Source organism: Saccopteryx leptura, chromosome 1, assembly GCF_036850995.1.
Source record: "Saccopteryx leptura isolate mSacLep1 chromosome 1, mSacLep1_pri_phased_curated, whole genome shotgun sequence".
Taxonomy (NCBI): domain Eukaryota; kingdom Metazoa; phylum Chordata; class Mammalia; order Chiroptera; family Emballonuridae; genus Saccopteryx; species Saccopteryx leptura.
Window position 1 is genome coordinate 307,580,463 of NC_089503.1, and position 144,179 is coordinate 307,724,641.

The 144,179-nt window shown below is 48.8% G+C and overlaps 1 protein-coding gene and 1 pseudogene across 2 annotated transcripts; one reads left to right on the forward strand and one right to left on the reverse strand.

Annotated features, from left to right (window-relative positions):
- The first annotated feature begins 76,301 nt into the window (after nt 1-76,301).
- ISX (intestine specific homeobox) lies at nt 76,302-117,283 on the forward strand. 2 transcript variants are annotated; one of them, XM_066358251.1, is made up of 6 exons: nt 76,302-77,524; nt 87,766-87,917; nt 89,330-89,446; nt 114,796-114,887; nt 115,397-115,461; nt 116,948-117,283. In XM_066358251.1, exons 1-6 carry the CDS (start codon nt 77,332-77,334, stop codon nt 117,007-117,009), a joined length of 681 nt encoding a protein of 226 aa, XP_066214348.1. In that variant the 5' UTR covers nt 76,302-77,331; the 3' UTR covers nt 117,010-117,283. The 2 variants fall into 2 exon arrangements, with proteins under 2 accessions (XP_066214348.1, XP_066214346.1); XM_066358249.1 differs by lacking the exons at nt 114,796-114,887; nt 115,397-115,461; nt 116,948-117,283 and adding an exon at nt 90,305-91,668.
- Nucleotides 77,833-85,984, reverse strand: LOC136383476 (large ribosomal subunit protein uL14-like; annotated as a pseudogene).
- Nucleotides 117,284-144,179: the final 26,896 nt, after the last annotated feature.

Below are 144,179 nucleotides of genomic sequence, written 5' to 3' on the forward strand. Positions count from 1 at the left end.
TAAAACTACTTTCCCTGAAGCTGTGTCATGTTCTGTTGGAAAAGACAACCCCCCTTCAAAAGCTGTGCTGATCACCAGCCACCTCAGTCAGCCGTCGGGGAGCGGGGTCTTCAGGAAGGTGTTCAGCCGCTTCTCTCCGTGGGGCAAGATGTTCTCCATGCATGCCTAGCGTTCGCTGCGCATCTGGCACACGACATACAGAGTCCTGGGGACACCACATACATCACCTCATTTGGTTTAATTAAGCCTGTGGAGTAGGAAGGAATATGACTCCATTTTACTGACAAGGAAAACTGAGACATGGAGAGACTCCATGACCTGCTCACAGTCACAGAGCTGGGGCGCAAACTCAGGCCTCCCCAGCCCCAGTTTCACATTCTCTCCCAAGAAGAAGTCTTTCTGGTCTGTAGATGGTAGCCTGATGTTCTGGTAAAGGCTCAGGGTATAGAGGTGGAAAGTCTGGGTCGGAGTCCCTCCTCTGCCTCTATGACAGGTGCTCAGGGATGGCTTCATCTTGCTAAGCTTCCTTTTCCATTATTCGGAAGGGCAGCTTATGACGCTCACACAGCCACCATCTGCACCGCTCCAGAGGGGATCCCGCACAGAGCAGGCACGGACAGCTCCCCTGAAGATGAGCCTTGGGCGGAGTGCATCCCTCACCAATTTGTAGGAAGATTTTGATTTAATAGCTGCAGAGCACAGAACAAAATGTCAGTCACGTAATCAATAATCACAAATATTATTATCTATGTGTTACGGTGCCTCTGTGGGTCCTTACTGATCTTCATGAGCTAAACTTGAGAAGACATGAAAACAGCATTGACTGCACTGCCTCCTACTCGCCTGGGTGAATAATTGTAAATGATGGTCAATAGAGTAGAAAGGTCTTGAGACAGCGGGAACGCAAAGGCACACCATGCAGCCTGAAGGCCTCGCTTAGAAAACGAAGAGGATAAAGTCAAAGAGGCTGTAAATGCATTGGTGGTCACGTGACCACCGTGTAGCCGAATCAGGGTGAGAAGTCAGGTCTTTTGACACCCAGGATGGGCTTGTCCCTCAGCACCTCCCTTCCGCAACTCCTTCCCAGCAGGACCACGGCGCCGGCCTGTGTGCCCCACTCTACACTTGAAATGGTGCTCTTCTAGTAGTTTCTGCTCTTTGCTCCCTGGCTCAGGTTAGTTGGTGCCCCATCCCTCTCTATATATTCTCTTTCTCCTCTTCCATCACTTCCATGGGCACCTGGAATAATTTTGCTTATTGCTTGTTCATGTGCATAGTGTCTCTTTCCTGCCAGAAACTGCTCCTTCTTGAGGAGCCAGAACTCCATCGGCCATATTGCTTGCTGTCCTTCTCAGACGTGGGCACATCATCAATGCTCAGTAAATACCTATCATTAGGTTGGGAAGAGCAGAAGCTTTGAGACCAAACCTGCATTCACAATTTGGCTTTGTCTTTGTCAGTTTGATGACTTTATTCGTGTTATTAAACTTCCCTAGTGCTCAGTTGCCCCATCTGTCAAATGGGGACAATAAGAGCCAATGTGAACTGAGCTATTCCTTGTGCCAAATGCTGTCTCAGCACTGTAAAGTCACTAACTCATTGAAAACTTGCAAAGACCCTGTGCAAGAGGAGGGTTATTATGCCCATTTCATACCAGAGGAAATGAACAGAGGTGACTTGCTGACATTCACACGGTTACCTGGGATTTCACTTGTTTGTGAATGACCAGGATGCCTGCGCTTTAAGCACTGTGCTCTGCTCTTGTAATGAGGCTCCCAAAGATCTTCATCTTATTAGGTGGTGCTGAGAACCGGAAGCCACACGTGTCCAGCACTCTGAGTGGCCTCTAGCATACAAATACTGCTCAGGGAGAGAGGCTGTGTTGGTTTTGCTGTAACCCTCCTTATAACACCTTATTTTTATATATATATTCTGGTTTGCTACCTCTTTACTCAATGATCCACTCTTTGTTATATTCTAATCTCTAGCCACAGAAGTCAGCAGGTGACTTCTCAGCTCCGTAATTTGGCCCCAGGGGCGGGCTGCCTGGTAGGGCTTACCCTATGCTGAGCCAAACAGAGCTCAGTTCCCTTCAACAAACTCCCGAGCACCCAGCCATGCTCAAGGCACCATGGCTACCGGGACACAGGGAACAGGGATTCAACCCCCATCCCACCCAGGCAAGCACGGGAAGAGGGAGAAGCCCAATCATAAAAGCACTGGCCTAGGACACACGCAACAACAACAACAGCAACAGCAACACCCCTGGGGATAACTCACTTCGTGGTAAAAGGAACAGGCTCTGGTCTGGGAGCCAGAGACTTGAACTCCAGCCCCCCAGGAGAAACTGAGATCATAAAAAACCAAGGACTGTAGAGTCAGACAGATATAGTTTAAAATCTAAGGCTTCTTACTGGCCAATGACTTTGTAAGTTCCTTGTCCTCTCTGCATCTGTTTCCTGACTGTAGATATTTTTTTTTACTTATTTATTTTTAGAGAGAAGAGAGAGAGAAAGAGAGAGAGAGAAAGGGAAGAGAAGGAAGCATCAACTCCCATATGTGCCTTGACCAGGCAAGACCAGGGTTTCAAACCAGCAACCTCAGCATTCCAGGTCGACGCCTTATCTACTGTGCCACCACAGGTCAGTCTGTTTTCTGATTGTAAAACCAGAGCCATAATAACACCTGTTCTGTGAGGCTTTCTAAAGGGTTGCATGTAACATACATGCAATAAGCACTCAATAAATGGTGGCTAGTATTAGTACTCTAATAGATAGTGATGAAATCTTGAGTAAGCCACTTAATCTCCTTGAGCTCTGGTCTCTCATCTATAAAACAAAGATAATTCATAATTTTTAAAGAAAGATTGGGAGAATGTACTGAAACACACATGATTTAAAGCCACATGTACCATAGAGGTGGTGGTTGCATAATATTGTGAATGTACTCACTGCTAATGACTTACAGACTAAAAAATGATTAAAATGGTGACTTTTAACTTATGTCTATTTGACCACAACTTTTAATTTTTTTATTTTGAAATTAAATTTAATAGATGACATTGATCAACAAGAGTATATAGGATTTTGGTGAACATCTCTATAGCCTTTAAGTAGCTAACCACGCTCCACCACCCAAAGTCAAATCATTTTCCATCACCATATATTTGTCTCTCTTTTCTTCCCTCCCTCCACCTTCTCCCCCAGGTAACCACTTAACTTTTATCCATGTCCATGAGTCTGTTTTACATCCCACCTATTTGTGAAATCATGTAGTTCTTAGCTTTTTCTGATTTACTTATTTTACTTAGTATAATGCTCTCAAGGTTCATCCATGTTGTCGTAAATGGCACTATGTCATCATTTCTTGTGGCTGAGTAGTATTCCATTGTAGATATGTACCACATCTTCTTTATCCAATCCTCTATCAAGAGATACTTTGGTTGTTTCCATGTCTTGGCCACTGGATAATGCTGTGACGAACATGGGGCTGCTTGCGTCTTTGTGTACCAAAGTTTTCAAGCTTTTGAGTAGATACCCAGTAGAGGGATTGCTGGGTCATATGGTAGTTCTATTCTTAATTTTTTGAGGAACCACCATACTTTCTACCATAATGGCTGTACCAGATTACATTCCCACCAGCACTGAATGAGAGTTCCTTTTTCTCCAAGGCCTCTCCAACACTTGTTATTGTCTTGTTGAAAATAGCTGGTCTAACAGGTGTGAGGTGGTATCTCATTGTAGTTTTGATTTGCATTTCTCTAATAGCTAGTGAAGATGAGCATCTCTTCATGTATCTGTTGGCCATTTGTATGTCTTCTTGGGAGAAGTATCTGTTCAGGTCCTCTCCCCATTTTTAATTGAATTGTTTGCAGAGGTAGATTAAGGTCAGTTGAGGCCCCTGGCACAGAAGAAAATATTGGGCCCCTTTAAAAAAAAAGGGAGAGACAGGGAAAATTAAAATACGTTAATTAATACATTAACTATATTTTTAAATAAATAAAAAAGATTATGTACTATTAATGTTAAAATTGCACATATAAAACCAAACTTGGTGTCATTTAAAAAGTGTAAAGTTGGGGTTTTGCGGGGCCCTTCAGAAGTCGGGGCCCAGGGCGCATACCCAGTGTGCCCGCCATTAAATCCGCCTCTGACTGTTTGCTTGTTTGTTGTTAAGCATTGTGAGTTCTTTATATATTTTAGCTATTAACCCCTTATCAGTTGGCTGTCTGTTTTGTTGGCAGTTTCTTTTGCTGTGCAGAAGGTTTTTAGTTTGATATAATCCCATTCATTTATTGTTGCCTTTACTTCCCTTGCCTTTGGGGTCAAATTGATAAAAGGATCTCTAAGGGGAAGATACATTTGTTTAGTACCTCTGTTTTCTTCTATGTGATTTATTGTTTCAGATATTATATTTAGGACTAATCTACTTTGAATTTGTAATTTTTTAATTAAAAAAAAACTTCATACCAGTTGAGATCCCTGGTTATAAACAATAGAGCCCACTTTTGCTAGTATAGCAGAAAAGGCATTGATTAAAGAAGATCAGGATAGCCACCTTTAGGTGGGCCAGAGAATCACGCTCAGGGGTTGTGTGGCCAGGGACAGCACCCACATCACGGGGCAGACCTGTCCCAGCAAAGACCCCACAATGTCACTTGGGCGCAACCTGCAGAACTCAGGTCTGCGAGAGCCTCAGCCAGGCTGGACACGTTTGCCATCACCAGCACCTGAGGGGTTCTCTGGGCCTCTGATCTTTCACTTTACTCCCTTGAAAATCCAGGTTCTGCACAAACACTTCTGACTGAGAGCATCTAGGTCACCAACAGCGCCATGGCTGCCAGGAAGGCTGGGGTGGCGTGTCCCCAGGTCTGACCGTAGGAAGGCATGCACCTCCATGACAGGAGGTTCCCCAGGTGTGGGGAAAGCATGCAAAGGCCCTGGCCACCAGAAATGCCCTAAAAAAGTCCGCTTCAGGTGTTTTGAACCCCAAGCACACCTAAGTTTTAACACCAGCCCATTTGTCTTCATCCCTCCTGCTTGCCATTTCCCATTATTGCAAAAACACATCAGAGAGGAGGAATGGCTCGTTTCTGCAAGTCTCCAAAGTGCCAGCTTGGCAGTCGGTATGGTGGTTCTGTGGCCAAGGTGGATCCTGGGATCACTGGCTTTTATGGGGTACGTGCTGCAGGATGCCTTTCGGGCAGAGAAGCAGCCTGGGACCCACTGCAGGAAACAGCTCCGTCCTCACAAACTTCAGGGGCAGGAGTCAAGGAGATTTTACAGGATTGGCTAGTGGCAGGGTGGGGGTTTCAGTCAAGGTCCCAGCCTTGGAAACTGCACCCTCCTTCCTCCATAACCTACCAAGCTGATGCCTGAAATTCTGCTATTCTTTCCCTTCATTCTGTGTGATAGAAAATGCTCTGATATCAACATGTATACAGCTGTACAGCAAAGCCAGAGTAAGCAAGGCTGAAAGGTGGTTTACTGGGGGGTGTTTGCAAAGCACATGATGGACAAAAGATGAGTGTCTGGAATATGTAAAGAATCTCTGGCCTGACCAGGTGGTGGCACAGTGGATAGAGTATCAGCCTGGGATGCTGAGGACCCAGGTTCAAAACCCTGAGGTCACCGGCTTGAGCACCTTAAGCACAGATTCATCCAGCTTGAGCATGGGATCATAGATATGACCCCATGGTCACTAGCTTGAAGCCCAAGGTCACTGGCTTGAGTAAGGGGTCACTGACTCATTTGGAGTCTAGTCAAGACACGTATGAGGAAGCAATCAATAAACAACTAAGGCACCACAACAAAGATGCTTCTGATCTCTCTCCCTTCCTGCCTGTCCCTCTCTGTCCCTGTCTGTCTCTCTCTCTCACTAAAAAAAAATAAAATAAAATAAACTTATAAAAAAATATTTCTGCAAGCCAACAACAAAAAGACAGACAGCTCAGAACAACGACAGATAAAGGCCATCAAAAGACAATTCATGGATAAGCCCACATGACTGGCCAATAAGTGTATGACAGCCTCACTCAGAGCCAGGGAGAGGTCAACAAGAAGCAATTTTAAGATATCAACTCACTCCCCTACTGCGTTGGCAAAAATCATTACAAGGGGAGCATGAACTGGTACAGCCGCTTTGGTGAGAAACTTGAAGATGCTCATACCAAAGACCCAGTCACTCCACATCCCAGATGATCTAAACAAAAACTTTCTCACACACGCATACAGGTGGCATGCCCAGGGGGGTTCACCGTGGCATTGTTAGTAAGAGCAAAAAATCGGAAACAACCTACATATCCATTTAGAAGGGAATAATAAATAAATCATGGCATATTTATACCATGGAATTCTATACCAGTCTTAAAATGAGTGAATTAAATTTGCATGTATTGTCATGAATAAAATATGTTGTTATAAAAAGCAAATTGTAGAAGGTTTAGCAAAGCATTCAGTTTACGTAAAAGTTTTAAACTCCGGAACAACTCCGGATGTGTAAAGTCACAGACTACCCACCAACATTAAAATAGGGTCACCTCTAGAGAGGTAGGAAGGGGACAGGAAGTGGAGAGGTCAACAAGGGGGCTTCCAACAGTATCTAAAGCATTTAATGTATTTAGGAAAAATAAGAACCAAGTTAAATAAGGCAAAATGCCAACATGTTAAACTGGGTGATGGATACACAGTTGTTTATAATTTTATTCTCAATACTTTTCATTTATTCATTTATTCATTCATCCCACAATTATTTATCAAGCATCTGCTGCATACCAGGGACTGCTCTAAGTGCTGAGGACGTGACTGTGAATAAGAGAAGCCCTGATCTGGAGCCGACATGAATGGAGACAGGAAGACAACAGATAAATGAGGAAAATAGATTAACCTGTGAGATGATGAGGTTATAGAAAAAATAAAGCAAGAGTAGAGGTATCATAAAAGGGGGCAGAGGGTTTAAATTGGGAAGCCAGGAAAGGCTTGTATGAAAAGGAAACATACGCATTAAACCTGTTAGAAGAGGTTGAGCCAGGGGGTGACCCAGAGCACCTTCCAGGCAGAGGAGCAGCAGGTGTGAGACTGCAGGTGGACCAGGGCCTGGTGGGTGGAGCGGGAGGCAGCAGGTGAGAACGAAAAGGCAGTGGAGTCATGGGGGCATCTTTTAACTATTTCAGTGATTTTAACAGAGAAAGGAGGAAAGAGATGGAGAGAGAGAGAAGTTTCCAGATTTTGCCTGGTTAAGTTCAAACAAAACAAAACTGTTTAAAAGTTGATGAACTCTTCCAACGCTTTGAATGTGCCACTGAGCAGAGTGACATTTTAAGAGGGCAACAGAGCCACAGTTTCCACTTGGCTGCACACTTGAATTGCCTGGGGCACTTAAAACACCTGCGGGGTTAGGGATGCTTGGACCACTGCAATCAGAGTAACTGGGTTTGGAGACAAGCGAGGGTACATACTAAAGATCCCTGGAGGCCCGGGGCAGGACCACGAGCTGGCTTATGCAGGGTGTCCCTGACCTAGCTGACTATGGAGACTTCTTGTTTTCATTTTATTTTTTACAGATCAAATCACAAGACTAGGTTGCCCCACAGAACACCAGTTTGTAAAATGGAACTCTGTTGTTTTGTTTCTGTTTATTTTTAAAAACCTTGCTTTAAAAATAAAAACGTAGCATATTATAAGAGCTCATAAATAAGTATGACTATTATTGTTATTTTTACCCTAAGACTATACTTTCAGGGATCACTTCTATAGTTTGTTATTTTTACCCTAGAATAAATTTTATCAGCTCTGTTCCTGAGCATAGGTCTTGATTGGGACATGTAAATGTTTATTAAGAACATTTAGTGCAGTCTTAGAATCTGCCAGGAATTTATGTTGGCAGTTCAAAATGCTTGCTTTTGAAGATGGAGAAACACAGGCTCAGAAAGGTGAAGCAACCAGCCCAAAGTCACACAGCCAAGTAGTGGCAGAACCATGGCTACATAGGTGGCTCTCACCTGCCACTGAAGACCCTCCTGACTTTGTAAGATCTTTGTTCTTCCCTGATTTGTAAAGGCCATTTGGAATTTTATTCTTGTGTAAAGGAACACAGAAATGGGAGGGCCAGGTGCTTTTCTGGGCTCCCTCAGCAGAACTAATCTCTCCCTCTGGGCTTTCATGAGCCTCTGTCCATTTCTCCACTGGAGCTCGTAGCACATGCTTCACAGCTAGAGTCTGAATTCAGGTTAAAGACAGAGAATGAGGTAGCCTGCCCCGTATACCTCCAAAGGCTCCGGCATGCAGCTATGCTGTGGGTGTTCTGGGAATACTACACACCCTCGGGAAAGGAACAAGAATGCAAAGAGGAGGAGTCTGAAGGCAAACTGCCAGGGTTCCAATCCAGGACCTGGCTCTTGGTTGCTGTGTGTCTTGGCACAACTTTCTGGACCTCTCTGTGCCTCCATTTCCTTATCTGTAAATCAGGAAATAACAGTGCCTTTTACACATGGTAGAAAGGATGAAATAAACTAACGTGCAATGTCCCTAGAATGGTGCCCAGCATACAGTAAGCACTAAATAAATCTTAGCTATTAGTGTCATATTATGGTTAAACACTGACCAGCCAGAATCCCCAGACACAGAACATAGACTCTTGGTTGCCCGGGGCTGGTCGGAGGGAGAAGAATGAGGAGTAACTGCTTAACGGGTACCAGGCTTCCTTTTGAGATGATAAAATGTTTTGGAACTAAATAGAGATAATAGTTTTACAACATTGTGAATGCCTTAAGTGTCACTGAAATGTTCTCAATAAAACGGCTAATTTTATGTTATGTGAATTTCACCTCAATTAAAAAATAAGAATACCTGGCTAACCTACATTCCCATCCCAATTCACCATGTCTTAGCCAAATTTCTATTTCCTCATCAAAAGTGATGATAACACCTTGCCCATAGGTCACATGTGAGAGCTAACTTGGGTAATTATGTAAATTAGACCATGCACATAACGCAGTTGGCACATAGTAAATGCTGAAGAAATGGCACCGATTATTCTTGGAGTTGAAGGGCTGATGTGAGCACGTTGGAAGTGACCACTTTCACAGAATAGATGGAGGCATGCCACCCCATAGGGCCAGACTGTCGAGCACTGGCAGGTCCTGTAAAAAATCAAGTGTGGAGCATTCCTTCTCCAAGGTCAGCCTGCTGAGACCCATCTGGGAAATCCCTTCTCTGCAAGTCAAAAATTCTTACCCTTTGCCCTTTTAGAACAAGCATTAAGTTACTCAGCAAATGTCTGACATGCACCTGTCTATTACAATCAAGCACATTTCTAAATAAAGGGATTTGCGTCCAGTTTCATTTGGATGCCAGGAAACTGCTCCTACTCCATCCAACATTAAAATTCCTGCTCCCACAACACCCCTGATAGAAGCCACCAGCAGAAAGGAATTTCTCAAGCACTGTCTGTGTGCCATGCCCAGTTTTGTTTGAAAAGGAGTAACCAGGAATTATATACTATAACACCTGTTCTGGCCTGGGGGAGGGTTAGCGGCTTTAATTAAAGGGACAAATATCTACACTGCCCTTCTATCATCTGGTCAAACTGCAACAGAAGGAATGGAAGAAAAAACACACACACACACACACACAGGGATTTGTGAAGTATAAATCATAAAGCCAACCAAAAGAGACAGATATGTTATAAATGGCAGACCAGGCGCACTCTTTCCAAATGATGCTGAGTTGAGCCCAAATCCCTAATGGTCCATTTTGGGCCGGCTATCCAAACAGACTCCTTATCCTTCAGGAAAGTGCTGAAAATGGAAATGCAAATCCTCCTTGGCCTACTGCTGTGCCCATACCTCCTGCCACTGCATTGACACTGGTGGCATTAAAACCAGCAACGATGGGAGAAGCAAGGTGCATGGGACACCAGAATGTGTCTTGAAACTTTTCTTGTTCACCTACTATGGTATCAGGAGATGTGCTAGAAAAATTAACATGTATTAGTTCACTTAATCCTTATACAACTCGGGGAGGTAAAACTTATGAGCCAGTGTTTTGGGGGTTTTTTAACATAGAGGAGTGAACAATAAGTAGGTTTCCAGTTGTGAGCACACAAAACACAGAATTTATTCTTTTATTATAATTTATTCATAATTGTATTATTCATTATTAACCTACTTTTGCCCGCTCCTGTTCAAGAAAACAAGCTCAAAGTCAAGGCCATGTGGACATGTGATCTGTGTAGTCATGCAGGGCCTGGGCTAGGTTTTTGAGTTAATGTCGCTGGTTTGAAATTCTCAACTTTTGAAAAAGAACCCTGCATTTTTCATCTACACTGGATCTTGCAAACTATGTATTGGGGACCTGCCAATAGCCATGGTGACATTCCCACAGGTCCTCTCTCTCCTCGTGCCTCTCAAGAGACAATAGAAGGATCCCCACGGTCGTTACTGTGCTCTCGTACCAGACACAGGCTCACCGTGAGGATGAGGGAGATGGCATCTCGACATCAGCTGTCTGAGAGTCTACAGTGTGGCAGGCACTCAGAAGGGACCCCAGAGCGAAGTTATGACTCTCAGGCCAAATTGGGCTCACTGTAAGGTCTACAACCCTCAAGGTAAGAATGGTTTTGGCCACTTTAAATAACTGAAGAAAAAAACATTAATAATATTTCATGTCACAGGAATATACAATTCGAATCTCACTGTTCATAAAGAAACTTTTACTGGAACATTGCCAGGCCCAATCATTTACATTTCATCTGTGGCTGCCTCTGCTACAATGGCAGGGTCAGTAGTTGCAACAGAGACCAAATGGCCCAAAAGCCTGAAATAGTGACTATCTCACCCTTTGTGGAAGAAGTTTGTCAACCTGTGTTCCAGATGCTTGGTGACCGAATGGATGTATGAATGAATGAATGAACAAATGATTTTAGAATATCGTTGTTAGTATTATATTTATACAGTGTCAACACTACTTAAAAAATCCAAAATTCAGTAATAGTACCCAACCCCTCAGAATTACCCGAACGTTGTAGAAAGCATAACACATAAATTCCAGATCTCTTTAGTTTCCCATCTATAGTTGATGGTTGCAAATATTGCCCAGATGCGTCCCTCCATCTCTGCGCCCCTTTAATGTGGCTTTGCAGCTCCTCTCACTAAGTGGTGGGGGTCTACTCCCCTACCCGCTGAATCTGGGCTGGACTTGTGTCTTCCTTCAGCCGATGCAACCGGCAGAAGTGATGGGGTCCCAGTCTAACCTGAGCTTCAGGAAGCCTCATGGACTTCCACTTGCTCTCGCGGAACCCTGTTCCGAAAGGGCTCCTGAAGGCAAGGCTGGGTACCTGCTGTAGAAGGAGAGGCCACATGGTGCAGAGACGAGGCAGCTCAGTTTTCCCTGTTGAGGTCCTACACGGTAAGAGAGCCCAGCAGCATCAGCAAAGCCACCTCTCTGGCCTGCAGTTGATCACAAACATGGAAGTGACCCCACCACGCCCAGCCCAGATCTGCAAAACCTTCAGGTAAAACCAGGGACTTGTGAGCAAAAATGAGTGTAGAATGATTGTAGAATGCCACTGTGGTTTTGGGATTGGGTGTTATGCAGCATTGTTGCGGCACTAAGTAACTGACATACCATTCCTTTTCTGTCTACTATCTGCATTTCCTGTCCCCATTATCACCTACAGAAGAGCGGTAATAATGGACATGTATCAAATCATAATAACGGCAGTAAGAACCAACTGCCTCGGACATTTACTGTGCACCAGGCAGTGTGCTACAACTTTTTTCTGAACCTTCTCACTTAATCCTCACCAAAGCCTTGGCAGTTTATGTATGGTAGGCAGCTCCTAAAATGACTGCCAATGGTGTCTGCTTCCCAGTGTTCATGCCCTCGTGTAAACCCTCCCCTGGAGGGTGGGCCAGGCTTAATGACTCATCTCTAATGAATAGAATTCTGCAAAGATGGGGATGGCCCTTGTGAGATTAGGTTACAGGAAGAGGAAGACTTCCATCTTACTTGCCCTTGCTTGCTCTCACTGGCTCACTCTGGCAGAAGCCGCTGCCATGTTGGGAGATGCCCTCTGGAGAGGCCCACGTGGGAAGGAGCTGAGGGAGTTCTCCAACCAACAGCCAGTGAGAAACAGGCTTTCAGTCCAACAACCCATGAGAAACTGAATCCTGCCAACAATCACTTGAGTGAGCCAGTAGTGAATCTGCCCCCAGTCATCCTGAGATGGCTGCAACCTCTGCTCACACCATGAGAAATTCCGAGGCAGAGGACCCCTCGAGGCTGGGCCCAGATCCCTGGCCCATACAAACTGTAAAATAGTAAATATTTGTTGTTTTAAGCTGCTAAATTTAGAGATAATTTGTTATGCAGCCATAGATAACTAATACATTATAAGATGCCATTGTTACAGATGAGGAAGCTAAGGAAACACACCCGGATGACACAGCTGCCTCCGAAGGTCACGGTCATGCCCACTGCTGGCCAGCGCTGTTGACAAGAACATGACTTTGACCCCCCTGCCCCTCACCAGCCCCAACACCACTCACCCTCACTCCCTGTTCTGCAGGCTCTTGGCCTTGCTGCTCCTCCTGGTCTCATTTCTTCTCTGCCCTTTGTTTTGTTTGTTTGCTTGCTTTTTGTCATCAATGGGGTCCTTGCCTCAACCTTTTTTCTTCTCTCATCTTTTTCTTTTGATTTATTGATTTTAGAGAAAGAGAAAGGAAGGGAGAAAGAGTAAGAGAGAGAGAGAAATGCTGACTTTTGTTCCACTTATTTCTGCCGTCCTTGGTTGATCCTTGTGTGTACCCTGCCTGGGGACGGAACACGCCACAACCTTGGCGTATTGGGATGACACTCTAACCAACTGGGATGACACTCTAACCAACTATCTGGCCAGGGCCTCTCAACCTTTCTTCCCCTTCCTTTTTCCAGAGCCCTGTAACCTGAAGGCAGTGTTTACAGGTAAGACGACCTCCACTAATGCTTTTTCATTTGCTGATGTTTAAACACCTCAAGCTAGAATGATAATTAAGTGGCAGCTTAGAAATAGCTTGATATATCACCCCATCTCTGCAGGGCAGATGAGGGGAAAATTCTCACTACCTGGTGTTATATTACATAACAGTCTATCTTTATTTATTAACTTTTGTCCCCAATATCTGTAAATCCCAAGAAGGCAAAGACTTGGAGTTATTCAGCACTTCTTTCTCCAGGCTAAAATAGGTCTCACTCCATAGTAGTCAGGGGATATATTATTTTATGAATGAATGAATGAATGAATGAATATTACATGAGCAAGAGCAGGAGAGAGAAAGTGGGAGAACAGTTGCAATTTAATGAGTTGCATTTATGTACCAGGTGTTCTACCAGTATAATCTTATATATTAACCATAAATACTTTGAATTTTCTCACTCTGTAGGTGGGAAAAACTGAGGCTCAGAAAAGTAAATTACTCCCTCAAAGTAACACAGCTAGTAAGAGAACAAGGATTTGAATCCAGGTCCCCCAGTGCTTAGAGTCTGTTTACTTTGCCCCATGTCCCCCTGCTCTTGCCCATGGTCTAGAATGGCACCTCACACCCTCAGACTAGAACCTATATCTCCTATGACCCGGCTGCTCAGTGAGTAGCCAGAAACTGCACCTTGCATGACCCCTTTAGAGACACAGGTCAGAAATCTGTAACCCTCAGCAGCACCCCTTGCCGGTAACAAGTGGACGAATCCTACGGCGATATGGGAGAGGGGTTAAGGAGATGTAGGAGGTGGGCTGGAACCCAGCTCTCCCAGTTACTAACTACATGACCTTGAGCAGCTTACCTAACATTTCTGGACCTCAGTGTCCTCCTGTGGATAATGGGAGCGATGCACATACTTAAACTCATAGGGTTGCTGTGAGAATTAAAAGAGTTGATACCTGTGAAATGCCCCAAAGGCTGACACATAGTAAGTGCTTGATAAAATGAAGCCCCAAGAATTATTCTAGTTTATCTTCGAACACCAGCCTCAAGTCTGTCCCCTTTTTAAGGATCAACAAACTGCCTCAGAAAATGTACGCGGATTGCCCAAATTATACCACAAAGCCAGGAAAGATGACACCCCCCCACCCCATGCTGTCCTCCTCTCCCCAGACCCGCATGCCTCCTCCAGCAGCTCTTATTCACCCCTTCCTGCACTCACTCCCCCATTCTTGACCTAATAATTTAGCCTCACATCCCCAAGCTATGCTGAGTCATCCTCGAGGTCACAGCCAAGAGTTTTGCTGGGTTGTTCAGTCTTCACTTCCGAAGGGGAGCCTTCCTCTAAGAGAAGAGAGTGGAAGCCAGAAGGCGAAGCCCTGGGAGAAGGGGAGACGGGGCAGGAGACAAAAGCGAAGCAGTGAGAGGGTTTCCAGCAGGACCCAGTCCATCTCCACAGCGCTCAGCACACCCATTTCCCCAGCAAAAGACTTATTATGGCAGAACGGAATGGGGAGCCCACAGTAACGAGTCCTTAATTACAAAACTCCTTTACCTTATTGCTTTTGTGTGGCCCCGATGAAAATGAGAAGTGGCAGTTTCTATTAGAAATGTTAATTACTTTCCCGGGTAATTAGACTCACTGGGTACCGTGAGCACCTGACCTCACTTCATAACAGCAGAGATGGGAGGAAGGAGGGAAATTGGTTGAGGGGGGAGGGGGGCTGGAGGGGAGAGGAGAAAAGTCGTGTTTATAAATGCTGAGAAAAGCAAAATCATCCAAATGTGCTGAATGGGAAATGTGGCTACAGAGGCCCCAGAGGAAGACTGGAAACACAGGAGAGCTCCCTGGGAGGGGGCTTCTGAACACCAGGGACCTGTCACAATGCTGATGCAAACAGCGACAAAGTCCTCTGGAAATGATGGGTCCCTGGAGAGCATCCTACTGGACCCCCTCTAACAAATGAAGCTTCTGAGGCCCCACGCTGCTCAGAGACTTCCTGAGGTTAGACAGCAGGCGGAGGCAGGGCGGACCGGGACCTGGTGAGCATTTGCCCCTTGTTCTTTTGGGAGGCATTCATTGCCCAAGGCTACTTTGGCACCTGAAGGACAGAATTGGCCCAGTTCCAGTTCTCAAAGAGGTTAGGGTCTGGGGTACAGACAGATAATGGAGGTAGTACAGGAAAGGAAGCATGTAGGAAGCTTTATAAAGAATAATTGAACAAGAGGCCCTCAGTGTGGATGGAATAGTCAGGGAAGGTTTCTCTGGGGAGGTTAGAAAGAGTTCTGCTATTTGGAGAGTTGGGGTGAAAGAGCATATTACCTGGTGTTGTGGGTTGACTGGTGTGCCACCAAAATGCATGTCCACGTAGAACCTCAGAATGTGACCTTTTTGAAAAATAAAAATCTTTGCAGATGTCATTATTTAAGATGAGGTCATACTGGAACAGGCTGAGTCCTAAATCCAATATGACTAGTATCCTTGTAAAGAGAGAAGAGACACAGAGATTGCAGACACACGAGGAAGAAGGACATGTGACCACAGAGGCAGAGATTGGAAGGATGCTGCCGCAAGCCAAGTGTTGCCGGAGCCACCAGAAGCTGGAAGAGGCAGGAATGATTCTCCCCAGAGGCCACAGAGGAAGCGTGGCCTTGCGGACACCTTGATTTTGAACTTTCAGCCTGCAGAAGTGAGACGATCAACTTCTGCTCCGTAAGCCACCCAGTTTGTGAAGCTTTGTCACAGCAGTGGCAGGAAACTAATACACCTGCCTGGCTACTACAATCCCTTACCTCTGGCCCTGGAGACTAAATTCCCAAAATAAAGTTGGATGACGTCATGGGGAGAGCAAGGAACAAGCTTGCTCAGAAGTCGAGCTTTTCTGAGAGACTGTGTTGTGAATGTGGGCAAGTTGCTCCCCACTCTGGCCTTATCTCCATCAGGAAGAACTTGGGGTCCCCAAGCACATGGTCGGGGATGAGCTAAATCAGAACCACCTTGGGGAAGCCTGTAGGATGCATATTCCTGGGCACCTGCCCTCAGGCTTACAGAACCAGCCTCTCTGGGCAGAGCTCCCCGGGACAGGGATGCTGACATGCCACACAGTTTTTAGAATCTGGTTTTAAACATACACCCTAAGGGCCCTTCCAGAGACACATGTATTCCTCTAAGGACTGTCCATTCTGGCCTTGGCCATGAGCCACGCCCATCCGGCCACAGTGACTTCACACACTGCAGGTCTTTTAGAAAACCCAGGGAGCTGGGAGATGCTCACGCAAGTGGGGAAGGAATGGGCTGTGTCCTCAGAGTCATAAAAGAAGCTGTTTACAGAGCCCAGCTCTTCTTTTAATTTGTTTGTCTTTTCGATTATGTAATTGAATCCCAGCCGCAGGGCTCAGAGGAGCCTTGCCAGGGAAGACAGGAAGCCATCAATACCCAGGAGTGACTGACAGGTAACAGGCTATGTGGGAGGCAGAAAGGCTAAAATCTTCCCATGCTTTGAGGCCAGGCAGTGCGGGGCAGGGGAGGGCGCCTGGACTTTGCCAATCAGGAGAACAAAGGATCAGATCCTAGATCCATCCTGAGCCAGCTGTGTGACCTATGACCTTCTAAACTTCTCTGTTCCTCACATTCTTTGTGAACCCAAGCGTAGCACACCCACCTGGCAGGGCTGCTGGGAGAACTACAAGAGTAATGTCAATGGAGGGCCCAGCTCATCATGGTGCCTAGTAAACTATAAATATTACTATTGACAGTAGAAGGCTTGCCCTGGAGAATGTTGGTTCAACTGTAAGGGTGGAAGAGGCTAGGGAAGGGCTGCCTAATGGAATCAGCATTTCTAATTGAGAATCCCAGTTCAGCCTGACCTGTGGTGGTGCAGTGGACAAAGCATTGACCAGGAACACTGAGGTCGCCGGTTCGAAACCCCAGGCTTGCCCAGTGAAGGCACATGTGGAAGTTGCTGCTTCCTGCTCCTCCCCTCTTCTCTCTCTCTCTCTCTCTCTCTCTCTCCTCTTTCTAAAATGAATAAATAAAATCATATACACACACACACACACACACACACATATATATGATGGAGAGAATCCCAGTTCACTGTTGCCCCTCCATGTGGCCCAATGTCCTCTCCTCCCAAGTGGAGTCCAGAATCCCTATCCCACTCACCTCTCCTTGTGACAGTCAAGTAGGATGGCATATGTTAAAGTGAGTAAACTCCCAAACACTTTACAATCCCCCCTCCAAGAGAATCACTATTGCCTAGCCCATTGGTTCATAACCCTAGCTGCATGTTGGAACCCTTCAGGGAGCTTCTAAAAACCACCGGTGCCCACATTTCAGACCAGGCCGAATGTATGTCTTCTCTGGGGCTGGGGGCTCAGCATGGCCAGCAGCCACTAGAGAGCCGCTGAGCTGCCTAAGGCTCCCATTCTGCAGGAGAGGAAGGCCGGGCCCTGGGAGGAGAGGGGCCTTGCCTAAGTTCATGCAGTAAGTATTTCCCCTCTGAGTGTCTTTGACCCCATGTCACACTGATAATAAGGTATCAGTGGAATTCCTGTATTCAGGAGACACATAGACTGAATGAACTCCATGGGCCCCTCCCATGCCCAGATTCTATGTTTCAGTGACCCTGAAGTCCCAGTGATTAGGTTTATAAGAAAAGAGTCAGGCCGACTTTCAAGTTCTAACTGCATCACTTCGTAGTCACGTGACTTTGAGCAAGTTTTTGAATCTCTGAAGTCATTCCTCATCTGCAATACAAGAATCATCGTATCCATATCAAATAACCTGGTGAGACTTAAACAATGTCCCAGACACAGAAAACGTGAGCAGGCCTTGTACGCAGTCGAGTCTGAAACAGCAAAGCGCCCCCGCCGCCCTCCTAATCTCCATCTGTAGCCTCCCAGTGGTCCCCAGGTTTTCCAGGAGACGCGCTCATTAAGCAGATTAGTGCACAAAACCCACCGTCACTGCCATCCTTGGGTGCCCAGGATTAAGCTCTGGTCGCAGCATCTCTTCCCATTAAGCTCATGCCTCATAGAGCCCAGACTATTTCACACGGAGAGGTCTTAATAGCCGTGCCTAAAGGGAAGCTGCTATTGAGCGGAGGGGAAAAAACTAGGTCTAAAGGACCGTGAAGAATGCAGGCATGGTGCTCAAGCCGAAAATCCACTTCACTGAGTGCTGGTCTGCCATGCTAAGGAAGAAGGCGGTTCCTTCCCAGGTACAGGACAGAAGGCCAAGCACCCTCATGCCCAGGCACCAACGGGCCTCCTCGCTGCCACCCAGGACCCTTTCTAAAGATGGGAGGTGAGCATTCGTCTGCTAGGCAAAGGCCAGTGGAGCCGAGTGACACCACACTCACCTTCCTTCCTGGTGGGATCCGAGGGGCCCAGAGCATAACCCAACCCTGCTTCCAAGAGCATCTCCCTTATTAATTCATCAGCCATGCTTAGAACTTAGGAATTTTCCATTTTTAAAATGCCTTTACTTGTTTCCTAAAACTATGCATCCCCCAGCCCTCAGGAAATCAAAGCCAAAATGGTCAACACCATTTCCGCAACTGTAATTCCTAGTCGGCTGGAAATCACCTCTGGGTTAATGCAGCTATCCCGGGGAGCTGGGAAGGGGATAAACTTCCTCCCCAAAAATTGAGAATAAAATCCATATAGTGTCCAGAAGCCCTTTCCTCCACCCCTCCCCCACACACATGCACATGCACCCACATGCATGAGCACATGCACACACGCACGTATGGCATCAAGATCCATTTGGGAGCTTTATGCCCAGTCAGTCCATTCATTCGAGAAGATGGCAGCCAACATTCTCGTTTCACACGTCAGGGAGAGTCACTGGCCAAATGGCCAGGTCCTCTACTGCATAACAGCCAAACGCTCTAAATGTGCTTTAAACTTTAAGGAAGTTTGTGACAAGCCTTCCAGCGAACACCCAAGCACAAGTGGTTCCTTGGATGGGTGGAATAAGGGAGGGTGAAGGTGAGGATTCACTGGGTATCACCACACCCATTTTACAGATGAGGAGGTTGAGGGGTATAAAATGGCCTCTTTGTTACACAGCCAACAGGTGGCAGAGCTAGCTTCAAATTCAAGTCAGCCAAGCACTGACACATGTGTGATTTTTGTTATGTCGCATGCGTCCTTACCCGAGAGCCTGTTTTTGCTCACTCCAGTGTTGAGAGCATTGGCCTGGGCCCTTTGTAGGCAAGGCTGCTGCTCCCTGAGGCCTGTGGCTGTCAAAATTTAACAAGTGGAAGTATCACCTGGGAGCTCACTAAGAGTGCCAAACGCAGACTCCAGTGTGGTCCAGATCAGTTCTCTTCCAGCTTGCATGCGCACGCACTTCTTCTGGGAATCCTGTTAGAATTCAGATTCCGACGCAGCGGCTCTGGGGTGGGGGTGAGAGTCTGCATTTGTGACAAGCTCCCAGGTGACATCAATGCTGCTGGCTCTTGCAACCGCACTTCTGAGTTGTAAAGGCCTAGAATGAAGCAGCCAGTGCTTGGGTCCCAGCATCACCATCTACCAGCTATATAATACCCAGCAAGTCACTGAACCTTCCTGTGCCTCAGTTTCTCTCTGTGTAAACAGTGAGTATCAGTACAGTGCTATCTCATGGAGCTGTTTTTTTTTAGAATTAATGGAAATGATCCACCTACATCACTTAGCACAATGCCTGGTGCATTAAAAACATCTCAATAAATTATTATTATTGGAGCTATTATTATTATTATTACTATTACTATTATTATTATTATTATTATTAGTGAGTTCTGTGGTACATTATCAGTTTTCAAAAATACATGAACATTGTTAGTTAAATTTTCCCCCTAGCTTTCAGGTATTCAGCTTTCTCAAGCCCTGAAGCTTCTCCTAGAAATGAATTTGAGGGCCAGCAATAGCACAGCAGCTTACATTTGTAGAGTGCATTGTCCTGTTTCGGTTATCCATGTTAACTCGGCGACTGAAACAACCATGATTTATGACTTCTCCAGTGCTGTGGCAGACAGCGTCTGACTGGGCAGTCCTTCTGCTCTGCTCGGTAGAGCTGAGGTCTTTCTGCATTCACTCAGGAGCTTGGCTGGGAGCCATGCCGAGGCTGGAACACCCAGGGCTTTGTCCCCCTGGCCCCATGTCCTCCAACAGTCTAACTGGAGCTCCTGCTACAGCACCATGGCTGTCTTCCCAGAGGGAGGGTCCCAAGAGAAGCCCCAACGTGGAAGAATGTATCAATCCTTGACTTGAGTTACGATGGTTAATGTCCCCTGTCCCATGGGATTAGACTGCCTAGGATATGAACACCAGCAGTGTGGTCATGGAAAGCCACCAGCGTGAAGTCATCACAGTTGAACACAGCTCACCTGGAGCCTGCTTTGTTGCATCCCCAGCCCTAGGAGGCTGTCGATGACGTCTGATCATGTAGCCAGACTGGGATGCAGCTAAAGCAAAAAGATTATATTTGCTTGCGGACAGCATTGGGAGCTTGATGTCACACAGCTGATTAGGGTCTAGTGCCCGGGACATCAGGCTCTGGGTTTGTCACTCTCCCCTCTATTGTCCTGCTAACCTCATAGCACAAAGTGTTTCTGCCAGCCCCTCCTTACCCTGTTTGTCTCCTTCCTCCAAGCTTCCAGGTGAATGGTTATTTATAAATGAACATTTAAATGCATCAGAATGAGTGCTATATAAAGGAACCCTGTGGTGACTCACCGAGTAATTAAAATAATCATTTATTCCATGAGCATTTATCAGCTTTGCAGTTTGTACCAGGCACTGCGGGGTGAAGGTGGGGTACAGGGAGGGGTGTGCAGAGTTAGGAGATGTGGCTCTTGCCCTCAGGGAGCTAAATCACTTATTCTTTTTTTAGTGTATGTGCTGCTAAAGCGAGAACAACTTATCCTTTCAAACAGATATTTGTCAGGTACCGACTATGTGTCCAAGTAAGTGCCAGGCATCAGGTGAAAACAATCCCAACCATGTGGTCCTTATGTGATGCTGTGTGTGGGAAGGATCCTGTGCAGGCACAGAGGACCTGAACCCTGCCTGGTGTGGAGACGGGGTCAAAGGAAGCTCTCGAGGTACAGTGACCCACAAACTGTCTCTGGGCACAGAAGATAAGACCCTGTGAGGGCCTTGCAGGCCATGACAAGAAGGCACAAGAGACAGTATGAGTCACTGGATGGAGGACAGAGGGTCCCCTACCTTCTGTGTGTGGAGCTGATTTTCTAACACATACAGCCCAAGGCTGCTCCAGCCAAAGGTACCAGCAGCCTCTCTCTCTCGGCCAGTACGTGCTTTCCCTCCCCACCCTTCAAGACTCTGGTCAGGTCATGTGCTTGTTCAGTCCTTCTCTGATGGCCAGAGTGGGTCCCTCTTCTGCCGTCATGGACATGTCCATTCCTAACATGGTGCCTTTTACTATCTTGACCTACTTGCTTATGATCTGTCAACTCCATTCGAAATAAACTTGAGGGGCTAGCAACTCCCCCACAACTTCTTTCAGCCACCCAGAAAAGCCACCAGGGGGAAAAATGCAAATTTTCTAAAAACAAAAAATAATCATGCTTTTTGTACAAACACGTTTTAAAACTATTTGCCTAGCTACCCTATATAACTGTGCTGCGTCCCTAACCCTTCCTGGGCAGGTGGCTCATTACCTCCACAACCTCTCACACGGGCCCCACACTTCTTAAAGGATTCAGTCCTTTTTTAAAAAAATTTAATATAAAGTTTATTTTCATATGAAATTCTGAAGGCTTGGTGTAGTATGGGCTTTTAGGATTGTACTTTAGACCTGAAAGTGTTAAAAGAATCCTACTCATCTTCTTCCGCCCACCCACAACATTAATGCACGTCTTATCAGCATTCAAAGCTTGTTCATTTCCTTTTGTTACATTCCTTGGGAGGTGTAAGTGTCACCAATGACAACTGTTGACCCATTACAGTATTCAGTCATAACAAAGCCATTATCTCTTCCATTCTTACTTCAGCTCTCTGAAGGAAGTGTCATTCTGCCCATTTCACAGGCCAAAAAAACTGAAGCTCAGAAAACTTAAATGACTTCTTCTGCAGCAAAGAAAGATTCTGCGTCATACAAGCAGACTCAGAGTTCATTGCCCCCCACACACACTTGTAACCTCTCTGAACCTTCGTGAAGTCGGCAGCAAATAGGGGACCCTGCTGCCCCCCTCACAGGTTGTGGTAAGGACAGCACGGGACAATGCACATCAAGCTGTGCCCGTCCGTGACACGTGCGCTGTGAGTGCCACTCCCTCCCCCCTTCATTTTCTCAGTCAGCTGCGAGAGGAGAGCTGCTGTCAGCCAAGCAGCTCCCACCGCTGGCCTGGATTCACTGCAGTGCCCTCCCACCCCTAACCTGTGCTCCCAATCCCTGCTAGGTGCCCAAAATGTCCCCAACTGACCCGGTGAGGCAGGAGACAGAGACAAGAAGAGAAACACAGGTAGGTCACAACCATGGGGAGCCAAAGCTCCCTCCCCAGGTCAGGATCCTTGGCCAAATCCCCCCCCCCCCCCCCGCCGCTTTGGCCCAGATGGGCTGCTCTCTCTCCTGAAGGTTCTACCCAAGGATCCCACTCACACATCATCCTTCAAGCAGGAACAGCTCCCACAGTGACAAAAAGGAGACATCTGTGCCTCTCCTTCCCACCAGCACCTAAGAGGAGCCTAATTAGACTGTGTCTCCTTCCACGTCAGGCTCTGGATCGGCACCATGGAAGTGCAGTCGCAGAAGGGCCCCCGGCACAGATGCCTGGAAGTTCCCGCCCTCGCTCACCCCAGGGGGCCGGCACCTTGGCTGGTGTCAAGAGCCTCAAGTCAAACCACAGAGGCCAACGAGGACAAAATGAGGTGAGGTAAGGTGGGACCTGTTTTTCTGGAAGGAAAAAAACATTCTTCCTCAAAACAGACCCCGAGCCAAACTAGCTTTTGAAATCTTATTGCCGAATTTTGGATCTCTGATGAGAAATTATATCAGCCAAGGTCTTGGCAGAAAACAGAAACTCACTCAGATGGTATTTTTGAAGATACTTTTAATGCAGGGACTCTGGTGGCCACACAGAGGTGTGTAGAATTCAGAGGTCCCATGAGGGATGTTGAAGCACCCGGGGACTCAGGACAGCAGGAAGCTGGAAACTACCCCGCCCCCAGGTCTGAAGGAGAAGGGGGGAGAAGTCACTCTCAGAGCCTGTTTGAGGGCTGGAGCCTACAAAAGAGGCCACCTACGTCCACCGCCAGAACCACAGCAAGGCAGAGTGGGATGTTTCAGACCCAACCTTCTCGCTTCCCAGCCTGATTCTCCGGAAGTCAACTGGAAGCCCAAGGTCAAGTGCCTCGCAGGTACAGTCCGGACGAGCAGGTTCCTGGGGCACGGAGCGGGACAGGGCAGGAGTGAAGATGGACGTGGGCAGATGACAAGTGTCCAGATCAGTGGGGAAAAGCTCCTGGTTTTGGCAATATTCTCACCCTTATGATCTAAGTGACACCTTTTCTGAACCTCAGTGTCTTTGCCTATTGTCCAAATGGGAAGATGAGGAGTAAAGGGTTTTTAGAGTGACTGGCACAGAAGAGGTAGACAGTCAATGACATGGAGGTGGCCAGGGAAGTGTGGGCTTTGCGATCGGATACCTGGGTTTCCTATCCTGGCTCCATCACTCCTCATTTGTGTCAATTTTGGCAAGCAATTTAACCTATATGAACCCGAGCATGTCACCTGCTAAACAGGTATTATAAGGACACCTGCTTCAGAGGGTAATGTTAGCCGAACTATACATGTAAAGTGTTTGGCACAGCTCCTAGTACAAAAAGGATCAACAAATTGTTGTCATTGCTCTTCTCGTAGCTGATAAATACTGAGGAGCATTTGCCTCTCAGGTGTACCTGAAGGTGTAGTTCCCTCTTTTGAATTGCTTTCCCCTAGCAGGGGCTGTTGAACTAGAATTTTAGTGGTCCCCACTCAGCAGAGCCTCTTCCATGCCTGCAGTTCTCTCCTAGTGCAGACACACAGCCCCGAGATGTCACCATGGACTTAGCGCCCACCCTCCACCATCCAGCTGCTCCTCCACTGGAGAGGAGAGCCGCATGCAGCTGGTAGGTCATGGGGGAGGCTTAGCTGGATGAAAGAAGCTTGGCCACTCCATGTCCTAAGACAAAGGTGGTGATTTCCCTAAAACTTGATGAACCTGAAGACAAAGCCCAGAAAACCTGGGTGTTGACGATCCTTTCCCAGTTGAAGAACCTGCTCAGACCCAGGCTCACATCTCAACCATGAGCAGCTGGGGGAATGGCCTGTTCTTACCTAACCTCCTGCCCATCCCCCACACCTAGTACTTGGCCCCTCGGTGATATATCTGAGCACCCACACTGTGCCAGCCTTTGGGCATACTTTACTGAACGAAGCAGACACTTGACAACCTCATGACGCTTACAGACTGGCAGAGGAGTCGGGAATTTTACAAGGAATTACCAATGTTACAGCTGTTATGAAAAGTACTGTAGGGGACATACTGCTGGTTAGGATGCACAAGGTTCCAAAGGACCATTGTTCCCATCACTAGCAAAAGAAAACACCAGATAAGCTTCATAACACACTTTTCTTTAAAGTCACCAATCAGTAGTAGATGCAAAGAAGGTCAAATGACCCAGATTCCAGGGAGGAGCTAGCCCTCATCAGCGACAGAAGATGAGCACCGCCATGCTCACACCTGAGGCTGACGGCCAGATCTGGGTTTGTGTGGGCCGACAAGGAGGCCTGCCATGGGTGCAGGGACTTTGCTGAAACAAGGATCACCAGTGCACTTTAAAGACAATGTGGGCTGGCATGACAAATTGGAATCTAGAAGAGTCCAAATGCAATAATAAATCTTTTGGCCAAACAGTTCCCCCCACAGCAATTGTGCTGAGCACGCAGCTGTGGAGGTAGAGCTGGGAAGCAGAGAGGGAACTTGCAGGTTTGTGCAGAGCTTAGGTACCATCTGTAGGTGAACCAAAGCTAACCAAAGCTGTAAACCAAGACCATCCTAGCCCAAATTCTAAGGTCAAAGAGACAGTCTCTTAGCAGTGGCAGAATAGAAAGTGAGATGTGGGTATGAAGGACAAAGGTCTCTGTGATCGCATTTGAAAGCACAGGTCTACTAATTAAATTAACAGGATTCACCTCAGCCCAGCTCAGTCTGATCAGGGTGGGATCTGTAGGGTCACCCACTCGACCACATTTTCTGACAAGGAAAAGGGTGTGTGTCTCTGGATAAAGACAAAACAAAATGATCTAGTTTGGTCTCTACTGTTTGTTTAATCAAACATACAATTAAAACTGAGGGGACATGCAAAGAAGAAAAAAATATCACCCATAATGAAAAGAAAAGATAGCCAATAGAGATAGACCCGCAGATAACCAAGACGTGGAAAGGGGCAAACGAGGACTCTGGAATAATTATTAGAAACATGTTAAAGAATTTTAAAATGAAAAATATATGCAGAGGTAGCAATAGCAAAAGGGAAAGGAGGAATACAGAGTTAGGAGAAGTGGGGATAGGGGGGTGAAAAAAAATATATATGCAGAACAAGTGAACAGCTAGGGAATTTTAGACTAGAAAGTGAAGATGTATCAAGAGAACTGATTGGAAATTCCAAAACTTGGATGTTCAATGTCTGAAATGAGGGATTCAGTGAATGGACTTAACAACAAATGGGACTCAGCAGAAGATAGAATCAGTGAACTCAAACTACCGAATGTAAAAGTGAAGTACCCAAATTGAAGCAAACAAAATAAAAATATGGAGAGGGGAGTCAGGGACAGAGATAGCAAGAGGAAATGAAAGAGAGGTAGAAACGTACTATCTAATAATCTAACATGTATAATTGAGAAGGGAATAGGTAATCCGCCAGCATGTTCCAGCTCAGGGCTTTAACAGTACTAGTCCCCCAGCCTGGGTCTCAGAGAAGCACCTGGGCCATTCCCTCACATCCTGCAGGGAATGTCTTCATCTCGGTGAGGTCCTTTCTACCCACCTCATACACAATTTACACTTATCTACTCTTCCTCCCACCTTCACTGGGACTTATTCTCCTTCTGTTGGCTTTATTTTTTTTTTTTTAGCCTTTGTCACCATTAAAAAAACTAAACATTTTATTACTTATCTTATTGGTTACTGCTTCTCCTGATGGCAGGAATTTTTATCTGCTTGGTTCACTGTTCAATCTCCAGCACCTAGGATACAGGAGGTGCTTGAAAAAATACTACTACTGATCATATAAGAGTGAGAATGAAGCCTACTCAAGAGTAAAAGAAGGCATGAAGAAAGGGCTTTGGGCTGTAACTAGAAAGATGAGTGTATCAGGCAGGTCCTTTTAAATTTAAATGCCAGAGCTCTAACTCAAAATGGCCTAAGCAACATAGATAACGCATGGGTTCATGTCATGTGAAAAGTGTATCTGGAGGTCTGTGTTTCAGAGGTGACTAGATCCAGGTGCTGAAACGATATTGGAAGAAATGGTCTCTCTTTGTCTCTGGGCTCTATTCTCTCCTGTCTGAGCCTCGTTCCCAAGCTGGCTTTCTCCAGGGAGTAGTAAAGAAGGACCCAGACGCTGCAGTTCGGTGTACTTTCAGCTAAAGCACACCAGGAGGAGAGACCTTCTTTCCCAATAGTTCTGGGCAAACCCCAGTGCTGTGTTCACTGGCCAGGCTTGAGTCATAGTCAATTCCTGCCTGGATTCACTGTGACCAGGGACACAGAGCACACTGATTGGTCAGGCCTGCGACACGTGGCCAGGAATTGGGGTGGGGGCTTACTCCTACCAAACCATATGGCCTGAGACCAAGAGTTTTCCTCAAAGGAAAGTCAAGGTTCAATTTCTAGAAGAGGGAAGAAGTGCTGGCCAGATTTTAAAAAAAAAACACACACACAAAAAAACATGACATTTATGTAAACATCATCTGGAATGCAGGGATAAAGTAAGCAAGAGTGTCCCAAGAGCATGCCTGATGCAGGGAGAGCATGAAGCATTTAAGATGAGAAAGAGGTCCAATTCAACGGGAAAGAGCAAGAAAAGACTGATGAGAAATGGAGAGGTAAATAAAGGCTTAACTTTGTGGAGCCCCATAAACCACGTCTTAAAGTCCGGATGTAATATGAAAGCCCTTGAAACACTCAAGCAGGAGATTCAAACAGTTCGTTTATTTTATAAAAGCGATCGCATTAACTATCCCGCTTAGGTGGATCAGACAGGAATAAAACGGAAGCCAGCCACCCAGCAGGTGCTACAATTGTCCACGGGAGAGAGAGGATGTAGATCTATGAAAGTGACCATGGAGATGAAGAAAGTAAAAAGATTTAAGAGACAGTCTGGAGATACAATTCAAGCATTCTCTAAACAGTTCGGGATTTATCAATAGCTTCCAAAGCCTTATGTGGAAGACCTCGAAGCTGTCTGCCACCTTTCCGCTCTTCCTTCCACGGGCTGTAACAGGTTCTGCCTCCTTCCCTTCCCTCTCCTTTCCCAGCCTCACTCCAGGGCAGACCCAGCCAAGATTCCTAGCAGAGCGCCCCGGCTGTGAAATGCATATGTAGAAGACTAAATTTGTGTGGATAATAAAGGTAAGTGAAGAGAGCTCATGCTGGCACCACCTAAGGCAAGCCTCAGAGTCACACAGAGCCAACTCTTACTCCTGCCTTTGCCACTTATTAGCTGTGTGCCCTTGAGCAAGTTACTTAACCTCTCTGAACCTCAGCTTCCTGTTTGGAAAAATGAACATATCACATTTGCTCACAGAGCACTTATAAGATTTAAATGACTGTGCATCTGAAGGCTGGGAACAGAGCGTGGCACAAGCAAGCTCAAGGGAGATGGGTTCCATTCCCCCCCAATCCTTCTTCCTTAGTGCCTGAGGACCTATTTACACCTAGTTTCCTTTCTGACAGCAATTCTTCATCGTGCCCCAGTTCTGTGATATAATTTTGATAAATTAAATGCAAATAGTCGAGAGTCATGTAATTCATTACGTTCAGCTTCAGTGACAATTACTAACTGCTCCAAGCCTCCTGGCAGGTCACCACAGCTGTTGGGTAGCCTCAAGCTATTGGTTAGGTCCCAGCAGACCATGAGTTCATATGTTTGGGCTAATAAGGAGGAAACAGCATTTGTAAAATAGAAGGTTAGACATACCTCTTTAGCCATTGGGCCATTGGTTAGACCCGTGTTATTCCCAGAAACAAGCACTCACCATTAACCATTTATACTCACACATACGACTGGCTCAGTGCTAGTCATCCCTGCTACAGTTGCTGACTACAAAGTACGAGGTAAGTAAGATAAAAATAACTCAAAATCCTTAAGTGTGAGTATGACCTTGGCTCTCGCCATAGAATACAGCAAACATGATGGGATATATGTGATCCAATATAAGTGAGTATGTGATTACGTTGCCTTAGGTTACAGTGCCCGTCCTGGTGACAGCTCTCACCCTTGCTGGCTTTGAGCAAGTGAACAACCCTATTAGGGCATGCCACGTGTCAGGGACCACAGCCAGACTCTAGGAGCTGAGGGCAGCCTTCACCAACAGCCATCAAAAGACTGAAGCTCCCAGCCCCAGAGTTCAAAAAAAACACTAAAATCTACCAAGAGATGTGTGACTTTGAGAGTGGGTCCTTCTTCAATCTAACATTCAGATGAGAACCCAGACCTTGCCATTAGCTTAGTTACAATCTTGCAAAGGAGCCACCTCAGCCACATCCGGACTCCTAACCCGCAGATACTGGAATAACAAATGTGAATTGTCTTAAGCCACAAATTTATAGTAATATTGTTATGCAGCAGTAGATAGCTAATATATATGATAAGTGCCAAATGAATGAATTAATGACTCAGTGAATCGAAATGAGAAAAGATTTCTAATCAGCAAAGGGGCAGACCGAGACCGTTTGATTCAACACACATATATCTATTTTAGGCTCTAGTTATGCAGAGGGTTAGCTAATTAGGCTGAGAACTGGTGACGATGGTTCATTAATCAGGGTAGGCCAACCGCTATAACAAACAACCCCAAAACCTTAATGAGGATTAACAGAACAAAGGTTTATTTTTCACTCACATGAGAATCCAGATCAGGTTGTAAAGGAGGAAGAAAGGAACTGACCTCTGCTCCATTCGGTCATTAGGGGACCCAAGCTCCTGCCATCTGTGGCTTCCCCATCCGCTCCACCTCAGAGTCTTCCACGGATCCTCTGGACCCAGCCGGCCGAGAGGTGAAGAGAGGCAGCACAAAGAACCGTAGGGTGGCTGTTCAATTTGGGGCAAGGCCAGGAAGTGGACCGGTCACCACAACTCAGTCACATCGGTTCACTTGACCATGAGGAATTCTGGGAATGTAGCCTAGCAAATGCCCACAAGGAACAGGAAAGGGGCTGGTGAACCCCTACTTGTCCCTGCTCCAGAAAGGGAACCCATAAAGATAAAAGAATAAGCACAGTCTTGATCTTACATCATTGCTAACGCACCGAGAACAACAGGCAAGTACCAACTAATTACAACACATGGGGCAAGATGAGATGTTCCTGAGAGATGGAGAGACAGGGAGACAGGGACAGAGAGAAAGGGGTCACTTGGTGGAGTGGCAACTTGGCGCTGAGCCTCAGCTCTGCCTTCGGTTGACTTTATGACCCTGGTTTATTTACATACCTTCTCTAAGCTTCTGTTTTCTCACATTTAATTTTGAGAAAATAACTCTGTTTGCAAGTGCCTCACTGTCCTCATCTAATAAATGGGAATAATATTGCTGCCCTCAAAAGGTTGCTGTGAAGATGAGCTAATCCATGTAAAAAATGGTGCCTGACACATAGCGAATATATATATATATAGATGTGCTATTGTTGTGAATTGTTATCATTATCGCTCTCATAAATGGTTGGGGCCCAAAAGGATTTGGAAGTGCTTCACAAAGTACAACTCTTCTTCTCTGCCACAGATGGTTGTCTGATGGCCCAAAGTGCTTTGGGAGCACAGAATAAAAAGATATTAGTTCTTACCCTTAGAGATTAGATGGGCTTCCTAGAGGAGATGCAATTTAACCCAGGCTTTATTTTGTTTTATTTATTGATTTTAGAGATAGAGAAAGGAAGAGAGAGAGAGAGAGACAGGAACATCAATCTGTTCCTGTATGTGTTTTGAACCTCTATGCTTCGGGACAATGCTCTAACCAACTGAGCTATCCTGCCAGGGCTAATCCAGGCTTTGAAGGACCAAAGACATCTTCAGTTCACTCCACGGGCTGTTGCCTGGCGACCAGAACATCCTCTTCATCCTCTAAAGGTACAGACTGAGAGGAGAGGAGATAAAACCCACAGAAAGGGGGCAGTGGGCACATGCATCAGCTCCTGGTTAGAGGCAGAGACCCCCTCTGCCCATCCTTCCTGGAGTTTAGGTCATTTACACAGAAATGTAAAAAGAAACACTTAGGTGACACAGCTGATAATAAACGTATGGAAATCACTTCCCCCAGGAAGCTGCTGAGGTAGAAATTTTAAATCATTTCCCCAAAAGCTTAGGTAAATTCACAAGTGATTGACTCCTAATGGATTATTAAAGCCTGTTAGGAAGCAAAGTATTAAACTTTAAGTTTGAAGCCCTGGAAGACAGCCGTACTCGCCTCTGATACTTCTCTCTGCACCTCTGGCAGGGACAAAATATTAAGCTGTGTGTATCTCTAGGTTGACACACTGTGACAAATCAGTTAGAGAATCACTGCAAGGAGACACCTGAAATGGCACTTTGTACCAGGAAGGGCCAGTAGGCACCTGTGCCATCGCTGCCCCTGACAAGTGCAGGGCAGACATCACTAGTCCATCACTGCACCATTTTCCTCTTTGTCCCATCATAGCTCCGGACTGTTTCCTAGCATAGCCACTACTTGACCATCCCCAATAGACCCCACCCCTTTACATAGATGGAAACAGGGCCCCCAGAGTAGAAGCAATTAATCCAAGATGTTTGCTACAGGGCTATCCCTTTAATATCTTTAGACAGGCCATTTAGTGTGAGAGTCAAAAAAAACAACCCTAGATGTCCAGGCTAGTGTCCATGCCTTTACGCCATGAGATTGCAAGATGGGCTTTCCTACAGGCCCTTCCTTTTTTTTTTTTTTTTTTTTTTTTTTCATTTGTAAACCTACTATTCGCTTATGTAGTAAAAGTATGGACTTGGGGGATAATAGTACCCGAGAGTCAGGAACAGAAGGAGAAAGAGAATAGGATGGAGGAAGAATTAGAGGGAGAAGGAGGTAATGGGAGAGGAGAAAATCTCTCATGTGTGCATTGCATTTGGCATTTTACAAACATCTGTATGTCTATGAACATTATAGTTAACTCACTATATTCCAGCTTCATAAAGAAGAGGAAAATAAGCTAGACCAGGATTCCAGTTTGTGATGTCGGTTGGGAGATCGTCTTTCATGTTCTCCTCATCTTAGTTCAGGAAACTATTTCCTGAGCAATTATATTACCCCTTCCTGGGGGCTTGCCCCAACCTCGAGCACAGTGCCTGCAGCCAGGAGGCACCTGATAAGTCTCCATCGAATGACTGTAAGAGAAGAATGCAAAGCGGATAAGCCCACTCATCCATTTGGTTGTTATTTATAAATAAACGTCACGTGGCTGAGATGTGTCTGGCACTCTGCTAGACATGAGGTGGGGTGGGGGACAGAAAAAACAAACGAGATGTGTCTGTCCGTCAGTCCACCCACTTGCCTATGTTGGGCTCCCGGATTAACATTTCCCAGCACTTTGTATTTATTTACGTGGTTTCATTTTATCAAAGACATTTGAGAGCAGAGCCTTGGGAGCCAACTCTGGGTTGAAATCAGGCCTGACCATCTGCATAACCCAAGGCAAGTGATTCAACCCCTCTTTCTCCATCAGAAAAATTGGAATAATAACACATGCCCTTCTGTGCAATTGCATGTTGTCGTGACCTACCATGTGCAAGGGGCTGAGCAGAAACCCTCGCACGTGGGAAGTGCTCCGTGAGTAGTAGCCAGTCTCATTATCATTATGTACGTTGGTTTCGATCCTCCTATCACTACCTCAAAGTAGGTATTTTGTTTCCATTTTACAAAGCAGAAAGTTGTGGAAAACCACATGGCCAAATATCTCAAGGAGCCAGAACTCAACTTGACCCTTTGCCAGCCATGGCAATGACTACCCCTCACCCCCGCCAAACACATGCCTTCTGATTCCAAATAAGGTATTTTGAGAGGCTTATTAGACACCAGAGTAAAACTTTTCTATTTGATACATACTCAATAGATGGGGGCACTGAGGCCATAGAGGTTATGCAAATGGCCCAAGGTCATCAGTCTCGATGAATCTGGGATTCAAATCCACCTTTCCTGGGTTCTTGGGTTCTCACTGTATGTCAGACAAGGTGTCCAATTCCAAAGACGTTAAATTGAATATGGTCCAGGCCCCGTCCTTGAGGACACATTCAGCCTAGGGAGGTACGGGTGACTGGCATGGAGAAAAGAAAGACTCACGGGAAACTTGACTGATGTCTTCATGAACAGATGCCCTTTGAAAAGGGCAGGTAGTCGAATAAGGTAGCACAACATGGGCAAACCTGGGTTCAAATCCATCTCTGCCACTCTCAAGCCATATGACCTTGGGAAAGTCATTTAATGTCCCCAAGTCTCTGTTTCCTCATCTCTGAAATGGACATGGTAACACTTACCTCCATGGGCTGCTCACAGCCAATCAGAGGTGGGCTCCATACCCAACCTCCTGCCCCTTCCCAGAAGACACAGTCAGAGGGCTACACTTATATTCCATGATTTTGCTTACTGTATTGTTCCGCCTGCTGGCACCGACACTGGCATCGTGTTCACAGAGAGGGTGGGTGTGGCCGGGCATCCTGGACACAGGACAGCATAAGAAAAATCACAGCAGCATGAAACAATGGGGTGAGCACGGACAATTGAAAGTAAAATGCTGGAGGCATGGCCTCGCCTGTGAAGGGTGGGAGCAGTAGGCAGTGGCATTGACAGTGTGAGGGGAGGCAGGCACTGTGTCCACACTGCCTTTCCCACCTGGTTCCTAACCTGTGGTGGTGTGTCAAGTTCATTCACACCTGCATTTCTCACACGGGGGTCTGGGTGGACACTGCGAATTGTCTACCCAAAGGCTACTTATAGCCAATTTCTCCTTGTCTTCCTCTATTACAGAGGGTGAAGAGCTAGAAAAACCTACTTGCCACCTACCTGGAGAGTTATAGTCACAGTGAGAGGTAGCAGAAACTCCGGAGGATTTTTTCCTTTCTAGGAGAAGTCATGTGTGCAATGTGCATGTGTGTGCATGTGTGTGCATATGTACATGTGTCTGTGTGTGTGCATGTGTTGCCCTTCTCTTTTCTCTACTCGAAGACTCCTTGGATGCAGTTCTGAGGGGACAGAGTGGGGGCACAGGTCTATATGGTAAGGAAGGTGGAGCACTTACTTTGACAATCCTTAAGGCACTATGGAGAATTTTCTAGCACATGTAACCAAAAGCAACCCTAGTCGTGTGTGCAAGGACTTGCTGGCCATCTTAGGTAGGTAGCCCTGTCCTGGACAGGTCTGCACTGATTTCCCCACCTCCTCTTCTCTGCAGACCAAGCTTCTAGACGTCCCCAACTGGAATGATCAGATGCTCCCCTGCCCGCCCACCCGGAAATCTGACTTCTCTCCCAAACCATGATCCTGCCTCATGGCCAAGCTATTTCCTTTTGCTTTCTGAGTGGGGCACAAGAATAATTTTTTTTTATCAGGGTGAGACTTGAGCTGAAGTGACTTACATGCTCCTGTGGCCTCGTGGTTTCACCTAAGGCCATTTCAGTCCCCAGCTGATGTGGCTCTGTGTGCCACACCGAGAACACCACAGCACCGGGAATCTCAGGTGTCAGCGCGGCCCTTCCAGGAGTCACGCTGTAGCAAGAGCAGATCGCAGTGTGCACATCCCAATGCCTTGTCTCTTCTGCATTGCCATGAGGATAATTAGGATTAGGAGGGTGTCCTTACTGTAGTCCTTTTTATTTCCTCAATGAGGCTTTTAGAACCAAAGGGACAGATCCAAGGGAAGCCGGGCACGGAGCTTATACCATAACAACAGACCAGAGAAAGAACAGAGAACCAGACTATCCGGTCACCAGGGAGACCAGAGGAAGGCTCCCTCCTGTCAGGGAAAATGTACAAAGCCTTGGAAATGAGCAAAATCAAGGGCCTGGTGTCCTTCCCGTGGAGTTCTCAGTGTTATCTAGTAGATCTCTGGGGATTATCTGCTCCTATAAGGATGAGCACCTTGGACAGATGTTCATCAGCGAGTTTATTTTACAGTTCTATAGAGGGGCAGGTGTAGGAAACTCAGGATAATGCAAATGATTCTTGTCCGTAGCAATGAAAATTAATTGTACCTAATAGAGATATGATTGATTTCCACCCGGTAGAAAAAAAGGAACCCCGGCTGTTACATTTTACTACCCAATAGCAGTGGTGCTCAGTGTCATCTGAGTACATCTGGGGATTGTCCAAAGTTCTTTCAGGGAATCTGTTAGGTCAGATTACAGTGGTATCTTGAGATACGAATTTAATTCGTTCTGTAACCGAGCTCGTAAGTCAGTCAACTCGTATATCAAACTGCCGATACTGGACCCGTGCACCAACATGCCAACTAGCCGCAGCTTTCCAAATCACGACTCATATCTCAGAATTTCACTCGGATCTCGAACAAAAATATGGACCGAGTTGCAGCTCGTACCTTAAAAAAAAATTTGTATGTTGGTCTGTTCATATCTCAAGGTACCACTGTATAAAGTATTATTTGCCTATTTTTCTCTCATTTACTCACAAGCATGTAGAGGAGTTTTCCAGATACCATACAACTTATGATGTTGCCACCTTTGTTCTAATGTCTAATGGAATGTGTGCAAGTGTATGCTTGAGTTTTTAAATTCTCTCAGTTTTAATTTCTAACATGGCAAATGTTGGCAGATATATACCCCAAACCAAAGCTCTTTGAAGTCCTCAATAATTTTTAAGAGTATAAAGGCATCCTGAGACCAAAAAGTTTGAGTACTACTACCCTGTAGAATATTAAACTGATTTTGCCTCTATTAACAAATTGATTTTAGCACCCCTAATTGGTACACGTATGTGTATGCTGGTTTTCATATATTACTAGTCCCTCCATTAATTAGTGAGTCAAACAAGATCTTTGTTCATTTTATGTCTCTACAAGTGCCATGTTTATAACTTTTAAAAATTGGACTTTAACACTGGATTTGGAATAGGAGAGAGGGAGGGGAGGGATGGCCAAGGAGAGGTTGAGCCTCCGGGACCAGAGGACACCCCAGTGCCCTGGATGTCGGCTGTTCTCCCTGTGCCCTGCAGCCCAGAGCCATGTGGGAGCCAGGTAAGCACCCAGATTATCCCTCATCATTCAAACAAGCAGAGCACACCAAAGCCAACAGAGCCACTGGTCCCCAGGGACTGTCTGGCAGTGGGAGTCCAGCCAACACCCAGATGCTCCGCTGAGCCCACACAGAGCGTTCTGCATGAAATCCCTCTTTTCAATGGCCCTGTGCCTTTGTAAGTCCTTCCACAACAACAGTCAAGATTGATGGTGCTGTAGGAGGGGAAGTCCTACTCCCGGTACTAAGATAGGACATTGTCCGGTTTTATGGCCCAAACCCCCAGAGAAGCCAAGAGCCCTGCCCAAGGAGGCACCAACTCTTAGAGGGGGAGACAGGAATAGAATGTAGGACCCCATCTCCCAGCCCAGGACTCTCGTTACTGCTTTCTACTGCCTCGTTATGCTGACAAAGCCCACTGATTCCTGTGCTCAACTCTCCTGGGAGCAAGCACATTTGACAAGGCCTTCAGAGGTCCCCAAAGGAGAATGGGTGTGGATTTTGTAACCTCTGTCACTGGCTCTGATCTCTCAGACTGGCTGCTTGTTGTTACTGAGCCTCAGTTTCCTCACTTGATTATGAAGATAGTAAGAGGAATAAAACCAGTGAGCCAGGCGTTGAGCCCACTGGGTTGGCCAATAAATGTTTGCTGACTCAGAGCTCTTTTCTCTTTAAATCCATCCCCACTTATTGTTTTCCCACCAGAAGGGCGTCTGGGTACTGGCTGGTGGAGAGACACACAGCTGGGCAAGGAGAATGGTGGGAGTGGGGGAAAAGACAGGGGACCACCCCCCATCACATGGAGGTGGCTGTGTAAGAGAAGCTCTTAAAGTATGTGTGTTAGTGCATATGTGTGTTAGTGAGTGTGTATATTAGCATGTGTTAGTGTGTGTTAGTGGGTTTATGCAGGTGTACATGTACAATATGTTCTTAGTATAGCAGATACAATGTTGTAAATGTGTGAGTAATTCTCTTGACAGCCCCACATGCCGAGAGGGGAGGACCCTGGCCTGCCATCTCAGCCTACGTCTCTCCTTCAAGGAAACAGTTTGGGCTAATAGGTAAAGCAGAAAGAATACTAGCAACACCTGGCAAGCTAAACAGTCTGTATCGGGGAGTAACCAAACTAGGGCCCGTGAGCCAAATTCAGCCTTCTGCCTCTGTGTGTGTGTGTGTGTGTGTGTGTGTGTGTGTGTGTGCGCGCGCGCGCGCGCGCGCGTGCCTGCATGCACACGCACACAGTCCACGAGCTAAGAATGGTTTTTCAATGTTTAACTGATTGAAACAAAATCAGAAAAGAATGCTATCTCCTGACTCATGAAAATTATATGAAATTCACATCTCACCGTCCATGCACAACGTCGCATGGGAACACAGCCACACTCATTTCCTGGCAGTCCAGCGCTGCTTCGGAGCCACGGTGGCAGAGCCAAGCGGGAGCGACAGAGAATGAAGGGGTATGTGGAGACTAAAGCATCTTGTCTCTAGCCCTTCTCAGGAGAAGCTTGCTGATCCTACTCTGCATGATGTCAAGAGAGGAAATACAGAACTTGGGCGGAATGAGTGTCAGGAAGAAGGTAGGGGCGTGGAGTTAAGGGGGGGGCAAAGGCACAGGGGGCGGCAGCTGCCACCTCACCATCTCTGTAAAGATACTGAGAGTATTCAAGAGGCTCTTGAGGACGCCTTTGTGTTTTAAGGATATTCCTCATCAAAAGTGAGTAACATGTCCTATTACAAACACAAACACATACGGTAGGAATATAAAAGCATATATATATGAGAAGGTAATACCCATCAAATTCAAGACAGTGCTCCCTCTGGGGTGGAGGGTAGGAAGGTAAGGGGAAGCTGTGAGAGGACAGGAGATGAGCTCTGTGGGCAACATGGGAGTCATTACAATTTTTAAAATGTATATATCTGAAGAAAAGCAGCTGATGAGCCATAAAATATGAAAAGATTATTTAGGGACAGAGATGGAACCATAAAGTTGGGTTTTTTTAAGTTGCCCCTGGCATGCAGGATGGGAGATATGAAAGGCCAAGCACAAGGGTCTTGGTTCTTGGTCACGTGCTCCTCCACACCTTTTCCTTTTCCTAGTTACTGTACTGACATGCTACTGTTTTGCCCTGTATCTAAGACATGCATTTTTTTCTTCACATTGGAACAACACTGAAATAAGAGTGCATTTTACAATTGATTGTAGAATATCATTAAATTATAAGAGTAATTTCTTTCTTTTTTTTTATTTTGTGACAGACAGAGAGAGAGGCAGAAAGAGGGACAGACAGACAGGAAGGGAGAGAGATGAGAAGCATCAAGTCTTCGTTGCGGCACTTTAGTTGTTCATTGATTGTTTTCACATATGTGCCTTGACCGAGGGGCTACAGCAGAGAGAGTGCCCCTTGCTCAAGCCAGCAGCCTTGGGCTCAAGCCAGTGACCTTTGGGCTAAAGCCAGCGACCATGAAGTCATGTCTATGATCCCATGCTTAAGCCAGCAATGCGGTGCTCAAGCCGAATGAGCCCACATTCAAGCCAGCGACCTCGGGGTTTCCAACCTGGGTCCTCTGCATCCCAGTCCTATGCTCTATCCACTGCGCCACCATCTGGTCAGGCAGTAAGGCAGTAATTTCTTCCTTTTTTTTTTTTTTTTTTTTTTTTGTATTTTTCTGAAGCTAGAAATGGGGAGAGACAGTCAGACAGACTCCCGCATGCGCCCCACCAGGATCCACCCGGCACGCCCACCAGGGGGCGGCGCTCTGCCCACCAGGGGGCGACGCTCTGCTGCGACCAGAGCCACTCCAGCGCCTGGGGCAGAGGCCAAGGAGCCATCCCCAGCGCCCGGGGCCATCTTCGCTCCAATGGAGCCCCGGCCACTGGAGGGGAAGAGAGAGACAGAGAGGAAGGAGAGGGGGAGGGGTGGAGAAGCAGATGGGCGCCTCTCCTGTGTGCCCTGGCTGGGAATCGAACCGGGACCTCTGTACGCCAGGCCGACGTTCCACCACTGTGCCAACCGGCCAGGGCCAGTAATTTCTTTCTTAATGTTACAAAAAAAATAATGGTTTATCTTATAATCGACAGTATCTTAGATTCCCTTTTTCAGAGACAAACAAATAAAGGGGATTCTCTTTATTCACGTCCCATTGCGAGACCAAGAGATAAAGAAATCCTGTTAATTTCCTTTGGGTTCTATGCAAAGATAAACTGAGGCATATTTAAATTTTTTTAAGACTTTCCTTGAGCAAGAATTGATTTGAATCGGGACAACACCAAACAGGAAGTGGTTAGGAGCTAAGGGAGAGACTTTTATAGAGAAAAGACGGAAGCAAAACGAGAAAATTGTTGATTGGCTGTTGCCCATGTTTATGATAGGTTGTCCTGAAGTTTTGATTTTGTAACTCTGACCCATTTGTAGGCTTAGATTTTGGTATGCTGTCAAAGGCCACCATGGCATGGAAACCTGCTCAGTCTAATGGCCTCCCTGTTTAATTAGCTTAACAATTGACTGAGGGTGTGTCTGGTGAGACACTGCATTGGGACGGGGCCACATGGAGTTCCAGGATTTATCTGCATTTAATCACCTGATGGGAGGAGGAGAGCAGGAGAGCTTGGGTCACACACATTGCTTATGATTTTCTCTTCTTAGAAAAGGGAGAAAGTAAAACCCACATTGGGTCCTTTGGATTTAGAAGATGTGATAAATCAGAGGAAATTTAGTGCTAGTTGGCTGGACCTGCATTGGAAAAAATAATTATCCTAATTCCTATGTGTTATTAAACTTTGTCTCCCAAAGTAAAATAAAGTACAGAACCAGCAGTAACCAAGCCCTCTTTCCTCTGAGCTGGTCTTCCAAGTAAGAGATTCTATAGGACTCAAGCCCCTACTTCCTGAAATGACCACTTGGTGGGAGACAGGGCAGAGAGAGCAAACCATGCTTTGTCGAGTGGAGCCAGGGTGGGAGAGATGGTTATGATGGATCTGAGCTTCTGATTCAACCGGGACTGCAAAAACCCGTCCTGTTCAGAGGAAACCCTCAGACTCAACACGGCTCTTCCATGGGCCTTCCCACCATGCAAGGAAAGTAAGCAGACGGGAGGCAGGCAGCCCCTGAGCCTGGTAAGGAGTTGCTGTTCCATTTAAGTACTTAGTTTAAGAATATCGAACTTGGTAAACCCAGATGGGTAATTTATAGATTCTTTTATTCAACAGATGTTTTTTTCAGCAGGTGGTTGGCACTGTCATGGGTACAAGAGGTAGAGCCCTCACTCATGGTCTACATAAATGATCTCCCTTAGTCCTCTAAAGCACTGTGTGAGAGAGGCACTGCCATCACCATCCCTGTTTACAGAGGGTGAAAGCGAAGCTTACAGAGACTGAGGCCGTGTCCGAGGCCACCCAGCTGGTGAACAACAGTGCTGGGATGGAAGCCACAGTGCCCAGGCTCAGAGTCTGTGCTCTTTACCACCATGCTACGTCACTCTTCTAGAGAGAAGTGAAAATTGAATAGTGTGTCTGAAAATTGCTCTGTTCTCTTAGAAGCCATTCTGAAACAGGGATAAAAGCCTGGATTTGGAAAATCAGGCAGGAGTCAGAATTCCTTCCCAGCTGCTAACCTGTATCTCCATAAAGCAGGGACCACGTCTAGCTTGGCACTGATGGGTACCCTAGCATCAAGCCTAGATAATTGCTGACTCAGTGAATGAATGAGTGACTTTATTCACCAGCAAAGGGATCTCAGAGGAACCTCCTGATCTGTTATCCTCTGGTTCCTCCCTGCCAAGCATCACTTACCTGGGGCACAGGCAGGTACTCTTAAGGAACACGGAGCCCGGCTTTAAAAGACAAATCAGCACAGACAGGTGACACGTGTTATTTGGGGGGCAGGAACCGCAGAATAATGAAGATGGATAATCCAGAATTCAACTCTCCATAACGGCACCCCCTGTCCCTACCAGGCATGCACTTGTGGTGGACAGTGTCAGTGGGCATGATCACCCACCTGCCCTTGTGGAAGGTTGAAGGACCCCTCACTCTCCCAGCCCCTTAGTCTTTAGGGGGCCCAGACCTGTGAATCAGGTTCAGCCAATCACATGCTCTCAGAGGGGTGGGGCTGGCCAGGGGTCCAGACCACCCCAGGGCCAGGACTGCAAGCTTTCCAGGTTGTGCCCGCAGTGCGGTTGGTGCCGTGGATCCCACGATGCTGTGCGTCCAGCCACCTATTATTTATTCCACCTCTTAATGTCTTTCCAACAATTCCCTTTGTGCTTGAGGCAGCTACTAGGGGCTTAACTGTGTTTGCACAGAATTCATGTGCTGAAATCCTAACCCCTAGTATACCTTAGGATGTGACTGTATTTGGAGATAAAACCTTTCAAAGGTCATGAATTTAAATGAGGTCACTAGGTCAACCCTAGTTCAACATGACTAGTGTTCTTAAAAGAAGAGGAAATTTGGACTCAGACACAGACAGAGGGAGAAAACAGTCATGTACAAGCCAAGGAGGGAGGCCTCAGCAGAAACCAAACTTTCTGACACCTGATGTCGGACCTCTAGCTTCTAGAACTGTGTGCAAGTAAGTTCCTGTTGTGTTTGCTACGGCAGCCCTACAGACCTAAGGCCGCACCTGTGGTCGGTTCCCACAATTTACAGTCAGTTCTTCAATGGTGCAGCTCATAACTTCCTAATTTGAGATGGAGCAGACGCGCTATGGTGAAGAGCAGCCCAGGGTGGAAGTCAGGAGCCTGGACCCCATGGCCAGGCCCCCTAGGTTCCGATGCTGGTCCTGCAGGACCCTGGGCAACACACTTGACCTCTCCATGAGCCTCAGGTTCCTCATCTGTAAAAGGGGGCTAATAGTTATACTTCCCTCTTATGGTTGCTGTGAGTAGAATTAATATATGAAGAACACTTAGAGCAGTGCTCAGCACAAGATAAGGGTAGGTGGATGTTATTTGTGATATCTGTTTTCTTCCTGGTGGGAAGACACATGTGGTAAGACAACCAGAGAAGTCCTTCTTGAAGAGGGACTTGGAGCTGGTCTCTACGCAGGCTTCCATGGGAATGTTCTTCCTCTCCCGGGGTTCTGCCCAAGTGAAGCGTTTCCCTTCCCCCACCCCAGTCAGTCAGCGTGGGCCTTCTGGGTCACGAGCGTCTGTGATGTCAGGGTTGCATCTACACATAGGTAGAGCTGCCAGTGTGCCCTAGCTGCTCGCTATGTTTTAAGGCAGGGAACCATATAAAAGAAGAACTCCACCTCCCTACCCCTCTCTGCCCTCCCTCGCCCCACAGTGGAGCGTAGTATGAAATGACTATTTCCAGTCCAACCCACCCCTTTTATGCAGAACAGAACTGAGGCTCAGAGATGGAATGTGTTGACCCCCAAGAATCCCCAGCTGGCTCGTGGCAGGGCTGAGAGTGGGCATCAGGTATCTGTGCCTGATACTGGAAATAAAAGAGCCACCAAAAGCATTTATGACCTCCATAAACCTGAGAGGGAAGTGATGTGAAAAGGAAATGAAACTTGCTACTGCCTGGAGCAGCCCTGGGACATTGGTCCTTGGAAGAAATGGAACAAACAATCACAAACTTGACAGCTGGGTCGCCAGCGTCCAGTGGCATCCTCCACTCTTCCCTCCCCGCATACAGCTGGGCCCTGGAAACACCAACCCAACGCTGTGCTCTCCAGAGCTGGCTTACCCTCCCTTGCCTTTCCAGCTAATATCTTTTATTATCTTTTCTTTCCTCTCACCATGACTTTGATAGATATGTGAATTCCAAACTGCCCTCTTGATGTTCCGCTTATCTGTCAGACCTCACCCTTACTGGACTATCGCCCCTGAGACAGAGGAATTCCAAGAAGCTGGCAAGCCCCCCAAGGAGGGGCTCCAGACACACCAGAACTTTTGCCTCAGTATCCCCTCAGGCTCTCCCAAACACTATATAATTCACCCCTAGTCTGTAACCGGTGCTCTTCTCCCCCGGAGAAGTGCCCGGCAGGGTTCCTTTCTTCCTTTCAATAAAGCCTGTTACTCTGGTCTTTCGGACTCCCATGGATTCCAACAGACTTGATATGTTGTGGCTTCCTAAAAGGGACACAATAAAACAGAGGGAACTGGGTCCAGGGGGACATTTAAACTCTTCAGCAATGGGCATAGTACTGACCTGACCCAGAATTAAATTAGTAAATAAAGTAAAGCACTGACTCCAACTGAATCTAAAAATCTATGATCCTGAGCATTGAGGAAGAGGTGAGGTGCTGCCCTGCACACAGCCCAGGCTGGTTATCATGGGGTATGGACTGTTAGGGCTGCAGGGGCTGAGACAGGAGGAACTCAGCAAGGGTTGTGAATGGAGAGGTGATACAGGAAGGGTTTGGAGCTCTGGAACTTTGTATTAAAGCAGATTCCCTACAGCAATGGCAAAACAATTGATTTGTTATTTACAACCTCCTGTGTCTTCCAAGGAGGTGAATCCTGGTGACTTCGGGGGTCTTCTGTTCCTGAGCAGGGGTGGGTGTGCCCCCTAGGAGGAGCCCAGGCTGAGCTTAACGGCTCTGCCAAGGAAAAGGAGAGAGATGGTGAGGCCCCTGGAAGGGATCTCAGTGAGGATAGTTGATTACAAACACTGGGTCTGGAGCCAGGCTTCGCTAACCCAGGGCAAGTCATTTAACCACTCTGTGCCTCAATTTCCCCCTCAGTGAAAGGGGATGGTAACAGTCCCTCGCCTCCTTGGGTTGTGGTGGAAACAAAATGGGTTCATATACTCAGGGTCCCAGGAACCGTGCTCAGTGTGTGGCAAACATCACCGAGGGTCTGGAATTCCCAAAGGGTATCGCCTCCACTGCATGCTCCCGTCAAAGGCTGCTAGGTACAACTGCACTCCACATGACAACCCCTAGCTCAGTGGCTGTCCTCTCCACATTACTGTGGTGCCGGAAATATGGGGTGACAGACGAGGAGAACAATGTCCTGGAGAGAGGCACCCACAAAGATTGAAGCGCCAGCCTGACCAGGTGGTGGCGCAGTGGATAGCGCGTCGGACTGGGATACCAAGGACCCAGGTTCAAGACCCCGAGGTCACCAGCTTGAGTGCGGGCTTATCTGGTTTGAGCAAAGCTCACCAGCTTGGACCCAAGGTCACTGGCTTGAGCAAGGGGTTACTCGATCTGCTGTAGCCCCACAGTCAAGGCACATATGAGAAGGCAATCAATGAACAATTAAGGTGTCACAACAAAAAACTAATGATTGATGCTTCTCATCTCTCCATTCCTGTCTATCTGTCCCTATCTATCCCTCTCTCTGACTCTCTCTCCGTCTCTGTAAAAATAAATAAATAAATAAAATAAAATAAAAAATAAAAAAGATTGCAGCACCCACCCCCGCAGCCCGTCTGCAGGCCAGACGGGACGATGGGCTTGCACCAGAACCAGGGAAAAAATTAAATGAAACAAAACGGTTCATAATTAGAAAGGCAATAAAAGCAGGGGGGAGGAGGAAGGCAGTGAACTCTATTAATAGTGCTAATAAATGTTCCGGGATAATACCGCTGTGTTCTGAACCTGCCCGTGGGAGGTGTTGCTTACGTTCATTTGCATATTAATTTGGAAGGAAAATGCCAGGCTCTTTCTGCTGGGATAAATCAATTCCAGTGGAAGTTCTCAGATGGGAAGCTGCTAATTCTTCTTCCCTTTCCCTCCCAGCAGGAAGACACCCATTTGCTTCCAGGAAAATATTTTCAAGAGCCACTATGGTGTGAAAGAAAAGTAGGCCAGAAAACCACAGGCAAAGTGCAGAACTTGAAGATGACTGGAGCCCCCATGGGCCAGGGAAGGCCCAGCTTAGTGGGGACTGAGGAGACAGCGCTGGAGCATGGACGGCAGGAAGGTTTACCTAGAATCCATTGTATCTCGATTGTTACTGGCTATTAATGGAACATGGAGTTGAAAAGGATTTGAAATCAGTGGACAGAGTGCCTTGATCAATTAATGATGTCTGCCAGCCCTGGCCGGTTGTCTCAATGGTAGAGCATCGGCCTGGCGTGCAGGAGTCCCAGGTTCGATTCCCGGCCAGGGCACACAGGAGAAGCGCCCATCTGCTTCCCCACCCTTCCCCCTCTCCTTCCTCTCTGTCTCTCTCTTCCCCTCCTGCAGCCGAGGCTCCATTGGAGCAATGCCCCAGATGGGCAGAGCATCGCCCCCTGGTGGGCATGCCAGGTGGATCCCAGTCGGGCGCATGCAGGAGTCTGTCTGACTGCCTCCCCGTTTCCAGCTTCAGAAAAATACAAAAACAAAAAACAAAAAACTTCAGTGCAGCCAAGCAGATAACAGGCTATCCAAAGAATGTGGTAAAAGAGGACATAATTGAATACTGACTTTTTTTGAGCAGCAACTGTTTTGGACACTGTGTCAGAACTAGGGAACACAGAGACCACAAGATCATGCTGTTTTAAGCAATTAAATCTAATAAAGGAGACAGGCATGTAAATAGGACTGACAGCATGATGAGATACCGCTCCTCTGCTTCTCCCAGTTACATGGCTGCCCCTTCCCACGTCCGTCCACAAATCCTGTTCCTCCACTTCTCCCCTTGTTAATGAATAGTCCCGGGTTCCCTACTCTCCTCACTGTACACACGCACAGTGGAATCTCTTTTGCTCCTCAAACTTGAACTTCCTCCTCTGTACCAATGGCCACTAGGCATCTCCACTATTACAATCCCCATTTTAGAGGTGGGAAAACTGAGGCACAGAGGGGTTCAGTAAGTTCACCAAGGCCACACAGCTAGCAGGTGGTAAATGAAGGATTAGACTCCAGGTCTGGGTGACCCAGAACCTGCACCCTCTACTCCCAGACCATTCTGTTGGCCAGCTGACACTGCCTACTGCATCATCACAACAGACCCTAAGGGGAATCTCGCTCACAACACAAGACACCTGAAGACAAACACGGGACACTTGTTCTTCCCACCTGTCTTGATCATAGCTTAGGCTGCTTATTATGGGGTGTGAGTTGCTATGGTTACTGGATGGGACAAGATGAACTGGGAGAGGATTGTGAATGTAGGAAGACTGCAACTCTTGTTTAAAAGGCATGTTTTTATGAGGTGCACCTTCTTAAAATGTGACATTACTTACTGCCATATAACATGAGGTCGGAGAAGTCACCAGACTTCTGCAGTGAACCAGACACTTAAGGGAAGATCCCAAAGAGGTAACGTCATCCTCACCTTGTTGCAGAGGAGGACACGAGGCTCAGATGGGTGCACAATTTCCCATGCATGCACAGTCTGCCCGTGGTAGGGCACAGATCCAACCCAGGGCTTCCAGGCTCCCAGCCACTCAGTACCCAAACTCTCCTGCTAGAACAGGCCAAGAGTATCTGGGGGTGGCACTTATTAAGCATAGAAGTAGATAAAAAGAGACATATGCAGCAAGAAAAACTTGCATTTAAAAAGATACATTTCAAAGAGATCTAGTTGTTAAAAATCCTTAGTGCTTTGTGTTCAGTGTCCCCAGGTAGAAAAGGAGTGTGGACGCGAGGCAGCTGGGGTCATGAGCCATTGTTTATGTTCAACCACTCCAGTCTTGAACAAGTGGATACCCCCTGCAGAGAAGGGAGAGCCTTGTCCAACATCACCCCCTGGAGAGGTCTTCCCTGACCCTCCTCCCAGTCGATAATTACAACTCCATCCCACCAGGTGTCCACCTGCTCTGCCCATTGCAGGAAGGATGGTGACATGGGGGTCGAGGGCAGGGGTTGAGGACCAGACGACCCTTGTTCCAACCACAGCTGATTGCTCCAGGCTGCGTGGCCATGGGCCCCTGCCTCCATTGTGCCATCCCACACTGATGAACCGGCAGCACCTGCCCTGCAGGTCTGTCCTGAGGGATGACGTGAGTTAAAAGATGGAGAGACAAAGGAGCTTGGCACCCAGACTTGGGCCTCCTTAGATTCTTCTGTGCCCCTTTCCGTCTTCTCCATCAGCATGGAAACCCCCGGGGCTGCCTGGGCTTCGGTTTTGTTTACCAGGGGATCCTGGCACCGATCAGAGGCCAATTTGCAGCATGTTTGTTCAACATAAGCTCTGCCAGGTGAGCACCAAACGTGGCAGTGGAGTGAGGTCCTACCTGGAAGAAAGAAATGTGGACAGACCGTCAGTAGTGAAATGCAGAGATCCATGACTCAAAAAGCCTGGGCTTTGGGGTCAAACAAAATAGGATCTGGACCCTCCTAGGGGTCATTGTCTCATGGGGCCACTGAGCTGGACTTCACCTCTGGCGCCTGCCTCCTCACCTGAGAAATGGGAGTTCTCATCCCACTCGTGAGGGTGTGGTGAGGCCAGACAGCTCACCTGCTCAGTGTGGCTTGCAGGCGCTCCGTACGTGCTGCTGTCCCCGCAGGGTCCCACGGAGCCCTCTCTGGCTGGTGTCCTCCACCCTCCTGACCCAGGCAGTGCTGCCTGTCCTGTCCCCGCAGGGTCCCACGGAGCCCTCTCTGGCTGGTGTCCTCCACCCTCCTGACCCAGGCAGTGCTGCTGTCCCCGCAGGGTCCCACGGAGCCCTCTCTGGCTGGTGTCCTCCACCCTCCTGACCCAGGCAGTGCTGCTGTCCCCGCAGGGTCCCACGGAGCCCTCTCTGGCTGGTGTCCTCCACCCTCCTGACCCAGGCAGTGCTGTCCTGTCCCCGCAGGGTCCCACGGAGCCCTCTCTGGCTGGTGTCCTCCACCCTCCTGACCCAGGCAGTGCTGCTGTCCCCGCAGGGTCCCACGGAGCCCTCTCTGGCTGGTGTCCTCCACCCTCCTGACCCAGGCAGTGCTGCTGTCCCCGCAGGGTCCCACGGAGCCCTCTCTGGCTGGTGTCCTCCACCCTCCTGACCCAGGCAGTGCTGCCTGTCCTGTCCCCGCAGGGTCCCACGGAGCCCTCTCTGGCTGGTGTCCTCCACCCTCCTGACCCAGGCAGTGCTGCTGTCCCCGCAGGGTCCCACGGAGCCCTCTCTGGCTGGTGTCCTCCACCCTCCTGACCCAGGCAGTGCTGCTGTCCCCGCAGGGTCCCACGGAGCCCTCTCTGGCTGGTGTCCTCCACCCTCCTGACCCAGGCAGTGCTGCCTGTCCTGTCCCCGCAGGGTCCCACAGAGCCCTCTCTGGCTGGTCCCCTCCACCCTCCTGACCCAGGCAGTGCTGCCCCCACAGGGTCCCACAGAGCCCTCTCTGGCTGGTGTCCTCCACCCTCCTGACCCAGGCAGTGCTGCTGCCCCCGCAGGGTCCCATGGAGCCCTCTCTGGCTGGTCCCCTCCACCCTCCTGACCCAGGCAGTGCTGCTGTCCCCGCAGGGTCCCATGGAGCCCTCTCTGGCTGGTCCCCTCCACCCTCCTGACCCAGGCAGTGCTGCCTGTCCCCGCAGGGTCCCACGGAGCCCTCTCTGGCTGGTCCCCTCCACCCTCCTGACCCAGGCAGTGCTGCTGCCCCTGCAGGGTCCCACGGAGCCCTCTCTGGCTGGTCCCCTCCACCCTCCTGACCCAGGCAGTGCTGCTGCCCCCGCAGGGTCCCACGGAGCCCTCTCTGGCTGGTGTCCTCCACCCTCCTGACCCAGGCAGTGCTGCTGTCCCCGCAGGGTCCCACGGAGCCCTCTCTGGCTGGTCCCCTCCACCCTCCTGACCCAGGCAGTGCTGCCTGTCCCCGCAGGGTCCCATGGAGCCCTCTCTGGCTGGTGTCCTCCACCCTCCTGACCCAGGCAGTGCTGCCTGTCCCAGCCCGCAGGGCCCGGATTTGTCTGCAGGCCTCTCGTCCGCTCCTCCCTAGGAGGAATGTGCCGTTCCCGTTACACTCTTTGCAGGAGGAAGGAGGGGGTTATGCTTCTGTTTTTGTTTTTACAATGCAAAATGTTTCAACTTGGCGCAGTTGACAGACTGCCTCTGTGTCACCGCGCTGGTTCCTTTGTCTTCTCTGCATGCGAGCATCTGTATGTGCGCACGCGTGTTCCCCGGGACAGGCTGGCTGGCATGGGCAGAGAGGAAGCTGATCCAAAAGCCGGGACTGTCCCCTGGGGCCCCTGACACGCCCCCAAACTTGAGAGACAGTGTGTGGCGGAAGAGACCGCCCTGGGAGTGAAGAAACAGGACTCTGGGCCACACTCTGCCCCTTACATTATAGTAATAGCAACAAAATCAGGGACGGTAGTGTGACAGATGGTAAAATGGGGCTCTTTGTCGGCCAATTTCAATTTCAAGTCCCAAGACATTCCACATTTCAAGTTGACCTCCTGTCTGGAATGTCGAAGGAGGTCCCTAAGCAGCTATTTCACAGTCCTTGGCTGACCCTCTCCCCTCTGACCCTATTCAGTGTTGGCGCAGCCTCAGGAGGGTTTGAGACGGAGGGACTTTTATTTGGAGAGCTGTCAGGGAGCTGTGCACCAAGCTTTGCCCAATCTGAGGGAGTGGGGGTAAGGATGTGTCCTTCTCCCCTCAAGCCCAGAGAGATGGGCTTCCAGGAGGCCAATGGGAGGCCTTCTTCTGGATTTGGGTGGTTTGCACACCACGGACTGCTATGTGACACGTGCCTGAAAAATCTACGGTTAAGGGCTGCAGCTGTTGGTCTGAGGCAGTGAGGTGGGAGGAGGAAGATGCTATCTATGTCAGGATCTAGCAACACAGCCACGAGGTGTTGGCAAAGCTGGCCAGATGGGAGCCTCAAGAGGAACCTGGACCACTGGATATCTAGGTGCAGCAGAAGGAAATCTAAGCAGGTAGTAGGTCATCTTGTGGCCCTGGAGACAAACTAAAGGTGGAAGAGTGACAAACAGGAAGAACCTGAGCCCCCGGTGAGCTCACTGAGCCAGAGGGAACCAGCCTGGGCCCCTCCAACCTCAGGACTTCTTATTAGGTAAGGTACCACGTTCTCCTTATTGTTTAAGCCTTTGAGTTTTCTGTCTCCAGAATCCAAGCTGATATGAGTAATTTTCCCTAAAGTATCAACTAGCAGGTGGAAGAGCTGAAACTTAGTGACAGGGCTGTGCATCCTGTGCTTGTCACCAATCACCAAGCTGAGATGTCCGTGGAAAAGCACTGTGTGAGCCCGAGTCCACCTGAGCCACGGGCAGCATGAGCAACCGTGGAAACAAAACGTAGGAGGCTTTAAGACAGCAAAGCAGAAGCTCCGAGCACACATCAGGAGGTAAAATGCTCAGTAAAAGGCTATTCCGAGAAACTGTCGTCGACCAGAAGGAACTGGAAGACACAGCCACTGAATGCAACAGGGTAGCATGGGTGGGATCCTGGAGCAGAAAAGGGATATTTGTAGAAAACTGATGAACTGCGAATGACGTCCAGAGTCTGGTTAATAGTAAAGTCACAATATTAGTCTCTTAGTTCTGACAAACGTAGCGACAGCAAGGTGAGACGGTGACGAGGGGAGAAACCGGGTGAGGGTGCAGGGACACTCCCCCACCTTTGCAACTTCTCAGGAAACCTAAAGTTCTTTTCAAGGAAAACGTCTATATTTGAAAAGTTTAGTGAATGAATGATGGAGATATAAAAACTCTAGGTCCGAGGATGAAGGTAACACCTCTTTCATTAGAGTTTCTCAGTAACTCTACACCTACAACCAGCCCTTCCCGTAGCTCCCTTAGTCGCCGCAAGAGCCCTGCGGGTGCGTGTCACACGGCAATGGCACACAGTCGGTTCTCAGTACACATTCACTGGGGGAATGAGTCCTCTCTGCACCTAAGGGACTCAAAGCCTAGAGATGCCACGTCCCGGCACACGAGTGTGTCTGACTCCGAGGCCCACGCTCCGTGGACTCCGCCGCCCACCCAGAACTAGGGGTAGAGCCCCATCAGCACCTGGGAGGCCCCCAGCTCCTCCCCACCGCCGCTCTAGGCTCCAGCCGCCCAACTTCATCGTTCATACTTGCAAAACCTAAAAGCAAAGAGCTACAGCCTCTCCATGCCCCTGAAATCAGCACCATAAATCTCAATTCTAAAAGTTAATAGTATTTGCTTTTGCATTTATGGCATCATTATCACGGAGCAGTCTGCTCGGGCTCAAGGTGGCTGCAGGAAATAACTCATTTGATGGATTCCCTCAGCCCACCCACCCCCACCTCCACCGCGCTGTGACCTGCCCTCCCCTAATGGAGAGCAGCAAGAGCCTGGGTGCCGGACTCACAGAGGGAAGGGGCAGGCACGAGGGGAAGACCATCCGTCCATCCGTAGTGTCAGGTCAGCCCGCGGTCCCGTCATCGCGATCTCACAGTAACCGCCTGTTCCAGGTATAGAGCAACCTCCTCCCTATTCACCTTACTGCCTACCTGTCCCTCTCCCCCTCCATCATCCTACCCACAGGCCCCAGCCCACCACCCCACAGTCCTGATCTCCATGGCCTCCACAAAAAGCCAGAACCAGATTAACAACAGGCACACGAGGAGGGAGCAACTTCAGAGGTGGGCAAGACCTGGAGGCCGCCCGTCAGGCTAACCTGGAACTGGGGAAGATGGCCATGAGGGGCAGCCATGACCGGTCTTAACCCTCCGGAGCTGAGAGCCCGGAAGACGTTGGTCCAACAAACCACCCAGTGTTGACTCTCCCTGGATCTCCTCCTTTCAAGGGTTCAAATCCTGTTCCCCGTGCAAGGAGCACTTTTCATGAATTTTCTCACGTAACTCCCAGAATAACCCTCTGAATACTTATAGATGAGGAAACTGAGGCCCAGGAATGCTAGGTACCCAAGCCTGAGGAACTAAAATACCTGGTGCCAGGGTGCCCGCCCTAGAAACTGGGACCAAAGGGCAGAGCAGGGCCAGTGGCAGGGCCAAGGACCAAGGGCTCCACACAGATAAGGAGGTACCAGCCTGGCGGGGCTGTAGCACTTTTTATGTGCCAATCTAGATTCTCACCAAGTAGTAACTCATTTAATGTTCACAACAGCCCTGGCAGGGGGTTGGAGTGGGGGTAGGGGATTAATCTATTTAATAATAGGGAAACTAAGACACAGAGGGGTTAACCAACTTGCCCAAAGTCACTCAGCAAGTCAGTGGGGAGCCAGGATTTGAACTTGGGTCTGATCCCACTCTTCATCACTGCATTGCAGAGATCTGTGATGGCTTAGGCACAGAGCTGTGTGAACACAGAGCTTGCTGGCCACCAGGGCCCTGCTCGGACATGGCTGGAGACGGCATTGCCCCGCTTCATTACGTAGCCCAGTCCTCCAGGAAGCACACTGGAGCTTGGAAGTTCTGGCTTATCTCGGTAGAAGCCGCCCTTTCCGAGTAGGTTCCCCCATTGGTCCTAGCTCTGCTCTCTATGGTCGCAGTGATCAAGTCCACCCATCCACTCCATGATTGCTCCCTTCTCCACTCTCAGCACCCCCTCCTGGCCTTGGTGGGGACTTCAGCCTCCTCATCCTCTCCTGCTCATCCTCTGGAAAAGGCAGGAATGCCAGCACCCCTTTGCATCGAGCAGGTCCTGGCTCCCAGATACCTCTCCCCTCACAAGAGACACACAGGCTGGGCAGTGTCATCTGAACATGCCCTGGTTTCTCACAGAACGACGGCTAGTTTTCTGTTAGATCAGGCAAATTAGGCAGGAGCTTATTTTCCCAGCTCCTCCAAAGAATACCCCTGGGCACATGCTGTCTTGCTCTTTCCAGGCCTCATAAAAATGTAATATTTACACAGGTGTAAGGAAGGCCTGGCCCAGCTGAGCCTCACCTCCCATCTGGCAGCTGTCCAGGCTCCAGACCTGGTGCCAGCTCATCTGGGCCAGGCCTGGTGCCTCTGTCCTCACGGAGCTGTCCCGATGGCAGTTCTGCCCCCACGAGTTCATCCCAAAGCTCCCCAGCTCTTCTGATTAGAACCTTCACCCTTAGGCACCCCCAGGAGGAGGCTGGAACGGAACAGTGGGACAGCGGCTGTGAGAATGAGTTCTGCAGGATGAGCTTTGTAGATAAGGGAGGGAGGGAGAGATGGAGCAGGTTCCATAGTCTAGAGCAGTGGTCCCCAACCTTTTTTGGGCCATGGACTGGTTTAATGTCAGAAAATATTTTCACGGATCAGCCTTTAGGGTGGGACGGATAAATGTATCACGTGACCGAGACAAGCTTCAAGAGTGAGTCTTAGACGGATGTAACAGAGGGAATCTGGTCATTTTTTAAAAAATAAAACATCATTCAGACTTAAATATAAATAAAACGGAAATAATGTAAGTTATTTATTCTTTCTCTGCAGACCAGTACCAAATGGCCCACGGACCGGTAGTGGTCCGTGACTCAGGGTTTGGGGACCACTGGTCTAGAAGATTGAGAAAGCCTGGATAAGACAAAGAAGACAAAGTGACACTGGTTGCTTTGCTGTCAGACATCTCAGCATGGTGTTTGTGTGTGTGTGTGTGTGTGTGTGTGTGTGTGTGTGAGAGAGAGAGAGAGAGAGAGAGAGAGAGAGAGAGAGAGAGAGAGGTGTCATTGGGTCAGCCTTGACTCCTGGCGACCCTAAGAATTAGTGATATCCAACAGCCCTACTCAGCTCCTGTCGACTCACACCCATGGCTTCTTCTTTTATGAAGTCAGTCCATCTCCTATCTGGACTTCCTCTTTTTGGCTGCCTTCTGCTTTTCCAGAGTTACTGTCTTTTACAAAGAATCATGCCTTCTCGTGACGTGCTGGAAGTAGGACAGCTTCAGTTTTGTCATTTTTGCCTCCAGCGATGTTTCAGGCTTAATTTGCTCTAGGACCCACCTGTCTATCTCCCGGGTGGTCCAGGGTATCTATAGAGCTCTCCTCTAACCCCGTATTTCAAATGAATCACTTTCTTTCCTACCAGTCTTCTTCACTCAAGTGCATGAGAAATCTTCCTGGGGGGAGGGGCGACCACTGATTCAATAAATGTTTATTGAGCATTTATTGTGTGCCAAGTATTATTTAGGCACTAAGAACACATTGGCCAATAAGATAAACAAACAAACAAACAAAAAACAATAATGAGAAGAAAAGAATTTCTTGTCGGAGACAGAAAGAAACCAGAACCAAAGGAAATAAATAACATACATAGGATATTAGACGGTTGTATGTGCTTTGGGTTTATTTTTAAAAGCAAGATGAGAGAAAATAGGAGGACCACAGAGGAGGGACAGGGCTGCAATTTTAAATAAGATAGTCAAGATAGGTCTCAGTGAGAAAGTAGCATTTGAGCACAGATATGAAAGATGTTGAATGAGTGGGCCAGGCAGATAACTGCGGACCAGTCAAGGCGCATGCCTGGAGGGGCAGGGGAGATAGACACCAGAGTCCACGCACTATTGGCATTGGGGCTGACTGTTCTCTGCCGTGAGGGTTGTCCCACGCATTGTAGGATATTTAGCAACATCCCTAGCCTCCACTCACTAGAAGCCAGTAGCCTCCTCTCACCCGGTAGTAACAACCAAAAATGTCCCTAGACATTGCCAAATGTCCCCTGGGGGCAAAATTGCCCCTGGTTAAAAGTGAGGCACAGAGGGGTGAAGTCATTGCACATTAACCCATAAGCAGGGAGCTGGCCCAAGTGCAGAGCCCTGAAGTTCTGCATGTGGGACCAGCCTGCACTGAGCTGTGGCCCCTCCACCTGAGCAAGTCTAGCTATCAGGTGTCCCCCCTACTGTTCCTGGTCCCACCACTAGGCCTATTCCTCCTGAGAGTACCCTGAGCCCTTGTCCCTGGCCAACCTGCAAACTTCTATAGTCCTGGGTCTCACTGCGCTCAAAGTGAGATCCTGGGAAACTGCAGGACTGTGAGGCACAAAAGCAGGTAAACTGCTAGTCTGCCCGGTGTAGATTCAGGCTGCCCTGGGCTGGGACTTGGCCCTACCACTTCCTGCCTGTGTGAGCCTGCAAAGGGGGGATGTTGATATTATTAACCTGGTAAGGCTTGAATGGGAAAACATTTGTGAACACACCTGGCAAAGTGCTTGGCACATAGTAGGCTCTTATATGCTGGTTTCTGTCTTAACACCTTGTATCCTTTTTTCCCTGTGAAACAGAGGACCACAAACCTGTCTGGCTTAAATCAGCAAAAATGTGCTCCCTCACAGTTTCAGAGGCCAGAACTCTGACATCAACAAGTTAGCAGCTCCGTGCTCCCTCCAGAGGCCCTCGGAGAGATTCCTTTCTTGGCTCTTCCGTTTTCTGATTGTTTCTGGTTTCCTTGGCTTTTAGCTGTATCACTCCAGTCTCTGCTGTCTTCGCACAGTCTTCTTCCCTATGTATGTGACTCTGTGTCCTCTCCTCTAATAAGGACACCAGCCATTGGGTTTAGAGCCCACCCTAAATTCAGGATGATTGCATCCTAAGATCCTTGATGAACGACATCTACAAATGTGCTATTCAGATAAGATCCTATTCTGAGGTTTTCAGTAGACATGAATTTGGGGGACACTACACTATCCAATACACATCCCATGGTGGGGGAACCCAGGCCAAGGCCTTTGCCTTGTACCTCTGCTCTTTCCCCCAGCAAGAAAGGCCACCAGCAGGTCATTGGCTCACAGGGTTTGAACCTCTTCTTTCCCTCCTGCAAGCAAGACCTTCCTGATATCTGGGCCTAGTGTGTCCAGGTCCTATCCTGTAGCTGACCTAGAATAGGAGACAGGAGTTTCCTTCCCTGGCATTTCTCATTCTGAATTAGCCCAGGGGTTCTTTGGGGGCTGCCAGAGCACAGTGGGAGCCCAGGTGGAAGAAGGCTAGGTGGGCGGAGGTGGGTGTGTACCCATCTTAACCAGCTCTGCGTGGGTAGGCATCAGCCCTAAGGCAAGTCAAACCTGGGACTACAGCGCCCCCTGGCGGTAGCTCTAAGCCCGTGCCGCTGCTCCCCTGTGCTCACGCAGCCATGCGCGGCGGAGGTGGCTGTAAATGAATTTAGCATCAGCACAGTTATTTAAATTGTTTTAATTAATCACAGATTGAGCAGTAAATGAACCACTAAGTGGGGAGAGCTCGCGCGCGGAGTGAGGGAAAAAGGTGAGGAGAGGAAGGCTGTGCCGAGGTGATGGCTTAAAGAAGAACAAATAGCTGACAAGGGAGTGTGGGGAGGGAGGGGGCTGGCTGCGCAGACCGCCGAACTCTTCCTCCCACTCCTGACACGTCTCCTGCTGAGTCCCCTCACCCCGCGCGCGATGCATTGCGTGGGAGAAGGAGGCGGCTCAGCGCCGGCGGGGTTGGGAAGGGCACCGAGCCTTGAGGTAGGGGTACCTCCTCCTAAAAAGGATGGGAGGTTGGCAAAGGGGGAGAGCTGGCAGGAGGGAGGTGTAACACTTGGTGAGAATTTGATCCGGGCCAGCACTTTTACACCCAGTAATGTATCTGAAAAACACAACACAACACCAAGCACCCTGACCTGGCGACACCAACCGCTCACTGCGGGAGCTTAACGTGTGCGGCGCTCCGGAATCTGGCCTCCCAGTCTGCAGCATGAGAAAGGGGCTGACGGACTTGAGGAAGACAGTGCCTGAAAGCTCCCAGATCTACGGCTCTTTCTTCCTGAGCAAGACACGTCAGAGACGCTCTGGGCCTGGCTTCCCCATCAGTGACGCTCTGGGCCTGGCTTCCCCACCTGCACCCCGTGCTTACCGCCTTACTCTGCATGTGATCCAGGACTGAACACACTGCAGCCTGCAAGCCTGTTCCTCTACAGCCCAGAAGCCAAGAGTGGGGTTTTATTGTTTTGTTTTGTTTTATACATTTTTTATATATTTGAAAAAATATCAAAAGAATAGCCTTTCATGGCACATAAAAGTTATATGAAATCTACATTCCGTAAATAAAGTTTTATTGGGACGTCACCACACTCGCTCATTCTCCGGGATTATCGATGGCAGCTGGCACAACACAGTGGCAGGGAAGTGGATACTGCATAGCCTGCAAAGCCGAAAATACCGCCTGCCTGACCGTTTGGGTAGAGCGTTTGCCAACACCTGGTTTAACCCACCATCATTCATAAGCAGCACGATTTTTATACACCACAAACAAGGAGAAATTCTGACAAATTAAACTATACCATCTTAACTATATGATGCTTCTATATTACATAGATTTTTTTTTCATTGAAAGTTATTTTAGACTATTTAAGTATGGCTTTGTATCATCCTTGTGAGTGCATAAAAAGGAAAAAAATAGGCAAAATCAGTTGATTAAGATGCTCCTAATGCCTGACCTGTGGTGGCGCAGTGGATAAAGCGTCGACCTGGAAATGCTGGAAATGCTGAGGTCGCAGGTTCAAAACCCTGGGCTTGCCTGGTCAAGGCACATATGGGAGTTGATGCTTCCAGCTCCTCCCCCCTTCTCTCTCTCTCTGTCCTCTCTCTCTCTCTCTCTCTTTCTCTGTCTCTCCCTCTCCTCTCTAAAATGAATAAATAAATTAAAAAAATTAAAAAAAAAAAAAAAAGCTGCTCCTAAAACATCTTTATACCCAGAGACTAGCTCCTCTCAATCACTTTTTGACTCGAAATCACTTTTGCCCTGTGCACACAATGTCGCCTCTGCTGCCTCCAGGTGATGAGTGCGGTACTCTTGGAAGAATGCTTGGCCATAATCTTGGGATTGTCTTCCTGGCTGCAGCCACCTGATCAGGACGTTTTGACTAGAACATACAGGCTGTGACAACAGTCCGTGTTGTGACTGCAGCCTGGCCAGTGGTGGCACAGTGGATAAAGCACTGACCTGGAATGCTGAGGTCATCAGTTCAAACCCCTGGACTTTCCTGGTCAAAGCACATACAGAAAGCAACTACTACAAGTTGATGCTTCCTGCTTCTCTCCCTCTTTTCTCTCTCTCCCTTTCTCTCCTTCCCTCTCTCTCTCTCCCTAAAAATCAATAAAATAAAATGTAAAAAAAAAAGGAAAGAAATATCCCAATTTCAGAGATGTCAGAATATTTGGGGGGGAGGGAGGCATGGAGAGTGGGTATGAATGATAAACTTTTCAAAGTCATAACAATGATCTACGCACGGTGAGAAGTAGTCCCAATCTGAATGTATTTTGAAAGTGGAGTCAACAGGATTGCCGACGACTAGGAAGTCCGTGTGAGAGAAAGAGACACTGAGGAACGACTGCATGGCCTTCGTCTGAGGAACTGGAGGAATGGAGTTCCCGTCTTCTGATAAGGGGGCAACTCCAGAGGAATGGAAAAGTTGGGAATTGAATTTGGGACTTGCTCAGTTTAAAATATCTACTAGATGGCCAAGTAGAGACCCAAGGAGGCAGCCAAAGAGACAGCTCTGCATTTCAAAGGGAAAAAACCCCAGGAGATAAACCCTGGGAGACAGGAGGGTGTAGATAATAACCAAAGCCATGAACCTGAATGAGATCAGAAAGAGGGTTGAATCCCCCGAGGGCTGAGTCCTGGGGCCTTCCAACAGAAAGAGCTCGAAGAGATGGAAAGAAACCAACAACAAAAAAAAGACAGAAGAAGCCACCAGTGAACAGATGGCCACATCATTCACAGGTCCCAGCACAGAGAGAAAGTTCTGGACCCCTCACTCAGACACATGCGGAATTTCAAGATGGCAGAAGCAGAGCCTCAAACAGAGCTTGGGGCTTTCCTTAGCATCAGTCCCTGTGCAGATGCATTGGTCACACGTCCATGAAGCTGGCCCTGTGCTTGAGATAGGACACCAGGGGAATGTGGAATCCCAGAGCCAAAAGAAAAAAAGTCTTTCAAGGAGAAAAGCAATGCTGTTTTATTGAATCAAGGAAGTGGAGACGGAGGACTGATCAGTGGATGTGCAAGGCACGGAGGCCACTGGTGGCCCGACTAAGAGCAGCAACTGTGGGGGGTGGGGGCAGGACCCGATGGGGGGTCAAGAGAGAGGAAACAGAGTGGACAGGTAGACAACTTTGGAGGGGGTTTGCTATAAAGAGGAGCAGAAATATAGAGCAATTTTCAGAAGCCACCATGGAATCAAGGCAAAAGTATGTTTTTATTATTGTCACCTGATGAATCGATTCTAGAGGACAGTGGAGAAGGCAGGAAAGAAAGGGGAGCATTCGCAAGGACGTGTCCTTGAGCAGGAAGAGGGCTGAAGGAGTTGGCTTTCTCTGGGAGGGCAGTTCATTGACGGTGTTCAGAAGGAAGACCAGCCTGAGTGGGGCTGGGGGTCGGAATAGCTAACCCCCCACGTGTGCCACCCTCTTTAAAGACTTCACACAGAGCAACTCACTGAATACTCAAAAACATCCTGTGAGCTGAGCTCTGTAATGAGCCCCGTATTACAGAAGGGGAAACTGAGGCATTGAGAGGTATGTGACATGCCAGAGGGACCACAGCTTCCAAGTGGGAGGACCGAGGCTCCCACCAAGGCTGCTGCTGCAGAGTCTGTGCCGTGGCCCCCTGCATGGCCCTGCCCCTTGCTAGGTTCCATGGTGATGACCTGGCGTCCTGGTTTCCTATGGTAGCTGCTATAGGCGGGTCTGTGAGTGCGTGGGGTTCATCCCTGGGGTCTCTTGGGCTGTGAGAGCTGGGAAGCAAGGTGTTTCCTGGACACCTGAACCTCTGTGGTCTCTCCTCAACCACTGCCATGCCGTGTCCTTGAGCAGAGAACCTCAGTGGGCAGTCTCAGCAGCTCCTCTCTCTAATGAGGACGGAGACACGCAGCAAGTGACTGCTGGAGGCAGGCTGGATGCAAAACCCCACACCTGTTACTGGAGATAATCAAGTTCCCTGTTGACGGCAGGTGGAGCTGGGGTTTCCCTTACTTGCAGCCAAAAGCGTCGTAGCTGAATTACAGAGAGGGTCTGCCCAGCACAAGGTCCCGAGCAGAACAGCCAAAATGCAGAGAAAGCCAAGATTTGGAGAGCCAAGCATCGCAGAGGTCCAGCAGCCCGGCTGTCACACCAAGAGGACCTGTGCAATCCCTAGACAGGGGTTGTCTTGCAGAGTAAGCAGGAGAACGGGTGTAGAGCAAGGACTCAGGATGCGCCATCAGGCCATTTCCGGGTGTGAAGTGACAGAGAGGTAAGTGCCCAAGCCAGAGAAGGACACTGCCCACATTGGAGCCTGATCCCCACCGCGTGTTAGCTGTGTCCCCTTACGCAAAAAACCGAACCTCTTTCTGTACCAGTTCCCCTGTCTGCCACATGGGGCTGGTAGAGCACCTGCTTCTACGGTTGCTGGGTGGGCAGATGAGATCATTCTTGCGAGGTGCTTAGTACAACACATAGCAGTGTGGGAAAAAGTGACTGCTTCCCTAGGCTGCTGCCTGGTGGCCACACCTTCGCACATTCCATTTACCTCCGTTCCTGCCTGTCTGACTTTTGCACAGCCTTGAAGATGCAAGCTCAAGCATCACCCCCTCCAGGAAGTCCTCCCATTTCCCCCCCACTCCAGGCCCGGACAGATATCTTCTCTGTGCTCATCCCTATTAAGCATTTGCAATCTGCCTCTTCCTCACCCACCGTAGCACATGGTGCATTGTAGGTGCTCAGTAATTGTTGAGTAAATGAGGAAGTGGGAGAAAAGGCTTAGGAAGCAGAGGCTGGGTTTCAGAAAAAAGGCACAGGGTTATTTATCAAAACTGGGGACTGAGGAAGGAATGGGGAGAAGGGCTGCACTCCCCGGTGCCTCCCCCACACATTCCAGGCCCTGCTGGTCGCAGACTGTTTTTCATCCCTGCAGCAAATCCTACTGAGCTCCGTATTCCATACCGTGCTTTGGCACTAACGATACAGAAGTAAACATATTCATAATTCCTCACCTCTCTGTGCCCGTTATGTTCTAGTAGCAGAGACAGACACCCAAGGAAATACATAAAATACTAGATGATTTCAGATCCAGGGAAGTATTAGGAAGGAAATGAAAATGAGCCAAGGTTGGAGGGGGAGGGACTGGGGCAGGGAGCTCCTCTAAGTGGGGGAGTCAGGGAAGACATTTGAAGAGAGAGAGAGAGGAAGCCAGAGCAAGACCTGAGGAAGGACTTCCCACACAGAGGGAACAGGCAGCAGGTGCACAGGCCCTAAGGCAGGACCAGGCCTGGTGTGCTGTCGGAACTGAAGGAACAGGGAGGTCATGCGTGGGGAGCAAGGGGCAAGGATGGTAAGGATGCCAGTCATGAAGGAGCGTGTAGGCCAAGGTCATCCAAGGACAGTGAGAAGCCTTTACAGCTTCTAAGCGTGACCTGACTTATGTTATTTCAAAGAGCGATCTGACGACTGTGTTCAGAAATGACTGGGAGTGGGGACCCAAAGGGAGAAGCAGGGAGGCGGGGCAGAGGCTTGCACAGCTGCTCACCTGAGAAGCTATGGTGGCTTGAACAAGAGTGGCACCAGTGGAGGTGGGAGGAAGTGTGACTGGGGATCTATTTTGGAAGTAAAGAAAACAGGACTTCGGGGGCATACAGGGCAACCCTGTGGTCGCAGCTGTGAGGACTCAGGCCCGAGAGGTGGCCATTTCCTTTCTGACCTTGACCTGGGCTGGCCTTGCAAGAGCTGCCCACGCTCTGCGCCTGCCCCCTATGTGTCTGCCACGTGTCCCACAGCTGGCTACCAACTGCGAGTGGGCACCTCCTGCTCCGGCACATGCTTCCCTTTGCCGCCCCACCCCCCCTACCCCGCCTTCTATCGCTAACCCTGGCACCGCACGGGCAGAGGTAGTCATTCTCCCTACTCTGCTCCTCCCCAAGGGTGTCTGCAGCTTCTTCCTCTGTCTGAAGGCATTGTCTATTAATACGAGTAAGGAAAACACCAATAGCCAACGGTAACTCTGCCCAGTGTGTCCTCATTTGCAAAGAGATTTTGTGTACTTTGTCTCCTTTGAGCATCAGAAGTCATAGCAACGGCTGATATTTATTGAATACTTAAGATACAACACCAAGCTAAGTGCTTTACTTACTGTTAACGAGCTGAACTGTGTCCCCACAGAAACAGTATGTTGAAGTTCCTAACCTGTGGCTGTGACCTTATTTGGAAATCAGGTCTTTGAGAGGTAATCTAATCACACTAAGATGAGATCATTAGAGCAGGTCTTCCATAGGATCAGCGACCTTATAAGACTAGAAGAGACACAGAGACAGACACACAGGGGAAAGGCCGTGTGACAACCGGGGCAGAGACTGGAGGGAGGCATCTGCAAACCGAGGAACAAGGTCACATAACAAGCAGGAGACAGAGCCAGCAGGGCCCTGCCCAGACCTATGGATTTCCGCCTCCTTCCACTACCCAAGTTCGCCTCTTTCACAGTCTCTGACATAAATGCTTCGCTTTGGAGCAGTGATGAAGTTTATAAGAGTCTTTAACTCTCTTCTAGGTTTGCTGCTCCCACCATCTGCAGGGGGAAGCGTGGAGACCTGAATTTCACCAATGAAGAAACCGAACCTCAGAGAAGCTGAGTGCATGGGTTGACCCTGCAGCTTCAGACCTGTGAGTGCCTTTCCTGGCCCCTCTGACCCCTCTCCAAGGTTGGCCGCCCATCTGTGCCGCCAGAGAGGTAGATTCTTAAGATGTGAAGGACCTGTCAGGCCCTAGAGCCAGACAAACAAAGATTTGGAGGGGTGACTGGGCTCACCAGCCCAAACCACTCATTTCACAGAAAGCCCAGGCCCGAGGGAGGGCGGCCAGCGCCCTCTACTGACAAAGCCTAACATGGCTTCTGCTGCTGGGCAGGAGAAACGCTTCGAGGGTCCAGCTCCACCCTCACAAAGCAGGGCCAGGAAGGGTGGGTTTGGAGCTGAGAGGCAATCAAAGGATAACTGGCACATCCCTGAGCAGAGGAGCCAGACTGTTCCCTGATGTGATATTCAAAGCCCTGCGTGATGTAGCCCTGCTCACCGCTTCGGTTCCCCCCCTCGCCACACTCCTCACATGACTTTTTTTATGCACAATTCACAATTCCAACAAGACAAGCTGTTCAGTGCCTCCCCTCTGCTTAAGCTGCACCCACTGCCTAGAATACCTTGTCCCCCTCCCAGCCAACCCCATCATATCTAAAGGCACGCATGTCCCAACTACTATGTCGTTGCATTTGATCTTTTATGGTGACCCAGCTGAGGAAGTACAAATAGCGCCACTTCACAGGCAAGAAAACTGAGGCTCAGAGGGGTAAGGTCAAGGGCACAAGGTCCCTCTGCAAATGAAGAGCAGAGCTGGAATTCAAATGCTCTCCCTTCCTTCCCCTCCCCCAGATTCCTGCTGTCATCTTGTGGCAGAGCTCCGGGGGACCCCCTGGTCCCAGTGAAGGTCACACCACAAGGAGGGCCTCTGTCGGGATTCTGCCCAGGTGTACTAACCTGCAGGGCTCTGCTTGTCACCACCCCAGTCACACTCGTCCCCATGTGAGTCCTCTCTGCAGACTGTGAGATGGCATCCCCAACTCTGCCTCTCCGCTCCAGAGCAGCTCGGTCCCACACAGGTGTTTGGGGACCATCCATCAGTGATCAAAAAGCCCATGTTTAGTATCACAGTATTCCAGAATTTTGAAAAATACAAAATTTGAATCATTTACACCATGAGACGTGCCCAGACAGTTATATGCTGAGTAAAAAATTCAGAATGAACCGAGAGGGCTGCCTCAGAAGCATCTCCCTCATATAAAAACAATGTCCAGGTCTCTTGGCATTTAAATTCCTATTTCCTGGGTTACTGATGAGAGGGAGCCTCCTCACACTAATAACTGTTTAATAATTTAGTAACATTAATAATAATCATTTGCATCTCCTCCAGAATCTATTTGAACCCCAAGATTCTTTCCCAGAGTCCTAATGGAGTCATCCAAGCACAGGGTGGGTTGCCTGGAGGGTCTGGGAAGGGCAGCAGAATGCAGTCACAGCGGGATGAAGAAAGGGGGCGGGGCAGAGCAGAGGGAAGTCCCAGGGGCAGTTCCGCCTCAGGAGCCTGAGCACTTGCATCCCTGCAGGGTGGGTTCCTGCTGCTCCCCCATACCAGCGCGAGGGCCCAGTTGGCCATTGTACAGGCTGTGCCTGGCACAGGAGAGGCCTGCAAAAACCCAGCTCTCCCTGGTACCAGCTCTGCGCCCTCCCCATCACCCCAGCAAAGCTTCGTTCTGACTGGCTCCATCGTCTCGGCTCTGACACTACAGAGGAAGTGAGGGCATCTTTCATGTCCTCAGCTAAAGACCAGACACAAAGGATCCTGCTCAAAAGGATGATGTAGAATCCCACCCTCCACCCCCTGCTTCCCCGACCGTCTAGGGAAACAAAGGGAGAAACTGACCGGGAGAGACGTATTACCCTCTCTCCAGTGATTCCTGGGTGTGCCAAAAATGCTCTCCACTTCACCGGCCTCCACGGCCGGGCCAGGAGGTGGCCAGCCAGGGCTGAGCAGTCAGAGGCTGTGCGGGCACAGTGCGGACAGCTGCTCCTCCAGCTTATCTCCTGTTAGCTCTGTGATGTACTACACTGTGTGTAATTGGTACAGGAATCAGGAGGCACACTCCCTTCGCGTTCCGTGGGGCTCCCTGTGTCCTTCTGCCTCACTCGGGCACGGCTCCAGCTGGTCAACCTGACATTTCTGGAGCTGGCAGTCCCTAAATTAGGAAGTGACATATTCTCAGGCTTTTGTAAATGGCAGCGATCAAGTCATCGGCGGGCCATCCTCCCTTTTTGTTCCTAGAGAACGAGTCTGTTTCCAAATATAAGGAACTGGAGAGGCCAAGAGACAGCCAAGGGGAGCAGATGCCCGCAAGCCGAGCCAGCCGTATTGATGCAGGGCTATCTCACTTCCCACAGGCCGGCTCCTCACTTCCTGCCGCCACCACCACCTGGTGGCCTCCTCGCCCAACCCTGCCAGCAGTCCCCAAGTCCATCTCGGCTAACCTTTCTGTACTAGCAAGAAGGCAGTGCATTAGGGGAGTACGGGTTTGGAAGACAGACAACCCAAATTTGAATCTAGATCTGAGTATCTAGGTGACTTCACCTCCCCGTGCCTCAGTCTCCTCATCTGTAAAATGGGCATGTCATGCCTTTCTCTCTCTCTGGCTCATGGTAAAAACCAACTAAATCTCCCAGAAGGCCCAGCACAGAGTTGGTGGCTAGCAACCCTTCTACAGCCCCTGCCCCAGCCGTGGCCCAGCCACATCAGACTGATCAGACTGTCATATCCAGCCTTTCCTTTTGTTCAAGAAAGAATCAAGGAAATAGCCTGAGGGGAGGCCTGGGCTCTTCACTTTAAATGTGCAGCTATGAGTTCACTTGTCCCTAAAACACTTCCCATGCAATTCCTCCCATGGCCAAGTGTAAAAATCATCAACGAACGGGCCCCCTAATAAAGGCAGCCCGAACATCCCACCCCGTCTCGCACCACTGGGTCAGTCATCAGTCAACCGCATGGACGGTGTGACACATTTGTATCTCATGATGCCGTGCCAGTGAAATGCACACGAATCTCATTGAAGATGCAGTCCTAACAAATGGGGCACGATTCCATCAGATCAGCGGAAGTGATACTAGAGCATGGCTCACGTCACCTGCATTGTCTTTGACAAATGAGTCAAGTCCCAACTCCTCGATTGACTCGTGGCACCATGAGCAAGTTACTGACCTGCCCCATGCCTGTTGCCATAGAATGCAGGCCGTGTGGCCCCATAGAGCTGCGGTAAAAATAAATCCGTTAATACACACCAGAGCCTGGCACACGGTAAGCACTCAAAAAAATTCTAGTTCTTAGTCTTATGTAAAGGGTTAGACCTGTTAGTAATGAACAAGGAGGAAATAAATGAGGATTATGAATAAATACCTCAAAAGAGAATAATTTAAATATCAAAGTACTAAGAGAGGCCTTTAGGAAAATGTATGAAGCTCTCAAGCATTTTTTCAAAAATGACCCTCTTTATAGCTGCACTAGGAAAACCTAACACGAAGCAAAGGTTGTCCTGAAATACCACTGTATCGTCGTGTCCAAAAATTCCACCAGAAAGAGGAAAATGGGATGCATTCTTTGTTCATTTTAAAAATTAGTGCATTACTTTAATTGTAGAAAAAGTGCTCAGCGTTAGATACAATTGACTAACTTTCATTATATTTAGCTTTACGTTTCAGTGACAATGACACATGAGGCTGATACTGGGCGGAGATGGAACTGATATGCAAATGAACAGTTCAGGGCTGGCCCTTGCACAACATAAATATTGTTTGTGTTGTAGCTGGAGAAGCAGCCAGGACAGGAGATACTGGAAGGAGGAGGCTTTCTTTCTCCCTTTTGATTAATAAATATTTATTATGCAAGATACTGTTCTGGATGGTTGGGGTAGAGCCGTGAACAAATAGACAAGAAGCCCAACGCTCATAGGCCTTCAATCCAATTGGCAGGACAGGTAGGCGATAAGCTCTTAGCCATAGACATTTACTTACACGTATGAAGGGGCTAAGTGCTATAGAAAAAGAAAAGGAGGATCGGTGTCAGAGGAGAAGTAAGCAGGGAAGACTTGATTGAAAAAGTGGTGTTCAAGCACCCTATAAGAATAAAACAGTGAGCCATGAGACTGTGTAGGGAAAAGCATTTCAGGCAGAGGGAACAGCAAATGTAAAGTGTGCCTGGTGCATTCAAAGTCACTCCCAGGAAGTGTGTGTAGCTGGAGCACAGAGAGGCAGTGGGGTCAGATTTCACAGGGCCTTGTAAGCTGTTGGTTCTCCTCTGAGTTCATGGAGGGTCAGGGCAGCAACTTGAGCATTGAGACCAGATATGGCAGCTGTACAGAGCACAGACTGGAGGGGAAAGGAGAAGAGCAGGGGACCTGGTGTGGTTGTCCCAGACAGGGACACACTGACTCCCCCAGGGGGCAGGTAGTAGGAAGTGGTGGGATTCCAGACACAGCTGCAAGGTCTTACCCTCAGGGATGCTGATGGTTTAGATGGGAATGTGAGAGAAAGGAATTGGATAATTCCTAGTTGTTCAATTTGGGCCAATCTGGACCCAGACCTGGAGCTGAAGTCAGTTCCCCAAACCGAAGTGCCACCATCCAACAGATCAAAAGCACAATGAGTGGTGAAGAATCAGCCACAGCGTCCACCACAATATGGCCACCCACCCTGTGAGGCCTGGGAAATAGTAATAACCACACACATCAAGTGGAGACTGAGCAGGTGCCAGGCACTGGGCTCTGGTCATGTAGTCTCATTAACAAGCCTATGATGGAGACATTACTAGTCCCATTAAAGACATGAGGAACTATGAGTCCAGAAATGTCAGTAGACAAAGTTCACACAGCTAACAAGTGGCAGAATTAAGAAGTCAACCTGTATGGCACAGCCTCCCACCCCTTGCAAGACAGGTCATTACCCTTATCTGGCCATCTTTCGTGTGAAAAAGATGATCTCTAGTGGTCTCCCAGTTCTGTCCAAATGCCACTTCCTCCAGGAAGTCCTCCTCATTTCTGGGGTTGGAGGGTAAATAATCTAACCTTCCACTGAAACCACATAAACTGTTTAGCCTTCTTTTTTTTAACTGTATTTAATAACAATTGTATATATTTAAGGTGTACAACGTGATAATTTGATTTCTACATGGTGAAATGATTATTAGTCAAGCTAATTAACATATCATCTGCTCACCTAGTTACTGTGTGTGTTAGTGTATGTGTGTGTGTGTGTGTGTGTGTGTGTGTATGAGAGAGAGAGAGAGAGAGAGAGAGAGATGAGAGCATCTGAAATCTACTCTCTTAGCAAATTTGCATGCAGTATTGGCTATGGTATTATTAACTTCAATCATCATGCCGTACATTAGATCACCAGCATTTATTCATCCTACACGACTGAAACTTTGGACCTTTGACCAACATCTCCCCATTCCCCAGCCCCCTATCCCTGGTAACCACCCTTCCACTCCCTGCTTCTCCATCTTCAGCTTTTGTAGATTCCACAAACAAGTGAGATCTGTGTTTGCTGACAGTCACTCCCAGCTTTGTTTTTTAGGATGAGAGCTGGAAGGTAAAGTGGTTTTTGACCGTGGACGCTCTAAAGCAAGATGGATCTGGGTTCAAATCCCATCCCTACTGTTTCTTTGCTAAGTGGCTTTGTGCAAGATACTCTCTGAGTCCCTCTGTTCTCGTGAGGCTTTTGGTAGACGTCTACTAAGTGACCCGTTTTAGGTAGAGTGCTGATAGCAGCAGCAGCCGTGCCCTGAGCCCTTTCCACAGGCCAGTGCCCCTCCAAGCCCTTTCTGTTCAATTCTCACAGCAGACCTGTGGCATGGGTCTGTCAACAAACCCATTTTACAGAAGAAGAGGCTGAAGCACAGAGTGCTGAAGTGACTTGCCCAAAGTTCCCTGACTCCTCTCCTTTGCTGAGTGGCTTTAGGCAAGTCAGCTAACCTCTCTGATCTTGGGCAAGTTAGTTTACTGCTTGGGTGCCCCGATCTCCGTCTCTGGGAAATCTGTTGATACAATTACAGACTTATTCAAAGAAATAAGAGGTACTCAGTATGCATTCAACAAAAGATGGAGGAAGGTGGGCAAGAAAAAAGGAAAGAGTAAGTGAATGAATGAGTGACTGAGTGAATAAATGAATCACCCACTGAGAGAAAGCTCTAGAATGCAGAAGGTGAGCAAGAGGATGTGATGCATATTTAAGTGATCCACATATTTAAGTGAGAATAGAGGGAGCCTGTGGGTGCAGAAGAAACCACGACCCACCTCACTGTAGCTACATAACCCTCTAGCCCTTGATTCAAGTCTCCCTTTGACCCTCAGAGCAGCTGGACGAGAGCCATTTGCGCCCTGATGGATGTACACAAAAATGTCAATTGATCATAACTGGCCATAAATGGGCCTCATCACACAAGTTACCAGTTTAAGACTCAGGGACACGTTATTAGTACTCCTAATTTATGGGCTCATTTGAGAAGTCATCAGGGATGACAAACCTAATAAATTGTGGGTTAAAGGGACGCCAGACAGAAGCACACAGGACCTTCCACGCAATGGGTGGTAGCCATAGAAGTTTTGAGACAATTATAGCAACTGTCACCAGGGAGACAGGCTGCAAGAGAGAATCTGGAGTCAGTGGCAGTGACAGCTGGAAACAGATTATCAAGAAAGGACAGCATTTCCCAGTCCAGCGGGGCACAATGGTGGGGCACCGCTATCAATCATGAGCCTACTTTATGCAGGTCTTTATTTGCCCCTCCTCCTTCAAACCACCTTGGGATGCCCCTGTGTGGCCGCTAATGCCATCCCCATTTTACAGATGACACTACCAAGGTTCAGGGACATTCGGTCACTTACTCAGTGAACAGTCAAGCTGGGATTCAAAGGCGGGAGGCAGGCACTCAACAGTGCATGCTCTCAATCACTGCACTGTTCTGGCCACCAGTCCCATGCCCCACTCCACGGAAGTGGACACTGAGACCAGGGATGTGGCCACACATAAGCAAGTCGACAGCAGAGCTGGGGTGAGGATGCAGGCATCCTGAATGTCTATTCTCTCGTTCTTTCCGAGATGCTTCCCTGACTCTGGCACCTTCCCTCCCATTCTCACCTTGTTATGCTGCTTTTTTCCTCCTTTATAGCATTTACTGCCTGCCCTGTGATATATTTATTTATTTGAATCCCAACATGCTCACATTTATGAGCAGAGGGTCCGAGCTGTTTAATCTTATAGCAGGTTGTACCCCAAGATGGTGACGTAGACTCGGACTCATATGCAATTGGTTACACACGTACATCTCAAGGGCAGCGTGTTCCCAGTGGTACCAAAAAAACGAAGGTCCACTTGCTAAAATTCTTGCCATGACCCACTCACTCCCTGACCCCAAGGGTCAGAAAGAGGCATTCCCGACATTTGCACCTGGGAGGGTCCTCTCTGTGTCCCAGGAACTGACCAGCCCTTTCATGTTGATACATTCTTGACAAGTTACAGGCCTTGGGTCTCGTTATGTTTCTTTGCACATCTCTGCTTCAGTGTGTTATGTGTTCGTTATTAGGTATGTCACCAAAAACGCCATCTCACTTTCTTTCCCCAGGTTTTCAGGGAACTTGATCCTTATGGCTCCCAACCACAAGGTACAGCACAGGCTACTGGTTGTTCTATTCATCCAGTATCCCTGTTTCCTTTCCTGTTACCGATTTATTGAGAGTGACAATGTTCCCAGATTGGTAAAGTTCCTAACCTCACTTTTAGCTAAGAGGGAGTTGTATAATGAGATGAAAGAGAAAGTCATTAGGTGAGGTTCCCTCCAGAAAAGCTCTTGGAAAAGGGGCAGACTGACCTGAGAGACTGGTCTTTTTTCCCTTCTGAACAAATGCCTGGAATTCAAACCAATTCCTGGAGCACCAGCAGCCACTTTGGGTGGCTCCCAACCTTGAGGGGGGAGCTGGTACTCACTAGGTAGACCCTGATGATAGTAAATCTGCCAACGTAACTTTAGCCTGACAATCCGAGGGCTTCATTTACATGCCAGATAAATATATTTATATTTTTTAAGATTTTTGTTTTTATATTCTGTGACGTGCATCCAAACAAAATGCTAACTAAGGTGCCAATACACGTTTTCATTCAGCAGACCTGCACTGAGTGCCTGCTATGTGCGGGCCACTGTGTTAGGTGTGTGGTGTGCAAGGTGCCTTACAGTGCAGGGGATTCTACAAGTAAACAGTGATAGCGGTGTCAAAAAAAATTCAGAGAGCTTCACTTGATATGAGTATGTTTATTTAGCAAAAAACAAACCGTTCATGAACACAGAGACTCTAAATTGGTATGAAGCTCAGAGAAAGGCAGGAAGTTACAGGTGGGCTTATCAAGTGAGAGTGAGTGAGTCATCTGACCTTTACAGTGATTGCTTACTACAATGGGGATTTCCACACGGCAGATGACTGGTTAAAAGTGGTCTTATACAATCTTAGGAAGAAGATAAATATCTTTTATGAAGATCGGAGGCACCTGACCAGGCAGTGGCGCAGTGGATAGAGCATTGGACAGGGATGCAGAGGACCCAGGTTCAAAACCCCGAAGTCACTGGCTTGAGTGCGGGCTCACTAGCTTGAACATGGGGATGCTGGCTTGAGCCCAAAGGTTGCTGGCTTGAGCAAGGGGTCACTCAGTTTGCTGTAGTCCCCCACCCCAGTCAAGGCATATATGAAAAAGCAATCAATGAACAACTAAGGTGCCACAACAAAGAATTGATCCGTCTTATCTCTCTCCCTTCCTGTCTGTCTGTCCCTACCTGTCCCCCTCTGTCTCTCTCTCTCTCTCTGTCTCTGTCACAAAAATAAAAATAAAGAAAGATCAGAGGCATTTATAAGAAATCATGTAAGTCAAGTTTTGCTCATGTTCAGGAAAGAAGCTCAATTTTATTTGGCTTTAATGGTTTATGTGGTTTCTGTCTGCTTGAGGGATTTTCAAGCCTAGTCTCTGCTTTATTTTATTTTAACAGTGAGAAATTTGGAAAGTTGAAGGACACAGAAGAGGGAACCTGACCCCGCCAGGGAGGGCAGAGAAAGCCACCCAGAGGACATGGTGCACGTACAAGAATGAGGATTCAGTCGGGCAGACCTGGGGCAGAGGTAGAAGCAGAGGCAGAGTACAGATAACGAAGAGTTTGTCTGTCAGACTGAGAGGTGTGAACCTGGCACTGCAACCAGCGTGCACCTACACATGTATACCACACACATGTGCATGCATGCACACTCATGAACGCACACAGACTGCAGCCATCCTGAACATCTTGCATATCTCCAAGCCTTCCAGGCTCCCTGCTGCCTCCAGGCCTTCGCCCAGGCTGTTCCCTCTGCATGGAACACTCTCAGCCCCTCCCCTTGGCCGGTTTCCAGGTACGTGTAATTGCTGAGTCCACCTTCTCCTCTGGGTTGGACTGCCCCCCATCTCTGACAACATTTGTCTCCTCAGGTGGTTCGCAGTTTTTTGCTAAGAGCTCAGCTTCAGCTGGTTTTGTGCTCCTGAGCCGTGGAAATGCCCGTGGGCAGTTTCTTCTTTGCCTCTGCTGAGGTCCCTCAGGCTTCAGCAGGTTGGGGATGGAGCTCACAGCGTATGCAGACATCTGTGGTTTCCTTGTATCTGGGACTTCCATCTGCTGGGACAGGGATGCGTTGCCTCCACAACAGCTAAACTCTTCTTGTTAAACCCATGTACCCAGTTCACGGTCTGAAAGGGAAGCCCCAGCGAGACAGTCGGGGGATCCAGGTTCCAGTCCTTCACAATACTCAGCAGTAGTGTTAAGATGATGGGTGGATTGTCCCATTCCTTGCACTAGTGTCTGTTCACATCTCTGCCTCGTCCCCAACAAGGTTTGAGGAGGCATATTTGAGTACAGACAACCCAGCACATACTTTAAAGGGACAAATAGGTTGAGAAAACAAGGTGAGGGAAAGGAAGCCCAGCACAGTCCAAGGTGCAAGAGGCCAAACAAGCTTTTTTTAAATTGAGCTTCCTGGGAGCCATGGAGAAAATGGAAAAATAACCACCTACAAGTGGTCAAGATGACAGTCATTCTAAAACTTAGAAAACTGCCCAGCAGCTCAAAAGAATTGGTCCTTTCCTGGCTTGGCAGTTCCCTGAAGGGAAACATCATGTGAGTTTCAAGAAGAACCAACATCCTTGCTCAGGTGATTCTGGGAAACTCATCTCTTTCCTTCTCCTCAGAGATATCAGGCAGAGAGCAAACAGTTTGAAGTCACAGTGTCTAGTGTGATCCAGCCTACCCCATGTATGTTCTATAGTACCAGCGGAAGGAAGACCTATGTGCGTCCACAATCAGTCAGGTGGGCCGACCTCTGTATAAAGAGAAGCTCGAAGACCTCTGAGAATACCTGTGGGAAAGCCTGTGGAAATGTCCCTCAGAATAACTGTAGAAATGCCTGTGGGAAAACCTGTGGGAACAACTGTGGGAAAGCCTCCCTGTGGGAAAGCCTCCCTGTGGGAACGCCTCCACAGATACCTGTGGGGTCCCAGTGAGAAGCTGTTTTCCTCAGGAGAACAGCTCTGAATCCACTCCCATACCAAGAAATAATGTTCCAGTCCATCAAGCCAAGCCTTGATCGTTTTAGCTTTAAATTTCCTTTAAAGTGCATTTTACACCTCTCTCAAGAAGATCTTAGGAAAATCTTAACACTTCACCCGCAGACACCTAATGTTAAGCAAATATCACCTCCTGATTGAGTCCCCGACATGGCTAAGTAGGGAACTGTAGCCCTCAGTGACTAAAAGAACCAATGCAATTCACAGGTTGTTGAATAAGAGCCAACTCCATGTTGGAAGACATCTTCCAAAAAATGACAATTGGGGGTTTGGAGCAGTTCATCCTGAGCCATTTTTTTTCTGACAGTAATGAGGCCATTCCTGGTTGGTGACAATAAAACTGTGTCATCTGCATAGAAAAGACTTTTCACTTTTCTGTTCCTCATGACAAAGGGCAATTCATCCAAAAATTCTTTCAAGTCATAAAATGCCCATCAAAGGGAGCAGGAACCAGAGCACATGGTTCTTGTGCTCTGCTAGAAATCGTGCTGCATTAGGAGCCCGTTTCCTCCCGTGGTCCTCACTCTGTGCAGGAGGCAGGTCCGTCTCAGTGCCTGTGGCAGGGTGGGATGAATGCTCAGCACCTGTAGTTGAGCCCATAATTGGTTCCTCTCCACATAATTAATGTCTCTCCACTGAGTCAAAGTCTCCTCTCTTCCTCCTCTCCCTACATCATGGGAGAGAATCAGTCCACTTGCTGGTTGCTCAGGTAGTGCCCAGCCCCACACACGTGGACGGGCCTATCTTGACACAGTGCCCCAAAGCAAAACCCACGTGATCTCACAAAAACACCCAGGGCTCTGTAGTGCCTCTTGCCTGGGGGATGAAATTCACATCTGCAATTCACACTGAAGGACCTTCCCTCGCCTGGCCACCCTCTGAACTCTTCATCCCGTTTCTTTTTCTTTATAGCATTATCGCGAGTATAAATTATATTGGGCACTTATTATCTGTTTATTTTCTGTCTGTGTTCAACGTGAGCTCCACGAGGAGTGGGAGCTTATCTATTTCCATCACAGCTGTCTTTCCGGCACTGTGCTCAGGGTCTGGCACGTTACAGTCTGGTACTTAAAAATATTTGATGGAAGCATAAATGAGCAGATGGCTTCAACCTACCTCTCCAGCATGTTCCTCCCTAAATACCTCTTCGGAAAGTAAAACTCCTCCCTCACCATTCAGACTAGACTAGCGCACCGTGCAGGTGACTTGATGTGCTCGTGTGTCTCCAAGCAGATTAAATAAGGGAACTTGTGTGGTGACTCCCTTTTTTGTCTCCTCCCTCCACATCAAATCTCTCTTTGAGCCTAACAGCCATGCAATCTTTTATGCCTTATGAACTCCCACAAGACCCCACTACTGAGAGTGACCATCTTCTCTTCCCCTCTGACCCCAGCACATGGGTCCCTCAGGGCAGGGTCTGTGTCACCTCCTTCTAGTGGCTGGCACATTGGAGATGCCGGAGAAATGTTTGTGGAATGAACACACGTGTAAAAGCCATGGCTGTGACTAACTTTGAAGGGAGGTGATGGTTTGGAAGGACAGTGAGTATCCAGGTCCACACAATGAGGATGTCTTCTTAATCTTCCCAGGGGAGTAGGGAAAACAGCTGTGTTAGGCTTGCTTGCTTGCACTTTGCATGATTATTGTGTGAGCATGTGTGGCAGAGGCACGTGTGTGAAGCCTGCAAAAGGCTACAGGTACTTTCCCTTGGTGTGGATCGCTGACCTGCCACCACGAGGGGTGGATCACTTGCCCACCACTGCGAAAGGCCATTTTCCTGTTTGCCTGCCGCCACGAGGGGTGGTTTTCCTCTTTGCTCACCTGCTGCCGTGAGAAGCGGTGTTCTCCTGCCTGTCTGCTCCTCCGCCCGCCCTTGCAAGAATCTATTAAACGGGTATGGCCAGATGCTTTCTGGCTCCGCAGTTCCTCTGCTGTCTGCTCGAATCCAATGTGAACCTGCCTGGCCTTGGCCACCAGCATTACAAGGGGCAAGGCTCAGCCCAGAGAGAGGCAAAATAAGAATTAAACGAGGTGCTAGAAATGACAGGTGTGACGCTGACTGACTTTGTGCTGTCTGACTCAGTTCTTCATCTCTGCACTGAGAGGGTTGGGCCAGATGGTCTCTAGGGATTGTGGAGAAGAGAACAGAGGTGGGTTTGGGATCTGGATCCCGGTGTGAACACTGCTTCTCCTCCTGGCTAGCTCTGCAGCCCCACACCCGCCACGCCCCCTCTCTGGGTGCGTCTCCCCACTGTAAAGTGGTGGGAGTGACACCCAGCTGAGGAGGCTGCTGGTGGGTTAAATGAGGCAGTGGGAACACCACCCTTGGCTCCATGGCCTCCCCTCCCCTCCTTGGCTGCCTCTGCTCTGTCCTTGCTCTTGACAGGCCACCACAAGCATCTATCACAGCCTCCTCTGCCCCAGGTGGAAGGAACCTTGCTCCCCAGGCAACAACTCCTTTAGTCAGGCCCACCGTTGGGACTCTGCCTCCTGATTAAAGGGTATACAGCAGGCACTCCACTGTGATCCTCCTGGACCAGAGGAGAACACTATTTCCCATCCCCCTTGCATCCAGGAAGGTCACATGACTCATCCTGGACTTCCACTCCTGACTTATAAAATCCCTTCCTCCACTCTTTCCTGTTCCCTGGAAAACGTGGAGCCCACAACTGGAGGATGGTAGCATCGTGCATTGGAAGGAGCCTGGATCCTGGAATGAATGTCCAGTTTCATTGGCTGTGATGTGGGTGAGCAATGACGCTCCTGATATTGTAGGGTTGACTTGTGCATGTAACAGAGCCCAGAGTCCCCTAGCTGGATTCATTTATTTATTTATTTATTTTAATTTTTTGTATTTTTCTAAAGTTGGAAATGGAGAGGCAGTCAGACAGACTCCCGCATGCACCCGACCAGGATCCACCCGGCATGCCCACTAGGGGGCGATGCCCTACCCATCTGGGGCATTGCTCTGTTGCAACCAAAGCCATTCTAGCGTCTGAGGCAGAGGCCACAGAGCCATCCTCAGCGCCCGGGCCATCTTTGCTCCAATGGAGCCCTGGCTGCGGGAGGGGAAGAGAGAGACAGAGAGGAATGAGAGGGGGAGGGGTGGAGAAGCAGATGGGCGCTTCTCCTGTGTGCCCTGACTGGGAATCAAACCCAGGACTCCTGCACGCCAGGCCAACGCTCTACCACTGAGCCAACTGGCCAAGGCCCCTAGCTGGATTCGATACCCTAACATGTCCATGGAGAACAGTGCCTAAAAACAGATATCATGATCTTTACCTGTTCCCCAACTCAGGGCAAGTCCCTAACTCTTCTGACTCACCCTCCTTAGGGTATGAGGCTCCGCCTTCCTCAACCCCCACCCTCTGACAGAAGGTCTAGAGTCTAACGTCCCAATTCATGTTCACAGCCTCTCCCTCCCAGGATATCTGCCATTCTTGTGCAAATCGGCTCCTGTGTCCAGCAGGGCACCCTGGAGCTCCCCCGCAGGGTACTTAGATCAGACCATCCTGACATCCAAGCAGCCGCTTGGTCTAGGCTTCCGTGTCCCCCCACAAACCCCTTAAGGGCTCAGAAGGCCTCTTCTGCTCGGATATTTGCAAGCATGCCTGAGACAGACTGCCTATACCAATCCCCAGCAGACCACACCCGGCCCAGCCTCCAAACTAAAGGGACCCATAAACTCTCCCGCCTGAGTAAACATATTTTATTGGGCCTGGGGACACTTCCTAGCCATCCTGCTCCCACTTTCCCTGGTCCTGTTCCAGCCTAGCCAGTTCCCCAGCACAACCCCCCCCCCGCCCCCGGAAACCTCAAACACATCCTTTGGCTCCCCTCTGCCCCCCTGCCCCTTTCCCCGGACACCTGCATCCCCCACCTTAAGGAAGGTGGAGAGTTTCTTCTCTTATCAGATGTTTTACTGCCCCCTCCTCCCTGGTTACACAGACACTGGGGACAGAACTCCTGGCAAGAACAGGTCGATGCCTGTCGGCTCCCAGCCGGCGGTTTACTGGGCAGAGAGAAAGGTCCCTTCAGTGCTGTCTCAGGGGGCAGATAAGGTGCGTGCAAGCCAAAGGCAAGAGGTGGCACCCAGTCCAGGAGCCTGCGGAGAGACTTAAGAGGGGAGATCGGGGAAAGGAAAGCAGAGGGAAGTCAGGGCCAGACCAGAGACACTGTGGGGGCTCAGCACTCAGGCCAGCCCCATCACAGAGAGCTAGCCTGGCAGGGACCCTGGGACCCCTCCCTGGGACTCCACCCGCAGGACGCCAGGAGTACAGGTGCTCCGGAAGGCACGTTCTGGAGTCTAGAAGCGGCAGAATTGAGAGAAGTCCGCAACCGTTTCTGGGATCACCCTTCCGGTGGCGGTGGGATCACCCTTCTGGCTGCAGCGTGGCCCAGGACAGAGTTGGTGACCTGGGACCCAAAGGTGGCACTACAGCCTTCCCAGAGGCCTGGCCGGAGCCAGCAGGGAAAGACCATAAGTCAGAGAAAGGGCAGACAGGTGGACACGCTGCCTCAGATCTCCTCTGGGGGCAGGTCTTCTCTTCCAGCTGTGCCTTGTTGCCCAGGGGCCGTGATCTCAGGGCCCTGGGGCTGAGGCTGGAGACTGTGAGGCCACCCACCCGGAAAAGACCCTCGGCAGCAAGATTGAAGCCAGTTTGGCAATGGTGACTCCCTTGGCACCAATCCAGTGAGGGCTCTGAGACTGTGGGCACAGGGTACAGCCTGTTCCAGCTCTTCCCATGTGACCTGCCTTGATCCCAGGTGTGATTTGAAGTGGCCCATGGCAGTCCCTGGGTAGGCGACATCATGCCTGGATAATCCAACATGAAGCGCCCTGTTCTCTGCCTCTGCATGCCCTCTGGATTCCAGGAGTTTCTGGGGAGGAACTAGCCCCCCCCCCACCAGCATCACGCTGGACACATGCAAAGGCCCTCTGCCCTCCTCGCAGCCACCCACGGAGAGTGCCAAGGCAAGCCCTGTTCTCCACAGGGGTATGGAGAGGAAGGACTTTGGATGCTCTGAGGCCCCCAAGAAGCTAGGCCTGTCCTTCTCCATCGAGGAGATCTTAAAGAGTCCCTTCGAGAGGAGCAACATGGTCCAATGGGAAGAGGCAGGTGGACAGGGCACCAGGCAAGCAGCAGCTGCAGGCTCCAGACAGGAGAGGCCCCTGCAGGACCAGCCCCAGGGTAAGTGCCTTCTGCTCATTCCTTACCCATTCCCGGGTCTCCGAGACCCAGCTGGGCTCACACAGAGGAAAGGCTACTATAGACAGAAGAGAGGGCTCTACAATTCAGAGATGCCAGGCACCGGGCTGGGAGCCTACATCTCTTTCTATGTAGCCCAGAACTGTGGTTGTTCAGATGTGATGCCAGGACTCGTTCATTGCAGAATGCAGGACATGTAACCAGGCCACCGCTCAGAATGCTTGTTACCATTTATTTATTCAGCATTTATGACATGATAGGCACTGCCCTGGAGTCTGTGTGTGCCTCCTCTATAACTTCAGTGCAAAGAGGTAATTGTCATAACCTGACAGCTGCAGGAACTCATCTATGAACGAGAAGAGGTAGATGGTGGTCCCAAGTTGCCCAGCTAGCAAGCAGAGGACCCGAGATTAGGACCTGGCTCTGACTGCCCTTAAACACTGCTCGGTCGGCACATTCTTCTCCTCCGTAAGCTGAGTCCAGACTGCAACTTTGCCCAGATCTGCCTACCCCACCCCAGGCCAGTGGCCCACCCCGGGGCATGTCCCCAAATAAAAATGACCATATCTCAGACCCCATCCCTAACAGCTGGCTTGAGAAAGGGCACTGAGGTGGACACATGCGCCCTGCTGAAAGTCAGGAATTCGTGATGTTCATCTACCCTGGCCTGTGTGACCTCAGCAAAGTCCTTTTCCAACTTGGGCCTCAGCTTTATTCTCAGTGAAACGGTTGAGTGCAGGAAGGGGAAACTGAGGTGATGCCTTGAGCGTCCGCTGGAGTGAAACTCATAGCTGATGAGCTTGGAGTTCTCACATGAGGTTCCTGGTTCTCCCACTTTCAACCCCTTTAATCCAAAGAAAGGAAGCTCAGGGGAGCCCGTGATGCCATCTCCGACCACGCACAGCCCCACATCCCGCCTCAGTTGAGTCTCCAAAGAGGGGGTTGTACTCGTCTGCGGGGGGGGGGGGGGGTGGGGAGGTGGACCCTGGAGGCCACTCATTCCCAGGGAGGTGGCACATTTCCCTGCTACTGAGCTTATTAATGAGAAAGGATTCCCAGCTTCATTTTCAAAAGTTCATGAACAGCTTCCAGTGAATTGAATGGGCAGTCACAGAAATGGTTCTTCTGGGAGTCTACCCCCAGTCTCTCCTGCTGCAGCTACATAAAACCCATGACTGTCTTCTCTGCCCGAGAGAGAGAGAGAGAGAGAGAGAGACAGACAGACAGACAGAGAGAGAGAAAGAGGAAGAGTCTAATCTCCCCACCACAAGAGCTTTCCTTCTCCTAGCCTGACAATGGCTGATGGCAAAACAGCAGGCAGCCACTCATTCTAAACCTCTCCTGTAGACTCTGGCATGTCCATGTCAGCTGCCCTGCTAAACCAAGAGCAGACTCCCCAGTACGTGATTGCCAGAATAGCAGGGTGACGTTAGGCAGTGCCTCTGGCCCTCACGGCACTCTCATGGCCACCCTTCCATCAGATTGTCTCACTTGTGAGCTCCCAACTTAGAGATGATAAAACTCCCTGAGTCGTTTGCTCTAGAAGTGAACCCTGGAGGCTGAGACTGGATTATTCCTGAACATGGTTTAAATCCACCCATCCCCCGCCCTGCGGGAATGCCGTACTTCCAAAAGACCAGTGGAGGGCCCATGGGTTTCCAAGATGCCGCTGAGGGCCACACAGACAGAGATGATTGACGTTAATAGGTCTGATTATTTCTACATTAAGCTTCTGTTTTAGGACCTAGGATACTGGTTACCCATTTTTTGCTCATGATGTGAGGTTTCTTTTTAAATAATTTTACTTACTTAAGTAAAAAAAAAAAAGTCTATTCGGGGAGATGCTAAGCAAATAATAACACACAGGGGATGCCAACCAGCCAGAAACCACAGAGGTCACGGGCAGAGACTGCAGATGAGCCGGAGTCTGCGATGCTGGGCAAGGAGGGCAGAGAGCTGGGGTGCCACAGACCTGGCCTCCAAGCCCCAGGCTGGCACCAGTGTGCGGCCTCCCCTCACTGGGCGTCCGTTTCCCCATCCGCAATGTGAAGGAACAGAGCTGGAACGTTCCAAAGGTCCCTCCCAGCTCTGATTACCACGACCAAGTCCACAACAAACTGGTTGCTGAGAAGCCCTGGTGGTTTCTCTCGTCGTGATTTTCCACGGCAGACACTTCCTCCCAGAAGAGGGAGTCTCCTCGCCAGGTAGGGCAGGGGCAGCGTGAGCAGGATGGGTGGGAGACAGGTGATCAGATCAATAGCCTCCACCTCTCCCTGCCCTCCCAGTGTCCCCCACCCGGCTTGCAGGACCGGCCATGGGGTGTTCCATGCTCTCCATCACCCCAGTAATAGCAGAGGAATACATTTCTCTTTGGCTTCACTTACCACCTAGAAGGCTTCATGCTGCAGCTGCTGGAGGTTGACTGACAAACATTACCCCAGGATCTCAGCCTCCTAGGGAGCTGGTGAAAACGTACCAGTCCAGGCCTGGCACCCAGACTCTGACTCTCCCATGGGGCCCAGGAATTCAAATTCTAGCCAACTCTCTGAAAAGTGGTCCAATGACCACTCTTTGAGGAGGCCGAGGCCCAGGGAGGCAAACTGGCTGTTTTGAGTTGCAATACCTACAAGAGCTGGAGCCAGGCCAGTGACCCAGGCCAAGGCCAGTGCTCTGCCTCCCCTGTGTCTCACAGCGGTCACCAAGGCCCACCCTCCCCACGTCTTTCCACTCTCACAGGGACCCTCATCATCTAAGGCTTGGGCCCTCCCAGGTCTCAAGCCAATGGAAAGGTCCAAGAGGGTCTCCCAACTAAAGAGGAGGCTGGGCCCAGCTGACCACTCTCTCCTTCTAAGAGAGGCAAGCTCCCTGAGGCTTGGGGATCTTCTAATGTCAGGGCAGGCTCAGTCAGGAAGAAGCCACTTCATCTCAGAGGCTCAGACCTTGGGAAGGGAGACCATCACTGCACCTGTCCCACCAGGGTGATGACCCTCCACCAGGAAACTGTGACTCTCAAGGGAAAGGAAGATGAGCAGGGAAGAGACCAGCGGAGTGGGTAAACCATATGGTCTTCTGGCCTGTGGGGGACCCGTATATGTCCTCTCACGTTCAGGAGCCATTCAGTCCCTCAGTGAGTAGTTGTTGAGTGCTCACTCTGAGCCCGCCTGGGGGCTGGGAAGGTGAAAGTGGATACACCCAGACATGGTGACCACCACCTGGAGCAGGGCAGGGTCAGCAGCAGTGAGAGCCTGGGGACACCACCTCAGAGCAGTGCTGACTTCTGCCCATCTTGTTGGTGGAAGTGACCAGGACAGTGGAATCCCTGGGGTTTGAGGAATGTCCTATAGCAGTGGTCAAAGCTTTTCTGTAAAGGGCCACATAGTAACTTTAACGCTTTGAATAGTATGTATGTTCATGTACATCCTCGCTCAAAAGGTTAACAAAAAACTCCCTACTCAAAGGGTTAATGGCTAGATCAGGAGTCCCCAAACTTTTTACACAGGAGGCCAGTTCACTGTCCCTCAGACCATTAGAGGGCTGGATTATTAAAAAAAAAACTATGAACAAATCCCTATGCACACTGCATATATCTTATTTAAAAATTTTTTTTTTTAATTTTTTTTTTACAAGGACAGAGAAAGAGTCAGAGAGAGGGATAGACAGGGACAGACAGACAGGAATGGAGAGAGATGAGAAGCATCAATCATCAGTTTTTTGTTGCGACACCTTAGTTGTTCATTGATTGCTTTCTCATATGTGGTTTGACCATGGGCCTTCAGCAGACCGAGTAACCCCTTGCTGGAGCCAGCGACCGTGGGTCTAAGCTGGTGAGGTTTTGCTCAAACCAGATGAGCCCGCGCTCAAGCTGACAACCTCGGGTTCTCGAAACTGGGTCCTCTGCATCCCAGTCCGACACTCTATCTACTGTGCCACCGCCTGATCAGGCTGCACATATCTTACTTTAAAGTAAAAAAACAAAATCGAAACAAATACAATATTTAAAATAAAGAACAAGTAAATTTAAATCAACAAACTGACCAGTATTTCAATGGGAACTATGGGCTTGCTTTTGGCTAATGAGATGGTTAATGTGCTCCTCTCACTGACCACCAATGAAAGAGGAGCCCCTTCCGGAAGTGTGGCGGGGGCCAGATAAATGGCCTCAGGGGGCCGCATGCGGCCCGCGGACAGTAGTTTGGGGACCCCTGGGCTAGATGGTCTCTGTGGCAATTACTTGGCTCCTCTGTCATACCTGGAAAGGAGACAATGTGAAAGTGAATGGGTATGTTTATGTTCCAATAAAATTTTATTTATAATAACAAGCAGAGGGCCAGATCTGACCTCAGGTTGTAGTTTATCAACCTCTAGCCTGTTAGTGTGACATTCAGAGTTCCTTGCAGACGGGCCCTGCTGGTCCCCAGGTTCAGTTCCCATCATGCCTTCCCTGCCCCTCATCTCTACCCTCCAGGCACATGGAGCTTCTCTCCAAATCCTATCTGCTGGGCTTATAGAGACCTCATCCACGCTCTGCCTCCATCACACCCAGCCTTCACCTTGGGGTCTGCGTCAAATCTCCTTCCCGGTGCTCTTGTAGCCGCACCAGTCACTGGGTTTAAGGCTCACCCTAAATCAGAAGGATCTCATCTCAAGGTCTTTAATTAAAATTTACAAAGAGACTGTGTCCAAATAAGGTCACATGCACAGGAACCAAGGGTTAGGACTTGGACATCTATTTGGGGAGGGGAAGCACAATTCAACCCACTACACCTCCCCCACTTCTTCGTCCCCCTCATTTTCCTCTTTCTTCACTCTCTTCCCTCTTCCCTCTCCTCCTCCTCCTCCCCCCCCCACCACACATGCAACACCTAGACCAGGGGTCGGGAAACTTTTTGGCTGAGAGAGCCATGAACACCACATATTTTAAAATGTAATTCCGTGAGAGCCATACAATGATCTGTGTATGTTACACATTATCCAATAAAAATTTGGTGTTCTCCTGGAGGACAGCTGTGATTGGCTCCAGCCACCCACAACCATGAACGTGAGCGGTAGAAAATGAATGGATGGTAATACATGAGAATGTTTTATATTTTTAATGTTACTATTTTTTTATTAAAGATTTGTCTGTGAGCCAGATGCAGCCATCAAAAGAGCCGCATCTGGCTCGCGAGCCATAGGTTCCCGACCCTGACCTAGAACCAAAGGCAGGGGTCTGCTCTGCTCTGGGCACTGGGACAAAGACTGTCTGAAACCTGTAGTGTGTCCCCAGCTCACTAACGGCTCCGGCCCTCAGACAGGGAGAGCCGAGGCCTCCGCAAGAACAGACAGGAGCTGGGCTAAAGGATGCAGAGCTAACAGCGTGTACTTCCCCCAAGACCAGTGTGGTCCGGTCTCTCTCTTCCAGACACCTCTTCTCAGTCACCGCCACCAGAGTCGCAACCAGACGGGGCTGGGAACGCCTGGAGGCTGGTTCTAGAATTGAGAACCTGAGTCGTCCTGAGGCCCTGTGGGGGACAAGGCAGCACAAGGCTTGACCCCAGCCACAAAAACAAATAAACAAAAAAGTATTTGTGTGGGGTCCCCCAAAAGGCAGACCCAAAGGAAAGGATTTAAAAGCACAAGTATCCTATTTGTGATGGGCAGAGACCACCAGCAGTGAGGCTGTGAAACAAGACAAAGGAAGACAGTGAACAGAGGGTGTGTGACAAAGCCGGTGACCACTGTGCGCAACTGAAGCTTAAATCCTGTGGGAAGGAAGCAAATATACTCCTTAGAATTATCTGGGCCTTTTAGCCCAGCAGTGCACATCCCGGCAGCAGACAGCTGTTCTGGAGCACAGAAGTCCTGAGGGAGGCACGCAGGGCATTGACAACATCACTTAATAGCAGGCCCCAGAGCGTCAGCCAGGAGAATTAGAGCGGGCAGCGGAGGCTTGAGCACGGGCTGTAATTTATATCCCATGTATCTGTCCATCATATGCTTCACCCAGGCAGCGCTACTGAGTGGCAGGCCTATCTGGTGCTGCACCCCCTCCTCAAAAATAAATAAAATTGTCCCAAAATGTAGTGACTTAAGTAACCATGAACATTTATCACCTCAGGTTCTGTGGATTAGTAATCTGGGAATGGCTTGACTGGGTGGTTCGGGCTCAGGGTCCCTGGGAGATTGCAGTAAGGGTGTTGCTTACATTCACTCAAAGGCCGGACTAGAATAAAGGATCTGCTCCCACGGTGGCTCATGCCTGTGGCTGGTGGGTGAATGGCTCTCAGGCGGGGCTCTCCGCATGACACAGGAGTGTCCTCCCCAAATGGCGGTGGGGTGTGTCAGAGCAAGCAATCCAAGAGGGAGGGAACCAAGTGGAAGCTGCACCCCCTGATGGCCCAGGCGGGCCAAGAGCCCTCATAGCAGCACCTCCATGCACTCCATCTGTTACCGGAGTCCCTGGGGTGGGCCCACACCAAAGGAGACAAGAATTCAAAGGGTCCTACCTTAAAGCCACCACCAGCTTGAGCTGGGAGTGGGGATGAGGTAGAGAGCAGGACACAAGCACAGCCCTGCCCTCGTCTCGCGGGGGAGACAAACGGCCGGCCACTACTGACCAATGAAAGCATGAGGACAGCTATTGTAAGTGCTGGGGACAGCGTGACGCAGTATTCTGACAGCCTATGCTAAGGGAGGTATGGTCTGTCGGGAGGCCAGGGAAGGCTTCCCAGAGGAGGGTATGGTGGATGCTGGGGGAACAGGGGAACTGCAGGCAGTCCGTGACCGGACCGGAGTGAAGAGGCCAGTGCAGTTCTGCCCTGGGAGGCTCCTGCCCTGCACCCATTCCGTCATATCCAGGAGATGTGCCCAGCCTGCACGAGGGCTCCCAAGGGTGCCCTGGATCGCCTCCATGCTGAACCCGCTGCCTTAGGAAGACAAGGACAAAGCTCATTTCCAGAGCCTGTGCCCAGTGGCAGAGCCCTGGGGCTGAGCAGCCAGGGCCCATCAGCAGACCCCCGGGAAGGACAACCCAGGAGGGAACCGAGCGTGGAGAAACATCGGTTTATAATTAGGTGGCCTAATCACCTGTGTAAATTGTGTATTTTTTATGATCAATGTGCTAAATGGCTCCAGGTTTAATTAAGTTCTGCTGACTCGTTCTCAGTGAAGACCCACTGAAGTGTGATTCACAGCTTGAGCAATTAGTGATGGGGAGAGGAGCAATCTGGAGCGAGTGGCAGTCCCCGCCACCCCACAGGCCCTCCCCAGGTGCCACCAGCTCTGGGCTTCTCTGCCTGGTCCGGTGATGCTAGGCCTGGACAGGAACTCAAGGATATTCTCACTCCCAATCCAGTGCTCCTTCCAGAGCTTGGAAAATGGAGCCCACTACACCATCGTCCTCTCTGACTGAGGCCCAGGAGATACCAGCCCTTCCTGATGAGTAAGAATCTTATCCCGTGCAGGGCGCTCCATCTATGAGCTCATCTTTCCAGCTTCTTGTTTAATGAGGTCCAAAATTCTAGCAGCTGAGTTCTGTGTCCCACCTTCCTCTCTGTTCCATGTTCCATGTAAGCTGCTCTGCCTTCTCCCCTGCTTCCTCACACTCACGCCCACTGTGGCCTGCAACCCAAGTGTCAGCCCCGAGGGCTCCCCTCGCCGCCCTCCTGCAGCGGCCTTCTCCTGAAGTTGGAGGGAAAACGGAAGTTGTGACCTCATGCTTCCTGAGCCCACCCCTCAGATGCTACTCTTCCCCATCCCACCCTGCCCTGTGCACATGGGCAGGTCCACTCCACTCAGAGCCACCAGCCAGAGCCCCTGGGCATGACCCTCTCCACGGCACGCCCTTCTCCTCCCCAGGCGCCAGCAGAGAGCTGGGCGTGTGCCCATCACCCTTCATCTCGCTCGCCCTGGCCTTCCAGTTTCCCCAGCACCATCAGGCAGCTCTAGGGCACATGGTGCTCTCTTTCCTAGAGATGCGTGGCCGTTAGAGGAAATCGCAACACAGGGAGAAAGTTTATTGGGGAGTTTACACGGCGTTCGTTATAAAGTTTGTTATTTGGAGGTGGGGGGTGACTTTTAATGGCTTTTTGTTTTTAAAAATACACCAGAGAATGACGCAATGCCGGGCCATAGATCTGCACACTCCTTTGCAGGGGGTCCAGTGAGGGCAGAACAATTCATCTCGCCTTTATTGTTTGCTATGGCCCCTGCATTATCTTCAAGATAACATTTTCCCTGTTATGACAAATCCCTAATGCTTCTTTCTGGGGTCTGCTTTCCCTTTTTTGACTGTGGCCATCACTATGTCACCCACACCAGCAATAGGAAGTCTGTTCAGTTGTCCCTTGAGCCCCCTCACAGATAGACAGGTTTTTGGCTCCCATGTTAGCTGGCTCCTACCAGAAGACCCAGGGAAATCCAAAATTTTGCACCAGAAGACCCATCACATCCTTGCTTTGACATGTTGAATGCCAAAAAGGGACAGAAAGCTAATGTTCATCGTTCTACACTCCCTGGACCACACGTTCTCTCTCTAGCTGCCCAAGGCACTTCCTCCTCCACGTCCCCAGCACACCTTGGAGAGTGGTCTGCAGTTCCTGCCTCCTCTGCCCCCCCTCCCTTCTCTCCTCCACCCACTGCCAACTGCGCCATCACTCTCTCAACTCTGCGGGAACTGCCATCATTAGGTCCTTGTGCTGGCCAGGTTCAGTGACCCACTCTTGTGTCCTTGTTGGCTTGGTGTAGTCACAGCATGGATGCAGCTGAGCATTCTTCCTTGAAAGAGTCTCTTCACTGGGTGTGTGTGTCTCAGCACCCTCCTTCCTCTCCTCCTACCTCAGACGGCGCCCCTTCTGGTCCCTTCGTTGGCTTCTCTTGGCTCCCTCACTGGCTGCTGAAGCCCTGATGGTGGAGGGGTTCAAGCTTACTCTCAGACCATCCACTCTTCTTCATCTGCACTTCCATCCTGAGTGGTCTCACCCACTCCCATGACTGCAGAGGCCAAGTACATGCTGACGATTCCCAAATCTAATCTCAGTCCTGGCTTCCCTTTAAACTCCAAATATATATGCCTCTACCTGTTAGATAGCTTCCATGGAACAGTCAATGGGCATCTCAGATTTGACATTGTCTAGATCGAATACCTGATCTTCCCCTCTCTCCCTCTCTCTCCCTCTTTCTCCCTCTCTCTCACACACACACACTCAGGCCTGGCTTCATGGGCATGTGTGTGACCAGGGTTGTTGCACAGGGTCCCACACTCAGAAGGGGTTTAATGGGGTTTAATGCTATGGTTACCACCTTAAAATTCTTAATAATTTTATATTTAAAGCTATGTTTTGTAAGTAAAGTCCAGTGAGGCCATGAAGCGCATCTCAGGGACCTGGAGCCTCAATTTGTGCTCAGTCCCCTCTTCCCCGGGATGGGCTCTCAGCCACCTGTTCTCCAGCCCCTACCCAGTGGCTGTTGCCTCCTCTCCTCCATCCTGAGGTTGGGGGATGGGCTGGGTGCTGGTGAGAGGAGGGTGGTCCCTGAGTCTCTAAGAGGGTCCACACTCACCCTATTAGCATCCCTGTACCCAAGGGAGCACAGCTTTAAATAGCAAATAAGAAAACAGCCTGACAGGTCAAGAGAAAGACTGAGAAAGAAAGGAAAACACTTTCTTCCTGCTTTTTGAGCAAGGAACCCCACAGTTTCATTTTGCACTAGGCCCCACAAATGGTGTAGTAGACCCGGAGTGGTCATGAGGCTGGACAGGTGGTTGGAAGCAGGTTGCCACGGGATGACTGCTGTAGAGGTCAGACTTTACTTTGTAGACCAAAGTTGGCAAACATTTTCTGTAAAGGGCCAGATGGTAATTATTTTAGATTTTTGTGGGCCCTCTGTTGCAACTACTCAACTTTCCCATTATAGCACAAAAGCAGCCATAGACAGAAAGTACATAAACCAATGGACAGGACCATGTTTCAATAAAACTTTATTTACAAAAACAGTGGGGCAGATTTGGCCCACAGGCTGTAGTTTGCCATCCCCTGTGATAGAAAAGGGGGAGATGTTGAAGGCATCTGAGCAGTACAAGGACGATCAGGATGATGGGAGGGGGGCAGCCTAGGGACAGGGTTTCTAGAAAAAAATATATTGCAAAACTTCAGTATTCTAGGTACCAAGACTTGGTGGTGGCCACAGAGGTTGAAACCGCCAACACCAAGGTCACTGACACAATGTGCTCTCCCCCATCTACTCAGGTGAGAGGAAGAGCAAGCGGAGGGTCCGAACCACCTTCACCACAGAGCAGCTGCACGAGTTGGAGAAGATCTTCCACTTCACCCACTACCCGGACATCCACATCCGCAACCAACTGGCGGCCAGGATCAACCTCCCAGAAGCTCGGGTGCAGGTACCGCTGCCCCCCCCCCTCAGCCCCACCTCAATGCACCTGGGGCCATGGGGGAGGCACTGTGGCTTTGGACCCTCCGGGGCTGCCCTGCCTGAAATGTTCTGTCGCCTCTGTCCCATGAATACAGTCATATTTGCTAAATATTACACACCAGGAAATGAGGTCCGCATAATAATATTTCTTTCCTTGGAGGGTGAAAATGGAGTGAGGTGGCATTGGTGGTGGCCATTGATAGGGGCTTCCATGCCCTTCTTCTCTACTTGGCTACAGTCTCAGAACATCGTCCACCATGCAGCCTCACAAAATGCCTCTTGATAATCTAGCCCGGGCTCAACAAAGTTTTCTTGTGAAGGGCCAGATTGTAATTATGTTAGGCTTTGGGGGCCATATGGTCATATACATCACAACTATTCAACTCTGCCTTTGTAGCATAAAAGCAGCCACAGGCAATATATAAACAAACAAGCACGGTGGAGTTCCAATAAAACTTTATTGATGAGCACTACAATGAGAATTCTGTGTAATTTACAGGTGTCGTAAAATATGATTCTTCTTTAGACTTTTTTTCAGCCATTCAAAAATGTGAAAGCCATTCTTAGCTCACGGGCCATACAAACATTTTTCTAAGTCACTCTCTTTTTTTTTAACAACTATGACAAACTCATTCAAATTCAAAATCTGAGCAAGGGCTCGGGTCATTGTTTCACTTTTTATTTTATTCTAATCTACCTTTTTTCTGGCTAAGGACCACCCTGTCTCAGACCTCCCCTTTGTCTTTCCACTTGGAATCCGTCACCAGCTAAGTTGGTAGCACCAGCTAAGTGGCTCAGAACTCAGAGGTGTCTCGGCAGAATGACCAAGTACACATGGTCACGTGTCAGGTACAATCGGGATGCTCATGAATACAGGAAACTGCCAATGTTGCTGCAGATGCCAAGGGGCCCCACAGGGGTTGCAAACTGGTGACCCACCAGAAGGAAACAGCCCACGGGTGGGTTTTATTTGATCTGCACAGTAATTTTAAAACTCAGAGCTTTCCCATAAAAATCAGGATTTCTGTCTTAGAAACTGAATGAGCCTGCAAGGCTGGGTTCCCAGGGCACATGGTAGCTGCTGGCTGAAGCAGAGAGGATGCCCCCGTAGGCTCCATTTACCCTGCGCCCCACCACTCCCAATTAAGTGGCGCCCAGCTGCTTCCCTCCCCAACGAGCCCCCGCCCTGCAGGCACTGAAGGCTGTGGTCCCCCATCCCCTCTCAGAAGGCTGACCTCCAGAGCCAGAGAAATCCGGCACATTCGCCGTGAGCACTCGACCCTGTGATGGCCCTCGGGAGGCGTTGTTATTACACATGTTGAGGGAGGTACCAGATGGAGAAAAACTCTTCGCTTCTCTCCATCCTCTCTCCTGTGTCAGGTCTGGTTCCAGAATCAACGAGCCAAGTGGCGGAAGCTGGAGAAGACGGGCAGCCTGGGGACCCCACAGCAGCCGAGTGAGGCCAGCTCAGTGCCAGCCACAGACCTGGATGTGACCGTGAGTGGCTAAGGCACCAAGGGGACCTGGAGGAGAACTCCTGTCTGGGCACATCTCATCCAGACCCAGATAGGAGGGAACACCTCAGGGGAATGTTTCGTTTTATTTTATTTTTAGAAAGAGCATGGGCAAGGATGTTCTGGAAGTCTATGGGACCTGGGACTGTCTCTCTCTGTCCTTATGTCCTCAACCACTGAGTGACAATCACAATGCTTCTCCCTCCTCCTCGTAATACTTGTGTAAAACATCGCAGTTTGCAGAACAGGGTGATGGAGTAAAGGGTGGCACACAGAGGTTGAACACTGGAGTCAGACGGCCCAGGTTCGAATCTCAGCTTTCCCCGGAGGAGTTCCTGTGCCTCTCAGAGGACAGTAATAATAGTTTTGATGGGGATGAGATGACTGAGATGTAAAGACTGTGTGGCACTTAGGAAACGCTCCCTAAGTACTAGCCGTCCATCGAGGCAACACATATTCGGAATGTGTCCCCGATGCTCCGCTCGGGGGAGACAGCACCACACAAGATAGGCAGTCCTATGCCAAAGGTTCGTGCAGACCCACAGTGATGCTATGAGGCAGGAATTTTTTTATTTATGGTTTTGCTTTGTTTTTGCTAATGCAGAAACGGGGCTCTGAGAAGCAAAGGGTCTTTTCTACGTCAAACAATTGCTGTAAATGGTGGGACAAGGAGCAGGCTTCCTGGCCCCCAGTGCATGCGATTCTCCCCGGGTGGGTCCCCGGTTGGGACCCCACCCCCCACCCACTCCAAGCTGCCCAAGTCATGGGGGCGGTTGGGACGCTGTGGGCAGCCCCGGGGAGAGCTGAGGACTCACGGCTCTCCTGACCTCTCCTGTGACAGGGCCCCCTGCCGCCGCCCCCTGCACTGCCCAGGCTGGCTCCTCCCACACGGTGTTATTATCCACGGGCTCAAGGTCAGCTGGCCTCTGCTTGGTTCCCCGCCCGGATGGCCCTCCTCCCACCCCACCCATGGGAGACGCAGCCTCTCCCAACACCTCTCGTCCAGCAGAACTGCGTCCCTGCCCTCTGTCTCCTTCCACCTCCACACCCTAAATGGGGCAGCGTCTGCGCCACTTCAACATAGGGATCTGATGGACATCCCCCCCACAATGGAGCCACTCTCCTCTCCGGGGAAGACAAGTGGCGAGAGGGTGCCCAGGCCTCAGAGGGAGTCAATCTCCTGGTCCAGCGACGGCCCACATCCCAGGACGCCTCCCCAGGCATGCCCCTTGGAAGGCTGCATCAGATTCAGCAGCACGGTGGCCCGCTGAAGGACGCTCTCACCTCTCCTGGCCATGGTGGCCCTCCTGGCTCAGCAACAGAGGCTTTTCAGATCTCAGGGTAAGCTCTGGGACGAGGAGATCATTCTCTTGCTCCTGTGCTTCCTCTAACTTGCTGTGTGATCTCCAGCCAGTCACTCACCCCCTCTGGGCCTCATCTGTAACATGAAGCCGTTGGTTGGACAAGATGACCTCTGAGAGCCTTCTGACCCTTACTTTGGTGAGGTGAACAAACCATGGTGGGTACAGAGTCATAGAGGAGGCCAATGGGAGGTTGTTTGCTCTTTCATTCATGACACATTTATTGAGTACCTACTGAATGCTCCATAAATAGAACTGGATATTGACATGAACCACCAGGCTCTGCTCCTATGAACTCAATCCAGGTTGGTTGAAAGAATAGTGCCGACCTTTTCCTGCAGGCACAAGTTCCACCAGTGACCTTGCAGTTGGCCCATGTCTAACACATTCTGTGTGGCTTTGATGTGAATGTCTTAAAAAGAGAAAGAAATATAGGGGGGGGAAAACTTTTTTAATTTTAAACACAACTGCATGTCTTTGTTTCTTCTGTTGAATTGGGGAGGGATGTTGTCCTCTCTGGTCTGAATGAAGAGTCAGACAGCAAGCTCATTGCAGAGTTTCTTCCCCGGGACTTGTGCAAGGGGCCCAGCTGCCAGACCAGCCTCGCTGTCCCGAGAAGCCCAGGGTTTCATAGTGACTCTCCTGCGTCCCTGCAGCAAGACCTTGGGCAAACACACGCCCTGTCTGGGCCTCGGTTTTGATGTCTGCAAAATGGCCTGCCCACCTAGCCTGCCTCACAGAGTGATTGGGAGGCTCTGCAAGGGAGTGAAAGTGTTTTGCAAAGCGTGCAGGCAGAACCCATTGTGGAGCGATGTTTTAGTCCCAGATTCCTTCCCCCAGAACCCTCTAGCAAGGGTCCCCAAACTTTTTACACAGGGGGCCAGTTCACTGTCCCTCAGACCGTTGGAGGGCCAGACTATAAAAAAAACTATGAACAAATCCCTATGCACACTGCACATATCTTATTTTAAAGTAAAAAAACAAAACGGGAACAAATACAATATTTAAAATAAAGAACAAATAAATTTAAATCAACAAACTGACCAGTATTTCAATGGGAACTATGCTCCTCTCACTGACCACCAATGAAAGAGGTGCCCCTTCCAGAAGTGCGGCAGGGGCTGGATAAATGGCCTCAGGGGGCCGCAGTTTGGGGAACCCTGTTCTAGAGACAAGGTTCGGCCGACCATAAGACATTCCTATGACCAGGACATCACACCTGCCTCAGTACACATGTAAAAGTTGATTTGGGGGGCCATCTCTTCTTCTCTAGGGAGGGATTTGTTTTTGTTTTGTCCACCTCTGAACTATTTTATTCCCTCTACCTTATATCTGTGGGGCAAAGAGATCACTTTAGAACTCGTGCCAGCTGTGTGACCTTGGGCAAGTGACAGGTCCCCTCTGTGTACATAGTCTCTGCATAGCAACAGTGTCTTGTGCCTTAGAGTTTCTGTGACAATTAAATGAGTTAGTACACTTGACATGTGGTAGGCACTCAACAAGTGTTAAGAAAAGAGTCCTTTTCCCAGCTCCTCCATCTACCTTTTTCTGATTCTGAACTTGAGCAGCTATACCAACACTAGACTCCATCCCAGGAATTCTTAAACCCATCTTCAGGGAGCAAGGAACCTCCCAAAGAGTAATGCAAAGTAGTGTGTGTCTGTTTTCTTGTTTGTTTTTCCCAGGGAAGGGGTTCACCGCTTTCATCAGCTTTTCAAAGAGCTCCATGGCTTTAAAAAAAAATCATAGTAAAGGATCCCTGTCAAACACACCTAAGTCAACTCCTGACAGGTTCACATTCAGGCTGTGTGGACCAGAGACTTGAGATCATTTTCTTAAAAGATAAAATCATACAAACATAAACAAGTGCCAAAGTTTTAACTCACTAATGAGGGAATCAGTTTGGCCTCATAACAGTTCCAAGGAGAATTCAAAGGACAGATAGACATCTAGGCAATGAGGAATGCTGACGTGCATTACAAATAGAGACAGAAACGGTCGGTGGCCTCAGGGAAACAGCCAATTGCGTCTCCACCAGACACAGCTCATTTGCATTTCTATGGACAAAATTCATTTGCATTGTTACCAATTTTCTACAATTTAAAGAGTTGAAAAATTGGTCAAAGACAAGGAAAGGTGCAGAAATCCTGGAAGACTGGGCTAGACAGAACACCCAGCAATCTTTTTATGCCAGTTTCAAAGTTGTAGGGAAAACAGATGTGGTTAGGCGTGCTCACTCGTTTCCCAGCTGCAAGCACTTTGCAAGATTAGTGCGTGAGCACATGGCACAAAGCCACGTGTGTGTAGCTTATATAAGGGTATTTTTTTTCTGACCTACAGTTACTAATCTCACTTTTGTCATCCATTAAATGAGAATAAAAAGACCTGCCTCAAAGTTAGCTGTGAGTGATAGCAGACGATGCAGGTGAGTGTTTTGTATTCATCCAACTCTATAAATTTAGGAAGTTATCATTTACTGCCTTTCAAACTCCTCTGAAATTCACATTATAAAGTCTATACCTAGAATGTGTCTAGAGATATAGTAGCGGCTCTTTAATATCCGCTGATTTTTAACAGTTCAGTTTTTAAGAGGGCTACGAGCCATAGACAATGAATGGGCAAAGAGCAGAGATAAGAGATATACAGGAAAAACAAAAATAGATACTAAACATATGAAAATATTCTCAACCTCACTCATAATTTTAAAATCTCAATAAAATAGTATGAAATACATTTTTTTTAATCTTTCAGACTGGCAAATATGTAAAAGTATTGGTGGAAGGGTGGTGAAATAGTCACTCATGATAAGGAAGTATGAGTTATAGATTATTTTGGAAGATAACTCAGCAACTATTAATATTCTAAGTGCAAAATTCTTTGACCCAGGATTTATATTTGCAAGAACTTATCTGAAAAATACACATGTATATAAATTCTACACATAAGACTGTTCACTGAGGCTTTGTGACAGCAAAAACTAGAAACCACCTAAATAGGACACTGGTAGAGTCAATTACAGTATATTCGTCCAGCTGTTTAAAATAATGAGAGAGATTGAAACATACCTCATGGGAAATTGTCATTAGATGCATTATTAAATAGAAAAAGCAAGTGGTGGTACAGTGTTATGATCTCATTTGAGTAAGAAAAGAATAAAGATATTCTTACAGGTAAAAAACATCATGATGGCTTCTGCCTACATGAGCCTTTTGCTCCATAACAAGTTCCTCCAAAACTTAGTTGCTTCTTTGGCTCACAACTGTGGTGAGGCTGGGTTCATCATCTGGTCTGAGCAGACCTGGGCACTCTCACAGGGCTTGCCCACGTGTGTGTCGATGGCCGCTGGCAATCAGGGTGGCCTCGCTCATGGACAGGTCTGGGTTGGGCAGGCTGTTAGCTGAGGTGGCAGGGTGACAGGGCCATGTGTCTCTCACTGGGCTTCCTCATGTAGTGGTTGCAGGATTCCAAGGGCACAAAGCAAAAGGTACGAGGGCACCACTAGAGTGAGCGTCCCAAGCAGACCAGCACGAGTTCCCAGGTGCTAAATGAAGCCTTTGCTAACACTGCTTGCTAATGTCTCACTGGCCGAAGAACATCACACAGCCACACGCAGGGGGCATGCGGGAAGGGACCACATAAGCAAGAGAAGGCCTGGAAATGTGGTTCACTGGGGTCATCGGTGTACTGGTCTACCCCTTTGGTGCATGACCCTGAGCGACTTAACTCAGAGAAGTTTCTCTGTACTTCACTTTCATTATCGTAAAGTGAAGGAACTAAAATCGATGTCCTCGGAAGCCCCTTCCTTATCAGCCTTCCTATAGTGACAATCTCTTAATGGAAACGAACCTTGAAGAGTTGACAACAAAGTGAAACTTCACGTTGAATAATATAAATATTATATATCATATATAAAATATGTACATATAAATTTTATATATTACACAAAATATTTATGTATACATATAACTTATATATAAATATAATATAAATATAAGCTTCACTTTGGAACAGAAAACCAAGGAGGAAAGTTCATAAAAAAGGAGAGGTGGCTTAGCAATCATCCGTGAGAAAAGGGCTTCAGTGACTTACCGACAGGTGAGCTCAGTGGGAGTGAGCAGTGTGCCGCCGCCCCCAGGGGAGTTCGCAAGCATTAGGGACAGACTGAGTGATGCTCCTTCTCTCAAGTCCAGCCCCACCTGGAGTGCCACGCTCTCTCTCTCGCTGGTGCTTCCTCTTAAGAGACAAGTGGAGACCAACTAGACTGTGTTCAAGAGGAGGACTTGTGGAGTCCTCAGGCTGATGCCATCAGAACTCCAGTCAGCCATCATCTCTCTTAAGAGCTGAACAACCTACCATTGTGTGAACCTGGTTTTTCAACGTCACTTTTTGTTAGAGTTGCATACTGAAGGCTTATGGATAAAAGGATATAGTGTTTGGGATTATGCTTTAAAATACTCTGGCAGCCCTGGCCTGCTGGCTCGGTGGTAGAGCGTCGGCCTGGCGTGCAGAAGTCCTGGGTTCGATTCCTGGCCAGGGCACACAGGAGAAGCTCCCATCTACTTCTCCACCCCTCCCCCTCTCCTTCCTCTCTGTCTCTCTCTTCCCCTCCCGCAGCCGAGGCTCCATTGGAGCAAAGATGGCCTGGGCGCTGGGGATGGCTCCTTGGCCTCTGCCCCAGGCGCTAAAGTGGCTCCGGTCATGACAGAGCGACGCCCCGGAGGGGCAGAGCATCGCCCCCTGGTGGGCGTGCCGGGTGGATCCTTGTCGGGCGCATGCGGGAGTCTGTCTGACTGTCTCTCCCCGTTTCCAGCTTCAGAAAAATACAAAAAAATAAAAAATAAATAAATACATAAATAAAATACTCTGGCAAACAAACACACATACAAAAGAAGGAAGGAGGGAACAGGACTGTGAGGGTATATAAGCTATCCTCTCTAGTTTTGTATATGATAGAAAATTTCCATGATAAAGGAATTTTAATCCAGAAGTCATTCACTTTAAAGGGGGGAAAATGATCGGGAAGGTAGAGGTTCTCAAAACCAGGTCTCTTGATGGTGGCAGGAAAGAACCAGGGATGTTTGACATGCAAATGAGGAATTCCTGGAGAGCTAGCCCTGTATTCAAATGTCTGCGGGGTTCCTCTGAAGTAAGAGGAAAGGCTCGCTCTATGCAGCCCCAGTGGACAACACTGGGACCAGAATGGAAATTATAGGAAGACAAGTTTAAGGGCAAAGCAAGGACCTAACAGGCAAGGTTTTTCAATTCCCCTTCTTCCACCACTTCTCCAACCTCCTCCTCTTCCATAACTTTTCATGAGCCCTGCTTCCCACCACACTAAATCATCTGAGACCCCTGGAACACCCTAGGTAGGTTCCTATTACATGCCCCTTGCCCTATACTTTCCTTGGCTAAGAATGCCCCCCCACTCCAGCTATTGAAATTCTACTCATGCTTCAAAACTCAACTCAAACACTGCCCTCTGCCCTCCAGCCCCATTGCCCTCCATCTCCCCTTTGAAGTGATAATATCTTTCAAGTGCTTAGAATACACTGGTGGCTGTTCAATGCGTGGCTTCGTGGCTTGGTGGTTTAGAAAGGGCTTATATCATCTTTACAGCTATATCTCAAAAATAAATTATATATTATTTTTTATAATGACTCCTCCTTTTCACCCCACAACACTTTGTTCCTTTATTAATGTCATAGTGGCCCCTGTGTATTGGGAACCTACTATGTGTCACACATTTTAATTCTCACACCAATCCTATGGCAAAGGCATCATAAGTGTCAGATGGGGGCCAGCTTACTGAGTGTCACACAGCAGAGGTCTAATTTGAACTCAGATTTCCCTGATTCCAAAGCTTTTAACCACTACCTATAAAATTTTTAATATGAATGTATAAAGGATATATACAGTCACCGCCAATTGAATCTATTTTCCTTTCTAACACACTGTCTAGCACATAGCAGATGCTCTATAAATATTGAGAATGGGTGGCTAGATGAACGAATGAATCCTGCATTATGACTAGCTATGCGTATGCTTCCCCCCACAGTTCCCTGTACCACAGTAAAGTTCTGAACAACTAGAATAAATAAACAGGACTAGCTCCAGTATTCCATACAGGACAGAAAAGCAGTCCTTGCAGGTAAATGTGGAGAATCAGAGAGTGGCAGGGACTTGCCAGGGTCCCCAAGAAGCCGATGGAAGAGAGAGGGGGGAGCCCACGGGGTCCCACTGTGACCTCCTCCACCAACTCAGGTTGCTCCCAGGCACTGCCAGAGTGTGGGCTTTCGGGAGATGGCCTCTCTCCTTTTCCTTTGCTGGCCCTGACCGCTGTGTGACCCCTGGGGGTGGGGTGGTAGTCCCCAGGGGAGGAAGGTTACAGCCCTGTTATGCCAGGAGGCAATAAAGTCATTTTGGTGGTAATTAGACTCCTAACCTATTTAAGTCATTTACAGCTCCCAAACAATTACCTGGTAACTCTTATCTCCCCAAGAATCCTGCAATGTTATTTGAAGGGGGTCATAAACTAAGAACCTGGTGGGGGGTTGGGGAATGAAGAGAGGAGCAAAGAAGAAAGATGGCTGCCCAAAGCTATGAAAAGGGACACATTTTAGAGCTCCATGGCAGTGTGCCTGCTCCCTTCACCAGCTGTGGGCAAGGCAGGTCTACCCCTGTGCCCTTAGTAGGAGAAAGACATTCTATCCCTAGGAGATTCTTCTCCAGAATGCTGAAATCTTAGAGCTGGAAAAGCTAAGAAGCAGCTACTAAGTATTTCCCAAAGACATAGTATCTAGTCAGTTGGTCAATATTTGAGAATCTATGTTGTTCAAAGTACTATATGAAGGTAGAAAAACAGTGATGAGCAAGGTAGATAACTTTCCTTCCGTATTGGAGCTTCTATTCCGATGAGGAGGGAAGAGACATTAATAAGAGCAGAGTAGGCAAAAATAAACATAATTTCAGACAACTATGAAGATCTCAAATGGTGATACGATCATAATAGGACAGGGACTAATTAATTTAGGGTGACCAAGCAAAGCCTCTTGTGTGATCAAGATACTTGAGCTGAGACCTAAACAATAGGAGGAAATCAGCCCTGAGTAGATCCGGGGGCAGTGTTCCATGTGTGTAGCTCAGCTCTGTAGTGGGAATAATTTGGTAGGAAGGCCAGGGTGGTGGAGCATGGTGGGTGGGAAGAGGAGAACACTACAAATGAACGCAGAAAGGTACAGCATATTCTAGCACCCAGGGATCTAGAAAACCCCATGCATCCTGCCAGTCCTGGGAATCCTTGAAAGCTTCCCTGACTGAACAGAATGAGGTTGCAGAGTCCCCATCCCTCGACTAATAATGTCAGTGATCTTAGGCTCAGTCCTCAATTTCTTCATCTGATAACTGAAAGCCATATGCCTACTTTGCAAAGATGCTGCATGGGTAAGTGACTCTGTACCTATGTAGTAAGCACAGATACAGTAAGTACCAAGTGCTCTTCTATACACTTAATAAATATTGCTCATTGAACCCTCCTAACAGCCCTAGGGGGTAGACATGATTCATATCCTTATTTTATCAATGGGAAGCAGAGGCTCAGAGAGTCTCCTACCATGTCTAACACATAGTAGATGCTAAGTGCATCACAGCTACTCTATGGTTAGATTTCAAAGTTCCTGGAAAATGTAAAGAAAATATTCTCTGTGGCCTTTGTGCTCCCTCACCCTCCTCCCAATTTTGGAACTCCAAATTGGAAGCATCTTCTCAGTAGGAAATTACTCAGTTAAACCATGTGGCACTGATAAAGACAACCCTCCTCAGAGCATGAAGACTATCATGAGGCTTGCAGCCATCCCTATTAAAATTCCAATGGCATGTTTCACAGAAATAGAAAAAAAATCCCAAAATTTGTATAAAACCTCAAAAGACCCCAAATTGTCAAAGCAATCTTTTTTTTTTTTTTTTTTTTTTTTTTTTGTATTTTTCTGAAGTTGGAAACGGGGAGGCAGTCAGACAGACTCCCGCATGCGCCTGACCGGGATCCACCAGGCATGCCCACCAGGGGGCGATGCTCCACCCACCTGGGGCATTGCTCTGTTGCAACCAGAGCCATTCTAGTGCCTGAGGCAGAGGCCATAGAGCCATCCTCAGCGCCCGGGCCAACTTTGCTCCAATGGAGCCCTGGCTGCAGGAGGGGAAGAAAGAGACAGAGAGGAAGGAGAGGGGGAGGGGTGGAGAAGCAGATGGGCTCCTCTCCTGTGTGCCCTGGCCGGAAATTGAACCTGGGATTCGTGCACGCCAGGCCGACGCTCTACCACTGAGCCAACCGGCCAGGGTCTGTCAAAGCAATCTTGAAAAAGAACAATGACCTAGAAGCATCACATTTCCTGATTTCAAGCTATACTACAAAGCTATAGTAATCAAAACAATACCATAGTAATCAAAGCAGTTTCAAAAAAGAGACACATAGACCAGTGGAACAGAATAGAGAACCCAGAAATAAACTCACACATCTATGGTAGCTAATCTATGACAAGGGTGCCAACAATACACAATGGGGAAAGGACAGTCTCTTCAATACATAGTGTTGGGGAAGGTGAGTATCCAGTGTAAAAGAATGGAGCCAAACCTGTCTCTTACATCTCTCACAAAAGTCAACTCAAAATGGACTAAAGACTTAAATTTAAGACATGAAACTATAAAACTCCTAGGAAAAAAGAAAAAACATAGGAGAAAAGCTCCTTAACATTGATTGGTCTTGTCAATAATTTTCTGGATCTAACACCAAAAATGCAGGCAACAGAAGCAAAAATACACAAGTGGGACTACATCAACCCAAAAAGCCTTGGCCCAACGAAGCAAACCATCAACAAAATGAAAAGACAACCTACAGAATAGAAGACAATATTGCAAACAATATAGCCAATAAAGGGTTAACACCCAAAAATTATAAGAAACTCTTACAAGTCTTAATAATAATAATCTAATTTAAAATTGGGCAAAGAACTTCAATAGACATTCTCCAAAGAAAAACATATAGATAGCTAACAGGTACATGAGAAAAGTGCTCAACATTCCTAATCATCACAGAAATGCTGACCAAGACCACAAGGAGATATCACCTCACACCTGTTAAAATTATTATTGCCATAAAGACAACTTATAACAAGTATTGGCGAGGACGTGGAGAAAAGGGAACCCTTATGCACAAGTGGTGGAAATGTAAATTGATACAACCATATGGAAAACAGAGGTTTTCCGTAAAATGGAAGCTCCTTGGAAAATTAAAAATAGAACTACCATGTGCTCCAGCAATCCTACTTCTGGATATGTATTCAAATGAAATAAAATCAGCCTCTCAAAGAAATATCTGCCCTCTCAAATTCATTGCAGCATTGTTCACAATAGCCAAGATATAGAAACAACCTAAGTGTCCATCTATAGATGAATGGATAAAGAAGGTATGATATAATGGAATATTATTAAGTCATAAAAAAGGAGGAAATCTTGCCATTTGCAAAAACATGGATATACCTAGTGGACATTGTGTTAAGTAAAATTAGCCAGAGAGAGAAAAACAAATACTGTCCGACCTCACTGGTACTCACTTATAGGTGAAATCTTAGAAAGTTGAACTCATAGAACCAGAGTAGAACAACGATTACCAGAAGCTGGGGGTAGGAGGACAGAAGGTGCAGAGAAAATGGGGAGAGGTTGGTCAAAGGATAAAAATTTTCAATTGTAAAATGAATAAGTTCTGGGGATCTAATGTACAGCACGGTGATATATATATAATACTCTATTGTACTTTTGAAATTTGCTAAGACCTAGATCCTGTGTTCACACAACTCTAAAAATAATAATAATAATAACTGTGTGAGTTGATAGATGTGTTAGTTAGTTTGACTGATAATCACTTCACAATGTATGTCAAACCATCACATTGTATACCTAAAATAAATACAATTTTTACTTGCGGGTTATACCTCAGAACTGCAGGGGAAAGTCTTGCCGTCAAAGGCGAGGGGACTGAGGGCCATCACATACAGTGACAGAGGTTGTGCACAACCTGTAGGACCTTGAGGAAATTTATATTTGTTTAGCCTCTGCTCAGTTCACCCTCATCACATCTCTGTGGGGTTCAGATTACAACCCCCACTGTATAGATTATGAAGAATGAGGCTCAAGTAAAAGTCTATGGTCGCCCACAGGAAGTAATAGAGCTTCAGACTCCAAAGGATGTCCTCTGACCCCGCACCAGTCAGACACTCCAGCAGCTCGGGGTGAGGGGAGCATCTAGCATTCAAGAGATCATTTCCTTGGGGGGAGGGGCATTCCTGGACTTAGGAAATAATACACCCAACCATGAGAACCAACCAGTACACTCACACCTTAACTGTGGCTTAACAGAGGGAGAAATAAGTGTATGATCTCTACTATGTTGAGAACAAGTGATTGTTATTACAAAGTGTGTGTATATATATATATGTATGTATATATATATATATATATATAACACATTTACCGTGTTAAAAATTTTTTTAACTTTTCTAAATCTCATAAAGCAAACAAGAATATTGTTGAACATTTTTCTATTTAACCTTAACCACTATCAATTTATTGAAAACGCTAATCTCTTTTAAGCTCAATTTCCCTATTATGTATCCACATCCCGAAGACGTGTGCATCTGTATTTTCACAAACCTCTAACATAGCATTGACTTCTGCTATGACCGCAGATGACAGACTGCACAGTGGTGTGCCCACCGTCCCTACAACTGTCCCCACAGCCACTAACTAGCATCTCTTTATGGTGACTGCAAATACTTGGAATGTTGAAAACGTTCATAAAGGAGCATAGGCATGGGCTGCAGCATCGGAGATGATTTACTGTTTGGTGGCTGAATCTTAATATAATTGGTTTCCTTTATAATCTTCTGTATTTAATTTCATCAATTAAAAAGAAAACCACATTATTCAGAACGAGGACCCATAGCTTCACCAGGCTGCCAGAAGAGTCCATGGTTCAGAAAAGGTAAGCACCCAGCCCCCCACCACAGGCTGCCTTGCTTCTCTTCCAGGGGCTCCACCCTCTGAAGGCCACAAAAGCCTCTGGAACACTTCTGGTTCAAGGGAGGCCCCGCATCTCTCAGCCCGCCTGCCCTGATCCTCCCTGTTTGCATTTTTTCTGCGGAGAGAAATGCCAACTTGCATAGTGCCGGCGGCTTTTACCTCTGGAACCAGTTTTCCCCGATCAGACTTGCTCTGCCCATTTACCTTGTTGAGGAGAGATTCTCTGTAGCTCGAGGGCTGATAAACTGGGATTTTTATCCCAAAGGGAAGATCAGGCCTGCAGAGTCCCTGGGTAGCAGCGAGCCCCGCTTACACACTCCACTGATACAATAGTGCTGTAAGACGGGCTCATCCTCATGGTCTCCTCCACAGCAGCAGAAAATATCACCAAGAACTTGCCTGGCGATCCTGACCAGGCGGTGGCGCTGTGGTTAGAACATCAGACTGGGATGCGGAGGACCCAGATATGAGACCTGGAGCTGGCCAGCTTGAGCGCGTGGGCTCATCTGTTTTGAGCAAAGCTCATCAAATTGGACCCAAGGTCGCTGGCTTGAGCAAGGGGTCATTCAGTCTGCAAGGAAAAACTGATGATTGATGCTTCTCATCTCTGTCTGTCTCTATCTGTCCTTCTCTCTGACTCTGTCTCTGTAAAAAAACAACAACAACACATGTCTGGTGAGTGCAAGACCAAAATTAAAGGAGGCTCATCATTTGCAGGGGAGGAAGCCTTTCCTCCTTGAACCACCTGACTCAGATCTTTGAGTCCACTGCTCTCTAGGGAGGTTTGATGTGATGCTTTACAATCCTGAGGGTCATAAGTTTCAGGTCCTATGAGGGGGCAATCATGTAGCCGTTTTGCTCTCCGTGTTACCGTGCCACGGTTCATTCTCCAGGGTGTTTCAAGGCCCTCTGAGAAGATGCAGTCCAGGCCAGAGAAAAAAGGGACCTGGGCTAGCAGTGGGAGATTCTGGGTTCTGGTCAACCTTTTGTCACCTGCTAGGTGCATCTGGACAGTGGCCCCAACACCCTCGGGCCTCAGTGTTTCCATCTGTAGAATGGCCTTGGGTACAACATCAAAAGCACTCAGTGAGTGACTCCCTAGGAGGGTGCTGCCCACAACCAGTGCTGCCTGGTCTCATGTCTGCCTTGGTTTGGTAGGACAGGTAGCCCCATTCAGGCTGCAGACCCCATAGCCTTCTGACATGGAAAGGAAGCCCTCCATGAAGGCAAGATGTCTAGGGGTCCTCAGCCAACAGGAACAGGAAGTGCAGGAGGCCCAAGGCTATGCTCAGTAACAGACACTGCCTCTTGCTGGACCTTAACCTTCTCCACAGTGAATGCTCAGGAGTGCAATGGCTGGACAGCATGTTTTTGTTTTTTAAAAAATTACCAAGCTGTTTTCCAGAGTGGCTGCACCACTTTACATTCTCACCAGGAGCATGTGAGTGAGCCAGTTTCTCCACAATCTAAGCAACACTTGGTATCGTCACCATTTTTTATTTTAGCCATCATGATAGGAATGTAGTGGTATCTCATTGTGGTCTTAATTTGCATTTCTCTAATAGCTGATGATGTGCTTATTTGCCATCTGTGTATCTTAAACAAAATCTCTGTCAGATTTTTTTGGCCACGTTCTCACATTCTTATTTAATTGTTTGTTTGTTTTACTTTTGATTTTTGAGAATTCTTTATTTTTTTTATTTTTTTTATTATAGTTTACATTCAATGTTATTTTATATTAGTTTCAGGTGTGTAGCCTAGTGGTTAGACAATCCTGTACTTTACAAAGTATTCCCCTGATATTTCCAGTACCCACCTGGCACCATACACAGTTATTACAATGTTATTGACCACGTTTCCTGTGCTGTACTTTACACCCCATGACTATTCTGTAACTGCCGATCTGTACTTCTCAGTCCCTTCACCTTTTTCACCCCATCCTCCAACCACATTCCCATCTGGCAGCCATCAGTCTGTTCTCTGTATCTATGAGTCTGTTTCTATTTTGTTTTCTCATTTATAGATATTATTCTTTCCCAAGTGCCCATCAATAGACAAATGGATAAAAAGGCTGTGGTACATATATAAACAATGGAATATTACATGGCCATAAAAAAGAATGAAATCTTACCATTTGCAACAGCATGGATAGATCTACAGGGTATTATGCTAAATGAAATGAGGCACTCAGAGAATTTTTTATATACTGATATATTTTAGATAATGGCCCTTTTTCAAATGTGTGGATTATAGATATTTTCACCTGCTCTGTAGGTTATCTTTTCATTCTGACAACAAGGTTTTCACAGAGCAATAGTTATTAATTTTGATAGAGTGTAATCTATTATTTTCATTGTGAAGTCTTTTTAATGTCAAGTCTAAGATTATTTTCCTAGTTGTAGATTCCAAAATTTCTGTTTTTTCTAAAAGTTTTATAGTTTTGGGTTTTACATTTATATATTTTTATTAAGTGAGAGGGTGAGATGCAGGGAAGCAGAGAGACAGACTCCAGCATGTGCCTGGGCAGGGATCCACCCAGCAAGCCCACTAGGGGGCAATGCTCTGCCCATCTGGGGCTGCTGCTCTGTTGCTCAGCAACCATAGCACCAGAGGTGAGGCCATGGAGCCATGCTCAGTGCTCAGGTACAACTGGTTCAAACCACTTGAGCCATGGCTGCAGGAGAGGGAAAGAGAGAAAGGAAGGGAGGGGGAGGGGAGGGAGGGGAGGGAGGGGAGGAGGGGAGGGGAGGAGGGGAGGGGAGGAGGGGAGGGGAGGGGAGGAGGGGAGGGGAGGGAGGGGAGGGGAAGGGAAGGGAAGGGAAGGGAAGGGAAGGGAAGGGAAGGGAAGGGAAGCAGATGGTCACTTCTCCTGTGTGCCTTTACCAAGAATCAAATCTGGGACTTCCACATGCTGGGCTGATACTGTATCAATGAGCCAACTGGCCAGGGCCACATTTTTACATTTAAATCCATGATGCATTTGAAATTAACTTTTGTATTGGGTATCAGACATGAGTTGAGTTGAGGTTCAGATATTGCCTGTGGATGCCCAATTGCTCCAGCAGCAGCATTTGTTGAAGGGCTCTCTTTTCTCCATTCAATGGCTTTTGTACCTTTATTGAAAATCTGTTGGGCATATTTGTGTTTGACTCTTTCTGGGCTCTATATTCCACTCCATTGATCTAAGTGTATTTCTCCACTAGTTCTATACAGTCTTTGTTATTGTGGCTATGTAGCGAGTCTTGTAGTTAAGTAGGCTGATTTCTTCCTTTCTATTCATCTTTAAAATTGCTTTATCTCTCCTCATTTCTTTTAGAATAATAATCTTACCTATAGCTCCAAAAAAAAAAAAAAAAAAGCTTTGCAAATATTTTGATTGGAATCTTGTTACACTTGAATTTGGGAGGAATTGACCAGTTTACTATGTCAAGTCTTCCAACCTGTGAACACAATATGAATCTTAAGGTATTTACATCTCCTTGAAGTTCTTTCATCAACATTGTATAGGTTTTAGCACACAAATCCTTTACAAGTCTTGTCAGATTTACACCAAGTATTTCTCTCTTCTCTTTTGAGAGATTTAAATTATATTCTATTTTAAATTTTGGTATATACATGTTTACTGCTAGTATACAGAAATACAATTGATTTTGGTACGTTCATCTTGTATGCTGTGAATTTGCTGGACTCACTTATTAGTTCTAGGAGTTGTAGATTCCTTGGGATTTTATAGCAGTAAATTGAACAAGAGCCGTGAGAACAAACATTTTTGCCTTGTTCCTGATCTTAAAGGGAAAGTATTCATTCTTTCAATGATTAAGTGTAATGTTAACTGTATATTTTTTTACAGATGCTCTTCACCATATTGAGGATGTTATCCCCTATTTCTGTTTGTTTGTTTTTCTAACAGAGACAGAGAGAGAGAGTCAGAGAGAGGGATAGATAGGGACAGACAGACAGGAATGGAGAGAGATGGAAGCATCAATCATTAGTTTTTTGTTGCAACACTTTAGTTGTTCATTGATTGCTTTCTCATATGTGCCTTGACCATGGGACTACAGCAGACCAAGTAACCCCTTGCTCAAGCCAGAGACCTTGGGTCCAAGCTGGTGAGCTTTTTGCTCAAACTAAATGAGCCCACGCTCAAGCTGGCGACCTCAGGGTCTTGAACCTGGGTCTTCCACATCCCAGTCCGACGCTCTATCCACTGCGCCACTGCGTGGTAAGGCTGTTTTTATTTTTTTGAGAGTTTTATATGAATGCTTTTTTTCAAATGCTTTTTCTGCATTGATTAACATGATCACATGATTTTTCTTGTTTAGGCTATTCATATGGTGGGTGACAATGGCTGATTTCTAAATATTAAACCAGCTTTGCATCCCTAGAATAAATTCCACTTGGTCATAGCATAATTTTTTTATATATCCCTGAATTCTATTTGCTTATATTTCATTAAGGATTTTTGCATCTACGTTCATGAGAAAACCTGACTTGTAGTTTACTTTTTAATACTGTGTTTTTCATTTACTCAAGCAATCTTTGTTTTTCAGTTGGTATGTTTAGGGCATTACAGTTAATATAAATATTGTTACATTAGGGTATGAGTCTGTCACTGAATTTTTTTCTCTTTGTTCTCTGTTTCTTTTTTCTCTGTTTTCTTTTTCCTTTCATTTGTGGGCCATTTGCACATACTTTAGAATTCCATTTTGATTTTGCTATAGTATTTCTTAGTGTGCCTCAGTATATCTTTTTTATTGCTTGCTCTATATATCTTATCACTGACATCAGCTTCTTCAACATAGACTAATTAGCATGAAAATGGGAACAACTATTGGTATCAAAACTATTTTTAGCACTTATTATATGCTGAGCGCTGTGAAAATTGCTTTACCTTCACTATGTTATTTAATTCTTAAAATAACTCAATGAATGCTAAGTGAAATAAGTCAGACAGACAAATACTGCGTGATCTCACATATCTGTGGAACATTTAAAAGGCCAAACCCAGAGAAATGGAAGTAGAATGAGGTTGCCAGGGGCTGAGGGGTAGAAATAGGGGACATTGGTCAAAGAGTATAAACTTCTGGTTATAGGGTGAGTGGATTCTGGAAATCTAATGTACAGTATGGTGACTATAGTTAACTACCATATTATATACTTGGAAGTTGCTAACAGAGTAGATCTTAAATGTTCTCACACAACAAAATTGATTAACATGCGAGATGACGGAGGTGCTAACTGACCTAATGGTGGAAGTCATTTTGCAAAATATACACGTGTCAAATCGTCATGGGTCTACCTTGAGCTTACACGAAGTTAAGTTAATGGTACTAAGTGTGCCTGGTACTGTACCACACTCTGAACTTAGAAGGTGTGACACGTGGCCTTCAGGAAATGTGACATGTCATTGGGGAAACAGTCCATGAAACAGGTAACGCAAAGTAAAGGTCTAAAAGTGTTGTTGCAAAGTTAATTCTACCAAAGTGCCGTGAAGGATGAGAAGTGAGTGAATGCTTTGAGGGGTCCGAAAAGGTTTCACAAAGGTGGGGTAGATTCATAACTGCAGAGAGAGAGAGAAATGGAGGTCTGGCTTTCCAGGAGGGGGCTAGCATGAACAAAATTCCCCAGGCGACGAGGGGAGGCAGTGGGGAGCGGCAGCTGACCCTGCTGGAACAAAGCGTCGGGCAGCAGCTGGGTATGAAATCCCAGAACTCTGATTCTCCAGGCTTGGGTCCTGCTTGAAATTTTCCTAACGATGCAATCCAGCCCAGGACAAAGTTGTCTTCTTATCCAGCATGTAATCTCTGAAACTGCATGTAAGGCCCTAAAGCAAAGTTCAGTTTCGACTTTCAGATGACCCCCAGGAATGACACATCCATTCATTCAGCAGAGCTCGCTGAGCACCTACTTGGTGCCAGAAGCTGCACTGGTGCCAGGGATTCAGCAGCGAATGACAGAGACAAGGCCACTGTGCTCTTCGAGCTTGCTTTTCTGTAGGGCAGTCAGATCATATACAACTCCCTACACCGTTCTATTAATTTCTTAATTGTCATCGAGCTGTGTACACAAAGGTGAGTGTGGACTGCGGGGCTCAGGGCAATAAGATGGAATATGAAGCTTCTGGCAAAACCAGGGCAGAAATCAGAGAGGGAGGCGACCGCTACCTCCAAGTGGCTGAATGCTTTCTTAAGGGGCAAGGAGAGGCCTGTAGGACACTCCTCCTGCATTCCTGAGTCGCCATCGATCATAGAAACCAGTAACAGAAGCCACTTCAGGGATTATCGGACAGGTTACAAATGCAGACCATCTCAGGGATAACAGTGTGTTGGAGAGGAAAGCTCTGGCCCAGGAGCTTCTGAGAGGTTCTGGGTTTCAGTGTGAGGTGGGCCACCAACGTAAGCAAGTCATCTAACCACAGCTTGAGGGCCTGCCCAAGAGGTGGGCATTCTTCAAGATCCATGTGTCTAGACTCTAGAGTATGTTCTGTTGAACACAGTTGCCCTGCAGTATCTGAATAGGGGCTCTATTTAAGAACAAAACAGAAGTTCTTTGTTTATTATTTTTTATTTGCAGGACTTCTCAGAGCCTTGAATTTGCTGATATGCATATGGCTTTCTAATGCTTCATAACCTTATTTAACTAAGAACATTTTTTTTTCTAAGGATTCATATTAATATTTTCCCCCACACAGTTAGGAAGACATCCACTCCCTCCCCCAACCCTGGCTTAACCTCTCTTACTGGACAAGCCAATGAGCCTTGACAAAGAGGCTTATTTTCAAGGTACATTAGGTGTGATCTAGGACAGCCTCCTCTCCCTAATGCATTTCCTCCATTCCATCCCTAACAACTGATCCCTCAGCCCCTGCTTGAATGCCTCTGTCCACAAGGCACTCATTACCAATAAGGTAGCCCATCCCCACTGTGGGAGGTAAGATTCTCTCCAGAGCCCTCCTTAGGCTAAGCTGAAATTCACCTCCCTGATTCATTCATCTATTGATAACGGCTAGCATTTATTGAACTCCAACTCTATATGTGCCAGCCTCTGTGCTAAGTATTTTTATTTACAACCTCAACAAAATCTCTCAAGCACCTGCGAGGGTGGCATGTGCCTCATCTACAACTGAGGGAGCTGGTTTGGGAGAAAGTGCATTATTCTTCCATGCTCATGCAGCTAATAAGAAGCAGACTGAAGACTCAAATCATGATGGTCTGACCTAATGGCCAAGAACTGCGATGTGTCTAACCACTGCACTGCCCTTCCCCCTCACAAAGCTCTGTCCTTGGGGCCCCATCCACATCTGTGGGTCCTTTCTACGTGTCAGGCTCCATTCTGATGTTTGCATGCATATAATCCTGATAGCGCCTGACCTGTGGTGGCACAGTGGATATAATCCTGATAGCAGCCTGTAAAGAAGGGTCTACAATCATCCCTAGTGCACAGGTGAAACGGTGAGCAATCAGGTACCCAAGCTGCACAGGTACCAGGTAGCAGAGGTGAGGTTAGAACCCAGGCCATCTGGCTCCAGAACCCATTGTGTTGGCCACCACTCTGTGCCCCTGTGTCTCTGTCGCTTTCCACACCCCATCCTGCACGTGCTGAAAGGGCTGTGTCTCTAGACTTTGCCTTCCCCAGTTCACGGTCCCCTGGCCCCTCGTGTTCCCGCCCAGGGCTAGGTCTCCAGATCCCTCTCTCTACTTGCCATTCTCCTGTGGGAACTTCCAGGGATTCTGTGAAAAAAGCCATTGCTAAGGCCCCAGAGTGGGGAAAGGTCAAGGAATCAGGCCTGAGGACAAGAACATAACACAAATCGCTGCAAAGCGGGGGCTTGCTAAGCCTGAATCCACAGGGAAGTTGAGGGCATCTGGAAGAAACTCCAGCATTCACAAGTTGGCTCGGTGGGAGAATCCCCATTGTCCTGATTCACAGATGGAGACAGGGCTGCCCAGAGGTCCTGGAACAGGCTCAAACCACACAGCAAGTGACGAGTTCAGAATGCAGGCCCAGGTCCATCTGCCTCCGTGGCATTTGCCCTCTTCCACCCCACTCTGCAACCCCCAGAGACACGGTTCCTCACGTCAGCTGTGTCTTGGAGCCCTTTGCTGGCCTTGAGCCAAGCTCTATGAAAGGCACCAGGAGACTGGAGGGCCCTCTGGGATGAGCAGCCTGCTGGGTTTGGTGGGTGGGGGAGGGAGGAGTGAGAGCATCCACCAGCCAGAGCGCCAGACACGGGCAGCCAGCACTGGCATGCTACCAGCACAACTTCTTTTACAACAGGAAAACGCTCTCCGAAATGACTCACTCAAGGAGGTGTCTATAAAGAGTTCTGTGAAACTGAATTTCGGGGCATGACACGTACATAAAGCCAGTGTGGGCCTGGCAGGCCTACAACACAAACGAGGCAGAATCGGGGCACAGAGCGTGGGCTGAGGGATTAGATCAGAGGCTGGGGCCAGAGCATCCTCCCAGGTGTGCTCAGCAGGTCCCGGCCTAGGCCTCCACGGCAGAGGTAGACTGCGGGCTCTGACCTGATGGAGAAGCCAGGAGGTGGCAAGCGGGATCTGAGTTCCAAATCTGCTAACCCTCTGAAATAGACGGTGGTGATTCCCTTGTGTGTTCATTCACTCAGCATTATTAACACGGGTATTTGCCTAGGAGAGTTGCTGTGAGGACTGAGGAAATAGGGGGTTGGGACCTGCTTCACCACGGGCGGAATGTTTCACACGCGGTGGGGCGGCTGTCGGGACTGGGGAAGCCACTCCAGCACCGCAGCCATCCCCCCTCCCTGGTGTGACCACTGGGGTCGAGCAGTACTGAGGTAGCCACGCTGAACCCTGACCGTGTGAAGCCACCCTGCTGTCATGTGCTGGCGGGCAACTCACTGACCCTCAGCCTCCTTATCTGGAAGACGAAGGGAGGGCAGTGGATTCCAGCACAGGTCCCAGCCTCAGATTCCCCAGTGGCTGGGGCAGGGGTTCTAAACATTTTCTATAAAGGGCCAGGTAATAAATATTTTAGGCTTTACAGGCCTTATGGTCTCTGTAGCAACAACTTACCTCTGCTGTTTTAGCATAAAATTAGCCAGAGACATTGTGTAAATGAATGGGTGTGGCTGTGTTCCAATAAAACTTTATTTACAAACACAGGCAATGGGCAGGATTTCTCTCATAGACCCTCAGAGTTTAGGAGAAAAGACGGCAAAAAGTATTGTGCCCGAGAGAAGGAAGGGTATGGGCATGCTCCAAGGAGGATGCATGCTGGGTTCTTTGTCTAGCTCCCATACATTTCCTTGGGTTCAGGAAATAGCAGGCTTCCTTTCAAACTACCCAATCTCTTTCCTGGCTTTTCCCAGGCTTGTGGTTCTGCCCTCCCCCTATTCAATCTCTTTCCTGGATTTTCTGGGGCTTGTGCCCTACCCCTGTCTGATCTTTTTCCCAGGCTTCACCCTCCCCCTTCTATGGTCACCATTTTTTACTCCTACTGCACATGTCTCGTTGCACTAGTTCGTTATTTGACTACTACTGAGCATGCACTCAGTAAAAGGACCTACCCCGTGCCATCTACCACACCTGCACTCAGTGAAAGGAATTTCTCCACAGTGTTTCCTCTCCCCATTAACATCATGAACAATGCCAGTTACCCACCCCTTCACCCCTGCCCTAGCTGGCTGCTCCATTTGTTCTCTCCTCTTTTGTTAATTCACTAACTGCCCACTCTAACATACCCCCTTCAAGAATTCTGGACCCTTGTAAGGTACAAAGATATATGAGGTCTCATCTTCTATAGCTTCTCCCAGCTGCTAAGGGGCACAGTTCTGCCTATCCCTGGGCCCACAGATTCTTGCTATCTGCTGGAGGAAGAAGGGAGACAGGAGAGGAAGGGAGAAGGTCATCTTTTGTTTCCCCGTTTTGTAAAGGGCCCTAAAATTACTGCTGGATTCTTATGGTGATAAGCAAGATTTGAACACTGAGGTTTCTGTTGCTAGCCACTTTGACCACTCCACCAAATCTGTCTTGCCATTGACATGGATTCATTGAGTAACCCAGTTAGGACCTGTAACAAGCACCTTCCTTCTTCAGACACTGGGAAATTTCTCCCACACTCCAGGTCTCATTCTTCCATCTATAAATGCACTTACCAAAGGCCTCTTCTAGGGTGAGAGCCATCAGCAGCTGGGTGGTATCCAGATGAACAGCCTCGGACCATTGGTACCCAAATCTGCCTCCTCTGAAGGTAGAAACTGGGACTAAGAGAAGTTAAGAAACTTACCTGGGGTCACAGAGCTAGGAAGTTTCCAGGCTGAACCACTCCCATCTTCCCCAGAATAATCCCAAGGTCCCCATCAGGCCTACTTGGCTGAGTCCTGGGAAGGTAGAAGACCCCACCAGAGAAAAGAGAATGATGCCAAAGGGAAGACCAGGGAGTTTTGTTCATTGCTCAACTTTGTGTCAGGCTATGATCTCAGTTACAGGAGGTGTTGCCTCCCCGGGGACAGATGGGGAATCGGGCCCAGAGAGATAGAGGGACTTGCCAAGGAAACAGCCAATAACAGGAACTAAGGATGTGAACCTAGGCCTGTCAGGTACCACATAGCACGATGACTTGGTAGACTTCTCTGGCCACACTCTGCCCTTCCTTTACATGTCCAAACTAGAACAGAAGTCATACAAGTGAGTCCAAGAAAGTGGCACCCCACCCCAGTGTCTGTCTTGGGGGCACCCCCCGAGCCCACAGGTTTTCCTTAGTCCGATCCGAGAACCATCGGCAATTGCCCTCCTCATTCAGACCCTGAGCAGCCTCTGCGTCTGACATGCCAGCTGGTTTCAGCACCCAAGGAGGGTTATCAGCTGCCAGGAAATGCCTGGAGGTCTTGAACTTCTGAACTCCTCGCTCACCTCTACCTGAACCCAGTGAAATAGCCTCTTTGCTGTTATTACTTTATAGCCTTGATTGTAAATTCTTTCCTGATTCCACTTTATGGCTGTAGAATAAAAGCATGTGCCTGGGGCGTAGCTCTGGTGGAAAGCACCGTAAGGCTGTGAAGAGGTGCCGTCACAGGTGGGAGGAGGGCTGAGCTCAGCGTGGAGGGGCGAGCGGAGCATCCCAGGGCTCCCTCGGGCCCAGGTCCCTGGGGCTCCGCGATGCCCGTGGCCAAGACCAGGCAGGTTCACACTGGTTTCGGGCAGATGGTAGAAAACTGCGGAGCCAGAAAAGGTTGGGCCATTCGTTTAGTAAAGTCTCACAACGGTGGACAAGCACACAGGCAGGGGAAACTGCCTCTCAGGCAAATAAACAGCAAAATGGCTCCTCACAGCGGTGGGCAGGCAATCCGGGCATCTGCAATCCCCATCTCTCTGGAGCGCAAGCACCCATAGCTTTATGTGGGCCCTGCACACACGGTGCTGCCACGTGCTCACACACCAATCAGGCAAAGGGCCCGCAGCCGGTAAACCAGGGAGCAAGCCTAACACAGCTGCCCCACAGGCCCTCATGGGAGCCTCATGGGATCCTCACCTGTCCTGGGAGAGCAAGGATCACCCTCCCCGCTTTGCAGACATGCTCCTTCATCACACAGCTGCTCATGGAGCACTGCTCCATGCCCTCTGTTAACGGAGGGTGCGTAAGACTCACCCCTGCTGCCACAGTCCTCTGCGTGGAGGGCCTCGGGTGGGCACCTACTCCCAGCCCTGCCGCCCCTCACACCTGTGGACTGAGCCTGGAAGGAGACGCAGGGCCTGTGTGGCCCTGCCCCTTCCTCTTGCCAGTCTCCTGGGAGCCGCATGCTCACAGGTGGTAGAGTCCCCTCAGTCCTCCTCAGGGACCCCATCCACGGAGGGGTGGGGGCAGGGCAGAGCACCCAGGTGGCCTGTCAGACCCGGGTCTCAGACTAAACCACATTCTCCAGGCAAAGCTCCATCAGTCATAAAAATGCTATTCTGGCTGCATCTGCCTTCCTCCTTTATCCTTCAACGAGCAGAGGACAGCTAGGGGACGCAGGGCCCAACAGGAGCGCAGGGCCCCTCCGCGTGACAGTTGTTTGTCCCTGCCTGATTCAGCCATAATTTCTAAAACTCCTCGGTTATACAGTCTTCGGAGACCCTGACTTGCAACATAACCAAGACTGACAGCAATGACGTGACCCAGGGCAGAGGAGTGGGGACGGAGAGGCGGCCAGAGAGACCCAGAGAGCACAGCGAGGCCATGTTCAAGGCTGCGGCTGTGGAGGTGGGAGCAGAAGGAATGAGTTCCGCTGAAGATTCCGGGACCCGGTTCTGCCTCCACTCCAATCCTCACTGGCTGGCCCCCTTCATCACCCACCTTCAGCCGTCTGGACCTCAGTTTCCTCCCTCGTCTGTGGAATGGGTGGAGACCGAACCTGAGAGTCTTGTGAGATCGTGCCAGCACTAAGGTGGAGATTCTAGGTCTGTTTCTTCGGCCTACAGTTCTAACCCGGGCTGCACGTCAGAACCTCGGGGGGGCTTCCGTCAACCCTGAAGCCCAGCAGTTTTTACTGCTGTGCTATAACGGCGCCCAATTTCAAAGTGGGTAACTTGGCTTTGAAGCCAGGAACAGCAGGACAGAAGCTGAAAGCTACGCAGAAATGATGCCAGGAGACTTCCTCGTGTAAGGAAAAAAGATAAAATAAATATCGGCACCGTGCTTCAGAGTTGGGTTTTGAAAGCAGACAGACCTACCTGAACCCCACATCCTGCCTCCCAACTCACCAGGAAAGACAGACCCCTCCCTATCTCAAAATGTGACATCTGGGATGTGGGCAGAGTTCAAACCTCCTGCATTAAGATTGTTGTGGGGATTACGTCAAAGGCCCCTGCCTGGCAAATAATAAGCATTCATAAATGTTAGCTTCTATTATTAACCACAAACCCTGTTCCTGGGGCAGGTGAGAGACAGTGTGGTCAAGCACATGGGCTCGGGAGCAGCTCTGCCTGAGTCCACAGCCTGCTTCACGCACCTGCTGGCTGTATGTTCTTGGTGAGTCACCTCCCTCCTCTACACTGTGGGGAAACTGATGTTGTCCTGGTGTTGCGACGGTTGAATTAAGAAGTAATGCAGTATGAAGTGACGACAGGTTTTCAGCATATGCTTATTTTCTATCTCTTGTTCTCCAGCAGTGGGTCCCAAGGTGCTGGCTGGATAGAGCTGGGTGGTGGTGGCATCCCACCCCAGCGTGGGTGGGCGTCAGATGGCCTAAGCTCCGCTCTGGGTCTGTCTGTGGCTGGGCCCGAGCACCTGCTTTCCTGCCCTGCCAACCGCGAGGGTTGAGAAGAGTGATGTGAAAGCACTGCGTAGACATGGAATTCGTTTTCCAGGCACAGACCAAGGCCAGGGAGGGGACCAGAGCGCCCAGACCCACTGGGGAAATCCAGTCTGTGGCTTTGGCCCCGGCACGAGCGAGCATACTGAGTCACAAACTCGCCACACCAGGTTCAACATCAAAACCTTCCTCTTCGAGGTGGAGCTCCTCCTTCTGTCTGTCTCAGGGTCCAGGAGGAAAAGGAGAGAGGCCCTGGATTCAGACCCGCACTGTGTCCGAGCCCCGCCACTTGTAAGTAACGCCCTGCTCCTCGTGGGCCACAGTTTCCCCGTCTGTAAGAAAAGAACAGGTCCCCAGGGCAGAGATTCGAGTGACACCATGTCTTGTGAAATCTTTCAGAAATCCTGAGATAAGCCTCTTCCCTTGCTTGGCATGGGATCTTAGGGAAACTACTTCATCTTGCACAACCTCAGTTTCTCCATCAGTAAAATGGTTATGATGATATGTACCTCATGAGTATTGTTAAAATTAAATGAAATAATCTGAATAAACACTTAGTTCACTGCCTGGCACATAGTAACTGCTCAATTCACAGGCAATAGTTACTGTCGCTGTGGTTTGTCAGCTTTTGGTGCAATGCATCCAAGGCCTTCAAGGGGGCTCAGCCTCCAGCACCCCCTGGGTCAGTGCCCCCAGCACCTGGGAATGGAGCCATTGTAAGACAACGGAACCCGTGGCTTAGACTGACTCACTGTTCGGCCTGGCTGGACATAGTACCGCCACACAGCTTTTTTTTTTTTTTTTTTTTTAATCTTACCTCACAAATCAATAACTGCTCACCTTGGGGGAGTTTTAATTAGTTAACGCCTGCTGAGAGCTCTGCTGATAAACTAGCCTGCTGTTAATGCTAAGTGTCTCCTTGTGGTTGCTATTTTTATTATTGCTGTGGTTGTTACGAAATCCTCGTTTCCTGAGCCACACAGCCAGCTTTAGAAAACAGACCTTGGACTTGCACTGCTTCCCAAACACTTAGGGAACGGGGTCCTTCGGAACAGCCCAGCCTCCCGTGTTTTAACCCGGGCAGTGGAGGCTCAGAGCCCATGGACATCATCACTAGGCTTGCCAGCCCACACCACCTGAGTTTATTCAAGCGTGCTCCTCTGAGGTCTTTCTGCTTTGATCGGCCCACCGCTGGGAAGTCCTCAGAGGCCATCAGTTAAAATCTCTTCCCGAGAAGGACAGTTTCAAGTCCTGTTGGTCCAGCACAGACATCTTTATGGAATGCGAGCAGAGACCTCGAGGCCCCTCTCCATTAGCATGCGAGCTGAGCCACTGAAATATGCATGAGGCCCACTTACTAAAGGCCGGCTACTTGTTCTCCCCTTTCGTTCATCCATTATTTAGTGAATGCAAGTTACTGGGGCTACAAATATCATACCTGCCTTCTCAACAGCGCTCTCACTTTGCACCAGGCGCTTGGCAAAGTGTTTTACATGCTGCCTCCTTCTGAGCCCCGGTTCCAGTCTCCCCAACCTCATCTCTCATTCCAGCCACTGCTGTGGGGCGCACAGCCTCACAGAGCTCCACCAGCCTCCTGCCTGTGTCACTGGCGGTGCCTCACGTCGGGCCCCGCCGGGCAATTCTCACTTCCTGGGGACACCCCCTCAGCCCTCATACCATACAAACTGAAAATCCGCAGCAGCTAACATCCCGTGGGACAGTTCTTGATCAACAGGGGACAGGAGTGGGTGACAAATTCTTCCCCTTCTTTCCTTAGGCAGGTGGTTCTGGAAGCTTACCTCGAGACTTTTAGAAGGTACCTTGGGAAGGATCACCTAGCCCTTCTTAGAGGTGGTCAACCTCTTAGCAAAATGATGACAGGTCCTGTGCTGGCTCCCTTCTTCCCTGTGTGCATGTCCCTCGAGCCTCACTTTCCGCCCTGGATCACACTCCCAAAAAAGCTATCCACACATAAATCTTCAGGGGAACCCAGGAGAAGACAGGGAGGCCCTAGATAGCAACCTAGGGTGATATTGGGAACTGTTCATGAACCCTGGGATTCAGCAGCATCCGTCCCTTGGACTGTCCCTGTGGCTGACCAGGACAAGGTACAGATGGACAGAAAAATGCCAAGCTGTGTGCTGGAACCTTGACCTGCCTAGAGGTGACAGTAATTATAAAGATTGTGGAGTAGGCCAGCTTCTCTCCACGGCTTGAGAAACCTTGAAAACAGCCCAACGGCGTGCCATGTTCAGCCAAATACCAGCTCAGGGCAGAACTTGCTGCTCCACAGGACCCTTCTCCTGCAGGTGCGGCGAGGTGTGCTGGAAGCCAGGCCTGGGAGCTCAAGGTGAAGGTCTGCAAAGGAGACGGCAGCAGTGCCACAGCTGGCCTCCTGTGATCATCGGGATCCTGGGGGAAAGGGCGGGGCCTTGAGACCTGGAATGGGGGGCGGGGCCTTGAGACCTGGAATGGGGGGCGGGGCCTTGAGACCTGGAATGGGGGGCGGGGCGGGGGGCAAGCTTGAGAACCCTGAATCTGAACTCCTCTGAACCCGCCAGGGGGTAGGCACATGCCCCTCCTCCCTTTTGGAGGAGAGGTACCCTCTTGTCTGGAGACCCTGCAAAGCCCTTTCCTGAGGCTGATGCCTGACAGCTGCTGCCCCTAAACTCCTCATTGCCTGTGAGACAATCTATAGCATCAGGCCTCAGCACCGTCCCACAGGGAGGTCAGGCTGCTGCTCTGGGTGCGGGCAATTCTCACATGGAAGGAGCTGCAAGACCAAGATGAAAAGTAGAACCAGGGTGGGGTTTCCACCACCGAAACACAAACACAGACAGGGAAGAACGTGCTGCCACGGGGAACACTGACCTGTATGTGACCGGGCACCCGCTGTTCTGGTAAGGAGGCACGCAGCCACCCTGACACTGCCTGGCCGGCTCCTGGAGGCTTGAACATGATGGTCTAGAGGCTCAGGCTCAGCTCTAGAGGCCCCAGACTTAGTGTGATGAGTCCTTCCTTTCAGGGTCACTGACATTCACAGGGCTGAGACAGCCCCTGCCCCCTTCTATGAAGGAACAGACACCCTGAGAAGTTGACCAAGGGAGGGGACCAAACAAGCCTCCTGGCCACCTTCTGCGGTTCTCACTACAGGGTTGTGCAGGACGAGACTGGGGCCTTGTGGCATCTTCTCTCCTACCCTACCTACATCACGCCTCTGTGGTTTTAAATTCCACCGCTCGCTGACAGACTTGTCACCTGTCATAAGTACAGAATCCATTATTATTATCAATAGCGGTAATGGATAATTAAACAAGAAATGCACTAATCTCATTAAGCCATTTATTTAATTAATTTATTTTAATTCATGTAATTAGTTAATATGGTAATACTTTTCTTTAATCCAAAGAGCGCCTGCAGGCTTTCCAAGCTCCGTGTATTATTATTAATGGGTTGAGAGGGAAGAAGTTTGGGGGAGTTGCTCAAAGTCACACAATTGCCTGGTGGGAGTCACTCAACATGCAGGACAGACTGACGCCGTGTGCCCACCCGGAAGCACTGTGCATCCCCCCGAGGCACTGGGCATCCCCCCAGGCACTGTGTGCCCACCTGTAGGTGCCACGCTCTCATTGGCACTTGCTGTTCTGCCTGGAAAGGCCTCTATCCTTTTCTCCCCGAAAGCCAATGCCACCCATCCTTTGTAACTCAGCTCAAGAGTCACCTAGAGCAAGAAGCTCCCCAATGTGTCCCAGCTAGGTTAGACAGCTCTCCAAAGGCACCCAGCATGGCACATGTCCCCTAGGAGTGTCTCCTACATTCACATGTAAATCCTTTGAGAAAAAGATCTGGGTTATGACAACATCAACAACCACACACACAGCCACCACCGCCATTTATTGAACATCTATTCTGTGACAAGCGTTTTCCCAAGCACATTGCAAAGATAGTTACCATTGGTCCTTACCCCAACTTTGAATAGAATGATCTCTCTCTCTCTCTCTCTCTCTCTCTCTCTCTCCCTCTCTCATAAGGAAACAGAAACTTCAAGCAGTAAGGAAACTTTCCCAGGACCACCCACCTGAACTGGGATTCAAACTCATATTCAGATGGTCCTAAAGCCAGTTCCCTTAACTACCATGTGAGGCTGTCTTCTTTGTCCTTGAAGCCTTCATCCCTAGCACTGGCCAACTTACTGAATGCTTGTGTATTGAATGAATACCCCAAATGCTCCCTTAACAAATGAGGATCCCATAAGGAGAGAAACAAACAAACAAAAAACCGTGACTGAGGAGGAGTGACAGTGATAGGTTTAGAAGAATTCTGTTACTGTATTGATCCTTCATGGTGGTTTAAGGACATTAAAAATTTCACTGCTGTTGATGGGATTACATTTTATTCTAAGGTTTAAAACCACAAAAAACAATTCTATTAGTTGTTGAAAATGGTGATAATCCTGGTGAGTATAAATTTTATTGCTATGGTAACAATAAAGCCCAGGGATAATAAATTAAAAAGTTCCTACATGTTGTGAGGAGTATCTTTTGTTGCCAATACTCCATCAAGCATCATAATTCCATTAGTAGTTAAAAATTGTAATAATACTCTTGACAATATTTTTTATTGCTATACCTGTAAAGCACAAAGATAAGAAATAATTTTGTCACCTGGAAAGTGGTGATAATCACTGAGCTGTATTAGTGAGAGGCCTGTGGTTTGGTTTCAATGTGACTAGCATCTTGATTTGGGGAGGAACACCTGAAAGAGTGACTCAAAAAGCTGTTTGGATTTTAAGCCATTTCTCTCTTCCTTTATAGTGTCTTCATCACAAAGAAAGAATGCATTCAAAAGAGGTTGATAGTAGCTCTGTCACTGTCTTGTGAGCTACCCTGGGGCTCAGTCTTCCGATCTGTTATATGGGACAATATGGATTGTTTCAGTTTAGACTAATATGTGGGGATCCAGCTGCATATGACAGAGATGGTGACCCTGACCACCCGGCACTTATGGTTTGGTGGAAAGAGAGATATTAATACTATTCATGTAGGATTAGTGAGGAATCTGTCATGAAAACAGAAGTTACTCTATGTATTCCAAGTATAAAAGGATTTAATTTAGAAATATGAGGCTTGCACAACTGTTGGAAGGCAAGGAAGTGAGGGCAGGGAAGTCATCTCGGGTACACTGATTTTCAAGACCTCATGCAGAGACAACTGGGAAGCTCCCACGAGCCACATCAGCCTGCAACCCTGATGTAGGTGCCTCTCAAGAAACTCACCCAGAAGCTGCTTCCAGCTTCATCTGGCTGCAACACCTCCAGAGAACAATGGCTCTCTTTCTCATTCAATGGCCATTCTCTCCCATGAGTGCTTCTCATTGGCCAATGCTAACATGGAACCATCCTGGTAAGGAGGTTATGGGAAGTGGCAGCTCCCAGCCTCCCAGCAGTGAAAGGGGTGACTGTGATGCTGAACTAGCCATGAATACCCCAGCGGAATTAGTAAGTTACCATTTGACTAGAGCCCTGAAGGGTAAGCACAAGGGCCAGAGGGATGTGTTAGGGGGTGCCTGAGAAACTTTAGGTATTCTGGGAAGGCTTCTTGGAGGAAATGACATTTACTTTAAGAAGTAGAGGATAAATAGGACTGTGTAGAGTAAATAGAATGGTGAGGGCCTGAGGAGGGAAGAAGAATAGGGAAAAGAATTCCAGGCACGAGGAATAGCATGTGCAAAGTAGGACTTTGCTTTCATTGGTCACCTCTTGAAGCTTCTCCTGCAACTCAGTGTCAGAGCCTCCCTGGGGTGCTGGGTATGGGGTAGGAGGATGGCACAGAGGCTTTTTGAGTACAGTGGTGGGTTTGTTCATGTCATATTACCATCCACAGACTTCACCATGTGCTTATAATTTTTGTGTGTGTGACAAAGACAGAGAGGCAGAGAGAGGGACAGATAGGAAGGGAGAGAGATGAGAAGCATCAATTCTTCATTGTGGCTCCTTAGTTATTCATTGGTTGCTTTCTCATATGTGCCTTAACCAGGGAGCTACAGCAGAGCGAGTGGTCCCTTGCTCAAGCCAGTGACCTTGGGCTCAAGCCAGGGACCACAAGGTCATGTCTACGACCCCATGCTCAAGCCAGCGACCCTGCGCTCAAGCTGGATGAGCCCAAGCTCAAGCCGGTGACCTTGGAGTTTCAAACCTAAGTCCTCTATGTCCCAGTCCAACACTGTACCCACTGTGCCACTGCCTGGTCAGGCCACTTATAATTTTTTTTTTTTTTTGATGAGAAGTTTGCCCTGATTATAGTAGCATCTCAGAGTGAACAGAACAGTGACTTGTGTTTCACAACTTATGTTCGCACTTTTATTTCTTTTTGATGGTCTTGTCATAATTCTGACAATTCAATTTTTTCTTCTCCCTCCTTAGGGAGGTCATGCAGCCCCCCATGATGGCTACCACCTGTCCTACCTACATTCTTTTACATAATCTAGCTCTTGATTAGAAAAATATTTAGGAGACAGAATAAAGAGGACCAGGACTTTGGGATGGAGAAGGGGACATGGAGATCATGAGTTCAGTTTTGAATGTGTGGAATTCTTAGCATGCTGGAGACACCCAAATAGGGATGAAAAGTGACAATCTCTCTATTGGTCTGGGACCCAGCAGGGGGTCTGGGCTACAGAAGCAGATGTTGAAGATCTGTGGCCCCCGGGTAGGGGAGGGGGTCACTGAAGGAGTGACTGGGGGAGGGGGAAGTGTGGCTGGGAAAGAGCAGAGGAGTTAGGCTGCAGCTTCTAGGAGCACTGACATTTACTGTCAGGTGAAGGACAGAGGACAGGGACCCAGGGAAGTAGGAAGAGGCAGGACACTGCTGCATCAGCTAAGCCAATGGAGGTGCGTGTTCCAGGAAAGAGAGAAACCTGAAAACACCCACATCCTAGCAGCAGTGCGGGCTGTGTGCTGGGGAGGGGGGCCCAAGCTGGTGAGGACTGGGGAGAGGGCAGGAACAGGGCGCATGGGCAGCCCTTTGGAGCAGTATGATCTGAAGGGGAGGAGAGAGGCAGGGTGACAGCTAGAGGGGACAGTGGGATCAAGGCTGTGGTGGTGGTGGTGGTTTTCTCAGAACATGGGTGGGACTTGAGCCTATTTACAAGATTCAAGAGAGTAAAATACAGGAGGAAAAGAAAAGGTAACTTACGCAGAAGCAAGAACTAAGCTGAGACAAGCAAGGGGCTTGGGGCGCAAAGTGAAGGGGAACTCAAGTGTGACATACTTGCCCAGCCCTGAGAGCACATGCCTCCCTATTGTCACACCTGAGGGGGCTGGCCAGCTTCACCCTGAACCAAGGATCTTGGGGTCCTTGAGGCTACAGGCAGAGCACAGGGGTGACTCTCTGAAGCTATTCTTTCCGAAAGAATATAGCTCACAAAGGAAAGATACCAAAAATATGTAGAACTTGTAAGATCTCTGGAGTCCATCTACTCCTGTGGTTTTTCAAACTGTCCTTAGCTGGGACGCCTTCCTTCAATCTCATGCAGAAGCCTGATGAGCAAACAGGAAAAGCGGAGGTTCTGCTGGAAGCTGGGAGCTAAGAGCCTCGAGCTCTGCCCCCCCCCCCCCAGCACCACGGGGCCCGAAAGCCTGAAGCTCCAGGATAACAGTTTGCAAACCTCTGTTCTGGTTCAAGCTTCCCATGTGTTCATCTGCGAGGTCACTGTGCCTTTTGGTCCCGCCTCCAAGGGTGCGAGGGAACCCAGGACTGGGAACCAGTGGGAAGCCACACATCTGCAGCGACCCGCTTTGTTGCACAGGTGGACTATGCTTTCACCTAAACTGACCCATTTAAATTAAATTTATTTCATCTCTGCTCTGCCTCATTCCCCAAACGATTCATAGGGAACAGAGATATAGGCTAGGCAAGACAAAATACCCAATGATGGATACAACTAGACAATAAAATAGTGGAGGGGAGTTGAAGGAAGAAAGGTTTAGTTCTGACGTGTGCTCAGAGTCCCAGCCACTTGCCGCAAAGGGTCACAGATTAGACTTTGAGTTTTCTAGCAACTGAAGCAAAGGAAGCATCTGGCACGCGAGAGCAGAAAATGGAGGATGCAACTGTCGTTTGTCAACACCACCACCATCAATGAGATTTGAGTTAGAGCGCCTAAAGCAGAATTTGACTTGCAAAATTTTAATTTACCCCTGAGATTCTATGAACATTCTCTTGGTATAAAGCAAGCTAACCTGTCCTGAGGGAGGTCTTACCTGCTTTTTGACTGTCAGAAGCTACTGGGTGTTAAAAGACCCAATAGCACCTCCTAAATCCTCTCTTCCAGAAAGTTCTGGGTCCTTGAGATACAAACATGGAGGGCATCATAAGAACAGAAGTCACAGCACAGGGCAGTTGTCCCTGGGGTGCTGAGTGACCAGAGCACCTTGCTGTCTCTACAGGTCCTCCCACCATGTTCTGACCCCAGCGGTTCACCCAGGAGACTTGCATCTTCAATTTGATCTCCTCGGTCCACTTTCTCCTGTGAAGAAACATCACCCACTCTAGGTTACTTATTCATGAACTGTTGTATTTGTCAAACACTTATTGAATGCCTACCATATGCTTCCATTATCTCGCCGGTCCTCAGACAGCCTTGTGGGCAAGGCAGAGCTGATCATTCCCATTTCATAGACATGAAAGCTGAGGCTTACAGAACGCAGAGCAAGGGTTGTACAGCTAGTAAGTGGCAGAGCTCAGAGCAGAGCCAGGTCTCCTGAACCCAAGTTGGGGGCCCTCTGCATTGCACAAGGGGAACCAGGTGAGCTGAACACACAGGGACTGGGAATCGAGGACTGCTGGTGCATCCCAGAGCAGCCTGGCATTCAGGGACCAGGAAGACCAGACCAGAGGACCAAGAGGCTGGGGTGCGAAAAGGGCAGCCTGCGGTCTTACTGGGAATCGAGGACTGCTGGTGCATCCCAGAGCAGCCTGGAACTCAGGGACCAGGAAGACCAGACCAGAGGACCCAGAGGCTGTGGCGCAGAAAGGGCAGCCTGCGGTCTTACTGGGAATCGAGGACTGCTGGTGCATCCCAGAGCAGCCTGGCATTCAGGGACCAGGAAGGCCAGACCAGAGGACCCAGAGGCTGTGGCGCAGAAAGGGCAGCCTGCGGTCTTACTGGGAATCGAGGACTGCTGGTGCATCCCAGAGCAGCCTGGCATTCAGGGACCAGGAAGACCAGACCAGAAGACCCAGAGGCTGTGGCGCAGAAAGGGCAGCCTGCGGTCTTAAGACCACAGCAGCAGAATTAGTGTCCTCGTGTGCAAAAGTCAAGCACTGATTCGTCCCATGAGGGTTTGTAATTTAGACCCATCATGTACCATGTTTCCCCGAAAATAAGACAGTGTCTTATATTAATTTTTGCTCCTAAAGATGCGCTAGGTCTTATTTTCAGGGGAGGCCTTATTTTCGGGGAAACAGGGTATCTTGGCGCAGGTGGCACACTGCACAAGGTCCCCAGGGTGCCATTCACAGCATCGTCACCGTTTTCGTGTATTTGTTATTTTCAGTTTCTATTTTTATTAATTTTCGAGCAGGTGGCAGGAACGTGGATCAAAGAATGGGCACTGTTTTCTAATTTACACAAAGATGCCCCGTGGGCCAGCGGGATCGCTGGTGTGAACCTCAGAGGCGCTGGCATGTGTTTAGTGCTTGGCACAGAGGAGGCCTTTGATAACTGCTAGTTCCCATACTTTCTTCTCTTCTCTAATAGGAGAACCATCCAACCTGACTCACAGCTCAGTTTTGAAGATCAAATAAGATAATAATGGGTATTAAAATGTTCTCGTACGCATGCTGGGCCACTGTCAAGTGTAGGGGATTAGTAAGTTGGTTGAGAAAGATGAGGGAAGGCACTGGCACCAAGGCTAGGCCCCCATCCACCCAAAGAACATGATTTGTTCCTCCTCTGTCACCCGGGCCAGGTGGGCCCGGCAGCCGGGTCCAAGGTTGGGTGGCTAGGACCCTGTGCTGAGCAAGGGTCTGAGGCCCCAGAGAAGACAGGCAGGGGGAGCCCAGCAGGGATTACTCCTGGACCCTCAGGTAAGCATAGTTTGCAGAATGTTCATGGTGACCTTTGCAAGGAGGGAGGGAGAGAAGGGAAAACTCACTGTCCACTGCTGGGGAGGCAGGGAGCAGAGACGGGTAGCATGGGAGGCCCAGGAAGCAGACAGGCTGGATGGGGGAGAAGGAGGCGGGGAAAAGAAGCGAGATAAAGATGGCCAGGTGGGGCAAAGCGGCCACAACACAAGCAAAGAACAAAGAACAAGAGGAGAGAGAAGCAAACGTGAGACAAAGGGTCACAAGAAAGATCAGAGAGAGACAGAGAGGCAGAGAGAAACACAGAAACAGACACGGAGAAAGAGAGAGCAGGGAAGGGAGGGGAAGGGAGAGACAGCAGGACAGACATTCAGACAGGATGGACCTCATGCTGGAGGCAGGCGGGCCCTTGTTTTCAGATCTCAGCTTTGCTGCTCGTCCGTGCCACCATGGAGGGTCCCCTAACATCTCTTGCCTCAATTTCCTCATCTGTGAGGCATGGGTAATAATCCTGCCTTTTCCCTGCCCCCACCCCTCCCTGACCCGCCCCCGCTCTGGGCTGTTGCAGGTATCGGGAGATGATAAGTATTGCCTTTGGAGTTTGGTTGACGGAGGGATGACATCGGTGACAACAGTGGCAGGCTCTGTGCAGCTCCCTGGTTTGGCTGGACTCCGGCAGGTCCTAGTCCCTGTCACAAGGCCTGTCAGGCAGACTAGGGAGATGCGGGGACTTTGTTTGGCTCTGCGGAGGCCATCCGCCTCCTCTCACCAAAAGGGAAGGCCAGTTCTGGGATGTTTCCTCTCAACCCCTCTGAGGCTCTGCCAGCCCACAGGTGCCCTCCCTATGCCGGCCCCCACGCCGGCCCCCAGGCCAGCCTTTTGGGCACTCAGGAGAGATGACCGGGAGCCAACGAGGGGATAGAAGCCCCAGAAGCCAGATCCACCTAGCTGTATTTCTCCCCTCTTCTCTGATTGTGAAAAGCCCATAGAACAATTAGAGCCCCATATTGCCCTCCCGGCGAGCAGGGCGGGTGTTTGTGCTTCATCTGGTGTAATCAGTGCGGAGATAAGGGCTCCCTGTGCAGCTGTGGGAGGAGAGAGGCAGCCCCATAAACCTGGGTCACCAGCAGGACACGAGGTGAAAAGGTAAAGGGAGGACCAGGCGGCACCCGCCCTGTCCCAGAGAAAGTCCCTTGCTGCAGCTCTGATCTGAGGGTTTGCGGGCAGCGTAGTCCACGGGCACCTTCTTTGGTTCCGCCACAGGGCACGGCCCAGACTTGGGGAAGGTGTCTGAGGTTGGGAATCAGAGGTTTGCTCACTTGTTACCAATAACCAGGGTTGGCAGTAACCTGGAAGCACAGGTACAGGTGGACCATTTGTCAAATATCCAATTATTTCTGTCCTGCCCTGGCCCCTCCCCCAGGACCACACCACTGTCCAGCCTCAGGAAGCCACAGGACTTTCCTGGACCCTCTAGCTGCATCTGCACCTGTTCTGTTTAGACAGGGCCAGGTCCTGCCCATGGTTAAATACTCTGCATGTCTCCCCTGCCAGCTCCCTGGTTTCCTAAGTGTCTTAGGGGACAGTGGACCCACCCATGTTTGAAAGCAGGAGGACCAGGGGAAGGACAGAAAAGGGAACAGCCCTTTAGTGCCCCCTGGGGACTGCTGTGCCTTTCATTTAAGGCTTTCTTTCATTTGCTTCTAACCACAGGGTAGCCAAAGGGAAGAACGTCATCCCTCGAATTTCCTCCCGCGCATCTTTTTTTTTTTTTTCTTTTAAATGATTATCTTTATTTTTTGCTCTTTTTTTTTTTTTTTTTTTCTACAGAGGCAGAGATAGACAGGGACAGACAGACAGGAACGGAGAGAGATGAGAAGCATCAATCATCAGTTTCTCGTTGCGCGTTGCGACTTCTTAGTTGTTCATTGATTGCTTTCTCACATGTGCCTTGACCGTGGGCCTTCAGCAGACCGAGTAACCCCCTGCTGGAGCCAGCGACCTTGGGTCCAAGCTGGTGAGCTCTTTGCTCAAGCCAGATGAGCCCGCGCTCAAGCTGGCGACCTCGGGGTCTCGAACCTGGGTCCTTCCGCATCCCAGTCCGACGCTCTATCCACTGCGTCACCACCTGGTCAGGCCCTCCCGCACATCTTTAGGAGAGACATGTTGGTCATCCCGAGAAAGAGAGGAAATCATGCCGCGTCTGATGTCGGAGGCTGGATGTTCTTGCCGTTTGGGACAAAACTCCCAGGAACTGAGGACAGGCCATCTGAGGCTAAGCCCCTTCCGGGGTGACAGGTGAAGTGGGCAGGGAGGCCAGTGAGCCTCCAGTTTCTCTTCGTGCCTCAAAGTGTGTCCTCAGCCATGACTTCACCCCCTGGTTGTCAGTTTCCTCGTCTGTAACATGAGGGGTTTGACCCTGATGGCCCCAGTTCTATTCCTTCTCTGACTCTGATCCTCATCCAACCGCCTTTCTGCAGTATAGAGAGACTATCTGCGGAGGAGGCAATTCCACCAGCCAAGAGGTGGCCCCACAGGTCTTGAAGAGCGCAGGACTAGGAAACAGTCCTGGGCCCAGCTGCATCTGCTTGTTCAGGTTGCGCCACGCACAAGGTGCCAGTTGTGTGTGGGGCGGGGGGGAGGCTGCTGGAATACTGCCTGGGTTCAGCTCTTTCAGCTGCACACCCTGGTACAGGGCTTCACCCGCTCGGAGGATGCACCTTCTTCTAATGTGCACAGACGTGCCCAGGAGCCAGCGGCGGCCTTGAACTTGAGCTCTAACTCCAGTTTTGTTACTTTCTAGCTCTATCACCGCAGGTAGAGCAAAGGAACTTCAGGGTTGTCATACTAGGAACTAGAATTGTTGTTGTTCCCTGGCAGAAATGATGGGGGACTGAACTGAGGATATATCTCTGGCACCCAGCACAGCACCTGGCCCACAGCAGGTGGTCAGCTGAGAGAGCATCCATCCCACCTCTTCCCACCTAGCTTTCTCTTGGAGAAATGTTCTAGTGCTGGAAATGACTGCCCTTCACCTGGTAATGCTGCCCTTAGAGACATGTGCTGGTGGGAGCCCCTCCACAATGACCCCTCACCTGCTGGTGGTATTGTCCTAAAATTCTATTTTACCTCAGTGTGCTCAGTCAGGGAAGGACACGCAGCCTCCCTCTACCCGAGGAAGCTGAGACCAGACGGAAGTCTGGGTGAAGGCCTTGCACAATAATTGTACGAGTGCATTTTCACTTTTGCATGAGAACCCAAACACTCTCAACAGGTAGCTCCCTCTCCCTCATGGTCTCTACATCCTCTCGCTCCTCTTGCACCTCCCACTTCCCACTTGAGGGACACAGAGACAGATGGATGGGCTGGAAGGTTCCAGAGAGGCCCTCTGGTTCTATTTTCTCATCAAGGGTACCTATCAGGCACCATCGGGCGTTATCCAATTACACTCTTCTGAACATGCTGGCTGCCCGCTTCCCACAGTGCTGAGGACAAGTTGCTAACAGCCTTCTCAGGGGGCATCATCACCCAGTGGGTGGCACAGAGAGGTGCCGGTGGGATGTACTTATCAACACTGTACCAGCCTGAAATCCCCTCGTGTGCTGTGAGCTATCCACTCGTGATCATGGAGTACCTTCAAGGCTTCACCATCACAGGACTTTTATTTCTCAGGTTTGGAAAATGCAAATAAGTCTAGAAAGAAATCTGAAACACTGCCTCATACACCTTGGGCCTTCTCCCAAGCCTTCAAGGGCTCTCGTTGCCTACAGGGTTAATCCAATTCCTGGATCTGGCCCTTTGCTATATTCTGGGGGAAAGGACTTGAATGACACTCAGCTTATCCTCTCAAGGAGCTCACAGTCTGCTAGGGAGCAGTGGAGATGGGTACAAAGGGAGCCAGTGAGTAAGTTGGCAGCCCTACTAATCGCAGTGGACACGGAGGAGAAAAGAACGTGACCATGAAAGCGTTTATTTCAAACTGTCACTTTACAGATCGAGTATGAGACTGAGAGGGAAACTGGGCTCTCCAAGGCGGCATAGGGAGGTAGAGGCACAGCCAGGACTAGAACCCAGGACTCCTGAGGCTGCATTTGGGTTCTCTAGGCTCTATGCTCCAGTGTTTCTGTCATATGGTCCTTAGTTTTGGGTCCTCTCCCTTCTAGAGCCATCCATAGCCTGGCACTGGGAAAAGACTGCTAGGCTACTGGGAGAAGAGGCTGGAGACTTGAGTGTGACTCTTGATTCTCTGCTGTGTGTCCTTGAGCAAGACACTTAACCTCTCTGAGTCTTCTTCTTCTCATCTACTGTTCATCTACCACCATCCCGCATCATTAACACGAGGGCAGCATCTCATCTGTCCTTCCATTATTGAATTGGGGGACTCTGAGAAGGATGATAACTAACAGGTCCCAAGCAGAAGCATTCAGCAGTCTGGTGCTTGGGAGAAAAAAACTGGGCAGAAAAAAAGGCTCAGAGGGTGACAGCATATTGAAGTCTTGGGAGTCTATGGCCTCCAGAACTTTGAGAGAATAAATTACGGTTATTTTAAGCCGCCAGGTTCAGGTCATGAGTTACAGCTGCCCTAGGAAATTAAGGCAGTAGCACACACCTGAGACCCTCAGAGAGCCTCCATCAATCGTCTTCAAACCCTGCTCCTCAGAGGGAGTTTGGGGGCAGCTTCAGATGGGAGTGAGGTGTGGCATGTGGGCCAGGCTCTAGGTCTGCTGTCCCATGTGGAACAGAGTAACTCCCCGGCCATCTGTCCCAGACACTGGGCAACTAGGTAAGATGAAGAGGGAGCTGGGTGTGAGGGCGGGGAGAAATTCTCAAACCACAGCTCTGATCCGGTCCCGTCCTTTTTCTCCTTTCTCGGACACAGGAGGAGACTCACCCCGGCTGCACGTCAGTAGCAGAGGTGCAGTTGGACTGGGGTCCCTGGGCCTCCCACAACAGCACCCAGCGCCACAGGGCCCCATTCCACTGCACCAGGACTGCGAGGCACCACGGGAGGTCACTCATCTGAGTAAGTGGCTAGAAGCTTGACACTTGGGTGAGAAGGCACTGGGTCCTCTGCTGGTCAGCGGCCACGACCCCTTCCCGGTAAGCATGGTCTCCCCTCTGGATGGGCGGGTCATCCAGTGGACCGGCTTCTCTCAAAGGCCTGTGAACAAGGGGGTGGGAACAGAGGTGGGCCAGGCCACAGCCATGCATGGGTCAGCTCTGGACTCACATGCCCCTGACGTGGGCTCACGAGACACCGACTCTGAGTCAAGATGTGCGTGTCAGCGGTTTCCCAGGCCCTTCAGGCCCGCAGCTGTAGGGGAGCGCAGGTGCAGGACCAGGCAGAGGAAACAGTTCAGCTGAGATGCAACTATTGCAGAAGCTCAGCTGCTCCTCCTAATTGCTACAGAGAGCTGGGACGGCCTTTCCAAGTTGTCCCAAATTGTATTCCTGGACCGATCACAGATACAAATGGCCCCCACAGAGCACTGACACACGTAGCCATTTTTGATGACACGCGGGTGCATATCAGAGAAGTATGGGGCCGCATGCCGAGAAGGACGTTTCATCCTCGGCTCCTGCACAACCAGGTGCAGTAGCTGACGACAAAACATTTGCTGTAGTGTAGACACTGTGCCGGAGGTCTGTAGGCCAAAACAACAGAACTCCAGCACAGAGCATCTAGTTCTGGAACTTCCGGTTAGGCCGTTAGGGGATCTTTGACCTCACTTCCCCCAGCAGAGCAGGGAGCAGCGGAATGCTGTGGTGGACGCATCTCTGGGGCCCTGTGATCGCCTTTACCAGCAACCACATAATCACAGCAACCATCATCCAATCTACTGTTCTGGGGTGTCGTGGATTTCTAATTGACCATCATTACTGAGATAAGTGAGGGGGAGGCTGGGAGAGGCGAGGGCCCGTGCTATAGGTGCCGTTTCCCGCCATTAGAAATAGCGGCAGCCATCTTAATTTACATAAGATGCAACTTGCAGAATTTCAAGACAGCATCTGGGCTCAAGTGTTTGTCGACTTGAGGTCAAAGCTTGAGAATCTGGAAAGGTGCCGCTTGGAGAATCAAGAGCAGTGCCACTACAAACAGGAAATTTGGAGTGCCTGGAACCGATTACCAGACACTTTTAGCACCCTGAAAAATATAGCAATGGCTTTACTCACAATTTTTCCCTCTACATACTTTTGTGAGACCTTATTCTCAGCATTAAATAATATCAAAACCAACAAAAGAAACAGATTGACAGATGAAGTTAGTAGCGCTTGCTTGGGCTTGAAGTGTACAAAATACCAACCTTCAATTGAAGATTTAGCCAATGAAATTTAGCAACAAAAAAGTCACTAATAGACAGGTTAGTTAAAGAATTCCCCCTCCCCCTCACTTATCTTAGTTCACAGCACCCACACAAGTTAAATAATATCAAGACCAACAAAAGAAACCGACTGACAGATGAACAAAGAAGTCACTAAGCAGGTAAGTTGAATAATTAGTTTTTGGTTTATTAAATACAGTTATATATTACAATTATACAATTTTGTTATTTAAACTATAAATATCGCGAAATTATGGTTTTTTTCTCAAAGTGACACACCACCCGAGTTAATGCTCGGTTTTTTGGCAAATTTTGACACACCAAGCTCAAAAGATTGCCCATCACTGATCTAGGACAAAGTCACTCCAGCTGAGTGCAATACTTAGGGAAGGATCCACCTGTGAGCCATGAGCAGCCTCCGGACCTGGCAGCGAGGGGAGAGAAATGGGCGCCTCGAGCCTGGAGGGGGCAGCTCGGCATCCAGGACATGCATTCCTCACCACCACCATTTGATAGAAGACGATGTCTGAAGGACTTGGTAAGAAGCCATGGTCAGAAGAGTATTATGGATGCTTTGACCATAGGATGAGCATCTCTAGAATTTAATACGATTGCAGAGTTGAAATGAGCCCGAGAGGTGACAAGTGAGTGGCATTAATGCTGCCTCTGTCCCACAACAGGCCATGGCAGACATCACTACTCAGTCATAGCCTTCAGTGTTTGAAGAACCCAGTGTGGCCTCCAAGTGCTTCTCTGCATGACCGCAGGCAGCCAGTACCAATCACACTTACCCCCTCATTTTCCAGAGGTGGCCCTGCTTAGTTAGCAGGGTGACCTAATCTCCAGCACACAGAAGTGACAGGCAGAGCTCCTTCCAGCCGTGCCTGTCTCAGAGGGCATGTGTGAGAGCGGCTACTGCCTGGCTCCCTGTCCTTGCTCAGTCCCTGTCTCACGGGGCCAGGCCCTCGCCGTGGGGAAAGGCCTCACAGCCCCTCCTCTGGCAGTCCTGCCAAGAGAAGGGGGAGTTTGGCACCGGAGCTGATGCTATCATCCTCTCAGTGGGTCAGCAAGGGCTCCCAGTCACCAGCATCCCGGGCGCCGGGAGGTCTTCATTAAGCATTATGGGATAATCCTGATTGTATCGGGGAGCCTTTCTCTAACTTGGAAGAAAAGAAATTCGCATGCTCAGAAAAAGGGAGGGGGAGAGCACCCAAACAAGTTGTCAAGGTTGTGCTGCTATTTTTAATCCTCCATGACAATTGAAGATTGCAGCCAGATGTGGCATTTCCGCATCTCCCCACCCCCCACCCCCCACCCCCGCCAGAACACCAGAACTGGAAGGAGGTTAGAGAGGAATACAGCCCCATACACTACCAATAGAGTATCCCAGAGCAGATGAGTGACAAGCCTAGACACCCACTGAGCCCCCTTCCCAACCCAGGACTCCCCACACTCAAGACAGGGCTTTTTCTAACACATTCTCCTGCCTCCCACATAGGGCCAAAGAACGAGTGATGGCACTGGCTGGTTTCCCCAGCAGGTCTGGCTGTCTGTCCTGGAGCTGGAGCTAAAAGCTCTGCCTCCCCCTTGTGGCAAGACCGGGGATGCGTCCAGAATGATGCCGTTCCATGTCAGATGGAGCGGAAGGAGCCAAAAAGGAGAAGGAACACCAAATATCCCACACCACACAACCCACATCACTGTCCACTTCTTCTTTTAGAGTTTGTAGATCAAGTTTTGACCCCCCCAAAATAGTAACAAAAGGGGCCTGCAACCCCATTCTGGGCTGCATTGTGTCCCTACAAAAATTCATATGTTAAAAGTCCTAACCTCCAGGAATTCAGACTGAAAATATATTTGGCAATAGGGTCTTTAAAAAGGCAATTAGGCTAACATAGGTCACTAGGGTGGGCCTAATTCAATATGACTGGTGTCCTTATAAAAAGAAGAGATTAGGATAGAGACACAGAGGGAAGACCAGGGCGGCGGCATCTACAGCCAAGGAGAGTGGCCTCAGAAGAAACCAACCCTGCTGACACCCTGATCTCGAACTTCCAGCCTTCAGGACTGTGAGAACATAGATATTCATTGTTTAAGCCCCCCAGTCCATGGCAACAGCCCTAGCAGCCTAATGTAGACCTCCAGGCCTCTCTCCCTCTGTCTCCATTGCTGCTTCTCTCCTCCCCCTCCCCTACCCAACTCTCTTTCTCCATCTCCGAAGATAACTCCTTGGTCATTCATTTTACAAATGTTACTAAGCACAATCATGGAGTAGTTCCTGGAGACAGAGAAACATTTTTCTTTTTTAAAAAATGAACTTTCATTCATTCAACAAATATTCATTGAGCACCTACCAAGTACCAGGCTCTGTTGTAGGCATTCATTTATGATAATATCCAAGACAGGAGTGATCCTCTCTTCATGCAGACAGTCCCGCGGAGGAGACCGACCTGCAAACGTCTCGAATGTCTAGGTGCAGATTCTGTGTGAAGTTGGCACTGAGTGCTGGGCTGCTCAGAGAAGGAAGTAACGCACTCCCACGAGGGCACAGAGGAAGAACCCAGGAAGCCGATAGGAAGAGTGATGCTTGTTCTAAGCCTTTAGGACACAGAGGAATTCTCTCTCCCTCTCATTCTCCAGGAAAGTGTCCATCACTAGGCGGCGCTCAGTGGATATTTGTTGACCACATGAACAAATAAATTAAAGGATTTAACTTGCAGGTCTACATGGATGAAGGAAAAGGGGGGGGGGAGCAGATGGAGGTAAGGGATGGGCAGGCAGTAGCAGAAAGAAGAAAAGAAAAAGAAACTGACCCAGAGGTGTGAGCCTTCCCCCAAGCCGATTATCTGTTCTGGTCTGGAAGTTAATTATGGTGTTTGGATGTTGTATTTTCCATCCTGCTTAATAATTAAAACAGAACCCAAAGTGTGTGATGACACTGAATCATAAAAATGAGATTTAATTATTCTCCCAACTCACAGGAATTAACGGGCTCAGGGAACACACATGCTTTCACATAGCCATTTGGCAAAGCAGGTGTCCCCCTCCTGACTCCTCCAGTCCCACGGAGGTAGTACGCAAAAAGCGGAGATGGCAGCTTCTCCCCCGGGTATGTGAGTGTGTGCTCGTGGCTACTGTGTCCTGGAAAGTAGTCTGGCTCTTCCTCCTGGGTTAGAGTATTCCCAGCAGTCAGGAGTGAAGACGTATTCATTCCCTGTTCCTTCCTTCAACAGAAACTCGTGAGTGCCTACTGTGTGCCAGGCATCGGTCGTCCTAGGTCTTAGGGAGACAAGGTGAGCAAAACAGGTAAGATCCCTTCTCGAACACGGATTATGTCCTGGATGGGAGACTAGATGACTAAATAATCGAAATATCAGGTAGTGAGAAGTGCTGTGTAGAGAATTTAAACAAGTGTTGGGTTCAATGCCTGAGTGGCTATTTTAGACCAGGTGGTCCAAGACAGGCTCTCTGAAGAGGTTGCATTTAAATTGAGGTTTGAATGAAAAGAAAGAGGTAGCCATGCAAAAAAAAAAATGGGGGGTTGGGGAAGGTGGCCTCAGGGGATAGCAAATGCAAAGATCTGAAGGTGGGAACGGAAGGGAACAGAGCACATTGAGCTGGGAGTGTGGGTGTCATTTTAAAGGCAAAGGGAAAGCACTGAAGGGTCTTCAGGGGTGAGGTGGAGTCATACACTGATTTTGTTTTAAATTCACTCTGCTGTACAGAGAATGGATGGTGGGAGAGGGATGAAAGCTGGAGGAAGGGGGCGGGGACCTCTGCACCCCAGGTGATAGCGGTATCAGCAGCAGTCTACCTGGCTCCGAGAGGTTACTCTGTCTCTCAATGACCCGCATCCACCATGACAGCTCATTTTGTGCAGACCCCTGTATAGCAAGTGAGAAGGTGTTTTTGTTTTGTAATGACATTTGATTTTGATCCCCTTAACAAGTACTCACAGATTAGAAAACTGGGGCTCAGAGAGGATGAGTGGCCTCCCCAAGACCACACAGCTAGGTCGTGGTAGAACAAGAGAATTGAAGCATATCACAACCTGATGAGAAAGATGGGGAGGGAGGAAAGGAGGGAGGCAGGGAGAGAGGGAGGGAGGGAGGGAGGGAGGGAGGAAGGAAGGAAGGAAGGAAGGAAGGAAGGAAGGAAGGAAGGAAGGAAGGAAGGAAGGAGGGAGGGAGGGAGGGAGGGAGGGAGGGAGGGAGGGAGGGAGGAAGGAAGGAAGGAAGGAAGGAAGGAAGGAAGGAAGGAAGGAAGGAAGGAAGGAAAAGTTAAGAGGGAGAGTGCTGTCTGGACCTACAATTCCCAGCAGCAAGTTTTTAGATAAAAGATCAGGATTTCTGCAGCCTACTGACCTTCAGGCCCAGCCTGGTGTGAGTGGTCATGCATTCTAACAAGGCACTTGGTCTTCAGGACATTTCTGGAGCTGGGCAGACCTTTGGAGCCAAAGGTCCTCACATGAGATTCCCAGTCAGACACTGTCTGCTGGGCGCCCTGGACGCTCTGGCTCCTTAACTGCAAGTAAAATTAACCGCTTTCAGGAGGCTGCTGGGCCTGGGCACCTTCTTTGAATCCTCTCTGTGGGGGACCCTTTATCCTTAGGGTTAGTATAAACTTTTTGAAACATCCCACACCTGTTGGGAGTGGGGGAATGAGTAGGACAGACAGCAGGGACATTGCCCGAAGTCCAAAACAGTCGTTCTGTTTGCAGCGCAAAGCCTGGCTGGCTGAGCCTCTCCCCATCGTCTCCTAGGGGAGTCCACAGTTCCATTTTGGCCTCGGCCTGGGCAACACCCCCATCTAGTGGCGACTTTCTCTCTCTCCAGTATGGATGAAGAAGGGCGCAATGAGGCTTTTGCACAGGAACCGTCTAGGCATCTGGTTGGAATGCAGATTCTAACTCAGCGGGTCAGGGATGGAGCCTGAGACTCTGCGTTTCCGAGTCCCTCCCAAGTGACGCAGGTACTGGCGGCCCTCAGACCACGCTGAGCGGCATTGCTGAGCCATGCTGACCAGCAGCACACTGGCAGTGGCGCATGCACGGCACTTTTAGGTGTGTCCCCAGTGTGCCCCCGTCCCCTGCCGGTCTGAAACAAGGAAATAGGGTTGGACTGGGTTACACATGAGCAAACGCTTTCTGGTATTACCCCCAAAAATGCACATATAGAAAGCATGCCCAGAAGTGCCGGACATGGCAGGGGTGGGGGCGCTGGAGATGAGAAGACAAGGAGCTCACAGCTGCAGTCAGTCTTGGTCCCGGTGAGTGGTGAAAGCTGCCGTCTTCCCAGAGAACACTGACTATTTCCAGAAAGCCCAGAAGGAGTCAGCAGAGGGCTGGTAGAGCAGAAAGGGCACTGAAATCCAGAGGTCAAAGTCCGACGGTCTAATCCTGGTAGTACCATTACTGGGTTACATGACCACAGGCAAATAAATTTTCCATGTCCAGATTTGGGGGAAAAAAATGGGGTGGGGGTGGTGCTGACTGATACAATTTCTAAGAATTTTCCGGTAATAAGATTTCAAGATTCGCAAGAGACTGTATATAGTAGTTAAGCACACAGACCGCTGTGCTGCCTGGCTTCGCAGCTGTCTCTGCGCTCACTGGCTCTGTGACCTAGAACAAATTACTTAATCTCTCTGGGCTTCCATTTCCTCCTCTGTAAAAAATGAAGAAGAAGGAGAAGGGGAAGGGGAAGAAGAAGAAAAAGAATAGTGCTTACTTGTAAGGTTCTTGGAGAGAATAAGTGGATTGATATGTAAAATACTACCTGGTCCTTGGTAATTGCCGCCTGAGTGTTTACTATTATAACACACAGTGCTCTGAATTCCTTATCAGTCCTTTAAAGACCTTGGTGGCAGTGAGCCCGGCAGAGTGAGAGGAATTCTGTAATGGCAAAGATTCTAAATTCTGTAATACTTTAAAAGCGAAGCAGTTTTAGAGTGCTGGGAACACTTTTCCTGCCAGTTTCTCCCACACCCACTCTTCTGGAAGTCAGCTTATGACCCACCGAACTTCAGCCTGTGAGAGCTCTCCATTCCTCACTCTCAGTCACTGGTTCAGGAACGGGCACATCACCCAAGCCGGGAAATTCAGAGGACTCTCTGGGGCTCGATATTAGGAAAGACACCTCTTTTCTCTGGAACCTCTAACTGTGAAGAACTGGGATCCTGGAGCCACTGCGTCATCACCTCAGCTGCCACAGAGGGAGAGCCTGCCTGAGAACGGGGCCAGCACAGGAGAAGTCTGAGCCCAAAGATGGAAGGGAGTTCTGCGGGCATGGTCTGAATTCCCAACCCTGACACTCCTGATTGCAGACCCCCAAACTTCTGAGGCCAAGCATTTTTCTTGTTCCTTAAGCTGGATTGAGGTGAGTCTAGTAAAGTGTCCTGTGGCAGTTATTAGGGATTGTCTCTCTTCTGTCCTTTGAGGCTCTAACATTTCTTTCTTTGAGGAGAAAAAGGAAAACACCTATCACTGCAATGTGTGATGGGAGTGATTGTGCCCATTGTACAGATGGGGGGAGTGAAGGTAGTTGGGCGTCAAGGTCAAAGGTGGCAGAATTGGAGCAAACCCGGTCTATCCAGCTCCAAAGGCCATGCTTTCTACATTAATCCACATGGCCACCACTCCCTTCCCTTGGAGGACTTAATTCCTCCCCTGAAAACAATGATGTCAAACACTGACTGCCGAGTCTCAGAGGGTGGCTCCTGGAGCAGCAGCAGCAGCGTTGCCTGGGAATTGTTAGAAACGCACATTCTAGGCCCCCGTCCAGATCCCCTGGATCAGAAACTCTGAGGCCAGGGGCCACGCGTCTGCTTTAACAAGCCTTCCAGGAGGTCCTGATGCACACTGAAGTATGAGCACTTCTGCCAAAAGTGAACAGATCAGTTTCATTTTAGTTTAATTGGGGATTTGCTGAGCACTGTTTGCCAGGGCTGGCAGTGTAGAAATAAGCCAGATGAGGCCCTTGACCCTGAAGAGCTCCCAGCCTGGTGATTACAGCCAAATTTGCACTCTGCATCCACTGAATCAACATCTCTGCTCGGAGACATCTGCAACCAGCGTCCCTGTTCCCTTGGCCATGACACACACACTGGTTCATACCTCCAGTCCTTTCAGGTACTCACCCACCTGGCTCCACCCTCTCCACCTGGAAGCCGCCTGCTCTTGCTTCAATCTCCAGCTTTCATATCCCTCCCTGAGGCCTCCCAGCGGAACTGATTGCCCCTCACCTAACGGGGTCCTCTCTCAGGGAACTAATCACATTGCATTCAGTGCATATTGAACAATGGTCTGTCCACCAGCTGTAAATAATGTGCGGGCAGACACTGTGGTCTCTTCCTCTATCCCCAGAGCCCAGCACAGGGCCTGGCTCACAGTGGAAGTGGATAAATATTTGATGAATGGGCTACTGCGGGAATTAAAGGCAGCCTTGAAAGACAGAAAAAGCTCAAAAGCGTAGCCTGAGAGGGTGGGGTGGGAGGGCAGTCTAGGCTTCGCTGTTCCACATGCGGTCCAGGGCCAGCAGCACCAGCACCAGCACCCCCCGGGAGAGTGTGCTCAGTGCACAGCCTCAGGAACTCACGGACCCACTGAGCCACAGTCTGCACTGAAACAAGATGCCCAGGCAACTTGTGCTGTGCATGTTCAAGTTTGAGAAACTGCAAGGGGGCTGTCAAGCCTGCGTTTAAGCCTCAAGGACTCATCACCGGGGTGAATTTAATGCATATAGAACACAGTTAGAGACAGCTAAAACCACTTTCTTCTCCTGGGAAAACTCCCAAGCTTGACACCTTTCAGAAAACAGCGTGGCCCAGGGGACAGACAGACAGCCTCTTATGTCCCCACACCCAGGACACAGGTGCCGGGCAGCACGAGAAAAGAACAGAGACTCCACTTCCACTCTCTGCCAGGGTCTCGGCGCCATGAAAACTTCCAAGAAAAACACACAGAGCTTAGTTCTGGTCGGAAAGTCTCCACTCGTCCTAAGAATGCAATCAGTGATGGCCAGGAGAGATCAATGGCACCGGAGATCGATCTCCGTGTATTTATGGAGCGCAGACCCCAAACTGGAGGGAGGCTTCAGAGAACCAGACAGAGTCTGTGCCCGCTTCCTGGAGATCCGGACTCCTTCCCCAAGAGTTATGGGGTGTCCTTTGTCTCTGCTCAATAACACCCTGGAGTTACAGAGCCATTTAGAAACAAATTGGCTCGTTTTTCTCCCTCCCCCTTGCTCACGGTGACAGGTCACCCTGGCCCAGGAGTTATTAAAGGGACAGATAGGGCACGCTGCCCGTTCCATCTGGCCCATGTCTGGCTCCACGGGTGCCCTCTGTCACCAGCCAGCCCTGCAGTTTTAATTCCTCAGCAGACATATAACATTTCAGGAAAAGAAAAAAGTTGAAAAATAGAAAGGTAGGCATTTTGTTGTATTCCAAGTATCTCTACCCCCTTGGAGAGAGAACACAGCAATTGTTTTCTGAAAATCTTCCCATTTCTTTCCCCACCTCTCCACATGCTGTACCTAACCCATGAGCAGATGAAAGGACCATGTGGAGTTTATTCTTCCCAAAATTATTTAAGATTTCTCCTAAAATTAAACTGACTCCAAGAGTAGGATAGAAACAAGGCACTTGACCGCTCTGGGCCTCAGTTTCCCCAACCGTGGGAATGATAATCCCAGTGGCAAAGGGCACTTCAGGGAAAGTACTTCACACAGTGCCTGGAATGTAGGACGCACCAATAATTATTCATTCATACCCACCTGTGACGTATTATGAGAATATCAACTTCCATTTCCTGAATGTACACATGTCAGGCTGTCTGTGGAGTTGGGTTCACTTATCACAGGCGTGTCTGGGTCTAGGCTTTGTCCCTGCTAGTTGTTAGCTGGGGATTGGCCAGTAAGTGAACCATCTAACCCCAGAGCATCCTTACCTGTGAAATAAAAGGATAAGAATATCAAGCAGTTAGCCCTGACCAGTGGCGCAGGGGAGGAGTTTCAGCCTGGAACACTGAGATGGCTGGTTCCATCCTGAGGGTAGTAGCTCAACCCCAAGGGCACTGGTTCAAGCCCTGGTCAGGGCACGTATGAGAAGCAATCAATAAACAACTAAAGTGCTGCAACTACAAACTGATGCTGCTCATCTCTCTCCCTGCCTCCCTCCCTCTCTCTCTTTCTCTATTTCTCTTTCTCAAAAAAACAGAGTGGTGAGTCCCCAGGCCTGCAGGGGTGGAACAGAGACAGGTGACCTTGACCCAGAAGCTACCTGGCCCTCCCGCTTCCTGCGGGGTTCAGCCAATGGGAAGGAGTAAAGGAGGACTGGAGGGCAGGAGGAGAGAGAGGGTGGAGCATTCATTCTCAACTCCCTCCATGCTGGGCAGAGGTTGGCAATGGCCGTGTTCCACAACACAAGTCCAGCTCCTGTCGGCCTCTCCTAGAACTACCCCTCTCTTCAGTTCCTGAAAAGCTCCTGCCCCTGCAACTTCAGGCCTAGGGATGCTTCCTGATGTTTCCAGGCTCAGGAACTTTTACCATCCCTTAAAGATTTCCTTGGCTCCACTTACACCTTATAAATAGTACCTTGAGTAAACTGTCCCCAGTTAGTAAACTATCCCCATATGATTGCAACTGTCTCCTGCTGGGCTTTCTCCATGGAGGAGGGAGTTGGACGTCTTCCCTCTGAGGTGCGTTTGAACTCTGGTGATAGGTCCAGGTGGAGGATAAGATATGTGTCACCTGGCCTGGGATGTCATCTCCTCGGGCCCTCTAAAGTCCCTTTGGTCTTTGGCACAGTCAACCACACAGCACTCTGGCCAAAGGCAGAAGGGTGGGCCCTGGGCCTTGGGGAAAACCCAGAGTTTTCCTCAGGCAGGGCAGACTGGACTGGCCTTTCTCCAGGTAGCTGAGGCCTCTTTGGAGCACCTCCCCTCGTGAGGCTCCAGCTCATCGGTAGCAGCCACAGCTCTGGTTTTCAGCATGGGCTTGGGATCCTGCAGTCTTCCCCAAATCTCCCTCCTCAGCCTAGACGGGAAGTCCTAAGGCAGAGAATGTGTGAAAGGGACTCAGAGAGGACACCCTAGATAAAAATCCTGGCCTCGAGGGGGAGCCTCAGAATCAGGGAAATCTCCCAGCATACACTAAAGGAGGCCCTTGGGAAGGGGGTCCCCTTAGCAAACCCAACTGCTCTTACTAATGCTGAAGTGCACGTCTGTGTTTGAGTCATGTGTGTCAAATAACCTCTGGGGTACGCCACACAATGGGTAAGAGCAGGAGGACTCTGAAGCCAGGTTTCTCTGAGTTTTACTCCTGGTTCTGCCTTTTGCTAGTCTCTGTGCCTCCATGTCCTCATCTATATAAAAGGAAACTTAACAAGAAAGAGCACCTGACTCAGCCTCTGGCACATATCACCATTCAGTAAATATCAGCTATTATTCTGAGTGTGTTTCCCTGCCCACAGAGCAGGCCCCTTTATGCTCTCGATCTTTGCACCTGCTGTCCCCTCTATTCAAAATTATGTTTCTCTCTTTCTCTACCTAGTAAACCCCTATTCATCTATCAAGGCCCAGCTTAAATATCACCTTCTCAGGGAAACCACAAACAAGGAGAGCTGCCCTTTCCTCCCTATTCCATAGCAGCAGTTGCTAACCTGGGGCCTCAGATTCTAGGAGAAGTGAGGTGGGCGCAAAGATTTCTGATTCAAATGCATACCAGTCACCCTCTAAAGGTTAAATGAAGTAAAGTGTCCACAATGCATGAACAGCTGCTCTGCACATGACCACTGCTGCTGCTGGAATCAATAAGATATGAGGGAAATCTGGAAGAAATGAACAAATTCATAGAAACATACAATCTTTCAAGACTGAATCCAGAAGAAACAGAAAATCTGAACAGATCGATTACTACCAATGAAATCAAATCAGTAATCAAAAAAACTCCCAAAAAACAAATGTCCTGGACCAGATGGCTTCACAGGTGAGTTGTTACCGAACATTCAAAGAAGAATTAACAACTACATTTTCAAACTAGCCCAGAAAATTCAAGAGGAGGCAAGTGTCCCAAGATCATTCTATAAGGACACTATTATCCTGATTCCAAAACCAGACAAAGATATTACAAAAAAAGAAACGTATATCCCTGATGTACCTAGAAGCAAAAATCCTCTACAAAATATTAGCAAATCAGATTCAGTAATACATTAAAAAATATCATACACCATAATCAAGTGGGGTTTATTCCTGGGATGTGAGATTGATTTAATATCTGTTAATATGGTATACCATATATATAAAAATTAAGGATAAAAATTATGTTATCATATCAACAGATATGGAAAAAGCATTTGATGAGATTCAGCATACATTTATCTCAGGAAAGAAGAAGCCTATCTCCACATAATAAAGACCACACATCACAGACCTATACACCTAACATCATACAAAATGAAGAAAAGCTAAAGGGGATGTCCACTTCCACCACTTTTATTCAACATAGTATTGGAAGTCCTAGTCACAGCAATCAGACCAGTAAAAGAAATAAAAGGCATCCAAATTGGGAACGAAGAAGTAAAACTGTCATTGTTTGCAGGTGGTATGATATCTTATGGAGAGAACCCTAAAGATTCCACCCCAAGGACCCACCCCAAGTGCCCCAGATACTGAGCTTACACCACCAAGACTGGCCTAGGCCTCACTCGCTGGTGGGCCTGCGGAGCCCCCCAGTCCTGTCAAGTTTGAATCATAGACCTAGTAATTGACAGATCCAGGACTTGAACTCAAATGGGTCAAACTCCAAAGCCAATGACGGTGATGCGAAGACACATACTACAGCACTGGGTTGACAACAACACAATAGCAAACCCAGAAGAAACCCCAGAAATCTCTAGGTCCCCTCAGTCTATAGAGGAGGATACTGTGAGGCCCAGAGAGGGGCCGGATCCTGCTTCAGTAGGGCTGGGACTACAACATGCCATCCTGTTAAGAACATGCTTCTCACAGGGGTTTCTGTGTATGGCGTCCCCTTAGCTTGCTGCTTCTGCAGGGAAACTTTCTTGGTCTGTTTGGGCTGCTAGAAAAAAAATAAAATAGACTGAATGGCTTGTAGAACACAGATATTTATTCCTCACAGTTGTGGAGGTTGGGAAGTCTAAGGTCAAAGTGCCAGCAAATTCAGTGTCTGGTGAGAGCCCACTTCTTGATTCACAGATAGCCTTCTTCTCAGTGTATCATATGGTAGAAGGAGGGAGGGATCTTTCTGGAGCATTTTTAAATAAGGGCATAAATCTCTTTCATGAGGGTGGAGTCCTCGTGACCTAATCACCTCCCAAAGGTCCGTCTCTTAACACCATCATGTTGAGTGTTAAGTTTCAACATAGGAATTGGGAGCTTGGGGGAAAAGGCAAACATTCCATCTACACAGAGACTCTATTTCTTTCTGTTGTCACTTTGTGGAGTATGGCGTCATTATCAAGTGTCTGTGAGACCCCAAGTGACTCCCTAAACCCTCTCTGGCCTTGGTTTTCCCACATTGAAACGACTGGATCTAGACCCCATGATGGGTAATGTCCAGGAGCCACGCCCCTTCCAAGAGCT

Coding starts and splice junctions, on each gene's coding strand:
- ISX (XM_066358249.1), top strand. CDS start 77,332: ATGGAGAGGAAGGACTTTGGATGCTCTGAGGCCCCCAAGAAGCTAGGC. Junction 77,525..87,765: donor CCTGCAGGACCAGCCCCAGG/GTAAGTGCCTTC, acceptor CCATCTACTCAG/GTGAGAGGAAGAGCAAGCGG. Junction 87,918..89,329: donor TCCCAGAAGCTCGGGTGCAG/GTACCGCTGCCC, acceptor CTCCTGTGTCAG/GTCTGGTTCCAGAATCAACG.